This window comes from Sprattus sprattus (assembly GCF_963457725.1).
Source record: "Sprattus sprattus genome assembly, chromosome: 2".
Lineage (NCBI taxonomy): Eukaryota > Metazoa > Chordata > Actinopteri > Clupeiformes > Clupeidae > Sprattus > Sprattus sprattus.
Genome location: NC_137921.1, coordinates 64,992,596 through 65,126,033, shown reverse-complemented (window position 1 = coordinate 65,126,033; position 133,438 = coordinate 64,992,596). Strand labels below are relative to the sequence as shown.

The following is a 133,438-nucleotide window of genomic DNA, read 5'->3' as shown; positions in this document are numbered from 1 at the left end:
AAAAGGTAAGGCTCTAGCTCACTGACAGGCAAGATGATACTGGATACTCGATAGGTCTGCTCTCAGAAACAGCATGATCCCTGTTACTCTGGGCAAATAGCTTTCATGAGCAAAACGCCACGCCATAAAGAAACAGAGAAGAAGCACAATGAAGACAAAGAAGTTGAATGTATTAAACAAGTCTCAAAAGTGCAACACTTCATGTATTTGCTAATGAGTGGATCTTTGGTGCAATGTGTGATCTGAGTCGCTGATCTGAAGTGGCTCTGACATTGCAGCGGGCGAGATAATACATTTGCCTCCAATCTGCATGACAGGTCCCGCAATTAAATGATTCAGAGAGCTGTCACTCAAAAGCTCAATAGCCTGGTTTGAAAAGAACAAACGTACTATCCCACTAGGGTCCCTCCCTCACAGCTTAATAACCCTTTCACCCCTTCTAGCACTCTGCCTGCTATCACAGCTAAATCCTATTACCACATCACTGTTTACATTGCTACTGCCACCATTGTTTACACAGCTAACACATTTTAAGCTGTCACAGAAAAAACTCCCACACACATAGCCTGAGTAAAGAGAGCCATACACCACACTGACAACCATCATTTTAACCTACTATTACCATTACTATTACTATGACAAGTGTCACCCACTCATACAACATTCATAGACAGTCCATCCGTCTCCACATTATGGTTTAGATTAGTGTCAGTTCACTGTCTTTCCACCTAAAACACCATCATTGCTATTACTGTTATCATACACTCACATCAACCTTCCTTTGCAATAATGATAGATACAGATCGATGGAGATATACAGAGACGGAACGGAGAAACAAATAGTGATGTATTTCAACTCATGTTTATTAAAGAGGCCAAACGTTTTGAGTAGTGACACACAAACAGGGAATGCATCATCTCACAGGTTTCAAACGCCGGAGAGACAAAATGCACATAGCGATGGCCCCCCAGATGAAAGCTTATCAGTGTAGGCATCGGCAGCAGGAGAGAACTGAGGCTCCCGGGGGAGATCCCCCCACTATTCCACTACCCATAAACCACCAGTCACGCTTACTGCGCAGCATGCTGAGGCAGCACACATAGGTAGTTTAAATTCTCATCACCGTTTTAGCACCAATCTCTCTCTCTCTCTCTCTCTCTCTCTCTTTCGCTCTCTCTCTTATTTTTCCTTCTCTTGCTCTTTCATGTGAGCTGGAGTGGAAGATCACCTGATGTCACCTGATCCAAGTCAGAGATTGGGTAATTGGAATGGCATTCTGGCGACGTTCTCGCAGCCAAATCAACTTAACTTCTTCTGCCGGATGATGGTTCAAAGCAGGCTACATTCTCAAAGCACCCTACACAAGTGCCTCCTTGATGTGCAATCCACTACAAGATGTCATGCTATGAAGAGCATTCATTCACGGCAAGGGCAAACACCTAAAAAAAGATGCACAAGGACCGACTGGAACAGAGCCAACAAAAGGGACAGCACTTAGACAGGCCAGCATGCCTTGGGATCTGCAGAGGACACTCCCATAAAATGGTTGATGACAGGAAAACAAAGCACTGTGGCCACTAAAATCCCTTCGCATCCCCAGGCACATACAGCACTTGCTGGGGTCGCAATAACGTCTTGAGAGCAGCGCTTTCAGTTCTTCGCTCCCAGGCACATGGCTCCATCGTTTGTATTCATGGTGTCCTTAGACGTCAGATTCAACACTTGCATTTGTACCTACAAACAAGTGGGAAAGTGCTTGTGATCTAAGCCACCCCCTCCTGGTCCCAGTATGGGGGAATGGAACGCATTGAGCGTAGTGTATGGATTGATAACCCTATGCATTGATGATGCCACGTTCATTTCGTCTGTGTACTCTGGGAATTGAAAACTCAAAGGAAATTAAAGCACCGCCGAAAAGGGCAAAGGTCAATTGAGGGGTAAAGAGTGTCTGTCACTAAAAGCATAATATTCTTGTTAAGTGATATAATGTTGTACTTGCTAGGGGAAGACCCTGAAAAAGATTATTTTGTTGACATCATGACTAAATGCTGTCAGATGGCTGTCATTTCATATTCCTTTCCACAGAAACACAAGGTTATTTACCCTCCCATCCCTGTCCAAACAGCACACAGCGTCCACCTTATTAGTCAGTACCCCTCTCCTCCATGCCTCTAATGATCTGATCTGTTGATGGGTATGCATAATGCATAGCCCATCTTAGGACCTATCCATCAGCCCCCCTGCAATGAGTCCCATTGCCAGAGATATATGGTGTGGGCTACACTAAACATCCAGAGGAAATAATGGTCATGTTTCATCCTTGATCAGGCCTCCAGGGCGGGAGAGGAACACAGTGTCTGCTGCCACGGGTAACCACAAAACAATCATGCAGCCATTAATTCAGCCAAGACAAACAACCTGTCCGTCATTTGTAGGCCTGTCCTGCAAATCCTGGCTCATGATTGAACATTGAGACTAAATGATGGTCCTATCCGCAGCCATTTGGTATGCTGCGTATAATGCATCGTACATATAAAGTCATCGGCATACACATAATTAACTCTGATCTTATTTGCAATGCTTGCATAGTTTTGAACACTGTGATGTGATTATTAGAAGGGTTTATTAGTCTTGTTTCATTCGATTTAGTGTTGTGGGATGTTGTGTTCCTATTTCAGTCATGTACTTCCAGCCTATGCTACCCATGTCCCTCTTATCTCTGGCCAGGCAAATGGATTCATGGTTTGTTTTTGATGTGACAGAGCGTCCGACAGGGCGAATAAGGACACCTTCCTCGTCTCGCATGCATGAGTTTAGCTTTGATTTACTCTGTCTGGCTGTATTAGGATATGCTGTCGGGAATGTACTTTAAACGAAAGATTTAAAGGTTGGATTTTAGATGCCAGGTTATGTTTTTCGCATTGCACAGGGAAATGTCAAAAATGTCAAAAGAATCAGAAATTCTGGCATTATTTTAATTAGTTATCTAGTAAACCAGACAGTTGTATCCTCAAATCACAGTTGCTTTCACATTTGTATACATTCAATCATTCATTCAACAGACACACTTACCCAAAACAATTTTACAAAGGAGGCAGAATAATCTGTAATCAAAAACTCAAAAAGAACAATCACTAACATCAAGAACATATGATACAAATGCAGGATCTACAAATTAAATTAAGCTTATCATTAAACCTTTACTTGATATTGATGAATGTTTTTATGCTTACAAAGGATGTCATACCGGCTTTAGAGCTACCACAGAGTTTAAAGGTCGAAGTGGAACTCAGTGGCATGCCTGCAAAGATGTATTGATGTGATTGATGGAATCAAGAGAGCAAAGAGGACTCTCTCTCTCTCTCTCTCTCTCTCTCTCTCCCTCTCTCTCTCTCTCTCTCTCCCTCTCTCTCTCTCCCTCTCTCCCTCTCTCTCTCCCTCTCTCTCTCTCTCTCTCTCTCTCTCTCTCCCTCTCTCCCTCTCTCTCTCTCTCTCTCTCTCTCTCTCTCTCTCTCTCTCTCTCTCTCCCTCTCTGACACTTGCTCACTCCATGACAACCTCAGCTCTCCAGGTCATTAATGAGCCATCATATGATGTGTGATGATGGTGTTAGTGATCATCATCTCGCTACAGGCTCCCTTGGCTGCAACTGCCCCTTCCCTCAGCACTCTCCATTCCATTCTCACATTCTCTTTTCAACGCCTTCTCAAGAAGCTGTGACTTGTCAGTTGAGCAAGACAGGTTGTCAGGTTGTCAGAGTGTCATCAGCATCTCAAGTCAAAGTTTTAAAAGCAGTTCATGTGCTTTCCGATTTGGTTTAGATTTGTCCATAGGGGGAGAGAGTGGTCTGCTTTGTATGCTGGTGATGGTTTTCATTGTAAACCAACGCTGGCATAAAAGCTCTCAGCCTGCTTTGGTCTACAACGTATCATCAGAAAAAGCCACTTTAAGTAGTTTGCTTGCCTCCTGTAAAAAGGACTGTTTGTCTGACTTGACAGCCAATTTAGCCATATTCCGAAATCTTTGCAGAGAGAGAGAGAGAAAAAAGTGTACAGACAAATGTCTACACACTGAAATGTTAAATTTCCCATTACATAATTCTTAAGAGGAGCACAGACAGGACAAGCATTTCTCGTTCCAAGTGACAGTGTGGTAGAATGGATGTCGAGACCAGGCTGGAGAATCACATTTTCCCTCCTAATGGACGGTGATTGTCCACTGAGCAGTCCTCTTCCAAAAGAGCAGCATCATTTCAGATGTTCTATGTCCACAAAGACAACAGCATTCTAAAGGCTATTACATCCATCAGCAGATGCAATAATGTGTCATTCATCAGAATGATAGATGGCCCGGACACAACCCTCAACATTTAGCCGAATGTTCATAAATGCTCACTCTCTGCCCCCTCATTTCTCCCCTTCCTCTGACCACAAGGCATCCTGAGGGCACAAGGTCATTTTGAGATGACTATAGCATCTATTAACATATATGTTATCGTACATGAATGCAACATATTCATGCTTAGTCTTGCAATATGGGTGGTACTCTGATCATGGTTACATAATAGTCTTAAGAACATGTATGTGATTGTGTTTTTGATTAGAATGTCACTACTTAAGTACTGCATATGTATCAGCCTTCCTCTGTCCAGAGAGACAATCATGGTGCTAGTTGGGCAGAACTAACGCTACTAGAGTACCTGTGGCAGATGTATGCAATGAACCAACACTACTAGAGTACCTGTGGCAGATGTATGCAATGAACCAACACTACTAGAGTACCTGTGGCAGATGTATGCAATGAACCAACACTACTAGAGTACCTGTGGCAGATGTATGTAATGCAATCCAACACTACTAGAGTACCTGTGGCAGATGTATGTAATGCAATGAACCAACACTACTAGAGTACCTGTGGCAGATGTATGTAATGCAATCCAACACTACTAGAGTACCTGTGGCAGATGTATGTAATGCAATCCAACACTACTAGAGTACCTGTGGCAAATGTATGTAATGCAATGAACCAACACTACTAGAGTACCTGTGGCAAATGTATGTAATGCAATGAACCAACACTGCTAGAGTACCTGTGGCAAATGTATGTAATGCAATGAACCAACACTACTAGAGTACCTGTGGCAGATGTATGTAATGCAATCCAACACTACTAGAGTACCTGTGGCAGATGTATGTAATGCAATGAACCAACACTACTAGAGTACCTGTGGCAAATGTATGTAATGCAATCCAACACTACTAGAGTACCTGTGGCAAATGTATGTAATGCAATCCAACACTACTAGAGTACCTGTGGCAAATGTATGTAATGCAATCCAACACTACTAGAGTACCTGTGGCAGATGTATGTAATGCAGTCCAACACTACTAGAGTACCTGTGGCAGATGTATGTAATGCAATGAGTCCCGAGGTGTTTGCTGTCTTCTCTTGCTTTCTGGCTCCCCTCTGTGCCTTTTCTACTCCGTTACCCCTGGGGGCTGGCTGCGCTCTCTCTCTCTCTCTCTTTCCCTCTCTCTCTCTCTGTCCCTCTCTCTCTCTCTGTCCCTCTCTCTCTCTACCCTCTCTGTCTCTCTCCCTCTCTCTCTGTCTGTCTCTCTGTTTCTCCCTCCCTCTCTCTCTCTCGCTCTCTCTCCCTCTCTCTCTCCCTCTGTCCCTCTCTCTCTACCTCTCTGTCTCTCTCCCTCTCTCTCTGTCTGTCTGTCTCTCTCTCTCTCTCTCTCTCTCTCTCTCCCTCTCTCTCTCCCTCTCTCTGTCCTTGGCCTTGGCTGTGTCTCTCATCTTTTCATCTCACTCACTTTCTCATTCTGGTTTGCTTTATGTATTTAGGCTTATTTGTTTTTATTAGTGACTATGATCTATAACTTCTGGCATCTATTGCATTTACAGTAAGACTATTGCTATTGTTACGGTAATGGTTGGTAACATCAATTTGGGTTTCTATCCTACACTGAATTTGGTGCATACTTGTAACAGTTAAGTTTAGTGTTCAGTGTAAGAATAAAGTGCAATTTTGCAATTGCAATGCTTTACTTGCATACTTATTAAATATATAACCGAATCCTGCATATGCTCGCCAAAGTAACAAATAACTGTATCATTTAACGGAGTCAGTGAATTGGTCTTAATGATCTAACAAAGGTGATGATTGATCCACCGTGTAAAGTTGATATTGTAATATTTACCACCTTTCTGTCCCACTTAAAATTTCCAGTCTGATGTTTTTCTTTTGGTAACATTGTTGGCTGTCGTGCAAGATCCATCATAAGAGCCAACATTAAAGCAAACATCAGTGAAAGGTCCAACGGTTGCACCTGTCTCTTGCAACTTCAGTCTATGTGAACGGAAAAGGCTGAGATCAACAAAGGCGAAGACAACGTGCAGAGAGGCACTGGTCAAGCCAAGGTTTGTGGTAAAGAGCCATGTCGCTTGGCCAACAGGAACTGATTTTTATTGAGCTGCAAAACTTAAACTGAGGTCAACTTCCTACTTGGATGACACAATTGGCAGACATCCCAATATCCACATTGTTTACAGGACAATGAGTAAAGTGCTGCTGTATAGCGTTGTGGTACACAAAATGTCACACTCAAGCAAATACAAACACACCACAAACACTAAAAGAAACAACACACAGAGTACATACACATACATACAATGGCAAAAATAGATGCAGACAAAGAGAGAGAGAGAGAGAGAGAGAGAGAGAGAGAGAGACAGACAGAGACAGAGCGAGAGAGACAGAGTGAGACAACCCCCCAAACAAAGGAAAAGACTAATGCAGGAACTTCTATATGGGTCACCTATCCATTACCTCAGAAAGTACTTGCCCCCTGACATATGATCCTGAGGTAAGCTCAGTCTATGCAACTCTAAACTATCAAAGACCCTACCAGGACAACACCACCTAGGGCACATACAATGAGAAAATGTGCACAAACCGAAACATTTGAATTCATAATAAATACTATCTTGATGATGGTATCATTCAATTTCAATTAAAATTGTGTGCATAAATATATAAATAAAAAACCTACAGGAATATTCACCATCATCAACCCAATGGGCTTCATTCCCAACAACATGCCTGTTTTCCTACATGAATGATTGAATACAATGAATAGATTAGGTTCCACTCAGGTAAATAGCTGCAGACCTTTCTATGCAACTTCAACGAAAGCCATCATTATTTCCTTAAATGTTTTCCATTTGTGTAGGTCCAAATGCCATCCCCCAAGCCCCCCAGGCTACACCCCTGCAATCAGTCACCGACAAAACTATCCTAGCCAGTCGCTGGATCAAAGAGCCTCCTTGATACCTTACACTGGAGGAAACTCTGGGCTCTGTGAGAGATCAGCTTTTTTTTTTACTAAAGGTTGAGAAGTGTGGGAAACATCTTCTCAGGAGATTTAACTTAGGTTAAGGGGTCCTTAACTCCTCAGATCTTTCCCAAACCGTCAAACTTTCTGTCAGACAACTTGATGATGGAGGCGAAAATATGCGTTTGTGTTGGTCGTGCCATGTTCTATAAACATACATAGCCTGTGAGCCAGTCAAAGGACCTCCTCAATGCTACGTGCTCCCCACATGCTTTCAGCTCGGTATGTACTCTATTCATGTCATCCATAAGTGCCTGCCCTGAATGACAAGCATGGATGATCCCAGTTTTAAACCTCAGCAATTCTCTCATTGAATATAGCCATTTAAAAGAAGCCATTGCTCATGATTAATAGGACCATAAAAACCTGCTGAGTAGGTCACCTTTGTGTGCTCAAGTCCTGGAAACATGTCTGCATGTTACGTGTGATATATGTGGTACACTGATATAGCCATGAAATGCTTTCATAGGATTGAAAAAAGGACAGTGCATTTTCTTTGGGGCTGAGCATGCAGACTGCTTGATCTTACTTTGCAACCTTGACTATCCTGTTTACAGCTGGAGTGTTATAACTATGCAAATAACAGGCCATTAATATGGTAGGTTACTTCGAGATAGTACACAATAGTGCAAGGAAGACTCTGGATATGAGCAGAATAGACAAGTTCTACTTCTGTGGATGAGGAGATAGGGGAAGAGTGCTGTCACTGTGGGCAAGAAATCTTCCAGCAATGGGAACATGAGTGCTCTTTGAGCATTAAACTCACTTATAAAAAAAACCTGTCTAACTGTGTCAGCATCAAACCCTGACTCGGTTCTACACTTTTTGCTGTAACAACGGCAAACTGAACACCACTCTCCCTTAATCAGCATAACACACTAAGAATGCACTAATGGTATGAAGCATCCATACAGGGACGTGACTTTTAGGGGCAGTGGTAAACAGAAATCAGAATGTGAATCAAAGAGAGTAAGCATTACCGACGCCCCAACAGTGCAGTCCTGCGACTATTCAAGCAGTGAGTGTAAAAGTAAATTGTTACAAAATGTGTTGTGGAGACGGGTGCCAACCTTCAGTGATCCAGGGTCCGCCAGAGTGAACGCCTGTCTGTTCAGTTCGGACGCGATGATGTGACATCGCTGGCAAAGGGTGTCTCCGTCGTCTTTTCTCTCCGACTGACTTATCTCTGTTACGGACACTGAACCCGCGCCCTCCGGGTTTGGCCGGCTGCCGCATTTCACTTCCTCCGCTGAGTGGAGCCTCTTCCTGGGGGCGAGACCCGAGGAGAGCGGGGTGTCTCTGCCTGAATAGCCCTCAACAACCTTATGTTAAAAAAAAGAAACAAGTAGGGTAGTATAGAGAAGCTATTAGTTAAGAACATGCACAGTAGCTATACTTTAATGTAGCAATCTGGGAGATCTATCGAATTGTTGATAGTTGATAGTAACGATAGTTCAGCAAAATAGTGTTTGAACAACATTAACACATGTCATGTTTCTGATGGCCTTAACTCAAATAAGGCTGAACATGTGTAGGGGCAGTATGTTTTGTTTCCGTCCACCTGTAACGTCATGCTTCCATGCGTTAAAAATGCATGCAATGCTCACCGTAAACCTCCTGAAATCAGGATTGCGACCTTGATTTGCGTTCCAGTGATATGAGTACATGCTTCATGCGTCTGGTAAATCCCACACTGTCAGCTAAATCTAATTTTTATCTCAAAATATGGACGCGTCATTTATAATGAATTAGCCGCTGCCTCTTAAATCTTCCAGATTTCTTTTTCAGACGTAGTCCTCTCAATCGAGACAAGGGAAAGTAATCCTCATTGTGGTGCTTAAGCGCTTGCTCTCTCACACTGACATTGACACCGTGGGGATTTAAGTTATAGGGTCCAACTTTGTCGGCTGTCCCGTTCAGTCATCGAGGGGTGGAGCTCAGCTGTGCGCTCCGGCTCTGATTTAGACTAGGTCTTTAAAGAGTTGTGCATGTCCGCCTCATACAGTCTTAAACAGCTTAACATTGCAATAGCCTATGTCAATTCTAGACGTAAAAACATGTGCTGATAAAAAAAGAAGGCCTAAATGGTAAACACGTTTTGTTGTAGTCATGCACTTAAATACTACAAACCAGTTGCCAGCTATAGGGTTAGCCTATATTTCGCGCGCATCTGCTTTGTTGAGGAATGCCGCTCTGAAGGCACTGGAGGAAATGGCTCTACTTACACCAAGTTTAGATAACTTTGGATGCCTGGCATTGTATTCTAAATGTAGCTTGTAAATAATGCAAGCGAAACGAGCAAGGTGGGCAAGATACAGCTGTGATTCTACGTTGCTTATTTCAATTACTAACGTTACGTTTTAAACTCTCATTTTGTAGACATATATGAAGACATATATTGAAGACAACTAGCTGGTGTTAAGGTCATCAAAAAGGGATTCTCATAATAAACCCTAAACGTGGGTAAACGCGTTTTATCCCTACGCAAATATGTGCGTTTTGCAGTTATCATAGAAGGTCTTTTTAGTAGGGCGTAATCCATTCACCTGGTCACTATTAACTGTCGAAATACAGTGACACCTGTTACAGCAAGACCAGGTATTTTTCAGCTATTTGTTTCTTCCCGCTACATTGGCGCCGCCATACGACCGTTATGAAAAACGCAGCTACAATTTGTGGGGAGCTTCAGCAAACTTACCAAAGGCTGTGATACTGAGTAGAAAAAAAAGCAAAGCCGAAAAAGTTTTTTTTCTGCCGCTAAACAGTAAACTATTTTCCTTTTCAAAGCAACAGGCACTGCGCCTTTTGTCCTGTGGCCATGAAACTTTCGGAGTCCAGACGTCTCAACTCAGCGCTTGGCACAGAGCCCTGACCGTGGCTTCAGAGCGCTGTCAGAACACCTCTGGGCATATGTTTTGTTTATAAAATAGCCTTTCAATCGGTTTCTCATCAGTATTTATCCTAGTTAAGCCTCAATGCCCCTCGTGGCGTAGCACGCCGTCCAGTGCTGAAGGTTACGCGCTGTTCTTGGTGCTGAAAGTAGCTTTCGCATACAAAACACAAGAATAAACTACTAAAAAGTGGCTCTGTCTAGAAAATAATGAAAATGAGACATACCTTTGCTTTTCGTCTATCAAAATGGCTCGTATGTCCAAATATTCCATCTGTACCCAGATTAAATGCGATTAGTTCCACAGATATGGGGTCTGTGGTCTCATTCCCTTTAGTTCCTGGTGAAGCCATATGAGTACGTAATCCTTGGTATACTGTCAGATTATCTTCTCATATCCTAACTCAGTTATCCTTAAAGACGACATGTGCTTCCCAAGAACTTGTGCAGTGGTGTTGTCCTGGCAGTAAGCCTTAAATTCCATCCGGCTATTTGGGATCCGAGTGTACTTCAGCGCCCTTGTTTGTATGCCTGTGGCACTTCCAAATATGACACCATTCCAAGTGCCCCGCAAAGGAACCTCATCAACTCCTCAGCCCTCCCTCTACCGCTTTCCATTTATCCGTGTCTGGGTTGTCGTGAATTGCGCGTTCGCGACGCCCTTTTCAATTACGCACTGGTCTTCCCGTCCAACACACTTGAATTGATACAGCGACCATGTGTAAAATGGGTAACACGCAGAGCCCAAGTAGATGACGTGATTAGTCAGAAGCAAGCTTCCTCAAGGATTCATTTTAACAAATCACTCTGACTACGAATCAGCTTCTGCCTTTGAAAGACAAAGCAACAAGTATGGTGACGCTTAACTGAGCTTGCATTTAATGGTTTGAAGAGAACCCTCCCTTTGCTTTTCTCCCCTCTCTCTGCTATTCTCTCCCCAGACTGTGAAATTATTTTATCAATTATTCATCAGCTGTCGATAATGAATAATTGTCGTCCTATATGCCATCCATCCCAACTAGTTCGTCTCTGTGCCATCATCCCTTTTTTCCCTAAAGCTGAGTACTAGGCTACTTTCCTCTGTCATCCTTTCTCTCTTTTTTCTTACTCTCGTTCTTTAGAAATATCAAAGCATGTATTCCGTAATCGACCTCTACTTATCCTTTGTGTGAACTTCATCATGCAGGGGTTGACCACGCTCTTTCAGTTTTCCTCTGTTCAATGGCTGATACACTAAAGCCACTTGCCTATGTGATAAAAAGGAAACCCTGCGCAATCTAACATTATCACTGCGGGTTTTGTTCTGGAAGCAGGGAGTCTATCAGGGAGTCACTTGAACACAATGGTTAATTGAGGTGATGGTCTATTTTTCTTTATGTGCGCCTTAGCGCAGAAATGTGGACATTAACCTCGTAAGTCGCAATAATAATCTTATCGCTAGAACACAGGAGGTGTCGTTTCAGATAACCAGACAGCAATAGCGACCAAATTATAGCCATTAATGTCTAGGTTGTTATATGGCTATGTCTAACTCGGTCTTACGCGTCTGGTGCAGTTGATTGTTGGTGGCGCTAACCATTATAACTCCAATGGCTTGCTGACATTTGTCCAGTCAAACACAGAAAAACAGAGACAGGAAAACAGGCGAGGAAAAATGACATAACGGCAGTGATATGTTCCTGATATATATTTAAAACAAATTTGGCTATGACTTGATATTTCACCACTCGGCCACAATTTCAAACTTTTCCTATTTAGTGCTGTAATTAACCTCCTAAGACCAGATAACTCAATTCCTTTCGGAGGTGGAATGTGTCATGCTCTTCCACGCAGGGAGGCAAACAATTATATCAGGAAATAGGATTGCCACCAAGGAGAGTATGCTGTCAGCGATGGAAGCAGCGTCCCATGGGAAATCGGCATTTGGCAACATGACGGAAACCCTGGGGTATAATAAACGGGCAAAATATCACGCCCGCAACATCAATCAAAATTAAACGGGGGTGGGTCGTTTTTTGCCTACTGAAACACGTTCATATGAGAAATGTCTTATTTTAGGTGAAGTTGAAAAGTGCAGGGCAGTTTTATTCCACTACTACAGCACAGGTGCAGACAACTGCCTCCATACATGGAACCTTATTTATTTTCAAGAAACGCAGGTCGATTAGTAGTAATTTACATGGAGGGACTGTCAGGGGTCTTGAAGCAATCATCATTCCACGTTGTAAAAAATGGATTTACCACGTCCAGTGCCCCTCTGTTGTAAACTAGACCTGCCCCCTAATCCCGAGGAGCGCGTCCCCGGGGACTCCTCAGCTGTTTTCTGGTCCGTGTAATCGCGGTGGGCAGGTTTTCCATTAGCGAGGAGAGGGGTCTGGCGTCCTTTAGTTCGTACGGGTCTACACAACTTTAATGCATTTTCCTGTTGGACATTTTAGCTAACTGATGAAGGCCCACTGAATTGGACATGACAAGGTCCTTAAATGAGACATAGGTAGAGAGGACAAGGGTGCTCTCACGCGAGTACTGTGGTTGGCCGTTTGGGCACGGGGGTTGTATTTCTGTGTCATGATGAGGCGTAAAATGTACATAGTTTCATTATTGTTTTTTTCTGTTTCATTATTGACCTGAATCCTTTCCTTATCGGTTATGGTGAATGGTATCGTAAACACATAAATTATAAAAAGCTGTTGGCCTACATATTTGAGAAGGGGATACAAAGTGGCCTAAGTGAACAGCGATGTTTTGTTTAAGCTAAAATGGAGGCCGGGATGTGCAGACAGATGAATGATAGGTACAGATGAAAACACTATCATGGGCCAGCTAGACCGTGTAAAGAGCAAAAGGAGCAGGACGCGATCTGGGGTTTACCACCTTTTGATGACCTCTGTTCTAAACTGCTGATATCTGTAAGAACATAAGGTGTGTTACTGGAACCGTGATCTTATAGAGGTTCTTCTCCACGGGCTACAAAGCAAATATTTTAGTTGTGTGTTTTGGCATGCCCTACCTTCGGTAAAAGTAGTACTTTTTTGTGTCGAAAAAGTAGCCTAAATGTATGACATTGGAGGGTAAACGACCTTTACAAACCTTTCTGATGACAACATCGCGTTTACTCATTTGTTATGATAGTTTACTCACCTGTCATTTAGCAATTTAAAACTTTGGAGTCAAAAATATATCCCTTCGTTCACTGCATTAGGGGTTCAACAGCACAGCACACTGCCCCGTCCAACAAACTCGAGACTCCCTCCCAGTCCCTCCGTCTCCACGTCATTCCTCGGCGTCGACATAGCCACTACCAGCCGATTAATGGTTCTGTGTGGACAATGTGCAATATTTCTTGAATCATGAAAAAAACACGGATAGAGGTTGCCCATGTTAAAGAGGCCAAGTGCCTCTTTATTTATCGAGTAGGCCTACTGATTGATGCTCAAATAAGCTATTTGCAAAGTAGATTTAGATGGCAAACATAACATTAACTGGGCAACCTATGAATCAGCGCGAATGTGTATTGTGAACTGAACTCCCATTTCAAATTGTGCTAGTTGGACATGAAATTATCAATTTCCACACTGAATGCACTTTGTGTAGAGAGAGGTAGGCGGACAATGGCAAGAACAGAGACAACGAAATTGAGCGGGACAGGGAAGTCATCGAGAAATGTGTTCTACGAACCTATCATGCTAGCCCACACATTTTTAAAATATCTTACAGTTCTGTCTATCCGTTAAATAAAATATTGCAATGTAGACCCAATTGGGACACTGGGAAAGTAAACGTCCCTTTCGTAACATTAGTGGAAGTGAACAGTCCATTCTCCCTAGGAAATGAAGGAGCGGTGGCGCCCATCGTGCAAGTGCAACTGTACAGTGAGTGTGGGAGTGCTACTGCGCGTAGGGTCGGGCTAAATAGTGTACAACTGCAGAAGGCACTGTAGTTGATTGGCTCGTAAAGCAGCACCTAGCTCTTAAATACGGTTCATGGCGAGAACGTAGCAATGCATCACCATCCACAGTTGTCACTGGATAGTACAGTGGTACAGCCAGCAGGCTTACAGGTGTCTCAAAGCTCCAACTACTAGGCCCGAAATCAATTGCTTCTCCAGACCGTTTTCTATTGAATTCTGAATGACTCTACTGGTACTCTCTGTATTATATTACTATGCTGCTGCTACTACTACTACTACTACTAATAATAATAATATTAATAAAAGATTATATGATTTGGTTTCCGTGGTATGGCTGTCATGCATAGAGGTTAGGTAGTTTATCCACTTTTTTGGTAAACGGCCATAAGGGTGTGCCCGCAGACATGAATTATGTATTCACCTTGTTCTACCATAACACCCCGGTTACACAGTAGACACAAAGAAGAAGGAACATTTACAAGATGAAACAAAGTAGCCATGCAAGTAGTCGAATGTTTGTCGACTCATTGCCCATTGACCAATTACAGTGGAAAGCATATCACTTTCAAGATGATTCTATCCAGGACTATAGCCAAGCATAAACTCTTACCTTACCGTCCTTTGCATTCTTAGATTCATAATAGCCATTTGGTAACCAGAAAAATCTTGCAAATGAACTTCTCGAAAAGCATGATTCAGGTATGCACGTTTATTGTTTATTTTGAAATGTCAAAATACAGTGCGTTCATTCAAAGACACATACTCATTTAACACATGGAAACGCTCAGTAAATTAACTTTACTTTTTAAAATATATAAATAAGGCCTTGTAATTAGGCAGAGACAACATAGTACTTCCATGTAGGCTTGGTATAGGAGAAAACAAATGTACACCTATACTCTCTACTTATCTGTTTGAATCCTCTTCGAGTTCCCGTTGACAAGTTGCGTCTTTTCGGAGTAATCCTCACCTGATCAAGTGGTCCTAAACATTTCACAATTCTGGCAAAGCACTGTTGAACTGTTAAGAACCACTCGACCAAATAAGCATTTCAAGCGTCTCCTATGGCCGAACTCTTGTTAGACCAACTGTTTTCTTCAAGTTCTGATATCCTGGTGAAGTCTTCGAACTCAAAGGAACCCTCTGTCCTAGATCAGGTTGTTGTGAGACTTAGAGCCCACAGCTCGACTGTGTTATTCCTTCACCACCTACACAACCCTTTATATACAAAACGTGTTGGGTGGTAACCTACGTGCACCCAACATTATCTGCAAGAATGTTCATTCCGGTCGGACCGGCCAAACTGGGTCGTTACGGAACGCGGAGGCGTGGAGAAGTTCGGCTCTCCCATAACCTGATGGACTGGCTCCAACCTAAAGGTGTGCCTTAGGCCCATTTTCGTGAATTCGAAGGTATGAGGTTTCGTTAAACGAACTGATTAATACCAAAAATATTAGAGGCCTGTTAGTTTTATTTGCCTAATTGATAAATATATCAAAAAACTTCAAGCAAATTACCAATAACATGTGAAGGAGTAGGTCTATGAGACAATGTTCTGCCCGCTTGACTTCGCATATAGACTAAGGACATGGATGGCAGTACATAGCCTACAGTATTTTTTATACCTATCAATATTAGAGAACACCTCAAACAAGACATTTTAGCTAATCATGATCAACAGATTAATTTGCTAATCAACATAAAACATGGATACTTTACAATTCTAGTAACTTTCAAGTCTTAAAGTACCTGGTACCTGATCACACCTATACAGGTGAGGTAAGCTTTGTTATGATGTTCTAATCACAGTCACACACAACCGATTATTTTATGAACTAACAATCCCACCATTGTACAGGTTGTTATTTTCTTAGTTCTCTTTATTTAATTTTTTTTGTAATGCTTTCTGTTGTCTTACATCAATTTATTGTGCATTGTTTGTTTTTACTATAGCAGTAAAATAAATAATTAGATTCCATATCAAATCATTAAATATAAGATGTTAAATATATCCATGAATACTTGTCCCAAAACAGATGTAGAAATATGGAGAGGTAAGAAGCAGACATTTCTGTCATCGTAAGGGGCAGGCTTAAGGCAGCTGGGATGCCTCACTTCACAGTCTCACCCAGGGCTAGCCAATGAGTCAATGGAGAAAACCAGCCTGGCAGCCACAACCCCAACCTGTTTGTCTGTGCATCGGACACACAAACACACACACACACACACACACACACACACACACCTACACACACACACACACACACAGACACACACACACACACACACACACACACACACACACACACACACACACACACACACACACACACACACACACACACACACAGACTTCAGATGTTAGATGTGAAGTAAAAAAGAAAAGTTAAAATCAGTGCCTAAAACAGAATACATCACCAATGCAAAGAGCTAGAAGAGCTGAAACAGCTACTTCATAAAATCCAGAGTTTGCAGAGTTGGTATGGATCAGGACATTTCAGTCCGATAGTGGTTAGGTTGAGTTTCAGTCTTAGGTGAAAATCTAATTCCTTTGGTGGTTATTTCTGACTGTTAAATAATCTCTCAGCACAGGCTTTTGGATTGGTGCACAGACAACAATACCGCTGTAAAGTTAATACATTTTTTAATTTTCAATGAAGCTCAGACTGCACTTCAAAAAAACACACACGCGCGCACTCACGCACCGTGATGGCTGTAGAAAGGCATGTATGTTTACATTCAGTTCATAAACAGATAAAACCAAACTACCATACTGCACTTGACTTGTGCGATTTACACGATTGTGTGTTTGTGTGTGTGTGTACTTGTCTGTGTTTTGGTGTGCAGATGTAATGCATATGTGTGTGTGTGTATGCATGTGTGAGTGTGTGTGTTTGATTTAATACACATGCCAGTGTTTCTGTGTATCCCAGTGTGCGTCTGTGCATTTGTATATTTGTGTGTGTGTGTGTGTGTGCGGACGTGTGTGTGTGTGTGTGTGTGTGTGTGCGTGCGTGTGTGTGTGTGTGTGTGGGTGTGTGTGTGTGTGTAGATGAGGACCGAGATCAGTGTGCAGGTGAAACCATGAGGGGTGACACAGAGACCACAAGGCTTCCACAACGAGACCAACCAGATGAGGCAGTGGGGCCGGTTGGTTCAGGCAGCTTAGACCTCTTCCTCCACAGACTCATGTCCTGACTCTGAGCTATGGTATCTGCATTATGTCACAAAGGTTACATTCAATAGGTTTTGTGTAAGTGTATATCATTAATTACATTACTTTGATTTGATGTGGATCTGATGTGTATTCTAAACACGCAACCTCCTCCACAATATTAAACTGCATCTACCCCACTATAACTATCTCTGCATGTTCTCATTTAAATTTGACGACCACTCCTCCAAAATGCTGTCTATCAGCCTATGAAATGCACCTGTCTTATGACTACAAGAATACCCACAAAATTTCAAATTGGTGTTTTAAACAATATAGTGCTCTTAGCTTACAGTACATGTGGCCTCTTGGCCCCTGTGTCAACAATACTTGTTCAAATAAAGAACTGTTTTAGACATGTCGAGTCATATGTTAGTGAGCTCTCTGTATGCATTCATAAGTCATACATTCTGCCTGCATTTGTATGTGAAACGACTGTCATTTTTCCCTTTATTATTATCCCCTTGATCTGCATGTCATGTATTTATTTAAGCAGGGTGTATTTCATCTCTCCTCAGCCTACACAGCACTTTACCGCCATGCTCTCATGAGCTTCTGCTTATTTGACCTTTGAGGACAATCAAGCAGGTAAGAGTAGTTTCCGAACGCCCACCCCCCTCTCTCTGCCCATATGCTGCCTGCTGGGATGCCGGGTAATTCACCGGTGTAACGGTGCACACAACGCTTAGAGACTCGAGCAGCATCTGGAAATTAAGTGGCTTGTATTTTATGAGGATGTTCAGAAGTCATAAAAAGAGCGGGGGGGTTCTTTAGCATGCTGATTGAGGTGAATTGTCTAGAACACACTAGAAAGCGCCGAAGCTTCATTTGCAAATATAGGGGAACGTCTGAGGTATAGCGACAAACAGAAACACAAAATTATGTTTTTGTACAAGGCTGCCAAGTAACGTCTAAATGCAAAAACAAATTCATGTCTGATTGAAGGTACCCAAATCCTGGCTCTTGAATCCTCCATGAATTAAAAGCTGGGATAGACATATAAAAAAAACAGGGTAAACATGTTCCTAATGACTCCCCTGGGTAAATTCATTTACATATTACTTATGAGGCTTTTTTCTATGCCTTTGAGGTATTGACATGGTGCAGGCAGCCAAACTGTTGTGTGCCGCAGCTAAGGGCCCATCCGTGGCATAGCCAGTCAATGCTGGCCTAAAGCAAGTGGGAGTAAAGGTGCTTTGGGTAGATATTTTTAACCACGTTGTTATGAGTTGATCACCTACACAATGTCACGGTAAAAAGCCTAAAGTAAAGGGGGGGGGGGGGGGGCATTTCCCTCGGCAGTTCTCATAAATCAGGCAGCAAATGTCTCGGCAAGGTCACGTTTATGTGAACGGAATGTTCAGCATTAGAATGTTCTTTAAGAGCTTGCTAAAGTTTCGCTTCCATATACAGGAATCCGTGTTAGATAATAACACGAGCGAAAAGAAAAAGGGGAATGTGGTTCATTGGGTTGTGTTTGCACACTAGTGTCACCTCCGCTAGTGGAAGGGGATGACATTCTTGAACATTCATCAGTTTAGCATTTTTCGATTTTCATCACCACCCACTTGTATGTCCGCCAAGTGATATGCTGTTAGAGTCACTGATTTGCTATGTAGATACAGATTGTTGATTGGTGCTCAGCCCGTGACAGTGTGGCTGATACCGCAAAAGTGCAGAGGTTTCTTCAGGGACAAAGGATTCACAGTTTGAACAAACAGGTTCTGTAGATTCTGCATGATACAATTTATATATACGCCGGCATTATCATTTAAGAGAGGGAGTGAGAGAGAGAGCGAGAAAGAGAAAAGAAGCGAGAGATAGGGAATGACAAAAACAGAGGAGGGTTAGGAGTGGCGGAATGCCGTCAGGACTGATCCAAACAATAGTCTTAAGCATTCCTCTTGCTCAGAATGCCACCTGCCCTGTTCTCAGTGTCCCCATGGTAGCCCAAGCACCAGTGGCAGACTTGAGACGAATTTGGCAATGAAGATAAGCAAACCTCCGCTACCATTCTGGCCTTTATTGCAGTTTTATATCTGTACTTGGGGCCCCTTTAGAGCTCCATCTGTCTCTCCCGCCACCATTTCTTGCATCTTTTAAGACCAATTTGCTGGAAGAAGTCAAATCCAGCAAGAGGCATTTTCGTGAAAAGAAAAACACACTAGGCACCCTTGTTATGCTCTGATATGAAAAAGAAACTCTTTTGAGAATAGTCATTTTTCAGGAATGTTGGATGGAACTGAATTATGTTGCACAGTTAGGTTACTTAGACTAGTACAGTGAGGTTTGAGGCATGCTGTGCAAAGTATTAATTTTTTTCAGAAATGAATAATCTTACGCCATAAACGTACATACATCTGACTTATTAGAACTGTAGTTTTTAACTTTATTGTAGTTATTCCATCCTTTGACATCATCAAGTACATCATTTTTCTTTTGTAAAATGTGTATGAAAAACCGGTAAGGACAGGCGTTTAAAAAGGCTAACCTCCCTTAGCACTTAAATACCGGTACAGTGACATCACAGTTTCGTTCAAATGTCACTGAGCACAGACATCAAGTGACCAGATTGCAGAGACAGGGATGTGTCCAAACTGCCTGAACAGGAACAGGAACAGGAACAGGAACAGAGATACATTATTATCGCTGTTAGCTGCACACTAACTCATTGTTGTGCCACTCTCATCATCACTTCAATAACTTGCTTTAGGATTTGCGTGGCAAAATAAATTCCTGTATGGTTGACTTGTAACTGTTCCCTAACATGTACATTATAGTAGAACCTAATGTATGACCATTATGCTAAGATAGTTTTACTTCCGTATATTGGCTACAGTTTATGATTAGCCTCTGCCACAGCCTCTTCTACAGAACTCTAGACTCTTTTAAATGCCGTCATAGTTAGCTCTATGTTAGGTTCAGAACTCTAAACTCTTTTAAATGCCGTCATAGTTAGCTCTATGTTAGGTTCAGAACTCTAAACTCTTTAAAATGCCGTCATAGTTAGCTCTTTGCTAGGTTCAGTGCACTAGTTTCTGCTTATGGAGGGGGGCAGACTATGTCACACCCTGTACATAACAAGAATGTTATGATAAGTTGTTCCCAGATTCTGTATGTCCGAATATATTCTATGGTAAAATATGTCTGGCTATCTCTTCAGAATGCCACGGACAGATGAATACCTGGTGGATCAACAAGGCTTTAGGTTGGCTTCAAGCTCAATTGCTTTATCCAGGATGTTGAAGTGGATTTTAAGTCTTCAATATCCTAAGGTCTATTTATCGATGGCACACTCACTGTGTGTGTGTGTGTGTGTGTGTGTGTGTGTGTGTGTGTGTGTGTGTGTGTGTGTGTGTGTGTGTGTGAGTGTGCATCCTGACTTTACAGAGAAACAAGACAACAGTGTGTTACAGGAATGCTGTCTGTTAGGTTCAGCTAAAGACTGACCTGATCCTCATCTCCACATGGCTCCACTTTTCTCATGTGATGGTGGCTGAATCACTAAGTAAGATGCAGAAAAAAATCAGATAAACAGGACCAACCCTCACACTATATACCAGTAATTTTCTAGTTTTATGGCATTCAGGCTCTCAGTGTATTAAGAGAGTTCCTTATCGCCGTCTGGCATGTGTGGAGGTTCTTTCAATGTCTGTGTGTATGTGTGTGTTTGTGTGTGTGTGTGTGTGTGTGTGTGTGTGTGTGTGTGCCGGTGTGTGTGTGTGTGTGTGTGTGTGTGTGTGTGTGTGTGTGTGTGTGTGTGTGTGTGTGTGTGTGCGCGTGTGTTTGTGTGTTTGTGTGTGTGTGTGAGTGTGTGTGTCCTAACACTTCTGTCATAGGGGGAGGTAGGTGGTAAAGAAGATCCCATAATTCACAGAGACAAGGTAATCACAGATCACAAATCCGTGTTGGAGAGTCATTAACTGTCGAGAGGTACACAGCCCCGCCAGGGAAACACTGACCATAAACCTGTGCTTACCATGTAAATCACCCACAGGTTTACCCAAGAAAGCAGGCAGCGTTCTTTGATTTAGGGCCACGCTCTTCGATTGTATTGATCTCCGCAGTTGATTTCTCAGCTTTATTTACCTGCAGACCTACACTTGCATAAAAATAATTAGTTTGTAATCACGGCCACCAGAGTCCCTGAGCATAAATTCAACAGTCATGGCTGGAAGCATTTTCAGATTGCAGTATGGGGCGTGTTTATGTGTGTGTTTATTTTGTGTGGGTGTGTGGGTGTGTTTGTGTGTGTGTGAGTGTGTAGGTCTGTGTGAGTGATTGCCTGTTTGTGAAGGTGTTTCTGTTCGCAAATTAATTCTCAGCCACTATCTTTTTTTTTCATTTCCAGGTGTGGTTGTGTTGATGTAGAACTCATTAAATCATGTCATGATCCTGTAGCATCATCATTGTAGCATTATGGAAAAATATCAGTATACTATAACCACAGAAGATTTCGGTGATAAACAACACTGGAGACGTGTTAAGGTCCTTGATGTTAAAATTCACTGGGGACGAGGCAAAATGGCAAAAAAGGAATAAAAAAAAGTCACAAGAATAAACTAGAATGCGTTTCGTGAACGAACTGCGAGAGTGTGCTTGCTCTGTTGCGGACATGACCGAGAGAACAAGTGCCTTGGAATTGGGGCAGGTGTCAGCTCTCCAGCTCTCCCTGCTGGATGAGCATGCACAAATGAGTATGCACAAATGAGTATGCATGAATGAGTATGCATGAGTGAGTAAACATGAGTGAGTATGCATGAGTGAGTATGCATGAGTGAGTATGCACGAGTGAGTATGCATGAGTGAGTATGCATGAGTGAGTATGCATGAGTGAGTATGCATGAGTGAGTAAACATGAGTGAGTATGCACGAGTGAGTAAACATGAGTGAGTATGCATGAGTGAGTAAACATGAGTGAGTATGCATGAGTGAGTAAACATGAGTGAGTATGCATGAGTGAGTAAACATGAGTGAGTACGCATGAGTGAGTAAACATGAGTGAGTAAACATGAGTGAGTATGCATGAGTGAGTATGCACGAGTGAGTATGCATGAGTGAGTATGCACGAGTGAGTAAATATGAGTGAGTATGCATGAGTGAGTAGAGCCCTGGTATGGAAGGTGTCTCTTAATATTCCTAGTTATACAGTTGAATGGAGAGGGACAGAGAGAGAAGAGGAACCGTGCGCAGGTGTCAGTGAGAGTTGTCAGTGAATCACAGGTGCAAGCCAGTTTAATGAGCCTATTATGATGTCATAATGCCTCAAAGTTCTGCCATGCAAGTCTATGGAGAAAAAAGGTGATGGAAAAAGAGGAATAAAAAAGGAGTGGCAAGGAGTACCGCCACGAAAAGTCATAGCAGCTTGCACCGGATCGGGCCGGATGTTTTGGTGTTTGAATGGCGTCTCTATCTCAATCGGGCGAGGAGTAGTTAGCTGCAAGAAAAACTACTAGAATAAAAAAAATAGTAAAAAACGAAGAACAATAGTGTGCTTCCCTTCGGGCAAGCACACTAATAAAACTGTAGCCAGAGAATGTAAGTTTGTGTTTTGCACCTGTTTTCAATATGGCTTATTTGTCCTTCTCTAAGATCTACTCTGCCATTCTAATACACTGTGGCAATCAGCTGCTTGTTCTCCTAATTCTACTAATGAATGCAATTAGACCTCCTGCAGCCAAAACTGTGTGTGTCTCTGTGTGTGTGTGTGTGTGTGTGTGTGTGTGTGTGTGTGTGTGTGTGTGTGTGTGTGTGTGTGTGTGTGCAGCCAGGCCCTGCCCTAGAGACCAGTCCAAAACTGTGTGTGTCTGTGTGTCTGTGTGTGTGTGTGTGTGTGTGTGTGTGTGTGTGTGTGTGTGTGTGTGTGTGTGTGTGTGTGTGTGTGTGTGTGTGTGTGCAGCCAGGCCCTGCCCTAGAAACCAGTCCAAAACTGCTCTCTCTCTCGTTCTGTCCAGTTCTATCTTTTTTTTTATCTCCCTCTCTTTCCACCGCATTCTTTCTCTCTCCCCACCTCTCTCTTTATCTTTCTTTTCAAATGTAAAGCTCTGAGCTGTCAGCAGCACAATCTCCTTCAATCTGTTTGGATAAACAGGACTTATTATGAAATAAAAAACAATGTTCTACATGTTCTCTGGACTAAATTATGATGAAATGGTAGAAAGTGTACCCCAAGTGTGCTGGCCTCCAAGTGACCGGTGGTTGAAACCACAATTGAGTATTTCCGGGTCTGACTATTGGATTGATGAGGGGTCTGTTACCACAGTTTGAGTTAGGTTACTGTGGTTCAGCTGCTAATGAAGATGCTGTGTAGACTTGACAACTTCAGCAGGCAAGTAGAGGTTCACTGTGCACACAGAAACAATAAGCCAGATCGGGAGAAAACATTACAGTAAAGAAGCTGTGAACATGCATGTTTGTGTTATCTCTCATTGGCGTTGGTTTCTGAAGGTTGAACATACATTCTTACATCCAATATATGGAAGAAAATCAACTGTAAACATATAATACATTCAAAACTTACATGCAGGTTTTTATTCCCGAGGGTTTTTCGTTGTCTTTGGTCGATCATTTGTTGTTTTCTTCTTGGTTGTTGAATGTGTTTGTTTGCTGACTGGCATCACCGTGTTTCATTTGTGATTAGACATGTTTGGTCAGCTAAAATAATGCGCTTAAAAAATAGAGTGGTGACATTTTAGCATCAAGGATTCTTGGAGGCCAAGTCCCAAATTATGAAAGGTGGTCTGCAGTTCTAATGTAATTAGGCCCATCAGGCCAGAGTCAACTGATCATGCTTATTTCCTCTGTGCCTCCGCTTTTACAGCAATGCTTAGCAAGCACACAACAAACCATTACGGCTAGGACACATCATTAGCTGACAGTGAGGACAAGGGAAATTTTATTTACTGTCCATAAAGGCAGGCTTGATTAGAAACAGAGCTATATGCATTGTGACAGTTTCCTGCCCCTGGTCCAACCTAACATGATGCCATTGACATGGTCAATTTTGACTCTTTTTTCACTGTGTGAGCTCATCACAAAGTGATTTGTTGGTCAGAGTTGTTTATAAAATATATATACACACACACACACACATATACTTTAGATATATATAGAGAGAGGGAGAGCGAGACAGAGAGATAGATATATATTTAGATAGATAGATAGATAGATAGATAGATAGATAGATAGATAGATAAATAGATAAACCATGACCGTTGCGTTTCTTTATAGGTTATTTTTTGGCAGTTTTTTCATGTGATCTCTCTGCCAGTTAATTCTGGGTTAGTTAGCTTCCCATGCTTTTTGCTGTATATATATATATAGAGAGAGAGAGAGAGAGAGAGAGAGGGAGGGAGAGAGAGAGAGAGATTGATTCATGACAGCCTCTAAAACTTGAGGTTGTATTTACATCCCTCAAGTTCCACTTTTTCCATAGTTTCAATAATATTGTGTTTCTTGTTACTTCAATTAATAACTTTAATTCAAATTAGCAAGCACTATTACTTTATTAATGTCGGAAGATCTCAAATAGGTCAATTCTGAGTTGAAAGGACTTTAACAGTGACTTGAGGAGGACAAGTACCAATAAAGAGCTCCAAGGACAGGAAACAGTGGTTTCAACATGGATCCAAATGTCATGAGGACATATTTCAGAAAGATATTAGCTTTGTCCTTAATCATGGTACACCAACAGCCATCTGGTCTTCAGCACTTTTACCTAGAGCAATTCATGGCACAGTAGCAGACATGCTATCAGCACTGGTGCTGCCAGGGATTTGCCATCCTTGCTTGGCTGTGTGAACACCATGGACTATTAGAGCCACACGATGGGCCTCACTGCCTCTCCCCACTGCTATAATCTGCCTCTCAGCATCCACCCGCATAGCCGGCCTTTTAAGAGATGTTTTCCCCTCATCCTCCCTCCCTTTTCTTTCTTATTGTCATATCTCTCTCTCTCTCTCTCTCTCTCTCTCTCTCTCGCTCTCTCTCTCTCTCGCTCTCTCTCTCTCTCTCTCTCTCTCTCCCTCTCCTTCTCTTTCTTCCTCGTGCTCATTCCACTCTTCTCTGTGGCCATTAACGTGTAGTGCTGCTTCCGAAGGGGAGGTGAGGTTCATATCAGGGCCAGCCCTCGGAGTAGAGTAGCCAGCCTCCATCCCTTTGCTTTTCTTCCGACCCTTCTTTTTTCTCCCTCGCATGGCCGTGGGAGGCGGCATGACATACCCTGGCACCGGGGCTGTGCATCTGACCGTGACTTCCCTCTAGAGTGCTATTGAGTGGGAGGGAGAAGGAGCGAGAAAGCCCATAGCTCATTACCCAGGGCTATTGGGCCAGTGGCACAGCCATTGAGATCCTCTTTAGCTTCCTGCTTTACCACCGATATGGAGCCATAACTGTGGCTAGCGAGAGGCCAGCGCATTAAAGACAAGAAAAAATGCCACAGGGTAATGGCGATGATCAGGAATGATGCTGTAACGTGACCCTTCTTTTACCTTTCGGCCCAAAAGACTGGGGGAGGGGAGGCCGTTTTGCTCAGGCAGTTTTATTTGGTCGTCATCACAGGTAGCATGCAATTTACAATAAGCGAAAACATTTTATGCCATTTGTAGATGAATTGTGTTTTAAATAAATTCATGTATGTAAATGTATGCTTTTGTTATTTATCTGTGTATGAATGTTTGCCACAGGCAAGGTGTTGGGTACACACAGTGTGAAACCGAAAAGAGGATTTATTTGTTATTATGTCCTAAAGATATATTGAAACTGGAGTGTGTTGCTTGAAGTAAGCCAATGTTTCAGGGGAATAAAGTATGCCTTCCTATATTTTGTATTTAATCCAATGGGTGGATGCCAGTTAGATATCAGACAACGTGTTACTAGAATAATGTATTTATTATAAACCTAGCAACTCATTTTCTGTATTACTAGAGGTCTTTACCATGAAACAAACTAAATTACCATGCGATAGGTTCATAAGCCGTTGGTATGGGCGGCCTGGTGCCTGAGGAAAGTACTGACATTAGCTCTCCACTGGTGGTTCTAGTCCTTCCACGCCTTCTGGTTGATAAATATTGTGTGTTTCCCAGAACTAGGGAGGGTCTGATGGCTCATCGCTGAGGCGATGTGGCTCATAAGTAAAGCCATCAGGAGGGGAAGCAAACAGACTGCACACCCAGGGAAAAATATCTATCAAATCTGACAAGTAATGTGATTCTTCTCCGAAGAAATATGTGTACGTCAGCCAGCACATTTCAGCAAAGTAAGACCAGTCCAGGTCTAATCAAGATCCCCAGTATGTCCTTCTGAGAGGAGTCAGTCCTTTTTTTAATGGAAGGTTATTAAATTGAAGGTCCAATCTGCCATCAAAACTGGTGGCTGAAGCGCTGCTGTAAAGTTGGCTTTACTTTAGATATTCATCAGAGGTCCAGGCCCAGGGAGTCAGAGGATACGGCAAATGTTAAATAATGGATGTAAGCTAACTTTGCATAAATACATACAGTAACTGAGTGTAAAAGCATTAAGGGAGATGGACTTGTGAAAACTTCCACCTCCCACTGTGTAAAGTGTTCTGAGGTTTTCTATGGTTGCCAACTCATAATAACTGTAATGATCCAACCACTTGTATATCTCATCAAATGTATCCTCTTACTATAGAGTACACTACAGTTTGAACGATTTTTGAAGCAAATAACACCTGATTAGGAAACAGTATGCACTTTTACTTTGAAAGATCTTTTGCAAAATAAAAGGCTTAAACATATCTAAACCGTCATTCATAAGGGCAGTCCTCTCTGGGACCTTGTTTTGTTCCCTTCATTTTACCGCCTTTGTTGCCATTTTTGACACACCTGCATTTTTTGTCTTTCAGCAAAAAAGACCTCCTTGAAACTGTCAGTGAAAATGCTGAGTTTTAATTGAGCAGGCACCAAACTCATTTTTCCTGTGTCACATGTAATGAGAGTCCATCATGATCCAGGGGGTAGGGGCAGCAGTGGTGCACCCTGGGCCGGTGCAAGAGCTGTGAGGAGGCTTTTGGACATGTTTATAATCTGCATATTCATAGGATCTGTCTTTCCTTCTCAGGGTGAAAGGAAAGTCATACTTTGGCTAACGGACATGTTTTGTGTTTTGGTTGCATAGTTCTATCTGAGAACATTTCGAGTCTTAATGGTGGATGAATTCCAAACTAAACCTCCATTTTTTCACTGTTAGTAAAAAGCTTCTGTTTCAGTTAAACTGATTTTTTTTTTTTTTTTTTTTTTTACAGTTTTAGAATGTCTGAGATGACAACCAGATGAAGATGTGCATTTTAGAACATAGGCTGTGCACCTTTAAAACATGCTTTAGGCTGTGCACCTTTAAAACGTTCAGTGGAGCTGGAGGGCAACAAACAGGAAAGAAAAATTACCTTCTTAGTTATGTAGACGGGCAAGTCAAAAGCATGTCAACTTGAAAGACAGGTATATTTGGCGTTATATTCTTCCTTCTTACGGTTAAGGGGACATCTCAATACCTTTCTCCAAATTAATTTATTTTCTGTGACATTACTTCCGTGACACCACTGAAAGGCCCTATTTCCTCACTTGTGTTTTATTTATTTATTCAATTAGATTTCATAACCACCAGCCATGGAGGTTTCAGCTGACTTCAATCCAGCTGACTCCTTCCGTGTTGGCGCAGTCATGTTTCCGTGGACTAGGGGCCATTTTATACCTCTTAAACTACTTACATGTAAAATGGTGGGGGATTCTTAGGGGTTGTTAAGTGGCAAGCAAGGTGTTAGAAAACAGAATTCATTTTCTGCCAGGTAAAATTTAACAGCCTGCTGGTCCTGCTCCTCATAGAGGCTATGAACCACTAAGAATATTTTACTGTCCCCCAGTTTTCCCTCTCAGTGGAGGGGAACCCGTATAAATATGATGCTTGCTTCTGGTGTGTGTGTGCGGGGGGAGGGGGGGGGGGGGTTGTGGAAACGAACCCATAGGCTTGCATTACTCTGTTGTGGCCCCATTAAATATGTCCTTGATATCAGAGGCACAAGGTCTGCCTGCACACTCTAAAGGTCAACCTGTGCCTGGATTATTTACTCTTTTTCAAGATGTTTTTACGAACACACAACTTTATGTCATAATTCATGTTTTCATTTCTGAGTGCTACGAGTAAACTTGACCACACATTGTCTTATGATAATGGCTCAACAGAAAACAGCAATTGAAAAACAGTGATTTCGCTGCTCTTTGTGGCTTAAGGGCTTTTCATTTCTGACCACAAGATGGCAGTATAAAACAGTAATTGCTGCAAAACGTCATGGCAGCGAGTTTTACAGCCCTGTTTAAGAACTATATTCATTTCAGTTTAGATCCTAGGTTAATTACTGCATAATTGCATATTATTTCAATGTATTCGTAAGATTGATTAGATGGTCTGAAAAACCCAGACATGGGATACCACATTTAGGTGGTTTGTGTGATTTGTGGGTGTGGGCCAAAGGTCAGTTATTGACCAAGATGTTAACCTCATGGTTGATGGCTCATTTTTCAATTGATTTTGCAGATCATGACCAAGACGTTGCACATACAGAAACCCCAGAGGTAACGTACATGTAATGTGTCTCAGGTATATTCATAATGGCATACATGATGCAGACATTCTTCAAAGTTTCACTTCAAGGCCTTCATAGGTGAAAGGCTCAATTCACCACTCATTCAGATCTAAATAAAATAAAAACATGACAATTCAATACCTCGGGCATATAACTCTTTCTTCAAAAGTCTTTAATGATCCATTCTTACAGAGGATAACACTTAGCAGTTTCTTTCTGGGGTTCAGTATTGTGGCCTACCCACTCCCATAAGCCTTTCATTGTGATTGATAAGCAGATCATTTTCCTCACTGTGGCTGCCTATTTCCCCACTGTACATCCATGCCAATCCCACATTTCTTATAAACCCCAGACTCCTTTTGAAGACATGTTGATGCTGAATGAACTAACCCACTGTTGTCATGCAATATAAGGTTTGTAAAGTATCTAAATGTACCCTATATATTGGAACAGAGAGATCCTTACAGCTTCTTGGCATATACATATGGCAAGTTCTGTTAGGCCTATATTTGGCAAACTAATTGTGGCACATAAGATGCAGGTTCATAAGATGTAAGATGAGAGTTTGGGATGGTAGGGATAGTTATGATGTTTGGGGGAAAAATAAGGACTAGCATCCTTGGCACATCATTGTAATAAATCACCTTGTAGGCCAATCAGTGTGGTCTATCACTCTGTGCTGATCATTATTTATTACATAAAATGACTAAGATTTCAAGAAATGTATATTTTCTGATAGGATGAGAAACATGTATTTTCCCAAGCTGATTTTTATCATTACTATGCGCTCCCTCCCAAAGGATGCTGTGCCAGAACCTAAGAAAAGACTTACAATCATGCAAACTACTACGAATAACAATTTATTTGTATTAGTGTTTAAAACGAATTCTATAATCGACGCGGTTGTAGTGATTTTAAGACGTGGATGCAGAGAGAGGGAGGGTGGGGTGCTCTTTTAATGGGGCTCTGACCATTGATCGTGGCCTTCACTAGCCGTGGGGATGTGAGGCGATGGGGGTGTGGTGGGAAAGAAATGTCAGTTGAGGGGGAACCCTTTTGGACTGGACCACCATTCAGATGAGAGCGTTCTTCTCCTCCATGTCGGAGGCGCGGCGGAGCGAGCGGCCCAGCAGCAGCTCCTTCTCCTGGACCAGGCTGTCGAGGAGGTCCTGCTGGCGGTGGTTGTGGTAGACCTTGAGGAAGGCCAGCACGGTGATACCCAGCCACGTCAGCCAGGCGGACCACAAGCCAAACTACACAACAGAGAAAACAAAAAGATGCGCTTAAAGAGTGAGCAGATGAAGAAAAGGACAAAACAGGATGTTGCACACATAGAACAAGTGCAAATGATGGATTAAATCATTTGTGCATATTACTGATCAGACTATTGAAGAGTATACTGTAATGGACCTGTATGTTACTGTATTTATAGAAAAAAATTGCTATCTCAGTTTCATTTTTTCATGCAGATTTTCCATGTGCTGACAAGAAAAGGGGTTCAATACCAAAAGATGATTCACCATGCCGTCCTTTGAATTACAATTAAGGGAGGGTTCCTGTCATCTATAACGCTATTGGCCTACTCTGACCGTCACTCTGGGTACAGCATTTATTGCACAACAAACAAACACACACACAGCCTGTGGTTTGGTTTCCGAGCCCAGCAGAGGGCGTACTTTGTTCCTCCCGGCCGTCAGTGCTTAGATGTTGAGCGCATGCGGTGGCTAACTGAGCACTTATCTGCTCCTGATCCACACTGACTGAATGGCTTTTCAAGCTGAGGTAACTGAGAACTTTGTGTCATGGTGTGGATTTCATTTCTCATAGCTTTTCTAAGAACTGTACGGTGTAGTCTGTGCCCTGAAATTCACCGTTTCAGAATTCAAATGTCATGCCCTAATGGAGAACCCAATCCCATCTTGTGCTATAATGGCTTACTTGTGCGATGGCAAACTGGTCATAAAAGGAGGAATTGTCCAAACCCAGCTCCAGATCAGTGTCCTGCAGATCCTCACAGCTGCATGAAGGCAAAGTAAAAGATTAAAAGGAAGTATTTCAGTTTTATTACTGCAGATGCACAAAAGTTAGTTTGGCTCAGAATTTCAATGGTCAAACCTTTGCACTCTCAAAACACAAAATGCCACACCCGTTGGTTTGAAGTCAAATTCACATATTGTAGAAAAAATGGAGCTAACTGACTACAATAAGTTATAAAGTCTTATGAATCGTTTTATCACAATATAAAAGCACGTATGTGTAAATGTATTATTCTATTTTTGCAGCAGTATAAGAATGTGTGCTGCCTAACCTGCTTTCATCAAAACAGGATATGTAATTACATAATTGTATTAGACAAATGACGATGAGCAAATGGGTTTTCATAACCTAGTCAGCAATTAAGCCTTTTGAATGATGTCATAAGGATATCATCTGAAATTTTGCTCTGGATCAAGATCATAGATGCAAAAAGATAAGATGTCCGCTCTTTAGATGTAGATGACACCATGCATACATTTTACATTGAGCCTTTATCTGTCTAAAACCGTGTGTTTTACGTTAGCTATGTAATCACTGACATCTCAGTGAAAATGTTATACTTCAAAATGTTTTGTGTCAACAGAAAGCAATATTTTAGGAATACTTCAAAATATAGTAAAGTACTGTAACCATTTAGAACCAAATGAAATTCAACCATAAAGGCCTTCTGAAAGCCTTTCTGTAGTCGAGAAGAGTTCAGCGATTATGCAGTTGCTGAAATGTGTTTCTGCCCGTATTGGCAATGTTGCACAGTGCTGTAAGGTGTTGTATTGAGAACAAACCCACCTGCTTGGCATAGCTCCATTCTCAGTGATGGCATCACACCAGGAGCTGAAGCCCACGCTTGAAATGGTACTGGCCACAAACACTACAAACACCACCAGAGAGCTCAGCAGCAGGTTGAGGAAGGCATGGAAGAATGAGCTGTGGAAGGAAAGTTCACATTGTTAGGCATACTTACTTACTATAATGACCAGCCTCATATTAGCCATGGTTCTGCACATATCGATTTTCAACCGAAGGCAACATCACTAGAAATATCACCAGAAAAGATTAAAATGCGCTAGATTAAAATGCGCTAAGGGTAACACATTTTAGTATAAATCGGCCATGTAGGCCTAGTGTTCTCTCATCTAAGAACAGCCTTTATTTGTTTGTTTTCTTCTCCATCAATGTTATGCGACTGTCATCCCCGACGGGAGGGCAGGACATGGCGGGATATGTAAATCATGTCCAGCCACTGCTCAACACGGACATCCCAATCTGCTCTCTATAAATAAACGGACACACGGCAATCAATAATGTTTACGACATTTCGTCCATTTAATGAAAAGTCACTCACTCGTCCTGGCCTTTGCAGAGGAAGAACAAGGTTCGCCATGCCTGCACCGCAGATAAAATGAGCGAAACGATGCTGACGAATGTGATGAAACGGCAGGATGTCTCCGGACCCCATTCCTCCACCATAAACCGCTGCTTCCCCACCGTCATATTCTCGTTCTGCCACATTCCCTGAGTGAAGAGCAGACATTTTCCCTGGAAGTCATCGCCGTTTTCCGAGAGAGGCACAACAGCAATGAAACCAAAGAGGAATGCCAAAAAATAGAGGATGCACTGGCCAAAGAGAAAATTGTCAAGGGCCATCTCTCTCCTCCATTTATTGCCAAACAGAAATGCGCATGCGCGGTACCAAACTCTAGCTAGAACCAGAGCATCGACACCCACGACATCCATAAGCTACAAAGAGCCGCAGTTTTCTCACGATAAAAAATATTATAATTATATAATATTATATTTTTCATTTTAGCCTCCCCTGAAATCACGTAACAGACTTTATTGTACAGTACATTCCGTGACAGAAATAGGCTAGTTTTATTTCACCTAAAACTTAGCCTAAAATATAGGCTACTCGTCGGTCAAACTATGAATTAGCCTGTCCTATTCCATAAACATATAAAGTTAAACCATGAATAAGGGTATTTGAGGTTACATTTCGACCTATAAGGCCTATATACTATTTTCAAAATGGTAGGTTTCAGAACAATATGTAAGATATGTTTATGCTTAAATACCACAGTTTACTAGCATTTCAAAAGTCTTCTTTCTTATCTTATCATCTTATTTACATCAGTTACACATCTTACGTTTTCATACATAGCCTACATCAAATCTGGCCTAACTTGAATGGTGTTTGAAAATAGTCAATCCTTTAGTGCCCCCTGCTGGCGACCTCATCACCTGCAGCCTGCATCAAAACATCAGCGTGCGAAACATCACGCCTGAAAGAGGGAAGATATGAATAGATCTTAAATGACGTGTTGCTGTGAAGTGCATTGTTATAAATGTAAGACAAAACACGGTCTTACTCTAACAGTATCATGTGTAACAGCAAAGATCATCAGGGTTGCAGTCAGAAAATATAAATGGCAAGGGAACATAGATTTCCTTAGCTTTGAGGCATTATTGTTGTGATAGATGGTGAGGAATTATATGATGTCTACTGTTATTTGTAAGTAAACCCAGAATATGTATTTCAGCTAGTGCACAAAGCCAATCTAGCATCATCTATCCATCTAGTCTGAGTCTTATGGTTGTTGTATGTTTTGCTTGTGTCAATGGAATGGCTTGTCCAGCTCAGTTTCCGTGTGTGATCTTTTGTGATCTGTTGTGCAGTACTACTGGTATTAAGACACTAAAGCCACAGACAAGGTCAACGGGCATTGTGTCCTGCTGTGTTGGCTTTGTTTTGGTACAAGAAGAGATGCAACTCTACAGATTAGACTAGACAGGTCACATATGGTCATCCCTACTGCAAACATTGTCGGCATGAGAAGGTTTTTGTTTTATTTGCATAGCACACAGTGATACCGGCTATCACCTGTTGCTAAAAGCGTTGTTCATTGTGAGAATCAGTTCAGATGTATACAAATTCCAATTACCATGTACAGTATCTTCAAGTCATGAAAACATTGTGCTTTGTATTAGTTAAAACTTGGATATTCCTGTCTGCTAGGGAAGATAACGATGACCTAAAACTGTTGCCAGGGGTAGGCCACTAGTAAGACAAGGAAGAGAGAAAAGGGTCTTTGAATCCTAAATTGTAATTGGCCCAGTCACCCAGGGCGTGTTTTACTAATTCTATGAGCTAATGGGATTAGATGGAGCGTAAGAGAGAGGTAGCAGGACGGGTGTTGAGCACTCTTTCATATCACTGCCCATGCTTTTCATTGCAAACCTGGAGTTTGGGGAAAGATTTCAGATATGTCACGCAAAAACATATAATTGGACTTAATTCACCCTCTGGCTGGACCATGTGAGAACAACACAGGTAGGGGGCTGGTTTGCCACAAAGTATACAAAACTAGCAAAGAGTATTGTGAGTATTGTATAGCTAACGTATTATCCTATTTCTATTTCTTCTTGATAGCTTGTTGTCTTAGGAAACACTGAAAAATAACAGACACCATTCACCATTACTATTCTGTGTGGGATTATGATTTTTTTTTAAATATATCATTAGATTAGATTGTGTTCAAACCTCACCTTAGTAGGGTATTTATTTACTAACTGAGGACTTTTCTGCTATTAGTTATATGAAAATAATTGTTGGTCTATCATGTTCCTTTTCATCTCAGTTGGATAGTGTGGTGTAGTAATCTGTTTCCTTATAGTATTTCTATTGTTTAGTTGGTAGGATATGACCCCAAGGTCATACATTTATTGACAAGGAGCTCCAGTACAAGTAAAATAGTCTGTTGCCACTGTTTTGTAAGTCATGTAACACACCTTTTAAATGTCTCGTTAAATTAATGGTTTTCTCCATCTTCATTTCAGGATTTTCTGTCTCGTCGCAGCTCCGGCCAACATCTTCCAGTGTAAAAATACCCCAGGAGTAAGCCTCTTATGAGGTTCTCTAAAAAACAATCCCTCCCCCAACCCCTTTCCTATTCCTAACTGACCAAAATCCCTGAACCCTCTCCCTTTTTGAAAATTCGACCCCTTTCCCCACTCCTGGGTGTTTCAGAGGGGGAGAGCCGTTTGGTGACTTTCACCCCTGACTTTCCTGTACAAGATGGCCGTCCTCAAGGTCACATTTACCAAGACCAAGCGTGACAAGCTGGCCCAGGTGCTCTGGTTGCTGAACTGGGTGTCGGTGATGACAGGTGTGACCCTGTTCAGTCTGGGCCTCTTCCTGAAGGTGGAGATCCTCAAGCAGAAGGAGGTGATGTCCGACGACATCCACCCTGTCCCCAACATGTTGATAGGCGTGGGCCTGGCGGCGTGCGGCATCAACTTCCTGGGTGGCAAAATCTGCTACGACTGTGTGGACACGGCCAAGTTCCTCCGCTGGAAGCTCATCATGCTCCCCTATATCATCTGCACGTTCTTCTTCACCTTCTGCATCCTGGTGGGGGCGCTCATGTGTTGCTTCATGCACTATGAGCTGGAGAGGTCACTCTACGTGGGGTTGCACAATGCTATGCGCTATTACAAGGACACAGACATACCTGGGAGATGCTACCTGAAACGCACCGTGGACATGCTGCAGCTTCAGTTTCAGTGCTGTGGAAATGGGGGTTATCGTGACTGGTTCCATGTGCAGTGGATCAGCAACCGCTACCTGGACATGACCAAGAGTGAGGTGACTGAGTAAGTTGAAGACAACAACAACACCCCATAATCCTTTGTTTTGTCTAAGGTCATGGGAACAGATGGCCATTTTGTTTGGGTGTCACAACAACAGCTCTTGGAGGAATATATAGATTTACTACTACTTTAAAAAACGACAATTATGATGACAATAATAATCTGATGATAATAGTATAAGTGCGCTCATATGGCAGTTTTAACAAGTCCTTCTAACTCTAAAATAAATCAACCCCTTTATTCCATTATTCATCTTTTGTATGTTGAAACCCTTTAAGTTGGTCTTGGGCTTTATTCTGCATCTTCATGGTTTGCATTACAACATTTTTATATGCAAAATCTAGGATGAAATAACTTTATGGTACCAATGGACCAAGGATGCAAATGTTTCCTTATGAAAACCGACTATTTTGCCCTAAATGGTCATTCATCAAGGGTTCGTTATCATCAAATCATGTTTTAGCTCAATTTAAGCATTTACTGACTGTCTCAACAATACAATGTTGAGATAGTCCGGCTTCTTCACACTTCACTTAGGTTCTTTCATTGTTACGCTCTCATTCCCATTCTTCACCCCTGTACTCTCTTCACCCTTCCACCCAGCCGTTTGAGAAATAACATTCAGGGGAAGTTCCTGATGGACAGCGTCCCCTTCAGCTGCTGTAACGCGTTCTCACCGCGGCCCTGCATTCAGCACCAGGTCACCAACAACTCAGCCCACCACAACTACGACCACCACACAGAAGAGCTCAACCTGTGGCCGAGGGGCTGCCGCCAAGCCCTCCTGGAGTACTACAGCAACATCATGCAGTCCATCGCCATCATCGTTATCACCATATGGCTCTTCGAGGTTGTTTATAACACCCCTATATGAAGTTGTTCTAGGTCGACAATTTAGTTTATAACGTTTTTTTATTTGAAAACTTAGTGTGTACATAGTGTAAGGGTATTTATAGTTTCAATTTGAGATGCTACTGAATACTGTGCTTAAAGTCATACATATTCACAGATAGTTTATATTTTTTTAATGTCATTTTAGCATTTATTTAAACATGCTACATACTAAACGGCTGCAGAATTTGTATAAACTCTTAACTGTCACAGTGAAAACTACTTGCATACTTAACTTTGAACGGAGAAGCATAGACTCTTAATTCCTACAGATTTACCACACCCATTAGCGAGAAGAGGCACAGCATCCCTTACTAGGTGGATATTTTAAAGTATATAGGCCTGCTTTGAACATACTTCATTAATTGTTTCTGTTCCAGCTTTTTGTTCTCACGGGGGTCCGCTACCTCCAGACGGCCATGGAGAACGTTGTGAGGCTTGGGGACCCTGACTCTGAATCAGACGGTTGGATCCTGGAGAACAGCTTTTCAGAAACAGCCCGCTATAACTTCAACATTATCAAGAGTCTGGGCAAGTGCTGTCATGTGGGTGACGACCCAAACATTGACGTTTCCAGCACCAGCCAGGGAGAGCATCTTCAGGAGAACCTGCCCTCAAGGCAGATACCCCTCCCAAAGTGAAGTGAGGTCAGCTCCAACTCGGCTGCGCTTTGAGGGTAAAGTTTGAAAGGCCATGGGGCTGCCAGTTGGCATTGAGGCCTATTAAACAACAAGACATTTCTATACACTTGGAAAATGACAGTTACACCTGATCAAGAAGATACCACAGAATGTACTCACAACACAGGGAGCAGATGTTCAGTATGTGCGTGGCATTGTGGCCCAAATAATCTTAAACTGAGTAATGATTGCACGTGATCTCAATTTAAAGGAGACAAAAGGAAGGTCAGCTGGCTGCAACATTGTACCTGTGCCATATAGCTGGAAACACCGGTTGGTAAAAAAAAAAAGAGGCAAAAGGAAAAGCAATGGAAAAGCTGATATCAGTTATCATTGCTTGCAGTGCTGGCAATCACTTATAAAATGAAGTCATCAGTGCGGCCATGGGCATTTCTTTTTCAGGTCTGCAGCTAACGCAGGAAGAAGTCGCATTGAACAATTGCAGCTGCCTTTTATGTTACATTACATTACATTGGTGTCTGTATGTTGAGTAGTGAGAGTGAGTTGTCTAATTTAAGTGGAAGCTTTTCAAATGTACATTCAACTCAATCACTTGCCTGAAATGTATTGTTTTGCCTGTTTCTGAATTGATCATAAACAAGTGTGTCTGACAGGATCACTTGGCAAGGTACTCTAGAAGTAAGTCACGCTACTTTCACTTGTGCCTCCGCCCCTGAAAGACGTACAGGGTATCCTTGAGGACAATCGTATGAGATTTCCTCAGAGAGTACTGTAGGCAACCTCTCTTAATATTGTCTTTTGTTCTCTGTGCCTTTGAGTACCATGAGATACTACCATAATATAATATATTTATTACTAAGCTAACGCACAATTCATCATATATCAACCATTCATACAAACTTGATTTGATCTGTGTAATTATACAGTATTACTTGCTTATGTGTTTTTCAGAATAAAAGATCATCATCGAATAATTTGAGTTGTTTTACGAAAATCCATATATGAAAGCCTTGCCTCTGTTATATGTTTTTAATTAGCTTCTTGGTCATCAAGGGTACTTGGAGAGAAAGGAAGACAAAAGCTAACCCTGTATCTTGTCCCTATTTGTGAAATCACAGCCCTGAGGGCTGAGGTAAATTTAATGAAGCATTCTATTTGTCACCAGTGCCGGAGTTTGGAAACAGTGGCAGATTTGTTTTTCATTGATACTTATCACCTCCTCAACATTCATAAATCGTTCAATATTTAGTTTTAGTGGTTGTAGATTATACAAAACATATTTGACCCGTGTGTTAAGAAACCGTGGTTCAAGAAAAGTCTTAATTCAAAAATACTACAGTACATTAGTGGACAATAAATGTCTTATGTGCTTCTTTTGTATTACATGTGCCGTCAAAAACATGTTTTGCATTTTCTTGTTCATTCGTTGTATGAGACTCCATAAGAAACACTTCTCAAGATGTGCATAAAATAAAGACCTGAAACTGTATCATCTCTTTGTCGATATTTACATTCTTCTACATTTATTCTGGTACGATTTCTTTGAATTAGTTGAGTGTGGTTTCTTTTTATTTGGTCCATATCTGAGAAAGCTGCAATTAAACAGTACGTGACAAACTGAAAATATCCCCTTCCCTTTAGTTATATAGCCTGTTATATAGTTGTATATGTTTGCTTTTTTCTTGTCTTGATAGATTGAAAAGGAGACCATGTCCATATACTAGTGCATTGTTACCGTAATCCCTGGGTTAAGGGGATTTCTCTGCACTTAGATCTCAATCCACCGTAGAGCCATACATCCAATTACACACCTTGGGAGCAGAGATGACACATAGGCTACCTATGCCAGTGTGGTTGACTTGGATTCTTCGCAGGCAATATAGCAACCAGAGTTTCAGATTCTGTAACAAACTTCCCAATAATGTAAAGATACTGACCATTTTTAATCATGTGCACACTTTTACTATTAGAGGCATCTGACTGAATGGCTAAAATGGGCAGTTTAAGGGCCAATTTTAGGACAGGAGTAGCTCAGCCATTGTTGCCACCTAGTGGTTGCAATATTCCATGCACATCGTCAGTTTAGACAGCCCCCTACAGCGTCCGGCATCATTGTGGGAATGAATTTTCGTGAATACGGATACAGGCCGAACTGTACGTATCTAACGGTCTTAGCGTAGGTTGTTTAGACTCTCCCTCATCAATGGTCAGACGCGTGAGGCGTAAAGGATGATGCTACATTTATTGTAGACAATCGGTTTACTGTCAGCAGATCGCGGCTGGAACCCATTGACTCTATCAAGGTAGGCTTTTCGTTGATATTATCAAGACACTACCCTAGCTGTTGTGCTGTGCAGAATTAGCCTACGTCACAGATTACTAGGTGACAGTTTAGGGTTGGAAATAGCCGAATGGAGCCTCGGATAAAACTGCGTATTTCAAAACCGCAGAGAGATTATGATTACACATCTTGTAGGAGATTTATGAGAGATTTATCTCTATGTCATGTCTTGTAATCTCTCAATTGCAATTAGGATGATTTAAGAGACATGTTTTCGCCGCCCATTACGTAATGGTTTGCTAACAAGTCTGTTTCTAGCAGGTGCCATGATATTAGATCTCAACAGTGTGGGATTGGTCGAGTCGCAGTCTTTAGCCATCAAAGTCTATACTATAGGCATTTATTTGAGTCACTGATCGATGTTCAACCCATAGAGCACGATTTTTATGGTGCTCAGGTCTGTTTCACATACTGGAAAGAAAACATTAAAGAAGGAAGAGAGCATGTTGCCTAGACATCGCAGTTCATATTAGCAACACATCCTCCATTTGCAACCCAGTTTATAACGATTTTGACATTTGATTGTGTTGGCTAGCATATATGAGGGTGCAATGTGTAATAATGAGTTTTATGCTACAAAATACTAAATACGTTATTCCCACTGAACTGACACTGAATATAACCCTCTTCTTTTTATATTGTTTTTTCTTTCACAACGTTACCGTATTCTCGTGCCTGTGGTCCATTGAATTTACAGTTGATAACATGATGCGTAAAGCCCCATGTGTACTCAAGATAATCAATTTTCAGTCTCAGGGTTTAGAAAGGTAAAATTGCCTCATAGTTGGTAACCAGCCCAAATGTGCACTTTGGTTCATTAAACAACGCAGTTAGCAGGCAAAGTCCCACTTTTGCGACTAATGTGGGTTTTGGAGCAGGGGGATTGGTGGGTGTGACTAACCCAGGACCTGAATTTAGCTGGGCCTTGTGTGCAAAAGCACAGCCAGACCCCTCCTACAAGCAGGACTGGGTGCAGGGCCTATAACTTTGAGCCACACTGCTCGTGGTCACTGTAATGTGAGTCTTGATTTCATTCCATGTTAGTATACTGTTGTTCATCCTTGATCTGACAACTAGTAGGATTGACAATGTCTGGGGCTCAAAATTGCAAGGCTGGTACTGGTAGTAGTCTAGAACTGTAAATATCAGTGAATTTGCCAGATTAACTGGATAGCCTTGTATGTCTTGCATGAAACATTTCTGCAAGCTATCAGTCAAGTAGTGTCACCTTTGGATTTTTCATTTACTGAAGCTCTTTGACAGATCTTTATTTGCAGGGTATTTCCAAATTGAAAAGCTGAATAGTTCTTTTTAAATTCAGGGATTTAGGAGGCCTAAAACTTTGATCAGTGATTGCTTTCGGTGGCATTATCACAGATAGCAACAAAATGGATGTGAATGTGAATGTTGTGGATGCTCATGTTCTCATAAATGATTTCCGGTAATTACCTCTTACTGCTGGGGCAGCTTTTTTCCATTAGCTTTTATTGTCTCTGTGTTGTAACCCAGAACCCTGTCTCCTCAGCCTCCATCAACCTAATTCCCAAACGGATGTGGGTAAACATGGCTGCCCTCCACTTACTGCTAGGCACTCTACTCCTGGCTGTTAACTCAGTCGCCCAGGCACCTGGAGACGACACCGAACAGCTTGCCTTACGGAATGCCGAATTTGCCACCAGCCTGTACCGTAAGGTCGCCGGCTCCACCGACGGCAACGTGGTGCTGTCACCCCTGAGCCTGACGCTGGGTCTGGCTGCCCTGGCGGAGGGTGCAGGGGGCCAGACTCAGGAGCAGCTCTTGAGCACCCTCCAGCTCAGCCTGCTGCAGAAGCCCGACGCCCCCGACCGCATCCCCCAGCTCCTGCAGTCTCTCCAGAAGGACGTTGAGAAGGACCCCTCCGTCAGGTACGACCAGGGCTCGGCGCTGTTCGCTGCACAGCAGGTCCCCCTGGAGGCGGAAATCAAAGAGCGGGTGAAGCAGTACTTCCAGACGGAGGTGCAGAATGTGGACTTCAGTAAAACACAAGCTGCAACGACCACCATAAATGACCACTTCCGCAGCAAGACTGGGGACAAGATCCGAGAAGCGGTGTCTTCCACCATCGATGCTAACACACAACTGATGCTAGTCAGTGCTGTCTTCTTCAAGGGTGAGTGAAAGGTCAGATCTGACAACACCACACAAGAACCCTCATATACTGAAACAAAGTGAGTGGAGTGAAAGGTCACATCTGCCCTCACTTAAACAAAGTTAGCGGAGTGAAAGGTCACACTTGCCCTCATATGCTGAAACAAGTGAACGCAAAAAGTGTATACTGTAACTGTAATCAACTTGACTTACTGACACACAAAAATGAATTCTCTGCTTTTGTAATTTTTTGTACTTAATGTGGAGAAAAAAATGAAGCATTTAATAATGTGTGAATGTGCTTGATTTTTTTATCTGAAATCCCAGATATTTTTCCTGTGGTACTAGAACATGAGTACATTTGAAACTAAATCTTATTTGTAATTTACATAGTTTTACTTACATTTGTATTGCTCTACAAAACAATGCTAAGTGTATCCCTTGTCCGGGATATTTTTATTTTTGAGTTTTCGTCTTAGAGACATAAAAAGAACAACCACGGAAACATTGAACCCTTTTCTAATATTATTGCTGAGGTCTTCTAGAATAGAATCATATATTCCATTTGTGCATCAATGTTTTTAGTTAAGCAAAATGTACAAAAACATCAAGGCATGTCAGACAACTTAGAAAAGTCTAAAAGGCCTTGGACCTTAGAGTGTTAAAGAACGTAACAGGGCCCTCTCTTCTTCATGGCGTTCTTCCTGCAGGCCAGTTGGTGCTGCCTTTCAACGCCAGCTTGACCCAGTCGGAGCGCTTCTACATGGACAAGTACCACATCGCTCAGGTGCCCATGATGTTCCGTTCAGATAAGTACCACCTGGCGTACGACCCTGCTCTCAAAGTGGGCATTCTCAAGCTGCCAAGCGCAGGAGGGGTAGCCATGCTCGTGATTTTCCCCGACGAGAATGTGGATATCACCTCCATAGATGACGAGCTCTATGCCAATACATACCTGGAGTGGTTGAAGAGTTTGAAGAGAACGTGAGTGAATTCTGTGATGGTGTGAACGTGATGGTGTGCCTGATGGGTTACTCCATAGAACAAACTCCACAAAGTTGTAGTGAGGTAATGATGGACCTGTTTATTTTGAAGTGGATTGTTGCTTTCTCCATACAGGAAACTGGAGGTTCAGCTGCCACGCTTCTCTCTGCTGCAGTCTTACTCCCTGAAGACGGCCCTGCCCAGCATGGGCGTTCCAGATGTCTTCCAGGGCAATGCGGACCTGTCCAAACTCAGCAGTAGCCAGGGCCTGAAGCTGGACGAGGTAACTGTGTTCGTGGACCTTTAAGTTTACCTGAACGTCTGCCATCCTTGCCTGACCATGTGGCAGAGGGGAGGGGGTGACAGAGAGAGGTTAAGAAAATAACGGAATAAAGAAAGATGAATGATTGGAACATGCCTCCACTAGATGTCAATGTATACAGTTCTGATGGTCTACTACGTAATGATTGACTGGTGCATGTGGTTGCTATGGTAGCAGGTTGATCAATATGGCAGAAAGAATATAGGGTTACAAAAAGAACTAGGGCACAAAGGTTACACAAGCAAACATATGAATTAATATGTGCATCAAAGTTTATATTGTTTTTTTTTTTGAGCGGGTTCAAGTTTATCAAAGAGAAAATGATCAACTTGAATAGGGAAAGAGTTGTAGAAAGAGAGGTTTTAGGAGCCATTTTAGAAAATAGCACTGTCATTATCCAGCAATCATGTGGCCATACAGATGTAATCCATAGATGACAGCACATCCACTTACACCCTTTCCCATGCCCACCCAGGTTCTGCAGAAGACTGCCATAGAGATAGATGAGACCGGGTCAGAGCCAGACTCAGCACCCCCCACTGACCCCTTCACCACCAACCTGCCACCCAGACTCACCATTAACAGACCCTTCATGTTCCTGATCTACCACGAGGCCACCAAGAACCTACTCCTAATCGGAAGAGTGGTCGACCCCACCAAAAACTAAACGCATGAGATGTCAACACAGTGTCATAACTGTAGTAATAACAAATACACATACTGTATTAATAAAAAAAACTGGTCTGTAACATATAACTTATTAAGGAGCCTACATCTGATCATGTATACATATGTATTCTGTGTAAACAATAACCTGGATTATTTGTCTACTTTCTGGTATTAGCCTGCTGCCTGTAGCTTTATACATGTAACAGAAACAGGCCTTTGTTATTTGTTGCTTCATAACACACATATCATGTAAGTATTCATGTAAAAGTGTTGCATTGTTGTGTCCTGCTTAGTATGCAACGTTTTGGGATAGCTGTATTGGATTTGGATATTATTATTCTCAAGTATTCGGTGACAATGCACTGTTTAATTAGCATGAATAATGGCGTGTTTCAATTTGTACCATTGGGGGTGGGCACAAATAAGTGTGATCTGCTGCTGGCTACATCCACTGAGAGAATAAAAAGTTGAAGGAACGAACATGGTGAGGTAATGTTTCACAGCACTGCGTCTTTCTACAGTTAACCGAGTCTCCTGTGCTTATGTGAGTGTGATGGGGACACATTAGGCAGGTGACACATACAGAATTCAGCCTGGGTCTTCTGTTTATTGATTGGGTAGTGTGTGGTGTGGGCGTGAATCACTCAGGTGCTCTGCAACACCAGGCACAATCTCATTGGTCGAGAGGGGAAAAGTTCTTGAAGTCACGAGCGTGCTGTGGTGTCAGCGAGAGGCATAAAAAATAAATTGAGCTGTTTCCCCCCCCCCCCCCCCCCCCTTTCCTATTATTTCTTTTTCTTACCCGGCTGGGAAATATAAAACAAAGAAAAAGACTTTGCAAAGCATGCTATAATACAAGAAAAAAATCAAATGATTCAATAAATAAAATACATCCATTTGCTCCTCCATACAAATTGCTTCTTGACATTTCTTTCCACTTTAGTTTTTTTCGTCTCCTTTTCTAACAAATGTTAAAAGTATATGTTGCGTAAGGCAGAGATGGATCAATGTCAAACTGGTTTGTTGGCGCGCAAAAAAAATAAACTTTCAAACACATCTGACGTTTCCCCGTCTCCCCCTCTCTCTATTCATCCCTCACGTATGGGTCTGTGTCCTCAGTCTTTTTTGCTCCAGCATCCCATTAGAGTGGAGGGTGGGGGCATGGATGTGACGCAGGATGACATGAAGGTCCAACCGGGGGAAGTATTGGCCACTAGGCTCTTGTCTTCTGACGGACGGGGGAGGCCGAGATCTTGCCAGCACCTTCAGTGGCAATTCCAATCATTCCCTCCCGGACTGCATTCCGAATGAGTTAGACTTCCTTTGACTGTGACAAAAAAAAGATACTCGTATTAGTAGCTACGTTAGATTCTTCCCATTCAAACACTATTGTCCTAGTTCTATATGCTCTACCAAGTAACTCAATGGAATATACACATATGACTTTATGGAGGGATACAATACGCACATGGAGAGCTTTCTGGACTGTGTGTCTTTGCCCCCGTTTCCACGGTGATCCACGGAGCTGGATGTGTTGCTGCGGATGAGGACGGGCATGGAGGAGGTGGAGGGAGTGGGGGACAGCGAGGATGACGAGGACGCCACAGTGTAGTGATGAGGCCGCATTGTGTCATCTGTGCGGTGTGACAAAGAGAGAGAGAGGGAGGGTAAGGGGGGGGTCAGATACAGTCTTTGCAGGCTTGTTCTGTTGTCATGTTTTTGAAAGCTTTATCATTACAGCTGCTGCAGTTTGAGGGTTGACCTCATTGACTCAGTTTAGGCATCTAGTTTCACATGTGAAAATTCTGTGTTTATTCTGAAATCGCCCCCAGGAGAGAAGTGTGTTTTGTTGAAGTGAAGGCTCATCTAATCTGAAAATGACATAAAACTGGGTCTTGTCAACATGGCAGAAAGTCTGTTTAGTCATCTTTTCCCATCTCTATCCCTCTGTCACACATTGTGCAGAAGTCACCATATGTTTCCTTATCGAAATAGATTTACCATTTACTATTCTAAATGTGTCATGTTTACTTGTTTTCTTGTCAATATCCAGATGACCAAAAGAAAAAGTAAATAATAAAATAGATTTACCATTTACTGCTAGCATGGAGCTCTTCCCAGGGCCAGGACAACTTCCGGACTCTTTCACCTTTCTGAGGAGAAACAGGGAAAACACTGAGATCTTTCTCTTTGTCTTTCTCAGTGACATCAAAGTGAACTAATGGAGAAAGCCATTGCCTTCCTGTAATGAGTGTGAGAGAACAGCGAGAGTGTTTCTATGCCCTGGAGGCACTGTGTAACGGTAATGTGTTCTTTCAAAACCATTTGCTTGGGAAAAAAAACAAAACAGATTATAAAGCAAAATGAGTGAGCTCATAAATTGAACTATATGACATGATATACGGCTATAACAGCAGTGCACATTACAGAAAATAGCTATTTGAGTGTGCAATATATTCATCATCATCCAGCAGTAATATGCAGCTCCTTTGTAATAATGTTTTCAGTTGGCTATATTGACTTTGTGTAGTATCTGCTGAATGATTGTTTAAAATGAACTTGGTACTATTAACTAGTACAGGAGGCAGACATATTTGATCTGGTTGGACATTCTTAAGGTGTTTATATGTGTGGAGAGGGTACGCTTTGCTTACAGGGTTTTGTCTGAAGAGTTGGACATCTTGGGGGTGGTGGGATGACTACTGAGGGAGCGACTCCGTGCTAGCTTGGCCTTCCTCATCTCTTTACCTTCAAACACAGGACCATCATTTCAAACATCATCAACATCAACAAGGTCTTCACCATTATCAAATTCATCATCATTAAGCCCCACGCCATGGCCATTATCATAACCTCTATCCTCATAATCAACCAAGCCACAAATCTCGGCCTGCAGAAGAATAGCAAGGATACGGCCACTGCTCTTCAGGGTTAATTAAGGAATATGAGATATTATGAACATTCTCACCAGCCGAGGTGGACAGGGTTGCTCCTGACGTGGACCCAGACATTCCTTTAGGCCCCGACAGTCCCGTCTTACTGTCTCTTCCTGTAGGTCAGAAGGGTGATACGTTACAGAAGAGTGCATCACAACATGAGAATGACCTCAGAACAGACTACTATTCTCAAAGGATGTGACTATGGGACTTTATGCAGAGAGTATCTGTGGAATATCTGGAAACAACAAATCTACCCCTGCTGTTTTATGTTTAAAACCAAGACTGCTTATTTACGCTCTGCCTTGGTTAAGCAATGGACCGATTCAGAATGTTTCAAATGCACTAAAGGTGTTCACTGTTCACGTGACATACCAGTTTGGACCCAACACACACGGGTGTCTCAAGATTTGGATACAAAAATATTACTTCTGATTACACTGACCTAACTAGTCTTTTTCAAAAAGCCCACTCACAAACCTAATACGAAATACCATCACGTCATATTGAGGCAAACAGACATATCATTTTCATCCAGTAGCTGGATGGGCATACAAGGATGACTTCTCCTCCTGTCTACTCTGAGGTGGTTATTCAACTCACGTTTTTTGTCTGTGTGCTTTTCGCCCACGAGTTTGGCTTCGCTCTGCTGTCGCTCCAGCATTTCCTGTGTTGAGGGGAAAAACAAGAGCCATTCCAAAAATAACACTTGAGAAAATTCACAAAAATGTGCAAAGAAAGAGGTTACACGAGGCACACCATCTGTTTCTTCAGAGTGTTCTTTAGAGAGAGTGTGAGTGTGTGTGTGAGTGTGTGTGTGTGATCTGTCAGACACTTAGCTCATAATGTGCTTAAAAAGGAGCTTTTTTAAATAGCTCATCACAACAGATGTTGTATATCACACAGAATACAGAGACAGTGTTCTCAACCTAACAGGTCAGCTTACATCTTTCAAGTGATCAAATTTTCATTATAAGTCGCAGGGATGAATGGTCTACATTGCACCTTGAAATATAGGTATATTTGAACTGACACATATTTGAACTCACACAATTCCTCTCTATAATCTAAACTGTAATAATTATTTTTTTCCTGCATCTGCCCTCGATCCAATACCATGCAGCCCAAAACTACCATTTCCAACAGCAGAGCTTCCTCCTTCTCTTTCTTCTGGTCCAGAAGATCTCTTTCATGTCGTTTGTGGTACTACAAAAGAAAATGATGTTTTAAAAAAATAAATAATTTCTCCTCACAGATGTGGAGTGGCTAGAAGTGAAGGTCTCTGGATGCAGACAAAATGTAAATCTTTCAACCATATGTAATACAGAATACTCACCGGTTCAGTGATTTCCATCTTGTCCAACTCTAGCACTATCTGAAAGCAAGAGAAAAAAAGAACATGAATTTATCTTTTCGTCTTTTATCTGAGCGGTTCTCTTGCCAAACAGATTGTCAGAGCCGCTGAAGGTTGTTTATTATAACCCACAGAAAGAGAGGCATCACATATGCTGTGTGACATACATAATAACTAATGAGTAATCTGTCACAAACTAAATATTGAAGCTCGTAATAATGGATATATAAATGTACAATCACACAATTAATGTAAAATGGAGGTATATTTAAATTCAAAGACTAGGGTTTAATAGCATCTAGGGTTTAATAGCATCTTGACTCTCTCCTTTGAACTACAGACTTCCAACTGACTGTCAGCTTGCAAGGCATATTTGTTATGTGTAGCACCTAAAGTGTGAAGGGACTTTTATTTTTAAACGGAGAAGAAGAGAAATGGAAGAAGGGACCTAGCGACTAGGTCAGCCATCGGTGTTAGAACATGGTGTGCAGCCTGTTGGGTTAGTTATAAGTTGAAGTGCTCAATACATTTGCAAGCTTGTGATTTCAAACTAAGTTCCGTGTCAGGTGTAAATTAGATGCCCCCAGATACTTTAACCATTACATATGCACGAATAGAAGTAATAACACAATCCAGGCAGGAGCGTAAATTCATTTTAAATGTTTAAAACTAATAGCAAAAATTTGCAAATTAACCAAGATACTTCAGGCCTCAAATACGGGCATTCCATCGAGAAGTTGCTGAGCAGTAACTTTGAGATTATTTGTAGCGAGCGTTCTGTTCTATTATTTGATTCACCACCCTCATTAAGCACAGTGGAGACTTGCTGAGTAGAGCAGGCTCACACCTTGCAAACTATTTGAACCCTGTTGGACAATTAATGTCAGCTGTAACACCTGCCAGTCCACCTGCCCTGTCACCGTTGTTGTGGCGTACCTTGCGTATGGTGGCTACCACATCCTTGTCCTTCTCCCGGCACAACAGTTTCCGCACACAGAACTCCAGCTGCTGGAGCAGGTGCTTGTCTGCAGGCAGCCGGATGGTGGAGCGCAGCCTGGGCAGCATGTGGCACAGCTTATACCTGCGGGGCAGAGAGAGACGGAGGTACAGGGCGGAGCAGCGTAGAGGCAGAAGACCAGTGCTGGGCGGATCTACATCTTTACAGAAAGGGGCATCTCCAGGCTCACTACCACATAATGGTGTTTTCATGATCGTGCAAAATAATAAATAACAACAGTTTGAGCAAAAAGCTATCATTGTGAGTCATCAAAAGTTAACTAGATCATTTTGCTGTTTTCAGGGAATTCATTGTCCAAACCCGAAAATAAAACAGGGAGGTGGAATCTGCTTGTTCGCACCTGACGTTGGCCACAGGGTCGCTGACCAGCTCTAGGGCCTGGATAAGGAAGTGCTTGCAGAAGTAGGACTTTGAAAATAGGTCCATAGCGATTTCACACAGGTCTAGATACCGCAGCCGGTTCCAGTAGCTTCTACCCTGGGCCAGTTCTAGAGAATACAAACAGGAGATGTTACACATACAAGAGTCCTGCGGAACATGTTACACATACAAGAGTCCTGTGGTACATGTTACACATACAAGAGTCCTGTGGTACATGTTACACATACAAGAGTCCTGTGGTACATGTTACACATACAAGAGTCCTGTGGTACATGTTACACATACAAGAGTCCTGTGGTACATGTTACACATACAAGAGTCCTGTGGTACATGTTACACATACAAGAGTCCTGTGGTACATGTTACACATACAAGAGTCCTGTGGTACATGTTACACATACAAGAGTCCTGTGGTACATGTTACACATACATCAGTACTGTGGTACATGTTACACATACAAGAGTCCTGTGGTACATGTTACACATACAAGAGTCCTGTGGTACATGTTACACATACATCAGTCCTGTGGTACATGTTACACATACAAGAGTCCTGTGGTACATGTTACACATACAAGAGTCCTGTGGTACATGTTACACATACAAGAGTCCCGTGGTACATGTTACACATACAAGAGTCCTGTGGTACATGTTACACATACAAGAGTCCTGTGGTACATGTTTGTAAGGTTATGACTGATCAACCTTAACTGTTGCTGAATATCCGTGTGGCCATACAAACTATGCATCAGTGTGTGAATGTGAGTGTTCCTGAAAGTAAGACCCAAAAGTGCAGCTTAAACTTTCAAAGTACCCTGCATGATCTTTGTGAGGATCTCTTGCCGTTGCTCCTGCTTGCGGTTGTAGCGAAGAAACACACACAGCGTCCTTGCAGCCTCTTTCTGGACCGGCAGAACATTCTAGACATACAACAGAATTTGTTTGCATATTGTGGTATATCCCCCCATACATGCCTATGTTTTTAAACAAGTAGTGTGCTCATGAGTTTGTGAGAAATGAGTAATCTACTGTAAGTCTTCGATGATTACATTAACATTTAGTCATTTAGCAGACACTTTTATCCAAAGTGATCCAAAGGGAAGAACAATAGAGCTACGACCAATAGAGACTGAGTGTAACAAAAATACTACTTCAGTAAGTTCAGGAATGTAACTATTGTAAGTGCGAGTTAAGTACTAAAGATGAAGTGAGTGCCTGCATGTTAGATGAGATGTATGTGAGTAAAAAAGCTTGTTTGTTTTGTTTGTATGTGCACAGTTCGTTTATGTTTATGTCTCTGCCTCACGTTTGTGGTGATGATGCTGAACATCCTTTGCAGGAAGCGGAAATAGATCTGTTCGGCGGGGACGACGCGGGGCAAGCAAGCGTAGCAGTGCAGCAGCCTCTCGTGGACGCGCCACCGCAAAGACGACGCGGCCTTCTGCTCCGCAGCCACCAGTGCAGGCACCAGATCAGGGACATTCACCAACTAAGGGGAGAGACATGAGAGATGAGACCAGGAGAAGGAGAGAGGAGCAGAGAGAGAGAGAGAGAGAGAGAGAAAGAAAAAAGGGGCGGTGGATGAAAGAGGAGGAGATGAAAAGAGGGAGAGAGTGAGAGAGAACAGGCAGAGAAAAGGAGGTAGAGGTTGATATAAGGTAAGGGAATATAAAACAAGTATGAAGATCAAAGAAAGAGAGAGTGGAGAACAAGATAAAAAGGAAGAGACAGAGCAAAAGACAATGTTGGGAGAGGTATCCTAGGAGAAAAAGAAATAAAGTGGAAGACAGAGCAGATGACTTGAAGGTATGGGCATAAAAGAGAGACAGAAAAAAAGGAGGGAGAAAAGAGAGATGGGGAATAAGTGCTAATCACGCGCCTCTTTTGGCAGCCCCTGTAGACTGCCTGCGAGTATTTCTGTCACATCAGACAGAGGAAGTCTGGCACACACAGTGACTCAGACACCACAAGGGCTGAGCATGAACACAGTGAAAACGAGCATGGGGGAGAGAAAGTGAGAAGAGGAGAGGAGGAGAAAACCCACTACCAGACCCAGTGGTAATACATACTCCTGGCCAGCAGAGGGCAAAAGATCTTGCATGAAAGGCACTTTCTTCTCTGTTTCATTATGAATTACACTACAGCCAGAAAACAAGTCTTCACCTTGATGATTTGAGTTGGATTTATGACCCCACTTGTGGTTGTTATTCAGTAGAACAGTGAAGCAAAAAAAAACAAAAAAAAAAACATGTTCCACTTGATTCTGCACTTAATCTTAACACTTTGCAAAGTTACCTGAGTCATCTGCACTTGAAGGAGGTGGCTGAGTGGGTGTGGTTCTAGTTTGACCATAAATCTTAAAGGTGAAGAGGATATGTGATACCTGATCCAAACCTGAAAGCCAGGAGAGAGCAGAAAAGGAGCCTGACTCCTGACATGCGCTGACTCACGCTAAAAGCTAACCTCAAGGCTAACCTCAAAGCTACCTTGCTTTCAGGCCCGACTCCCTCTCCTCTTGAGGTCGCCAGCTCCAGAGTGTCCTGCAGGTGGTTCAGCAGAGAATCCAGAACCTGTCGGGGCAAACCCACACATGAGACAACACGCCACTGGAACCATCCTTATGCCATACTTCCCAAATAGGGGCCCAGTGTCCCCATCCAGACCTCGAGCAGACACTATGCATGCATATGCTCATCCTCAACACAGCAAAACACCACAGCAGTGGAGATGTAATGGAACCCATTAAGCAGTAATATATAGTTATGCCCGCTGGGCTCTGGCACACTGTTTTGGGTTAGTGGGATAATGTGATGTCACACACACACACACACACACACACACACACACACACACACACACTCACACACACACACACACACACACACACACACACACACACATATTCCCCTCCGAGGATGATGCAGAGCTACCTTCCTCTGAACACAGAGACCTCCGGAGGTCGATCTGAAAAGCTGAAGTGATGGTCTGCATTCTTTGAGGAAAGCATGGAGGTGGATCTGTGCCAAGCCCCTGCAGACATGGCGAAGCGCTGGGGGTTGATCATGGAGGTGCCCACGCATTGTGTGACTAACACACCTCCAGGGAGGCGCATGGAAAAATGATAGCAGGAGCAACCCCAAGTCAGCAGCCTGGGAGTAATGTATTCATTCATCCCACACAGCTGAAAACCCACACGCCAGGAGACCCAAACGCACACACACACACACATATATTTCCACACACACCACTAGACACATAGTGGCAGACAATCTGATTGTCTTTAGTACACACACAATGATTAGCGAATACGCACTCTGCCTTCCACTCACACACAAACTTGCAGTGCAGTGAATAATCACATAAACATAAATAAAAATCACACCGCCAAAACATTACAACCACAGACACACACCTTCTTATCATCAAGCAAGTACACACATACACACACACCCGAACATGGAAGGATCTTTTTTTTAGAAAATATTACTTATTGCGTAATTAGTTCGGAAGTCATGGCCTTGATAGCTTCATTTTGAACACGGACACTCCTCCACATACAAGCACACCTCCACACACACATGCGGTACAAAAATGCACACACACATACAAACACAATTATACACAGTTTAGCAACCTAAACTGACTGACTGCAGGATATGTTATCAATTCTGACGACATCTCACCCTTCAAAAGGTTATTTTAAACATATAGCCCCCCCCCCCCCCCCAAACGCACACACAAACACACAAATAGATTTTTCCTCTCCGCTTCTGGTGTTGTGTAGCATATTGGCCTGTAATTGTCTCTAATGACTAGAAAGGATCATTCACACAATCACATACAGGTTTTTATTGAAGCACACACACACACACAAACACACACACACACACACACACACACACACACACACACACACACACACACACACACACACACACACACACACACACACACACACACACACACACACACACACACACACACACACACACACACTCAGATTGATGGCAATGCCACCTCTTGTACCTCCTGGGGATGACACTTTGTTCTATGATTACATACTCAGACACACTGGTCCATAGATTGCAAATACATGGTCATTTTTCTCCGTCTCTTTCTCAGTACCTTTCTAGAACCGTTTGTACAAACAGCCCCACACAATGGATTACCTGGAAAAGCCTGTAATTTACTCAAAATGCTTTATTTGTTTCCCAAAAGTAAATAATTACAATTACATTACAAGGAATATGTCAGTGTGCTATTATATGTATAATCCTATTTGACACTGGACTGTACTGCAGTAGTAATATAACCTGTTGAGAAACAATGGGACAATCTTGCACGCAACATAAATTCTTTTAGAACCAAGTGATGTCATGATGATAGACATTTTACCTTCATTCAGAAGAAAAGTACCAACTAAAATAATCAGATAGAACAGTAATCAGCATTCTTTGGAGTCCACCAAACCTTTCCCCAAAGCCATGCTGCTCTCTACAGTACAAAACCCACCATTCTCATGAATGAGATCCCTGTGGAGGATTTGGAGTTTTTTAAAGCTCAATGGTGAAAATATGACCGAACATATTGGCTGTTGTTTATAACCATGAATGTGCAAAAGCATTTATAAAAAATGCTCTAAAGAAGGAGAAATCGCTGCTATCATGTGCCCAGATGATGTGGAGGTTAAACAAAGGTTAAAAGCCCCCCCCCCCCCCCCCACCCCCTCACACACACACACACACACCTGACTAGTTTGATGACAGGCCCTGGAATTGTCCATTTCAAACCACACACAGACACACACTTTAATAGTCAAGGCAAGCCTCTATCTCACAAACAGCAGTGGCTTTAGTGGCCATCCTGTGAGCGGTAATCTTTTCCTCAGTAAGGGCTTTGAAATGGGCTGAGTGCAGAGCGAGGGAGAGGGGGGTCATCTTAGGCTACATCACACTCCTACACAGCCCTCACCCTCCTCATGTGTCATCAGTGTCACCACAGGGTATCAAAACAGCTGCCGGGGCCAGCATACACACAAACAACATACTCATAACACAATTACTATCTCTTACACACACATACACACACACACAGACACACACACACACACAGACACACACACACACACACACACACACACACACACACACACACACACACACACACACACACACACACACACACACACATACACACACACACACACACACACGCACACACACACACACACACGCACGCACACACACACACACACACACACTGATGTTTACCATGCTTCCTCGGGGCATGCAGCTGTTGCCTTCTTCTTCAGTCTCTCTCACACAGACAAACTTCATTTAACAGCGTGATTATCGACCCCACTTAGACCCAAGACAAAGGTCTCTCACCTCTAACGAATCATCCTGCAGTAACGTCATCAGCTCCTTGTGAACGTAGTGGACATTTGGACCCAGCAGTTTGACCACCTGGCAGGAGTCAGAAAGAGTAGCACAGTTCTTTTCAGTATTTTTAAATTGCAAAACTGATACAACAAGAGTTTTAAATGAATAAGCAAACAGCACAATTGTGTTCCTGTTGGTCCAGGACCTTGGTCAAGGGACAGGGGAGACTGTAAAAGTACCCATACACTGCAAAAAATGCCCCTCTAGATTTAAGACAAATAATTACATATTTAAGCAGGATTTTGCTTAAAACAAGCAAATTTGGCTGCCAGTGCGCTAAGCAAATTTGGCTTGTTAAGATTTCTTAAAATAAGTAATATTTGCTTGAAATAGGTAAAAATAACCTTACCAAGAGAGCACTAGGTAAGTACAATTTAGCTAGAAACAAGACCAACTAGATTTTTCATCTCAATATAAGAGTAGTAACACTAGGTTAGAAAAGCATTTTTTGCAGTGTACATAGAGGGGCACTTTAGCCACAGAAATGTGCCCCTCCACAGTCAGAATGCCACCTTCACTCTTTGATTAGAACTGTTGTGTTGGCGGCGCAGAGACTTCATGTCATGTATTTGTATGGATTGGATTAGATGGTATTTGTTGTATTGTATGTCCGTCGCACTGCTTTGCCAGTACTGCTGCACTGTCACGCCCATGAAAGCTGTCCTGACCTCGTGGAACCCTTCTGCCGCAGTCCGCCGCACTGAGATCTCGGGGTCGTGGCACAGGCTGGAGAAAGTGCGGTACAGCTCAGACAGGAAGTGGTTTGGGTCTGCAAACAGCATCATGGCCTGGGTACAGAGAGAGAGGAGAGGAGGTGGAGAAGGAGAGGTAGAGTGAGTAATATGGTGACATTACAATTTAACCATGACTGCGGAAGAGTCAATTATGCTTTGAAACATTTTTTGTAGTTTGGTTAAATGATTTGACATTTTGGGCAAGTGTAGAAGGAAGTATGGGGAGCTTCCCTGACATTTAGGATGAAAAATGTCAAATAATGAGACAGGATGAAAAATGTCAAATGATGGGACAGGCTGACAAATCTTTTGCCTCAAGATACTACTCTGACCTTCCTACGACCTTGACATCTTAAAAGTAAAGACTAGGGCTGGGCAAGTTAACCTTTATAAACGTGTTAAGCTGACAATTATTTTAACACGCGTTAAACGCAGGATTTATTATTTATTTCATTATTGTAAAAGTCTGTTGCTCACAGTCACAGGCTTTTATTTTGTAAAAGTCAGCTGCTGACTGCTGCGGAACCGGAAAAGAAAAGAATGGACGGATAAACAAACATGGAGAAGGGCATAGTTCACATGTCCAGGCCCATTGACATGCCAACTCGCCGCCATCTTGGTGAGGTGAAGACTGGACTGTAAACAAACACAACTGAACGGTGGAGCTGCGCTGTTTCTGGATTAAAAGTAATAGCCTCAATGGATTGAATTGAGTCGTTTGTATATTCAAGGGTTTATGATCTACAGTACGTTGAGAACCAAACAAAGTTTCGTCTCCATGTTACATAGAATCTCGATAGGTAGGCTAAAATTGCCATAGACATATACATACATGTGATAATCGTTGCTAGACGCTCACTTTTCTGGTGCTCCCGCAGCTCATTCACTTTGAAATACTGAAAAGATATCTAAACTATCCAAATAGACCTCCATTCTTAAATGTCATCTAAATACAAAACACACAGTTGATACCAGCAAATCATTCAACGAAACCGACAGTGGAGGGAGGCTTTGGCAAACTACGTACAGCACAGTTACTGCCAGCAGTGAACTTTTCGTTGCTTCACCACACTCTAACATTAATGACCTGGCAGTGGCGATAAGCTTTAGTTTTGTGTTTGTCTTTGATCACATTGTTTAAGTTGAGATTTAAACAAAGTATTTATTTGATTGAACATTTATAAAAATGCTGATGTTAAGTGTTTGCACAACAAATGTTATGGCACTTTAGTTCATATGGCAGTACATTTAAAATAACAGTTTCAAGTTCTAGGAATTGACAAACTGCACTGAAAGTGTTTTCTGGTTTCTCACTCTATCATGGACATTTGGTACTGAACAAAGACTGGTTATGGTGCTCCCTGATGAAAGTAAAATATTTCTGCTGTTACCTCAGAAATGGCCTGTTTTAATGATATGATTGTGGCTCAGGATTTTGTGGCCAGTTTTTTTTCTTTTTCATAACGAACAGGATAACATTAATGCCCTGGCAGTGGCAATGAGCTTTAATTTTGTATTTGTTTTGATAATATTGTTAAAGATTTACACTGAATATTTTAAGTGTTTGCACAACAAATGTGATGACATTTCGTTCATATGGCAGAACATTTAAAATAAAAGTGCACTATACACTACTTTTGAATTCACTATTGGATTTTGCCGAACAAATGCGATTAATCGTGATTAATCAGCGAAATCATGCAAATAAACGCGAATAAAACTTTTAATCGTTGCCCAGCCCTAGTTAAGACTTGTTGTATTTCCACATCAAACAGATTCCAATTTTTGGTCAGTAAAAGTAACAGTGACGAGGTGGACAGTGTAACAGGAGGTAGAGAAGTTGTTTAGTAATCGTTTAGTAATCAGAAGGTTGCTAGTTTGATTCTCTGTCGAAGTGTCCTTGAGCAAGACACTGAACTCCTAATTGCTCCTGATGTGCAGTGTCAGTGTAAAATGTGTATACATCCTTAAAAGTCGCTTTGGATAAAAGCTTCTGCTAAATGACTAAATGTAATAATAAATGTAAGTAACTTGTGCAAGAATTTTGAATGATGTAAACTCTGGTTTGGCTTGTGGTTGCCATGGTGACTCCATCAATGGCCCAACAGCAATATGCACTGTTAATTGGTCTCCTTTTTCAGATTAAAAAGATACTGCTTAGCCCAGTAACACTTCCAATGAATTAGTACTCAAACTGTCCATATGGGCCCTGTATCTCCTAAGGTTGCATTTTATCATCTCCGCTGCAGCCTCGCGACTGTGGAACAGCCTCCCGGACCACTTAAGGGCAACACAGACACTGGACTGTTTTAAGACTGGCCTAAAAACCTTTTTATTCAGAAAGGCATTTCCTACTTTTTTTTAAAACATATCGTTTTCTTAAACTTTGCTTTTGCTGAGAGCTGTTTTTTAGCACTCTGAGATTCTGCTTGAATGAAGAGTGCTCAACAAATAAAATAAATTATTATTATTATTATCTTTGGAGTATAATGGCCTGAGCACCTATTACCTGTATTTGCAATCTTTCTTGGCATTTTAGAGTGTTCCAAAAAGCCATTTTTACATACTTTTACACTATGGACTATCTTCTTGAGCATCCCTCTTGCTGAAGCAAACGTCCAGATGATTTAAAACACTTGACCATAATTTTGAGCTTTTCTGAGTGATTTGAATACCAAAATGGGTTATAACTTCAGACTGCAGTAATAATAACAGCAATAATAATAAGATTCAAATATATCGTTCCATCGTAAGATGCGTTGCACCTAAAGCTGGTAGAATTGGTGGTCACCATGTCTGGCATCCCACAGATGCACAGTCACCCTTTAAAGCAGCAAACTCACGGTGCTGGCATGGGTGAGAGACTCATTACGGGAGCTTTATGCAGCTTTCGTCTCAAAGTGTTCCCTGGATCCATTAGCATGCTGAGAGCCCTGCTCTATTTATAACAATGACAAACACAAATGCACACCCTCTCTTTCCCTCACACACACACACACACACACACACACACACACACACACACACACACACACACACACACACACACACACACATATATATACTGACAAAACAAGATACCAGCACAGGAACACTTGAAAGGAGTCTCCAGGTCTAATTTCCTTGTTCCTGCTGCCAGATTAAACTAACTCACCCACAGGAGAGTGATAACATGGCTAATGCCCTGCTTCCTAATGTTCCCAACATTCAGAAACTCAAAGCACTTCTTTTTTGAGGTGTATATTGTGTTTGGTGGCAACACTGAAGCATGAAGTTTAAGTTCAAGCTAGCCTTTGTTGGCAAGTATAAGCAAGCACTGTTGTAGGTACACCTGGAATTCGTCCACTGTGTCCACTCTAATCAGAACCTTGCGTATGGTTTAATCCGGAACCTATGTAAAACTTCAGCCCACTGTAACCTGATGCAACTTTAACCATACCCCGAGTTTGAACAAAAGTCAAATATCTACATTTGTTTCTCTCCCTCTCTCCGCTGGCTTTGCCAGGAAAACACTTTTCTACTCACCTCCAGCATCGCCTGGATCACCTCTCTCGTTCGCCCACCTCCAAGGGTGTGGACTTACTCTCTTTATTCTCTTACAACGAAAGAGAACAGACAAATCTCTCACTTTTGTCTACAGCAAACAATTGCCTAAGATCTCTTGTTAGCCAAACACTGACTAACTGCTAACGTAAACAAAGTAAGTTTGACGCAAGCAGCTTACCAGAGATCTGCTAGCTAACTCTGCAACAGGAGCAAACCAAGACAAAACACGAAATCACGGAGCACTGCAACAGAACGAGCGCTCGAATCCTCTGACCTGAACTGCAGCGTAACACAGATGACATTACAGCAAGGACAACTTTCCCCATCTACAAACATCATCATCTCTTCTCTGCCTCATCAACGTCAGCTCCGCCAGCACGACTGGTTACTCCGATAACTGGGCCTTTAGCTATCGTAGCATTATCACAACTTGGCTACGCATAGGACTGTTTATGTATGCCATAGTTCATGAATTTCATCTGTTTTGTTTACCGAACATAACTGTTTATACATTTTCATGGTTAGTTGGTAGTTAGCTTCGCCACACCATCTAAGGGTTATCGTTAGGATTGCTCCTCCGAGACATAGGGCCTTCCATGAATCACAAACCATTTCCCTCTTCTAACATGGCATCGTAACCACACACAATTACATACTGTATACATTGGCCTTCACATAGCCACAGACGCAAAGGGAATACTGGAACATTGTGCTGCATATAGGCTTGTCCTTTTCCACATCACATGTATGATTTGCGAATGTTATCGAACAAAGGAACACACACACACACATTCTTTCTGGCGCGCTCCTATAAGCGCAACCCCGAGCCCACAAGCTCACACACACACTCCCTCTATGTTACACATACACATACTCCTTCAATTCATAAGTAAGTTAAATTTAGCTATATTAGACATTGTGTGTTATTTTCTTATCATCGTGTAAATAAATACTTCGATTATATACGCTGGTCTATTTAATGTTATACACCCGGCGCCTACTCACAGGGTAAGTTACCTACATAGTCTGGTATTTCACCTACACTCTGTATGGCTCCAAGATGCATTAAAGACAGCTGGCTGACTCTCAACCAAACGGTCCTGTATCACTATGCAGGGAATTTTGGTTCAGTAGCATTCACACCAACAAAGACAACATGGAGACATGACTTGGACTGCCCTTCTATCTGCTTCCTCTTGTTACCGAACCTGCAATGCTCCATCACAAACACCATCTGTTCCCAGTTTACATCCATTCAGTTTGCAACCAGTCTTGTTTTCTAACAACTGATGGCCATTTATAATAGCATGAGCAATTGCTGGTATGATTCAAGCAAACTTCTCCCATTTGAAGTGTGATATTTGCTATGAACTGTAATTACTGAGTGACTCACGAACATAAGGTGAAAATGAATGTCATAAATCGTCTCAGTGTGAGTCAGTCTCATACTCTGGTAGTTCAGCCTAAAGTATAGTCCCCATAATAACAATCATGGGGTCAATTCACCTGAAACAAACATGAATGCATCCTTTCGTTCCCTCCGGTCATTCCTAAATTGGCTCCTGAATGTATGTCTGTATGTCAGCATAGTTGACAGACAGACAGACAGACAGACAGACAGACAGACAGACAGACAGACAGACAGACAGACAGACAGACAGATAGATAGATAGATTCATTGATTGACTGACTGACTGACTGATTGATTTCTGATTGTCAGATGTCTCAGACTCACTGGAAAGTTGTAGGCGCAGTTTCGGCGCACCATGGCGTACTTATTCTCCAGCTCCAGTTGGTAAGCCTGACTCTCACAGTGGCCATTCTCATGCTGTAGCCCGAGAAAGCAGAGCTTCTTGTAGAACTCCAGGAACCATAGGTGCTGCTCCTCAGTGAAACAAGCTTGGAGGAAAAAAAGAGCAATGTTAGGGAAAGAGATTCAGACAGAACGAGTCATTAACTGATTCTTCCCCAAGAACAGCAGAAAGTACATGATGAGTAAAAGCATGAATGGAGCCAAGCACAAGATGTTTGGGAACTATCTATGAACTGTCCATGAGCTTTGACCAATGTCAAACAGGTAGTAATGGAGGAATACTATTGGAGATTTTCACTCAATCACACTGCAAAAGCACTATGGGAGAAGACTTTGGCTATTATATATGGCAGGAAAAGCAGGACTGCCCTGGTTTCTCACCTGAGAGCCCATGACACAGCTTCCCATACTGGAAGGAGAGCGAGGCCAGGACGGCCTCGTCAGCCTTGAAGCACTTCTCGCAGAAGGTCTTGACCAGTGGGAAGATGACGCGCGTCCGGTCATCTACAGGCGAGGGGGAGAGGGCTGTGAGAGACGAGCGACCAGACAACACAGAGAAAATCACCAGGCTTTCAAACACTCACAGCACATTCACTGAAGACAAGATGTTTAATTCCCCCTACTGAGCTGAGGTCAGTTTTTCAAACTACCAGCCCCACACAAGAAAAGTAAAACCAGACTATGTCAGTGGCTGTTAGCAATGCACGCACGAACATCAAAGGCTTTCTGAGGTGAACTGAACAATAAACCTGCTCTCTGCTGCTACAGTACTCTGTGAGAGGGCTTATAAATAGTAATTTTCACAGGCAGAACTGTGATTTACACAGAGAGAAATGTGGATACAGGCAATTGTTCCCGCTTATTCTCTGACCTCTTGTGTTATTCATGAGGGCTAGAACTGAAATGAATCCAAAGACAAAGGCCACTCACCACTGTCAAACATCTCCAGGAGGTTGATGATCGTGTCGAAGGCGGCCAGACGCACTGTGCTTCCCTCGTCCCGAGCAAGCTCCACCAGTTCAGGTAGAACCACTGCTTTGGTGTGGTCCAGCCTAAGGGAGAATTGAGCTGTTAGGGATGATGGACTGGTACATGCCAACAGACATCTACATATGGTCAAGCCAATGCTTGTGCCTTATGCCTCAACTGGAGGAGCATGGCACCATTCTGGGTTAGCTAAAGTGAAAGGTTTGCTTATCAAGGAGGATTAAAAACCACAAAGAACACAGTGGTCTTTACCAATCAAAATAGTGTAAACTGATCTTTTTGGTTGAAGTTTGAAAAATACTAAAACATATGCTATCGTCTGGAAAATATTATAGTCAAGCACAGTCCCTCACTGGACTCAAACTCACAACCTCGGGCATGGGAGGCGGGCGTGCGAGCAAGAAGGCTTAAACCCATGGGTGCCAGCGTCTGTCTCTTAAGGGGTCATGGAGTGAGGTTTACTCCCTTCACAGCACTGTGCCTACACATCTTCCTCATTCCTATATTAGTTGTATTTCATTATGAATCATCTTATTATAATGCATGCCATTCCGTGCTGTAGCGCGTTCCATATTTGATTTGATGTGTTGATGAGTTTTTAAACGAACAAAAGCCCATCTACATTTCTTTCCTCTTTCTTTAAATGTATACTATTGTCGGTAGGGACTGCATCGTGTTGAATGCAAAGCATATGTAAATAAGAAAATTGCCATTGCATCCATACTTCTATGAGACTGCGGATGATTGGCTCAGCACTAACATCATCACACCACCACTCACATCGATGATGAGAAACATCTTTCTTTGCTCTGTAATCTGCGGCCATGTTTAGGAAAGACTGATGTATAATGGCCATTCTGGGTACGTTTTTTCCACCCATACATTTTGAAAAGTATACTGTCGTTTGTGACATGACAGGGCTTTGTTGACCCTCGTACAAATCATACGAACTTCCTATTCATCATATCTGCTAGCATACTGTTTAACAGAAGAATCCACATATCCTTTCCTCATCAAGCGGCACAGAGAGCACTAACACTCAATAAAGCGTACCTACAATTCACAGTGCGTCTCTTTGAACATAAAAATCTGTTCAAATAGCTGCATAGTCTTAGAGCACGTTAGTGAAGTCAGTTGGCACTCAGTTGGTGATGCTTGTGCTTCAGTCAGCAGGGGATTTTTGCCATCTGTAGCGGACAAGTTAAATGTACCAGTCAGAGCGCTTACTCTGCCGTTCTGCGGACAGACATTGAGGCTGTTGGTATTTGCCACACAAACACTCACACACACACACACACACACACACACACACATCCCAAGCATGAGAAGTGAAAGGAGAAGTGTAAGATTAAAACCTTGAATAATTCAGCAAGGACAAACGGCACAGCATTGCTTCCAGGAATAAGCAATTCGACAGATCCACAGGTTTACGGATTGCTGAGGTGACCTGTCCATTTGACTTGAGCATGGACGTAACTGCGGTTCTTTCTCGACTTCGTTTGTCAGGCTTGGATCTCACCCACTGGGGAATTGTGCAGCCTGACAAATCGCTCTTCCTATTTGCCTGGACACACTGGCCTCAGGGGGGATAGCAGTCCATCAAGCCAAATGGCTTTTTCTTTGGAGAGAGCGGCAGACTCCATTTTGACTGGAGCTTCAGAGGCCTGTCTGCTGGTGTTTGCCAAGCCTGCCATCTCCTCCCCACGCTACCTGAGGCGAGTACATTACTATACACCGTGTGCCCAGTGTGGAGCCATCACTCTGAGTGAGAGAGAGAGAGAGAAAGAGAGAGAAAGAGAGAGAGAATGAGAGAGCGAGAGAAAGAGAGAGAGAGAGAGAGCGAGAGAGTGAGAGAAATAGAGAGAGAGAGCGAGTGTGTGTGTGTGTGTGTGTGTGTGTGTGTGTGTGTGTGTGTGTGTGTGTGTGTGTGTGTGTGTGTGTGTGTTTGTGTGTGTGTGTGTGTGTGTTTGTGTGTGCGCATGTAGCTCAGTCTCTGTCTCATGTTTGTGATGATGCTGTGAGGTGGTGTGTGTGTTTGCATGTAGAGGGTTGGGGCAGAATCATCTGGACTGCAGTAGCACACAGTCAGGGGACAACTCAGCTCACTGAAGGACATCTGCTGAGAGGTCTACACAGTGATTACACTATCTGTCCATGAGAAATACAAAACCTATGGCACATTAGCGCTGATGTAAGAAGACACATATGCACCCATATGCACGATCCCATCACATTTTAAAACAACAACAACCATGTCTGGCTAACTCTGTTTGAGAGGCCGCAGTTCATTGACAGAATGATTTCGTCCTGATGTTTTCATCTTTTCTTTATCTTTATCTTTTCGTTTTTTACCCTATTCCCCTGGCGATGTTCTCCAGCTGCCGGCACATGCAGGAGCGCACCTCATACTCCACATCCTGGCACAGCGACCTGACCAGGGGCAGCAGGTCCTTCTTCACTCTACAAACAAACAACAAAAGCGTACAAGTCAAGGAGGATTAAAAACCACAAAGAACACAGTGGTCTTTACCAATCAAAATAGTATAAACTGATCTTTTTGGTTGAAGTTTGAAAAAAATACTAGAACATGTGTTATCGTCTGGAAAATATATTGCAGACCAGCACAGTCCCGCACTGGACTCAAACTCACAAACTGCAACTCAAACACAAGAGGGATAGATTGCACTACAGTGTGATGCTTTATATGTACCCTATACTGTATGTGTGTGCAGATGTGCAGATGTGCAGATGTACGTATGCAATCTTTGGTTACTTCAGAACCAGAATTAAGGTAATACTAAACCTTTGTATGCCTTCAATGCACTTTATAAAAAAAGCTTTTAAATGGTCCCGTCAGAACAGTTTCATTTCAGTGGCATCTATCTAATGTTTGGTTGGATTAGACGTGTAATACTGAGGGATAACTCCAGAGAACTCACACAGAGGAGTCAAATTTGCCCGCTACCTTCCCCAGAATCCGACAGCTGGCGAGGCGGGCCTGCACCGATTGAGACAGCTGTGCCTTTGACACCAATGGATTCAGAATCTGTCCAATCAACCAGCAGACAGTGACAAATACAAGTTGTGCATTCATCCAGCAGTTCACACTCATACAATTGCAATAAACAAAAAAATCGATTTAATACAGAAAGTTTCATTATATTATTACTCTGAGATTCTGAGTTTCAAAGGAGATCTTCTAAACTTTTTGTTGAGATTTTCAAAAGAAAAAGCAAAGAAGCCATTACCTCCTGCCTGATGGTCTCCTTTGGTAACGCGTCAATAGCTGCAAGCAAAGTCTCCAACCAGGCATTGCTGACCACTGAAGGCACAAATGAGAAAGCAGATTGATGTCATGTACCCTTGTAATACAGTATGCTAATAATGACTGGACAACACAAAACGCTGCCAGACTACCACTTTATCAGTGGCACTGAGCTGGAACAGCTAGTAGGTTCCGTGTTCCAACCGTTGAATGCATGCCACCTCTGTTACAAAAGGAGACAAGTGCACAGACAGCTTCTAAACTCATCAGATCCCTGAAAAGAAAGCAATTACTGAAGACAAATGTGGGGAAAGTTGCTGGGCAGTTAACAGTTCTAGAAAGTCAGTCTGGAGCCACAAGTTCTTATAAGGTTGCCAACCTACAAAGGACCTGAGAGCCTGAGGTCTTTAAAAACTAGGTTTGAGCAATGGAGCTGGAACATCCGAGCTCACCTGTCTCCCGATGGTCCAGGTTGAGGAGAACAATCTGTAAGATGGAGTGGGTGTGAGTCTGGATGAGGACGATGTCATCCTGGAGGATAGTCAGAAAGGAACTCGCTGCGGCGAGTTGCATCTCCACCCCAGCAACATGGAGCACTTCCTGTTATGGAGATGGGAAGAGGGTATGATACGATGTCATTGGTTTCCCAGGTAGAGGTGGTTCAGGTGGTCATTTCCATGACAGGTACGTAAGGGAGAGAAGATGAGGGATGACACACAGGGGGTCGATGTTTTTTTTTGGCTCACCCTGACTTTTGGCACCACCCTCCGGAAGGTTTCTGCTGGGTTCTGCCGCACCAGTATTGGCAGGTTCACAATAACACTGGCCCGCTGCACATCCTGGCCCGAGCTGAGGACAAGAACCGCACCAAGCAACCATGAGAGGGAAAACCACACCATGAAACACACAGCATATGAACGCTGTCTCAGCAGCACATTGCTCAATGATGCATTAGAGATGCTAGAAAGAACAATGAGTCACAATCAACAGAGAACATCAAATTGATACCATCAAGAGACAGAGAAGAGATGTTTTAAAAACAACAGAGGAATTTAGCAAACAGGGTTTAATTCCTGTCTTAGCCAAAATGTTACTTTTTTCTGTTCCTTATAAACAGCTGGCTCAGGAGAGGCTGCAGACATAGGGTACTTTGTGAAATTGTCTACAGGCAGCAACTGGGGACCTCAGCATTTGGGAAGAACATCCCCCTCATAGAGATTAAAAATGAGAACACATTATTATGTTCCTAGTGGAACAGCCAGTTCTTATCCTGGAGCATGTGCTTTCAGGGCACTTAAAGTGGAGAGATAGGATGGCAGATTGCAAGCTAAGTGAATTTCTTTTTTTCCCCCTTGCTTGGCCTGGAGTGGAGACTGAACCTGACCACCGGGCCTTGCTGAGAGACAGGGTACATTTCTGCCTTAGGTGCAATACTCCAATTCTCTTCCTCCATTTTCTTTTCTGTATCACTTCACTACCATGTTGCAACGGGTTGTCTCAACTGCTAACTGTAAGGGTTTTGTTTATTAGCCAACTAACAAAGTGCCTGGCTCATCACTCCTTATCTGTCAGCCAAAGTTAATCAACCTAATGCTAAATGCTAAATCATCACCGTTGAGGTAAAAGCACATCAGTGGAAATAACTCCGCAGCAGTTCTGTGTCAGCATTTAAAAGTAGATACTTTAACAATGTGAAGACTTAATTTACATTTTAATCATTTTTTTTAATTGACGTGGGTCAGTTTCACGAAGTGGATACAATGATTGTCACAATGAGCATTTTTCTTATCAGGTTATCATGCCGTCATCTTATCATCTTACCACAAGGTACTTTGAGGTAACCTGACACGGCACAAAATAAAAATGGGCTTCTGCATATAGAGCTTCAGATGTTCAGCTTCAAAAACAACTGAAACTGAATATTTTTTACTTTCATCCCTTCCTTCCTGCCTTTCACCTCAGGGAAACTTCCTGTTGTTCCAGAAATGGCTCCGTGTCTTATCTGTATCCTTTTGCAGTGTTGCTCTAAATAATGAAATATAAACAGGTATCATTACTTTTTCAGGGACGGATTGCCCTCATGTGGCCTTTGTTGGCAGAAGGTTATTTAATAACTAGGAAGCTCTGGTGCTTGCCAAGTGAATTCTGAAAGATGGTAATGCGGTCATGGCAGTTGCTCCTCTTGAATATGGTCAATAAGGCCCCGCACCTTGGCCATGGTTCTGTTTATGAAGCGCTTGAGTGAGAAGACATGAAAGCGCCAGACAGCTGCTACCTGCACGGAAGAGGCTGACTTAATCAATTAAAGACCAGGTGCTGAGAGGTGCTGTAACGTAATCGGACTCCCGAGGGGTGACGCTTTGATCCGCCTCTGAAGGCTCAATGGGATCCGCATTTCCTGCAGGGACACCGGAAAGTAAAAAGACTCACTTCACAAGCGAATTGGTAATGAGGCTAGCCTGGTGAATGAGGTTTCCACGAGGCAACTTTGGTTACAAGCCAAATCCAGGTGCTTTTGAACCATCTTACTTTCCTTTCTTTTTTTCCCCATTTGGTTTTAACAACTCTTTTTCAGTGCTGTCACTCTATACTCCCAAATAGGAAACAAAGCCCTTTAGACCTCTGGGCCTATTTAGAGCCGCTATCACAGCTGCCGTGCCAGCTAATGCCAGCCCATGAAATTCCCCTGTCAGACTGCTCCAGCCTCCCTTAGGTGTGCCTTAAGCTCCCACGAGAAATCAGAACAGGCGAGACAGACTCACAGTGGTGTGTGTGTATGGTGTGTGGGGGGAGAGTAGTAGGTAGAGAGAGAGAGAGCGAGCCAAAGAGCCTGGAGAGACAGGAGGGGGAGCGGGTGGAATAGGGAGAGAATGCTGAGTGTTCGGTTGGTTGCTCTCCAAGAGGAGTGAAACTTGGCACTTGGGTTGTTTTGCGCCAGCGGGTTGGTAAGCCCACACTGCAATTAGTTATCATTTGGCCCTTCCCGTCAAGCTCTGATTTCCAGGGAGAAAGTATTGCTCTTGTAGCCAGCTTATAATGGAAAGGACAAGGTTTCCCCCAAACCTTTAATGGAAGGCAAAGAGACAAAGTTGTAACTCAAGGGGCAGGGGACAATCCAAGGCCTCACTAATCACAGGCCTCAAAGACACACTTGGCAAAGTGGAAACTTTACTTATTTGTAAAGCACATTTAGAAACAACAGGAGTTGTACCAAAGTGCGTTCCAGTCGAGGTAAAGTAGATTGATAATACATTTAGGCAAGAGTTAAAGGGAATAAAAGGACATAAACAACCCAAAAAATAAAAGGAATAAAAAGAGAATAAAAGACAAAATAACTCAAGAAAATACTGAAAACCTTTTAAAAGAGCAAAAATGAAAAGTGATGTGGTGATCAAGTGGAAAATAAATAGTTGAATACAACTGTAAAAAAGAAACCGTAGCTGGAGATTGAATGTCTGAAGGGGTACGGGACTGTAAAAAGTTTGGGAAACACTGGTGCAGGCCTAACTAATGGCCATGGTCCAGACTATCCATTGATTCATCTGTTGATCACCTGAGGTTTAAATTAGTGTTGTTGTCGTTGGATTGATCACAAATGTGTACTGTTGCATAGGCCACGAAGAAAACTAATTATCTTGGAATTGTTTTATTGGGAAAAGGATGTCTTTTTATAAACACCCTTCATGGTTTGTTGCTTTAAGTTGATCATGGTCCTTAACATTCACCTGAAGTCCAATTGAGGTTTACCGAGTAAATAATTGATCTTGTGACGAGCATCTTATTGATATAGAGTTCAGAATCGACCAACAGGTTACAGCTGGCCCCAAACAGTCACAATAGGCTGGGAGCTGTCCATTTGTTACCCTACTGAATGTGAATGTGAATGCACCACTGGTGCATAGCTCAACTGTCACAGCATCATTCAATCGGCCTCAAACAACCTCAATATGATGTCAAATCACAAACGTGGAGTCATTCCAAACAAGAGAATCACACGCCACTAAAAATGACAACATCAGCCATCATAATTTGAATGATGTGCCAAATAATGTGTCACATCATCATCATTATTATTCACCATAATGTCTCCCACAGCCAGGGAGGCTTTAAGCATGTAGACTGATGACGTGGGGGCAAAGCAATTGCTTCCAGATTAGACTGAGTCAGCAGCAACCCTATCAAGCTGATGCACACTCGTACGCTGCATCTCGGGAATAGCTGATGCTGGCTCAACTGAATTTGTCTCATTTCCAAACGGCTGCGAAATGAAACCATAGGGCTTTTGTGATTTGCAAGTGACGCAGGGAGGGGGAGTTACAAAAGAAGCAAACGGCCAACCGGGGGTTAGCGCCGCTGACGTCAGACGAAGGGCGCCTCTCTTCACCGTGTCGCTTGACATGCAAAGCCCCTGGCAGTGGCAGCCTTGGCGGGATTGGTTTATTGCTCAGCCTACATTCCCTCCTGGGTCTATCTGCACCCCCCACCCCTGGCATCACGTCGTCTGGGTCAGGCTCATTTGACTGTGAAGTGGTCAGCTCATGGCAGCACTCTCTCCAGATACATTTCCAGAATTCACGAAGCATACACAAATGCATGCGCATGCACAAACAAAACAGCTGCAGTTTTTTTGTACCTCTCTCTCTCTCTCCCTCACACACACACACACACACACACACACACACACACACACTCTCTGTCTCTCTCTCTGTCTCGCTCCCTCACACACATACTCACAAACGGCATGCCTGGCTCTCTGTCCCTTGCTCACAACACACACTAACACCAATACAGGCACACACTACGTGCTGCGTCACCAGTGTGACTCAGCCACTGTGACGCACTCGCTGAGCCCCCTTCTGACGTACGCTCAGGGAGACAGCGCCAGGCTCCATTCTCTCATTTCTATGTTGCCCATGCAACAGGCTACAGGCAACCTTGACCGCTTCTTTTGAGCCAACTGGAGTTGAATTCCTGTAGGTGGTATAGAAGAGACAGGGAGCAGAGAGAGGGAGGAGGGACGAGATGAGAAACGTTTAAATCTGCTAAGACTTGAAGAGCAGAGGCAGGGACACCCAGCACTGCAGTAAGACTAACTTTGGCTAGGTGCCAATAACCTCCACCTGCCTCTGGACATGGGCTAACACTCTCAGAAGACCGATGCTTCTATTCTGCTTTCGTATCCGAGCCTTCAATCAAACGTGATGAGAGATGAACAGGCCATTTAAGTGGGTGGATGTGCTGGCTACACTGTTTCCGTATCAAATCAAATATTAAAGGTATTATAAAACGCTTTACTCTCTGATGCCACATTGTACTGTGCATTATGCAAAAAGTTAGGATTACCTAAATGTTTAATTCATGTATCAGTTAGACCCAACAACAAACTACTTTTAGCATCATATAAAATGAATAAGTATTCACTAAAAGAAAAAAAAAAGTAGACTACAGTAAACAAACATCTCTACAGTTTCTTTTCGATTTAAGCAGACATTCCGTTTGGACAAGATTAGAGTTCATTTCAATGAAAAGACATAACTTTCACATTAAACTGTATAGCAATAAGTCTTCTACAGTAAAGGTATTCCTGAACCAATTACTGCCGTAGTAAACTCCACGTACAAGCCTCAGTAAGGACTCTTGAAGTGGCACTGACTCCAAGGAATGACATGTGGGGTGGTGGTCAACCCTCAATTACCACCACAAGGAAGTTTCACACCAGCAAAACCCTATGGTTATCTGAATAGTAACCTGTTCTATGTCATGAATAGCCTATACACCATGAATAGCCTATGCACAGTGAGGTTTAATAGCTCTAACCACTTTAACGGTGAGAAGGGTCTTCCTTAGACAAGCAGCAACAGCCAAATGCATATTAGCCTTTATAACTTGCATGACCACACACAATCAGTAAGGGCCATAGCAGTTGGGTGAACATCTGATATGGAGCTGATATGGAGGTGACCTCCGACACGTATTATGACAGGTATCATGATGAATGCTCTGTTCAAACATGAGGAGAGAGAAAACATGCCCAAACCCCCTAAAACATGCCCATTGGCTGTATGATACCGTTCAGTGGGGTCAAAGAGACCCAGCGACACGATAAAAGATAAGATTGCCACTGATTTGAAACAACCTATTGAACTTGTATGAACTTGTTTGCCACTCGGGGACCAAAAAATACACTCTAAAAGCTACTTGAAGTGTTATTTCAAGGATATTTGTGTTTTCTTGGGGCTCTCCATGTTGAAATGAAATTGGAATATTCATGGTAACACAGGTCACAGATTATCTTACAATTAGCCTACGTATCATCTTACATAGGCTACTCAAAACCATGTCTTAAATAAACCTGTTAATTACATTACATTCATCAAACATACAAACACGCCAACCTATAAGATACTGCTTTATCATAACACCTATTTTTGACGACAATAGCTTACATATTCAGGTCAATGCAAATTAATGATTTATTTCAATTGACGACACTCAGTTCAACTCATGCATAAGTTTCTAAATGTTCCAGAAAGAACATTTATTTGAAATCCCTGTAGGCTGTCGAGCACCGGTGCACGCTAAAAAGGGAAGCATCACAAATTGCTGCCTTGATGGGTTGAGGAGAGCTGCGATGGTGAATAAAAAAGAGTGTCAAAAAGGCACGCCCCCCCCCACACACACACACACACACATTGTCAGTGCCATTACAGGCCTACTCCACTCACCAGCTCCTGTCTCTGTCATCTCACAGATTGCCTGGCAGCTCACTTTTCACAGTTTGAAGTGAAAAGCCGACAGGGGCAATTAAATTGTTCTCGGGAACTAGTTTGCCACCCATGAGAGTCGAGGAAAAGAATATGTCCCCAAAATTAGCCCAGGGAAGGAGAGCTGTCTTGGTTTGTGGGTTAAAGTAAGGCCTGAAAGCACAGGACCAATTCAAATCTGAAACCCCTTCAATCGAACCACGACAGTTCTACTGTCCATTTTTGTTTTCTGTTTGTGGTTGATTTTTTTGTGACTGACTTTTTTCCTGGCCAAAAGGTACATACCTGCAATACCGTTACAGCGGTTATCTTTCATCTGACAGTGACAGGAAGAGTGGTTACCAAGTGATATTAGACCTCTGTGCATACAAGGGAGTCTATATGCTTACATACGCATAACATATGGGGCTCTGTTTCAAACTCTAAATCATACAGAACAAGCCGTCAACTGTATGTACACACAAGGGCTGTGCATAACTTTGAGCCCACTTTATGAGGCATTGGCCGCAAGCTGGGTATGGTTACTTAAACATAAATAACTCTTCCATCTTTTATTTACTTTCTTTAGCCCTGAAAACCAATACCTACCCGGGAAATTCACCTGCCCAACTTTAAAGCGATATTCTGGACGTTTGACAAAATACCCATTAGGTGCTAAAGATTCTCTGGACACCCCAGCCCCCACCTCGCCCTGCAGTAATCAGAGCTAAGCTATGCAAGTTTAATGACTGCCCAAATCTTCCATCGGATGCTTGCTCTTAGGCTGTGTTGACGTTCCACCTGTACCCACACAGTGAGGGATAAGGATAGGGTCACCCGCTAGGTGCCACACAATGTCACTGCAAGCAAGCATGGAGGATCAGTCAAACACCACCTGTTGGCCTGTATTATGCATGAGGGCATACAGTCGCGGTGACACCCGCAGCGCTGGTACCCGTGGAGATGCGCAAGGGCTCGCCCGATGACAGGACATGGGAGAAACGGTTACAGGATGGTCGGCTCTGGTGGCACAACCCCGATACGCTTCAGTGAGCGAGACACTTACTCACCTCGCAGGCTGGCATTGAAGCGGAACTTTTCCTACAAAGTGTCGAATGTGCGACGGATGTCAAAACAAAGTCAAACATGATCTGTTTGGTGGCAAATGTGAGACTGGGGGACATCAGAGATGAGGATCCACTGGTGTTCTGTGTTCTGCCCTCAGAAATCTTGCCTTGCAGTATTTACTGTACCTGCAACCCAGACCTATCACGCTTAACACAAGCTTTACTGTGTATGATCCCTAGATCAGTTGTATTTCGACATGGATGTGACTACAGTCTGCAGGCAGGTAGATCATAAGGCTTTGAGGGCAAAATGTGACATCAGCACTTCCTGTGCTGTATGTCAGACCAGCCACTTTCGGCTCAGCCTGCACAACCCACGTTAAGAACAAACTCCCTCATTGATGTTTTAAGACAAATCTTGTAATCTCCAGTATTGTGAGACTAGGGTAGATCATAGCAAAAGGAGTGGGCATCCTGGTTAAGATAGTGTGCAATCCAGATGCTCGGGGCTGTTTTGTCATTTGAAGCATCCAGCTGATGACTGACAGCCTGTCATTCTGTGACTTAGTGTTGTAGTGCTGGCATCTCTCTTAGCAGACACCCAATTGAAAAGGTCCATTACATAATCCTCAGAGAGGTAAAATAATGGACATATTCAGCAAATGAACCCACAACAGTGACAGGAGCCAATCAAGATCCATCTTCTGTTTCAACTGAGAGCACACTTCTCTCTGAGGTTTATCTTCAAACAGACATGTTGCCATTCTGCTGAGATCTATGGTTGAGTTTCTGCTGCTTTTACTGTTCTTTTTTCAAATGGGAAAGTTTTACTTCTCATTTGACGATGGATTGACTGCGTACTGAATTTTAACATGTTTTACAGTACTGTGTTTGTTTGTCACCACAAGGGCCTACCTGAGAAGGTAAACTGCTCGCTCAATGTCATTTAAGTCTTCATCCACAGTCAACTTGTCAATCTCCTCAGCACTCTACAAAAAGAGACAGTGGTAAGACGTACATTTGTGAGTTACTTCAAAGGAACCTGAAATGTAGGTAGAGGAAACCGTTACAGAGTACCAATGAATCAAACGCACCAAAACACACACACACATACTATTAAGCAGACACATGCTCCCTCACACACATACATTCATTAGGCACATAAACAGACATGTGCAAACAAACACAGAGAATTTCATTCACACAGAACATCCTTTCAGTGACTTGGCAATGTGAACTTATCTACCGTACCCTCAAAGGAAGGCAGCTCCATGCAGTTAGCTGGAGGCTGGGCTTGGCTGAGGGACGGAGAATCGGGCAGTTATTGGCCAAGATTCCATCGCGGCTTTGCCGATGACTCAGCCAAACGAAAGAGGGGGTAGCAGCACGGCACGACAAACCATTCGCGTAGGAGGAGTGTGCGTGGGGGAGCGGGGGCTGTGACTGTGTGTGTGTGTGTATAGTGGGTGGTTGCACTGTCTTTTATTTCAGAGCTTCTCTATTCACCACCTCAATGTGGATCCTCCCCACATGAAATTCAAAAAGAAGAAGGGGAGATAAAAAAAACACAGAAGCAGCGAAAAAACCCCATTGTGTGGGCACTAGCCTATATCCCCCGCACTCAGCACCAGGACTTCTCCAGAGCCAGAGAACGTGTAACCCCTTCCTCACCTATTCCTGCAGGCAGGGAGTCATCATTGGTGGAGAGATACAAAAGATATTACCTTAAATTACATAGGCTAACAGTACAAAATCAATGCTTAGTTAATAGCTGCAAGTGGACTGGTAGACTATATGAATGAAAAGTGATAGTGGGAATAGTGGGAACTCTGTGTGTGTGTGTGTGTGTGTGTGTGTGTGTGTGTGTGTGTGTGTGTGTGTGTGTGCAAGGGAAGGGGAGACAGGGATGGAGGTGGGAGTCGCGGGGGGAGGGGTGGGGTGGGGGGTCTGAGCATTCTGTGGAAATCCTCCTCATTCCGCAGTAAAGGGGCGTGAGAGCGGGTGGGGGAGAACCGGTGATGCTTGCAGCTGACAAAAACTGCGTCACGCAGGAAAAGTGGGCAACCCCCGTTGCATACCAGTCTATTCGCAACGCACAGGTTAGGCGGAATCACAGTGCAACTCCTCGCGTCAGTAACACACAGCATGCCATGGAGGCGAACATTTTCACTACCAATTAAAACAATTTAAAGTGGTTGAGTCGGTTAATCATCGTAACCTGTAGACTGACATTTGACTACAACTAACTGCACATGGCATCATGAGCTTATGTAACAGATTTGGTAAATTCCAATAACTAAAAGGTTTAATATCGTAACGTCAGTAGGTGTTATAGATGGTAGAACTGGTATAAAGTCTAAATCATATAGGACTTACCATCCAGTTAGTCTAGGCAGTAAAGTGTGTTAAACTAAATGGTCGACATAATCACAATTTAAACAAACAGACTACATGAAGCACTATGTCATAAATACCTTTAAACTCCTCCGTATTGGTCTTTCGATGAACGTTAGGTCTTGCAGATCATCTATCTGTCCAAACAGACCGGACTGGTTCAAAGTCATTTTGCTGACGAACATCTGTTTTATGTAGTTCTCCCTTAAGTAAGAGTGTTCGTAAATGTTAAACCTCTGTCGTGATCATGACTCCAACTTGTGAATGAAGGATGCCTTTGATTTGAGCGAATGTTGTTCCACCCACGAAATCTCTCTTGGAGGTTAGCTACGATGATGCTTCAGAACTCACTGGGCAACAGAGAGAGTTCCCTGCGCCTCCAAACATTCCCAGCACCTCGTCGTGTTTCCAATGAAGAGGGAGGTAGAGGGATTGGTTGTGAATTTAAAGCTACAATGCAGATCACTTGGAATTCTCCAAACTGAGTTCAGATGCTTCAATCTTGAATACTTATAAATATCATAGGTGGCAATGATGAAATATCCTTGGAATATCCTGTTCTTGAAGAGTTGGCTGGAACGAGCTGACCAATTTGCACTTACTTTATAAGGTGAATTCGGCGCCAATAGAATATAGGTTCCGACCAAATCTGTTTTATAGCTCCTTATAGCTATTATTTACGTTATTCTGCAGTCTCTTGAAATGACTTAAACTCTTCAGCATGATGTCCTCAGCTGAAGCAATAGTCCACAGCAAATGACAAGGAAACGGGATCCAGCCAAAAATGAGGGCAAATTACCGTGCGTTTCAAGGGGCCCTGAAGAGTAAGCAAACCAACGTTACCTGGTCGGCAAAGGGACAATTCCACCTTGCAGACCCTTCCAGGTTATCATCAGCGCTGGTTAGCGAATTGTACGCTTTGGCTAGCTGGCACATAGGTTGTCGCTACTTACCATAGAGTTAGCGTGGTATTGGCTATGCGTGCCTCGAAATAACATCCTTCATCGAATGAAAACAACTGATTGTATACAATTGTCAAGTGATGCAAAACACATTATTCACTCCTGATATTCTGCTAGACTTTTTAAAAACCACGGCGAGGTGAATTACTCTTTTATAATAATACAATCCACGCACACTGAGAGACCACGCAAACGCACTGCAGCAACTCAACTGGTTGCTATGGCGACGACATGCTACAGTACAAATGCCGCCCCCAAGTTCGTCATCAGAAATAAACTAGGAATTACGCCTGTATCGACGCCTGTATCATTTAGGCCCATTTGTTTTGTGTTGAGGAATCTATTGCAGTCTCTCAGGGGTGACTTATGTTGTAGTCTATTAGATGACTACTATATATGCGTTCATCTTGTTCAATAATTGATTTACCCAACTGAAATAAAACCTAGCCTTTTTCAGTCAATGAATGAAAGAAGCATCAGCGTGTTAATTAAATTCCAGTGTACAAATTACAGTGAAGAAAGAAACATTCATGTTACATTTTTTCTATGATTAGTTTTGAATAGACCTCAAGAACCTTGAGTCACCAAGGTCTTGTCTACAAGGTTAGCCTCTATAATGTCACAGGTTAAAAATGACAAGTATGACATACTGTCAACATGAACTGCCATGCAGTGATTTTCCACTGACCACAGGATCTCAGCTCCAGATATAACCTGTGGTTTTCTCTTTTCTCTCATTTACTGAGCAAAAAGGCTCAGGTTGGATAAGATTGTTTCCTTGGTAACTGTCATTGCAGAATCCTTGGGTATTTTAGAAGGAGTTGTAGTTGATGGTAAAAGTAAGTGCATCGATGACGTATGTATCAGTATTACACACTAAACCATTTTCATCCCCTGGTTTTCTGCGTTTTATTTTTAAATCCAGCTAGTTTAATAGACATCCTAAGCACTGCAATCTTGTGTTAAGGTGGCTGTACAACTGAAATTATTGTAAGGGCAGTTTACCACAATACTGTAACATTCCAACCTGAGATTTTGACATGAGTGCACCCTATAAAAATGAATGCGCCGTATCCAATTTGTAGTCTCTCAAAGAAAAGAACAGGTGTAGATTTTAATACCAGGTAAAATATTGACTTCATTATTCATATTTACTTTTAACACAGAATATACATTTTCACTAGCATTTACCATTTACTTCCTATGAGGTCCCAACCCAATAATTTTCCTGTTTTTTTTTCCCATATTGAGTTGTTTTTTTGACACAGATTCTTGTGGGTCAAAGCCTCAGCTATTCTGTACCATTTCGGGTTATTATTGGGCTCTTGATGGCCTGGCCATTAGTTTTGCTCCTGATAATGCAACGTTTATGATAATGCAATGAAACTCACTAGTTAAGGTAAGACTGCCCTCTGCTGGTGCTCAGATCAAACAACACGCCATCTGCACAAGTTAACCTGAATAACCGGAATTGATTAAAGTGAAAGAAGTCCCGCATCTGGAGTTTAATGCACCCTTATCGACTAGTGCTGAGAGATTGTTTTAGCTTTGGTACTGTGAAATTACCAAGCCACTGTGACCACTTGAGACTGTTACACCATTCATTGTAGTAAAAGGGGGTCATTATTACGGTGGGTTCACACCGGGTTTCTAAAAAAGAATGATGGAAAACAGAATTACATCTCTGGCAATTACTTCCTTACCTAAACTGAATTTTCATTTGAAGCAGGCTGTATAACATTGCATTACAATTCGGCACACAATGGCTATGTACTGCATGCCTGTTTTTATTACGATACATACATACATATTTTATATATCATACACATTGTATATCATTTCTGAACTGTAAACATCTAATTTATTCAATTTCCTTTGGACAAAATAACACACCTGTCATCTGCCACAAGGCGGCAGGTGGAACACTACCCTGGGCTTGAATGACTACAGTGCTTACAGTGCACTCGGATAGTGACCTCATTTGCCAACAGAGCAGTCTAGGTTGGTACGTTGTCTGGTAACAGTAGCCACATTCCAGAGATACCCCAGTAATGGACATTGGTAGGGCTCTGAATGTCATGCAGTTACAGTTTGTTTCTCCCTCATGATCCCACCCCTGTAGGCTTCCCCTCAGCCAATGGCACGGGCTTTATCTCCACACCACTACATTTACTCATTGATATGAGGGGGTCCCGTCTTTAAGCCTCGTGGTCAGGTTGTCTTGAACTGTTGAACTGCTTTTGAATGGACACAAAACATGGCAGGTAAGTCAAAAGAGAATAATGTTCTTTCTAAAAGCTTTGTACAGTACTAGTTTCTACAGAATTTAAACATTTTTTGATACACAAATTATATATTTTATGTATATTTGTTAAATGTATTAAAAAGATGTAGTCAGTATGTCTTATTGGGTTGCACCGATAAAATCGGTTACACTTGCTACCAGTCCAATCTTTCACATCAACTGTTTGATGCAGTATTAGAAACAGTAGGCTGATATACTGTTGTATAGTTTTGGTGTCAAGAAGTGGACATACAAGGCATGGGCCCTATAACATGCAGCAAGGCTATTACAATTCAGCCAAATTGCTTTTTGATTAACAGAGAGTATTGCATAAACTATTAGTTTTTTCAATACGTCTATGGGTTGTATACAGAAGTTGATTTGAACGTAAACAAAAAAATCAATTTGTTAAATGTAAAATCTGATTACACGTCTGGAAAGAAATATTTATTATAAACCCCCATTAACATTATTGACATCATTTGGAGGATAACATCTGTTTTTTAACTGACCCACGAGTTTACCAAAATTAGCTCTTGCCCTAGTTCATTACATACCTGACTTGAGCTGGCAGGGTAACCAGGACAAATATCAGTTGCAGATTGGCATCACGCTGGGTGGGCAAAGAGGAAAACATGGGCTGAAGACTTTCGTCTCAGGAATTATTCACAGGCACTTGACAGTGAGGGTATAAGACAGCTGTTCAAAATAACTGACGTCACTCATTTCACGCTGTGGGCTTTAAAATTAGACTGTGTCTAATGTGATGCTTGCTGAGGAAAGTTCACAAGAGGACAATACATATGATGCTGAAAACGGAAAATACAGCACATTTTCCAAAGGTGTGACGTAAAAGGTGTGAGGAATTTATGTACATGTAAATGATAAGCATTTGTTTACATATGGATCTTGCTATATATTTCTCAGCAGTCAAAAGCCTTGCTCTTTGCACAGTTATTTCATTCATATGCAAAACACATGCTTCCTATTCTAGAGTTTCAACATGTATCATGTACTGTATATACATGTATATACCCTGGACACCCTGTCATATACATTCTATCTTATTATTTTTTAATTTATCAAATGCACTGCATATTTCCAAATACGAGAATTAAAAAATCCTAAACATCCCCTGTTTACCTAATGCCTCCTGCTATGATAGGAAATCTTCATGTCAGTTATGTAATTTCAGAAGTTAGGGGAGATGGACTCAGCAGCCAGCGAAGCTGTCCTCGTAAGAGTTGTATGAAAGAGACAGCTGCAGCAGAGTTAGGTGTAAGAGCAGAGGCTTCAAACAGCATTCTTTAAAAAATAAACCGTTTCAAGACAAGGAGACTTTCATCATTGGTAAGTGAACCGTTTAGTTCTTCTGTCTTTCTGTCCTCTGTCTAAAATCAAACAGCAATGGCACTATAACTTCACTAGCAATCAGATCTCATGTGAGGATACTTAACCTGATCCCCATAATCTACAATTCTGTGCTCACTGAGCATGGAACCATATGTGAAACTGACTTGACAAATAGTTACAGGTTGTTTTTTAACATCATCATCATATTGTGCAAAGGTTAAATAAGCTCTCAACTGAGTCTGCGCAGTAACAGTATCTGCATATCTACTTACAACATTGAGATCAAGTTCTTAAGCTGTGGTACATTGCACGTTACAGAAGTATAGAAACCATTTCCAATTATTTGGCAAATCTTAAATTCAATATGCCATTTTTAACAACTAAAAAGTATTGTATATATGTGTTTACATAATGAAGAGGATGTGGATTGCACAGCCCTCTAAGAAAGTCTGTATAGTAGAGGTTCCAATGGTAAGCTTGGGATCCCTCTGAATTTTATTTGTGTTCTTTACTTTCCTGTAATAAAATCTCACACAAAAAAAGGCATAAAATCAAAGTCTAAGTTGAAGAACCATATCCCTTTACCACTCAGCCACTAGGGTCAGCATGGCCCTATATTTTGCATATGTATGGGCTACATTCTTTTTTTTCCACATTCCATGGCATTAGAAAAGTACCACCCAGATCCTTTCAACTGTAAGAGCTATTTATCAGTCAAAGGCTAAACCCCACATTTAAGATGACCATCACCGCAATATTTTCGACAGTTATTGGATTTCGTGGAAGGAAAGGGGCAGACAATAAAGATTATTTTCTCAATTTTTATCGCAAAAGGCAATTGAATATTGTGACCACACAGACTTCACAGACTTAATTGGATCAAGCTCTTTTACCACAGTGACTAACTATGATATCCTCGGATATACTGTATAAGAAAGTAAGAGTTGAAAATATGTATTTTATTTATTCAGATCTGTCATGGCAACTGGCAGTATCTCCATGTTGAAGTTGGTTGGCACAAACCTTGAAGACTACAGTGTCTACTCTCACTTATCTGATGAGGAGTTGATTCAACTGGCCATTGAACGCAGTCTGACTGACAATGATGGCCCATCGGTGGTTACATCAAACCAATCAGCATATGCACTACCTATATCAACACAATCAGAGGTCCGGAATGATTATGCAATGAGTAGAGAAGCAGTTTTTTTTTTGCCCAGCCAGCCCATCTCAAATTACCAGCCCTCTAAGGTGATATGAACTTTCACAGGTGTACTATATGTACTATACCTATTGAGCTGTTTTTATCTTTTTCCAGCAGTTCTAAGAAATAAAACAGAGAAATGACTTTGCTTCAGCCTGTCCTGAAGTTTTCCGTTTTTTATTGACAGTGTGAGTGATGGACATATTTGCAAAAGTTTGTGAAATGTTTGTCCTGGTTAAATAACTTTTGATGTCTATATCAATATTTCTGTCTGGATATATGATTAAATTAATTTAGCTGAGTCATGTCAAAGTAAAAGAAACATCTTTAGAATATTTGCTCTTTCCCTTTCTGTTGTGGATGCTAAAGCAACAAACCACAGTGATCATTCCTTTAATGGAGACAGAGAGAGGATGCAGGCCTGGGTTAATAAAATCACAATGTTGGATATTACAGCGAAAACTAAGGGGTAAGAATCCCTGACCAAAAGTGCTATTTATCCAGATGCTGAGGTTAGGCTTCGAAGACCAGAACCAAGGATGACACTTTATTTGGATATTTGGATTTATAGATAGTTTGTTGAAATTCAAGTTCAGTCTAACGAACCCAACCCCTAGCCTACAATTTCAAATTAACAGAGTGTCAACAGATGGTTAATCTGAGTATCTGTAGATAGTCCAAATACACTGTATCTAATGTAAGGCAAATTAAATTTTAGGAAAATAGTAGAAATAGGAAATATATGTCATTGTTGGGACCTGTGTCATCAAGCTCGTTGATAGGCTTTCTGCAAAATTGTTCAAATCTTTTAAATATCTGTTATTTGGCCTTATAGGGTCCTGCCCGATATAAACTCAGCCATCTGAAAAAATTATGTCAAAACACTGCTGGAAATAATGAAGAAGGTGTCCTCTGAAAATCTGAATGAACCAAGCAAGGAGGGCTGCATTCATTTGCATATGGCTGCATACTATGGGTTTTTGGATTGTTTGAAGGTGCTAGTACGAGGTATGTTGGAAAAAATGTAGATTTGCAACTATGTCTGGCAGTGACCTTTCTAATAATTCTGCTGTAACTCCTCAACTGGTATCAATTGCAGCCTTTCCCCAACTTATCTACAAGCAAACCGCGAAGAAACAAACACCTCTGGTACTGGATGTTACTTGTGAACATCCGTCATGTGTCCAGTGTGTTCTTGAGGCCGGGACAGATCCCGACATACACGATAAATAAGGAGAAACAGCTCTCTAAAGGTATGACTTTTTTAATGGATAATAAGCCTGTTTATTCTAAATAAATGAATAACTGTTTGCATATTTCCCCTACATGATCATTGTCCCAACATTTCACATGTTTCCAGCTTGTGAGAAGGACAGTGAGACCATAGTGGAGCTTCTTCTGTAATCTGGAGCCAACATCTGCAGAAGCAATATCAATGGGTTTCGCTACCCCACACGAGGCAGCACACAACAGAAACCCGGCCATGTGCAGGCTACTTGTAAACGCTGGAGCAAAGATATCGGCTAGAAGTAGTCACGGTATTGAGCCAGTGTTCACAGCTGCCCAAGCAGGATGCCCAGAAGTTCTGAACTTCCTCACTAGACATGGTGAACTTCATTCGGATATTATATATAAAAAAGAAGGTCTGCCTTATTGCAGTCTGGATAGTAAGAAACGTAAATAAAGTAACAAAATATATATATTATAAGTCACTTGTATCTCAATCTATATCCATAAAGTTTAAGATGTGATATATTTATCATTTGTATTTTGATAGTGATAGTAATTGATAGTTTAAGCTATTCTCCACTTTTGTTTCCTACATTAACTAAATTATTTACCTATTCTCAGGGGGAAAATATTAACACTCACTCTAACGGCGGAGCAACACCTTTGTACAAAGATTCCACACACCAACTTGACTGCTATATTTCGGAGTGGCATTAGTCCACTCAACCTTGCAGCTGAGTGTGATAGAGAGGAGTTTTTGGAAATGCACATCGAGGCAGAGTTGGATGTGAACGCCCTGCTGTCAACAGAGTACTCCAAAATGTATGAAGACCATCGAAGCACAGCGCTCTGTTTTACAGTGCGCTGGATCAATTTGGACGCAGCCTCCACTCTGTTGGACATGTTGTCTTTGCTGTTGGAGTATGGTGCAAATGTGAATGCCAATATTCCATCACACCCAACCACCTTCCCAGGGGCTATCCTCCTCTGCATGCACCACATATCCATGTTCAAGCTCTTACTGGACAATGGATGTGATGCCAAGGCATGGAGACAACCCACATCCTCCAGTCAACACAAGACGCAGCAGCTCCACATGCTAGAGCAAAACAGGTCAGGGTTTTTTTTTTATTAAGGATCATCAGCTGCCTAGATTAATTTTGCTATTTGGATGTATGTATGTGTACATTGTGTAAAGATTTATATTTCCCCAATTTTCTTGTGTAACTACTTTTCAGTTCTGTGAAACACTGGCCCGATCCCTTTCATGCTCCCTGGGCAGGACCTATAATCAACGCCCTGTTTGATACGTGGGTGAAGTAAAATTGAGCTCCAGAATCATTGAAGTTCCGGACAGCAACATGGACTGGACATTCATAAAGGAGAAAATGAGTAAGTCTGTTGTGCAGATGTTAACTGTCATGCACCTTATTAATCCGTTTCTGTTTTGTATTCTATGTGAAAAAAAAATAGTCAAGGAAGCCATGTGAACTGCACACTAAATGTTTTTAATCTCAGTTCACAAGGGGGGACCCAGCAGGCAAATGTAATGGTTATACAACATTTTGAGTCGTAATGTTCTCATAGGTTTATTATTGATACAATGAGAGGATGGTTGCGATCATACCAGCAGCATCCTTGGGTAACATTGACCCTTACAAGAGCATTGAAGTAGGTGGGAGCAGAACCAGTAAATCACTCTGTAAGCAAGCATAAGTGACTTGAACTTAATGCAAGCATCTACAGTTAGCAAGTGGAGCCGAATGAGTAGCGGGGTGATGTGTGCCCTCTTCGGTTGGTTGAACACCAGACGCGTTGCCGCATTCTGGAACATCTGTAGTGGTTTAACCATGCATGCCGGCAGGCCCGTTAGGAGGGCGTTGCAGTAGTCAAGGCGGGAAATCACCAAGGTTTGTACAAGCAGCTGCATGGGCATACTTGGTTAGGTACAGCCTGATTTTAGTCATGTTGAATAGAGCGAAGCGGCACAACCGGGAGACAGAGGTATTGTGGTTGGTGAATGTTAGTTGGTAATCGATAATTACTGCTTTTTAAATAGCAAGGGATAAGGAGTTGATACGATGTTGCGATGTATGGCCTGTTTGGCTGGAAAGACCCACGATTCCATTTTAGCCAGATCAAGGTGAAGATGGTGATCCTTCATCCATGTGGATATATCAGAGAGACAATCCTAGATCCGTGCGGAGACAGTGGTGTCGTCTGGAGAGAAAGACAGATACAGTTGGGTATCATCTGCATAGCAGTGATATGAAAAACCATGCGAGAGGATGATGGGGTCCAACAAGGTGGTGTAAATGGCAAAGAGAAGAGGTCCTATCACCGAGACTTGGGGCACCCCTGGGGTGAAGTGGTGAGGTACAGACAGCTGACCTTGCCATGACACGTTGAATGAGCACCAAGTGAGGTAGGATTCAAACCAGGAGTGTGCCCTGCCAGAAATGCCCATACTTGGCAGTATAGACAGAATGATGCGGTGGTTGACTATGTCAAAAGTGGCTGATAAGTCAAGCAGTGTCCTTTAGCTTTAGTTGAGAACTTTAGACATAGTTCCCTACCTCCTATGATCCAGGTGCGGAGCCCTGGGTCTGCATTTACTTTGGAAAAAATGTACTAACACAAGTAAAGTGACTGACACAGTACACAACCATCTTGTGAATAATAGCTCAGTTATGTCAACCTGATCCACTGCAAAATAATGTTTCTATTTAACAAGCAGAAAACAGATGTTTCATTCTAGCTAGATTATGGTAGCTGAAGTAGCCAGGTAGCAGAAATTTCCTTAACTGGCCGCTGTTGCTTTATCATAATGGTGCTTGTTTTACTTTTATTAGGTTTCCTCCGGTAGGAGGTAACCTATTGTATCTGTTAGTATTATTCTTGTTCCATGGGAGTCAATGGCAGCCCCTAGAACCATATGGTAACTTTTTGTGAAATTTGGCACACTCATTAAGGACAGTCCCTTCTTCATTCTCACCAAGTTTCATGGCTCTCATTACATGACTCTAGCGCCACCAACAGGTGAAAGTTGAACTTTTGTAACACACACAACTTTTGAACCGTATGACCGATTTTCAAAAATGAACCATTGGATTCCCTGGACCAAGACGAATTAAACCCACCCCATGGCGTCAATTTCCGGTTATATAGATTTTCCGCTATTTCCGGTTTTATCAAAAACCTTTGAAAGCCTAATCCTCCTACAATTTTTGGCAAATCTTCTTCAAAATCACCAGAGATGATCTTCAGACCTAGCCTCTCAAAAGTTTCTTTTTAGAATTTTGATCGTCACAACCGTTTGTCCGGTACAGCCACTCAAATTCAGCAGAAAAGTCGCCAAACAGGAAATGAAGTCATATCTTGGCAAATCTTTGTGAAATCAACACCAAACTTGATATGTCACTGGAAGACACTACAACATGTTCCCATGTGCAAAGGCAACTTCATATCTTAATAAATGATTGATATAAAGCAAATTGGATACATTGTTAACTCTAAAATAATGCTTTACACATCAACAGGTCAAAAAGTGATACTCTGATTCAATCACAAGTTCATGTGAAGACACTTGAGAATGTTAAGTACACAAATCTGAAAAAAAGTTGACTGTAAGATGAAAAGTGGATTTTTGGTGAATATTTGAAACATGCATGCTTGGCTAATTTCTAGGGTGATTTTCAGTAGAAGGTCTCTCTCTCTGCTCCTCCGCGCGTGTGTGCTCCAGATTCTCTCTCTCTCTCTCTCTCTCTCACACACACACACACACACAAAGGGACAGGCTCAGGCTCCTTTGACACGCGCAAGCACACACACACAACATTTAAGGAAATGTAGGGATGACCACACCCCTTCTCACTCTTAGCTTGAAGCCATGGCCCTTGAGGATCTTCAAAGTAATGCATTTGAAATATAATATCCCATTGGCAAGTCTGCAGCATGGATCTTTCTATACAGTGACAAATTGTCACAAAAATACATTTTTCCCTGGTTCGCAATGTCTGGAGGAGGAAACCGCCATCGCTGCTTGCAGCTATATTTGTTGTTGTTTCTCTTCTAAGTTCCCCGTGGAATGTAGGTCAGGGTTGGGCATCTCGCTGCCTGACTGGGGTAACCCCTGATACTTCTCTGGCTCATACTGCAAGGGCCCTGCTGATTTGCCTCTATTAATATTTTATAAACTCACGTTTCAGCATTCCATTTACTAAATGGCTGGGCTGCAATTGCTGTCTTTTTTGTTTTGTTTGTCTTTCTGGGCCATCTCTGCCATCTTCTCATCTGCTGTTTGCCTGTATGTTTGTTTGTTTGTTTGTGTTACTATTTATATCACCCACTCTGCTTGCAAAGGCTGAGTGCCCAGTATGGGTAGTGAAGGAGTTGCAAATCAGAATGAATGTCTTGTGATTCTTTTATGCATATGTAGTTTATGTCCTTAAGAGTAAGAATTAGGGTTCAGCAGAGGCACTCAAGATGTATATCTGGTTCTTATATGTGTGACTCTGTTCTCTGAGAGATATGGAGAATAGGATGTTTCCGGGACTGTCTCACTACAGTCAATGCTACGCCTGATTGTTACCAAAGAGGGCACATGTCATCCTACTCACTGAGCTCCACTGGCTGCTCGCATCAAGTTCAAGTCACTTATGCTTGCCTACAAAGTGCTTACTGGGTCTGCTCCCACCTACCTAAATGCTCTTGTAAGGGCAAATGTTACACCCAGGACGCTGCGCTCATCCAGTGAGCGTCGTCTGGCACTGCCCCCGGTGCAAGCACGGCAATCCAGACTATTCTCAGTTGTAGTTCCACATTGGTGGAACGATCTGCCTAGCACTACCAGAGCAGGGGTGTCCCTCTTTACCCTTAAGAAGCTCTTGAAGACCCAACTCTTCAGAGAGCACCTCCCTTCCTAACTGGCACCTTGGCCTAACTTGCACTTAAGCAGTGACATGCCCGGACTCTTTTTCTTTCTATGTCGTTTTTCTATTTTCTTGAAAAAAATAAGCAGTATTTATTGATACACCAGGTTTTATTGCTCTTAGCTTGATTGTTCTCTCCCTTGTACGTTGCTTTGGACAAAAGCGTCTGCTAAATGACTAAATGTAAATGTTATAAAGATTAAAACCTTATTCCTAATTTGGCTACCATTGCTCCATTTATCTGTGGTACAAAATGACCATCAGGACGCTGGTTCCACCTGGTGGCAGTACCTATCCCCCACCCTGTGCCCTTTGTACAATACTTGACCCCTCACCTTGTATGTATTCATCTTTCTTTTTTATATTTTATATTATAGCTACCCCCTTTAAAACATTTTACTGTTTGCCTTGTAAATTGTCAATAGAATATGACAGATGTAAGGACACCTTGAGTATAGCAAACCTGAGTTCTTTTTTTTCATTACCAACACTGTCATATTTCCACGGACACAGCTCTCCCCAGAGTAAAAAAAAAACCCTGGAGCGGTGTAGTCCGATACATCTTTATTTGAGTTGGCACCACCACATGCCAGACTTTGAAGATGAGAAGTTTTTGCAGCTGTGCAGATCATCTTTATTTACCTAAAACGCACATGCTTTCTCTTTTTGTTTCAGAGTACATCACGACATTGTATATTACTCCCTCATTCTTTTCCCACATTTGAATTACATGGAAGGGCGTTCCAACTGCGGGGATGGGGGTGTTGTTGCCCCCGTGACCTCAGCTGGCAGAACAACAACAAATGGTCAGCCACACTGTAAACCTGTAATCAAAGACCCTGTAGAAATGGTCCTTGAAGGTTAGAATGAGATGCACAGATTCATTTGACAGTCAGGCTTAACACAGCACAGCATCCAGACCTTTTTTTTGAAATAGTAATAATACTAATACAAATTAAAATAACAACTATTACAAAGGCAGAAGGCTTCATCTTAAGTAAGTTAATATTTTGTTTAATGTTGGGCTGTTATGGTACTTTAAGGCTATACTTTTTAAGTAACTGGAGTTAAGAATTGCTTAAGTAATTGCTAATTAAGTAATTGCTGTATTACTGTACTGCCCTGCATTGGGCTGTAGCTATACACTTAAATTAACTCAACAAATTCAGAGCTTTTTACCCAAGGACAAATATAACACAGATAATTTGCTGATCATTACTTGCAGGAACAGTTACACCATTAATACATCAATATGGATTATAGTTATGATAACCCTTCTTGAAAACTTTATTTATTATTTATTCATTTCAAAGCACCATCAGTTTTTTAAATGTTATGGTTGGCTATCCTTAATGTATTCTCTGTAAAATCAACTGTTTTCCAATTTACTGTATACTGTATATATATACACACACAATATTGTATTATATTGTTTATCATATTCAGTATCCGTATATTTATGAAAGCAATCCTACTCTTTCTGTTAGAACTCATTTATGTTTAATTATCTGTCTCAGATCATACAGAGAAAGCCCTCAGACCTATAGAGCTTCAAACAGGTAAAATGTTGCTCTCTTCACCCCAAACAAATGATCTGTATCTGTTTGAATGTCTGCATTTACTGCCACAATCATACTTCTTCCAATCTTTCAATAGCAAAATAACAACAGTTGGTTAGTGGAGTGCATGAATTCATCAAGTAAACCATCAACCTCTATTCATTAAACTTAAAATGAGCAGATCCTACTAAATATAGATTTTAACTGTAGCTGCACTATTTTTAAAACAATCTGTATATCACTGCAATTAAAAAAAAAAAACTCCTTTGACTGACCAACCTTGTCAGATGAATTGATATACTGCATTCTTGGCCTCATATTTCGTGAGGTCTTAAGCATTACATTTTGGACAGAAATCAGAATGTCTTCCCAAGGCTGGTGGTGTTGAGTGAAATATCATTGCTGAAGAAATAGGTCACTTGTCTCCTATAAATACCACAGACATAATACAAGCAATGTTAAACCGTGTCATTTGACCATGAGCAAGGCTGAGTTGCACCAGAATGGTATTTGCATGCACATTCACCCACTATTTGGCACACAATTGAATATAACAGTCTACTTAAGGCACTCTGAGATTCTTTTGAATGAAAAGTGCGTTAAAAATAAAATTAATTATTATTATTATTACTTAATCTTTTACTCCAGATGCATCATGGCAGCTGCGGACGTCTACATGGCTTATGAGGACTACAGCATCTTCAGTAATCTATCTGATGATGATTTGATCCAGCTTGCCATTGAACGCAGCCTGGTTGATCTCTTCCGGCCTTCCTCAGTGTCATCACGACGTACTACACAGGGGTCATCTTCTACACTTCCTGAAGGCAGCCAATGGGTACCCTCTGAGGGAGAAAACGTACCAACATTTCAGCAGGTGCAGGGACATTTTAGAGCTCAGCGACAAGCAGCTTCGCATACTCAGAACATCGGCGCAGCTCTTCCTCAAACTGAACATTTCTCCAGGTGATACTGAGATTCACTATGTATCAATATGTACAATATGCACAGCTCCCTTTTCTGTCTGAATTCACCAACTACGTATTTCCAGTGGCTGCTAGAAATGATAGCATTGTGGCCTCACCTTGTGAATATACATTGTTATTGGTATAGAGAATTAGACAGATTTCCTCTATATCTTTGTGAAACGCTCACTGGCGCTTTTAACAGCTTGGGTTGCTCACGTCCTGTCTTCAGGCTGAAGTCATATCTGGCAACTCTGCTATTTTCTGTTGCTGCTCATTTGTTATAGTGGTAGCCAAAATGAGAAAGTTCCTTTACATGACTATGCTGGAGAAAAAGTGGCGATGCGGTCCTGGGGAAAGAGAAATGGATTGTTTGAAGTTAGACTGAGACCTACGTAAGGATACCTGCACAATTTTCATTATTCAAATAAAATTTTAATCTTATACCCGAAGTATACACAAAAGAATGACATGTAAATAAAGTGATTGCCTTAACAGAGCACTGCGTCCTGGTAGGGGTCGTTGTCATTGTCATGAACCCTCTACCTCTCCATACATCCTGTTTCCATTTATTTGAATACAAATTAAACTTTCTGGTATTCATGTTTGGTCTTATAGGGACATGCCTGCTCTGAACTCAGCCATCTGGTCGAATGATGTCAAAAGACTTCTTGAAATAGTGCAGAACGGGCCTGAAATTCTGAGTAAACCAGACAAAGAGGGCTGGATACCCTTGCATGAGGCAGCCCACTACGGCTATGAAGAATGTTTGAGAGTGCTAATAAGAGGTATGAATGAGAGTCAATCTTTGTGTTATTGTGACAGCACATGTCTCAAATGTGGAATACAATGTCTACAAGACCTTCATAAGAGTCATTTTAATCCTAACTCTGTTTTCATTATATCCAACTAAAGCCTCTCCTCAACTTATCAACAAACGTACCGACATGAGCTGTACCCCTCTCATAGTGGCTGTTGACTATGAAAACCAGTCATGTGTCAAGTGTCTTCTTGCGGCAGGAGCAGGTCCCAACATACCCAACGATTTAGGAGAAACACCTCTCTACAGAGGTACTCCTTATAAAAAGAAATTGAAGAGCTGATCAATCCTACACCCACAACCAGGATTTGTACTTATCTATCTCTCCATAAACCCATCCTTTCTAGCTTGTGAAAATGATACTGAGGAAATTGTGGAGCTTCTATTGAAGGCAGGAGCCAAAGTCTCCCAGGCCAGCCTCGAGGGAGTGACACCATTACATGAAGCAGTGCATAAGAACAATCTGGGCATGTGCAAGCTACTGTTGGAAGCTGGCGCAAACATTAGTGCCAAAAATAATTACGGAATTGAGCCACTATTTGCAGCTGCCCAGGGGGGAGGTACAGAAGTATTGAACCTCCTCGTTGAACATGGTTAGTTTCATCACGAGTTAGGTCAAACTGGTCCAACAAGAAGGCATGCTGTTAATAATGCTGAATTGGTTGTAGTAATACTCAAATAGCCAGGTGAAATACCGTATTGTTATTGCAAATGTATTGAGGTGTAACAACTTATCTCTTGTATTTTTAAGGGGCAAATATTAACTCTGAAGCTAACGATGGAGCAACAGCTCTGTATGAAGCATCCAAGAATGGTCATGAAGAGGTGGTGAAGCTGCTTCTGTCTCTGAGGGCAGATTTGAACAAAACGACTGAAGCAGGACTAACCCCTCTTCATGTCGCATCAAAGAATGGGCATGATAGGTTGGTCGTTTTGAAATCATCTTAAATTGCTTGCTTGACACAAAACATTTTGCGAAAGCCAGGACACATGCAGTTCATATCTCAGTGCACCCAAATCTTTCAGGTTACTTCTCTGATAATATATACATGTATATTTATATCGTTTTTGAGGTTTGTAATTTCAATTATGTCTTTTGGGCAGAATTGTTTCCTTACTGATTCCACACACAGACAGAGCAGTTGTGCGACGGAGCTACATCAGTCCACTCCACCTTGCAGCAGAGTATGATAAAGAAGAGACCTTGGAGATTCTCATTGAGGCCGGCTTTGACGTCAACACCCTGCTGAGGCCCGACCTCTCCCAGAAGTATGATGACCGGTGCTGCACGGCCCTCCACTTCACTGTCCGCAACAGCAACATAGATACAGCCTCCATGTTGCTGGAGGCTGGTGCAGATCCTAACGTGGATGCTTTCAACCCCCTTCTGGTAGCTGTGAGACACGGAAATGCACAGATGGTTGCTTTGCTGTTGGAGTATGGTGCCAATGTGAATGCCTGCATGCCAACACACCCCACTACCTTCCCAGGGGCTTTTCTCTTCTGTCTGACGCACACGGCCATGTTCAAGTTCCTGCTGGATAATGGATGTGATGCCAAAGCCTGTTTTTCTTGTGTTCATGGAAACAACCCACATCCTCCAATCAAGAGGAGGAATAGGACCAGGGATGGCCTGCTGGACCTGGATGATTCTCCTGATGAGGCTCCTCATAGCACAGCTGCACAGGTTAGGAGAAAATGTATTGCACTTGTTACAGGTGCGTCACTCATTGTGTATACGGTTTAGTGTATATGGATGACTAGAGTGGTCATTTCTCCCCTTCCTAACTTATCTTTTATCGTTTCTGTTCAGTTCTGTGACATGTTGGCCGATCCCCTTCACTCCTATTGGACAGGACCTATAATTGACCGTCTCCTAGATTACACTGGTCCTGTTAAACTGTGTTCCAGAATTACAGAACTTCTTGAGAGCAACAAGGACTGGGTGCACATCAAAGAAAAATCAAGTGAGTTCAATTAGTTACTTTCCAAATAGCTTTATGTTTATAGTTTTTGCCATTTTAGATGACTTTATGTTTAATACACCATATTAGGATACTTGTATTCAATGTCATCATGGGTTTTGTTAGCGGATTGATTTATTAAAAGCTTACAATAATGAGAGTCTGATACAATCTAAGCAAAAGTGTATGAATATGTCAATATTTAATGATCTTAAAACATCCTTAAAACTTCCAGAGCCTTCCCTCTGCTTGATGCATCTGTGCCGACTGAGGATCCGCCAGCAGGTGGCTCACCAGAGACTGAAGAGAATGAGCACTCTGCCTCTGCCGCGACTACTCATAGAGTACCTGTTCTATGACAGGGGACAATCTTCTGAAGTTTTTTCTAGCTATTTGGACTGAGGGTGCCTCTGTTTCTGGTACCAGAGTTGTTTTTTCTTTAGAACTGACACTGTCAGTCAATGATCTAACCAGCAAAAGCTTGATTATGCAAAGCTAAAAATGATTGTGTACGTTTAGACTCTGCCTCTGCCGCGACTACTCATAAAGTACCTGTTCTATGACAGGGGACAATCTTCTGAAGTTTTTTCTAGCTTTTTGGACTGAGGGTGCCTGAGTTGTATTTTCAGAACTGACACTGTCAGTCAATGATCTAACCAGCAAAAGCTTGATTATGCAAAGCTAAAAATGATTGTGTACGTTTAGACTCTGCCTCTGCCGCGACTACTCATAAAGTACCTGTTCTATGACAGGGGACAATCTTCTGAAGTTTTTTCTAGCTATTTGGACTGAGGGTGCCTCTGTTTCTGGTGCCAGAGTTGTTTTTTCTTTAGAACTGACACTGTCAGTCAATGATCTAACCAGCAAAAGCTTGATTATGCAAAGCTAAAAATGATTGTGTTTGTTTAGATTGGGTCAGGATCATGAGCTGCACTTTTATATTGGAGTTACTATTTTTTTTTTTTTTTTTTTTACTCTTTGTCCTTTGTAATACTGTACTATTATGGATGTATTAGGCACTAGCTTATCCTTTCAAAAGCATTAAAGCAGATATCACATAGTAAACAACTATAATAGAGAGGGAGACTGGGTAATGTAGGATACATATTAGTGATTATATTAGTAGATAAAGGGATTCTTGACTTTTATGATGGTTGTCATAGTGGTGTTTTTTTCCTGAAGCGTCACTCTTAAAACCAAAGTGCTAACACCACCTATACCATGCATTTGATTGATTCATATAAAGAAACTGTACACTTGCTGTGCTATGCACGCAATGCAAGAGATGGAAAGTAGATGCTGCATGACGAGCAACATTAAATCAGTTCATATTTTAAAAATGTACACTTGTTTTATCATTCTAATCCAAGAATCTCAATACATAATCTTAAAGTATCATCACAGCTAAGTGTCAGGTAAACTGGGCTGCTGAAAGGCATCGATGGTCTTTTCATTCCCCCTTGCCAGCATACAGGAAGGAACTGTTGCGTCTACAACATTTTGAAATCAATGCTGTATAGCTTTCAGCTCTAAAAAAAAATCTCCAAAAATGTGTAAAGCATCACTTAATGCAAATGGTTGTAACACAACAATGAATGTTTAAGATGGCGTTTACTTTATCCATATACATAGGAAGACCTAGAGCGGCAGCGCCAGCGACATGGCCCGGAAAAAAAACAGGAAGTTATTCCACTGGGAGGGACCAAGGTCGAACAAGGAAGGGTTTTGCCCATGGGAGTGAACACGAGCATGGAGGGGAGAACTGGGTCGAAAGTAATGGTGTGAAAGTAACTCATGTTTTCTCCGAGAACAATGATAAGACATACATCCTTAGGTCAATACAAAGGGCAGTTAAACCTTCGTATTAAAGTGTTTTCCATGTAAAAGTTCCATTTCATTTAGTGCTGTTGACAATCACAGACTTTAATGCATGCTTGTTTACGCAGAATACAAGTTAGGCTCTAATGGCATATCACTATGGAGAGACAAAAGTAACACCAGATATTTAAAATAAATGCATAATATTTATGTTTATACTGTGTTTCATAGAAGTGAAACATGGAAGGACAGTTTTAGTGTGATGTAATACCTTTGGGCGGGTTTTCCTGTGGTGGGTCACATATGATGCATCATCATAACCTAAAATACATGTGTGTTTCACTTTTCTACACTTCCTCTGCTCAAGTGCATGGTGCTATCAAAAGGTCCTTGCACACCTAACTGCTGAACTCTAAAGGCTCTCTGTATCTACTACCTAGCAGCAGCCACCATGTCTAACAACACAACAGTCTTACTCCGTATTATCTGTATTAGCTTTAAATTACAAGTCACATTTGCATTTTCATGCACTGGTAATTCCTTGGAATAGCATTTGTAGTTAATAAGGTGGTTATAATATAAACCTATTGTTAACCTTACGCATATCATAACACTAAAAAGTACCAACATAGCCAATAATAACAAGAAATGACAAATATAATGTTAACTCAACAATAGCACATACATTACAAAAATACTAATAATAATGCAATTCTAATATATCTGTATATAAATACAGTATAAATATAATGTATAGGCTTAAACATGTTCAGCTACAAAAAAAATTGTCATCAATTAAAATAAATAGGTAATACTATAAAATGTTAATAAAAGTATGGCTCCATACTCAATTTAATTGACAGATAATGGCGAGGTGATTTCTTAAAAAACTCAAATGTACACCTACCTGTACATGAATTGCATCCAGTTTTTCAGAGAGACCTTTGAATGACTGAACATTGACTTATGTAGCACAGATGTTTGTGTGGGCTTTCTGTAATGTGCAGCCCGTCGACAGATCCTAACAAACAAGAGTAACATACCGTCGTTGTTATTTAGAGAGGTGCATCATACAATTACAATACAAGCAGCACAATTGTCCCCATATTTGACTTCAAACAAGAAAAGACAAGATAAGGAAAAGCCCACATATTGAGAATTGTGAATGGAAATGTGAAGTGATGCATATTACTGAACAGCACCAAAAACATAGTGGCCATAAATAGGCTAAATTCACCTAAGAGAAGAGAGTGCATGCGCTCTAGTTCAAGTGAGTGAGCCCCAAGTAGGCTAAGGCCCAATCTCAATACTTCCCCTTACCCCTTATCTTCCCCCTTACCCTTGAAATTGCGCGTTCATGTGAGAGCTAGTGGTGTCTCAATAACAAATTTGATCAAGATTAAGGGATAAGATTGAGGGCTATGTACCCCTTATTTTTAAGATTATCGGAGAGCTTACTTGCTCCTCCAAGGGCTATCCCAGAGCACACAGCGAAACCAGCTCGGGAATTTTCAAAAAAACATGGCTGCTTGAAGCGAGGAATATTTTACATGAATAAAGCTATCTACACAACTTTTTACATGTTTATAATGACTCGGTTTGATCTGAAATGTGCAACACGAACGATGCATAGTATTGTAGGTCTTAACTGAAGCTTTCAAACGGTAGTTTTAAGTTACAATTAGCGCTTATATGGTAGCTTGCCAGCTAGATGCTACATACACTACATGTAAGTATTTTTGGCTTAAAATTAATTTAAAAATGACGACAGTCTTGTTTCGTGCTCTACATAGTTGTATACATATATATTTGCAACCATGTTCTTCATTGAAACTTTTTTTAAATCGCTAGTTTCATAGCTCATACAGTCACGCATGACGTACCCGAAACCGAGTGGCGTCTCATTTCATAGGGGAAAGTTTTCAGCCCTTGGCCCTTACACTTGCAAGTGCTAGGTTTAAGACAAAGACAAAGCAAAAGGGGCAAGGGGAAGAATCGAGATTCGGTCTAAGTCTAGTCCCATATGAAGTTAAAGAAATAAATGATTTCCGTTTTTTTATTTAAAAAAAAAAAAAAACATGAATAGCATGTCATGCAGCTACAATGAAAAGTTAAGACATTTCGATGGTAAATAGGTCAATGGATACCTGAACAAAACTCTCCTCTTGCTTGCCTCACGGGTGCAATACCATATGCCGATTGGTTTCATTATATTTGGTAGAATGAAGGACAAATAAGTTGTGAATACTATCACCGAGTTTGAAAGGTATTGGTTCGTTAATAGCCGAGTGACAGCCGATTTCCATAGTGAATTTGGCTATTTTCCGACCGATTCAGTTCACCAAACAACTTGTTTTAACTGACCTCTATGCTATTGCATGGCTATAAGGTTTCAAATTATTGTTTGGGATACTCTACTCTAGTGGTAATTTAGTAATTATGTGTGTTTTTAGCTAATCAAATACAATGTTTACACCTAGCCACCGGTCAAAATTGATTTTTATCAAATTTCACAAATCTTTCGTTGATTTTACAGTAAATACATTGCGAAATGAAACAAAAACACATTACAGTTTAAGCTGTACTGGTATTGTTGATTCATGATTCATGTGATATGAATGGATGACATGACTTACAAAAGGTGGGAAATTAATGTGAATATTTGTTCTGTGAATTGGCAACGTTCGGTGTATCAGCGACCTACTCTAGGGGAATTACTTCTCTTTATAGGCTATGCAGCTGAGTATGCTATGCGCAACTGCCATAGGCTATAAACCTACATATTTATTATAGGGATGCACGATATTGAATTTTAGCCGATATCCGATATTTACAAGCTCAATTTGGTTGATTGCCGATGCCGATATATACACCGCTGCTTTTTAATTATTGAAAAGTATCTCCTGTACTAGAATGAATCTGTGATTATGATAGGGTACTGCTGTAGATACTGAACATTAAAAACTTGATTTGTGTAATTTTAGAAATAGACATTCACTCATTAAAACTATTGAATTTATTTCAAATATGGCAGATTTATGAACATTTATTAACCTAAATCTTTGTTTACACAACATGACACGAATGCACAGAAATGCAGCTGTAACACTGTAAACTTTAAATGTAGAGTAAAATGACTGAGACCTTCAAAAACTTCAGCTGAGTAGGCCAAACCAATTCAAACAGATCTATGCAGTGGTTTCATTATTAGTTTCATTATTAATAATACACTTTAGTAACCACCCTTGTCTAGCATTCAGATAGATCCAACATAATAGATAGGTTTGTCCAAACAAATATCAGCATCTCTGCCTTTTCACAGGCTATCCTATTCCTCTTCTCATCGATCACGTGGGAGGCAACCCTTAATAATCGTTCGCTGTCAACACTTGTGCTGGGTGCACACAGGTACTTGCGTGCAGCCCGCGCAAGAGGAGGGAAACGGGCTTGGATGATTCTCCAGTATTCAAAAGGGCTGGCAGTCCTAGGAATTGTGGGTTCAGCTAGATAGGCTACATGTGTACCTACAAAATAACAGAAATAGCAGACTCAGTTTTGGCAATGAAAAAGCAATACATTAAATTAATAAATGTACAGCCCGATAGTTTAATAGCCTAGTGTATAATTAAAGCGTTAAGCCTACCTGTGACGCGTTTCGCAAGCGAATAAAGTGCCTCATGTTGCACACCGTTTAAGCGCTTAGTGAGAGCTTCCAGCAGGGAACGTTTGGCTGTCTGTACGCCACTGTCTGTGTCACTGGGCCGGCTAAGTAGTCGTGTAAGGGCCACAACAGCGGGGATCACACCAGCAGCCAGTGGCGGTTCTTTACAAGGGGGGCCAAGGAGGGGCCAGGGTTTAACCAGGGGGGCACATTAAAAAAAAACGCAACAAATGAAATTTAAAGATTATAAACTTATATTACTTTAAAAACATATAGAACTTAACATTATAAGAATGAGTGCAGGTGTAAGAGAGGTAGGGCCAGTGTTGCCAGGTACGCGGTTTTACCGCGGAATTGGGCTTCTTTTGAAGTGTTGCCGGGGGTTAAATTCTCTGTCCGCTGGTTCGTGAAGACCTATTTTGCATGCAAATTATATGAATACAAATCCATATTTTAAATTAAATGATTTATTTATGCCCAAATCCTACCAAACTTCAGATCAGCACGTACACACATGGGGCATGTGACGCGACGTGGGACACGCCCACATACACACAAGCACCATGCTCTCAGTCTGCCACGAGACTCCCAGACCCACCGCTAAAAAAAAATAGATATCTACTATCTATCTAGCTGTCATAGCTGATAGCTGATATACTACTATCTATGTCTAGCTGATATACTACTATCTATCTAGCTGTCACGACACAGTATGTGCGCGCGAAGCGCGCAACATTTTTTGTAGGAAAAACCCTGTCTAATATTGGGCTGGTTGTATTGGCCATTGGGCTGGTTTTGGGCTGGTTTTGATTGGCCATTGGGCTGGTTTTGTCACACAGACCTGGCAACCCTGGGTAGGGCCATAAAAAATAAAAATACAGTAAAGGGTGCAAATACAGAGCATTGTCAAAAGTTCTCTCAACTTTTGACCCTGTGTGGGCGGGAACCAAAGCAAGAGTGGCTCTTCTCTGATTGGTCCTGATTTGACAGCAGGAGAGTCTCATATTCACGACAACCGTTTACCAAAAGTAGTAGTAGTAGTGATGGGAATTTCGATTCACTTAGAAGATTCATAGTCCTTTGAGTGAATCACTAAAAAGATCCGAATCTTTTGAGTCCTTTGAATCTGAATCAGTAGAAATTTTGTCGCTGAATGAGCCCAGCAGCCCACTCCCTAGTGCCTAATGCGCACGCTCACAGCAAACCACTGTAATGCAGTTTTGAGGATATCCAGGGGAAATACGCAAGCACACACACACACACACACACAGCAAGCCTAGATACATTGAACAAATTGTAACATGATAGGCTTGGCTGGTTAGGCAGCTTCAGAATTAAATATGTAATTTCGGAAATTGTGAATAGATACTTATTTTTTATTCTTAGGCCTACTTAATTTAATAATTTAATTGTCATGTTTACAATAAACAAATTTCAAGAAAATTGGTTCAGACGAGTTACAGTCGATTTTGACTGAAAGAAGTCATCAAATGATTTAAGTCAGCTTATCTACCTTACCTTACACGTTAAACACGGCCTGAAAGTAGCGTTAATGCTGTTACAACCGTAGAAAATGAATCTGACGACGGGCTTGCTTGCGGTATCAATCAATTGAGGTTGGGTGAAAGACTTACTCAAAGGACTCAGGTGAAATGGGTCGGATTCGTAGGCTATCCGGTTGGGTGAAAGACTAACTCAAAGGATTCAGGTGAAATGGGTCGGACTCGTATCCGGCTGGGTGAAAGACTAACTCAAAAGACTCAGGGGAAATGGGTCGGACTCGTATCCTGTTGAGTGAAAGACTTACTCAAATGACTCAGGTGAAATGGGCCGGACTCGTATCCGGTTGAGTGAAAGACTAACTCAAAGGACTCATATTGAATGGGTCGGACATATTTGAATATTAAAAAGGATGCAAACATCGGAGATGTCGCCAACGTTACTATCAGTCTCAGATAGCAGTCAAGTTGGCGACATCTCCGATGTTTGCATCCTTTTTAATTTCACCTGAGTCCTTTGAGTTAGTCTTTCACCCATATGATTGTTCATATTTGGTCAGCACGGGGTGGCCGCAGGGGTGGCCAGGGACATGTCTACGGGGGCACGGGCCACCCCGGGCCTCCCTGTAGAACCGCCACTGACAGCAACAGAGGCTTCTGCAGAGCTTATTTCTCTGGTCAGCTGTTTAAAGGGAGCGAGAAGAGAGATCATATTTTCAAGGATTCCCCACTGATTTGCCAGAGTTGCAGGAAGCTCGAAATCCGCGGCATATGCACCCAATGCCCTCTTCTGCTCGACTAGGCTCTGCATCATGTAATGGGTGGAATTGCATCTAGTCACGACCCACACAGCAGGAGACTCAAACGCGGATCTGCATTTAAATCGCCAAACTTGCGTGACTGTCACATTCGTTTTGATGCCTCCGGCCGGCGCAGTAAATGCTACTATCAAACAGCAGCTCCCGAGCGGACCCACATCTGATGCGGGGGCCGGACGCGCCTTTGACGTGCATCAAGAGGACCGTTTTGGCGCCGCCAAGAGGATCAGGTCAGCCTCCGGGCGGCGCGGTAAATTCTACTGTCAAACAGCGATCCTGGGCGGACCTAAATCGGATCCACGAACGCGGACGCGCCTTAACGGCTGTAACGGCCGTGGCTACACCTCAGAGCCCATATCAGTGAATTTTTTATTTGCCGCCTCTCATTGCTTCCAGATTTTCTTTGAGGTATACCATTGAGCTGAGCCCTCTTAAGTAAGTGTATTGATTTATTGATATATTGCGACATTCACAGTAAACATTTGCCTTTGTGTTTTTTTTTTAATCATCATGTATATTAATGCTGTGTAAATAATATTGTTTGATATTGTATCATACCATTTATGCATCAGACTATTAGCTGATGTGATGATCATGTGAGGCTGAAGCTATTTGATTTAAAATGGGATAGCAATTTCGGCAGAATATGTTATGGTAGAGTGATTAAAAAAAACACATTGTTATTAGGTCTGGTCTGGTCTGTTTTAATTAGTTACTCATATGTAGCCTATGGTAGCGGCATGTAGCTCTTAGCTAGCATGCTGCTAGGTGCGATTGCAACATTTTGCAAGTTATTGCTAGTGAATGTGTTAATGTTCACGTTTGCGATGCAAACTATACATCAAGCTGATAATTTCGCTGGTACTGGTATTTCGGTCAATAAAGTAGGGTGAATATTAGTCAATGAGCTTGTATGCTATGGTAGTAGTTAGGCTGCAACTTTAGCGTATTCACTCGAGGGAATTAGCATTGTCATGTGGAGCAGGTCATATGATTTGGAATTAGTATGCTTCCTGGAGGGGTGTTTTGTAACGGGTAACTGAAAAGTTTAAGGTGATTTCTCGGACACAGATACGATATGTTATTTAATATATTGACAAAAAAAGAAATATCTGTGACGATTATCCCTACTTAATAAAAATAACACAATCAAAACCAGTTTTAAATAAGCTCATTTTATTATTGTTAAGAGTCTAGCTAATTAGAAGGTGGTTGTTTTTAAATTTGCACGGTTATTTAGTTGACATTTTAGTGATATCCAGTAATCTTTATTAATTATTGTTTCCATAATACATAATTGTGGAATTTTGTAAAGACATGATCTTAATGAACATAAAAACATTATAGATATAGCAAGATATATCCCATGGACTTCAACAGTCCCTCAATTATATATTGACCCGCCTAATGTGTTGTAAATGACCATGTGAGTTATTTAGTGTAGTGTTGATTTTGGAATGTTTTATGTGTAAGTCGTCTTTTTTTGTTTTCTTAAACATACAATCTGTCTGTTTGATTACAGGTGCAGTTAGAAAAAAACGCTCTGACACGGTCCGCTACGGACACTGAGGTCACGCGACACATTATAAGGTGGTTCAATCTGGCTGGGGATCGGGCCACGAGAAGACGTGCCGTGCCGTCCGCACTTGAGTCCCCACACACGGAATAGCCTATTAAATCGAATCGACTGACTAAATCAACTGTTGAATACACTTTTTTATTGCACTTCTCGTCATTCATCAGTTATTCATTTTATGATAGTTAAGCTGTGCTTATGGACAGATATAATGCAAATTGTAGAAACAGGGCAAAGTAGAATAAGGAGACAAGACTGTTTGTGGCGCAGCATTTCATTGAAGTTGAATAGGCACGCTTTTTGATGTCTGCAACGTCCTAGGCCTATTATTATTATTATTATTATTATTATTATTATATAGCACTATTTCGATGCTGTTTGAAGATGAGGGTATAATATAAACAAATATTCCTACTTTCATTATCTACATTAGGCTACAGGGTTCTCTAGGAATAGGTTTTGACATAATCTCACAATGAATGTAGGCTAGGCTACTAAACAAAAGAATATGTACAATATACCTCCACCTCTGCGGAGGTAATAAGGTGTTAAGCGCGGATCGGATTCAGTGCGGTGCCACGACGGGTCCGCGAGGTATGCAAGGATGCGGACCGGATACAGTGCGGAGCCACGGCGGGTCCTCGAGGTAAGCACGGATGCGGACCGGATACAGTGCGGAGCCAATGCGGGCTCCACTACCGCCTTCGTACCGGATCTGTTAGACTGTGCAAGTTGATCCCGATACGGGTCTGTTTCGCGGGTCCGTTGCGGAACCCGCGACACCTCCGCGGCGGATCCGCTGCGGTGTCCTTTTGCTGTGAGGGGACATCCTGTTGAAGTCGTTTTATTGGCATTCCGAGCTCCCTCTGTACATCTATTAAGCAACTGTATGCAACCTGAGTGTTTGAAATGCCCCACTATTCTCCTTCCCACGGCCACAACATCCGCAATGCTACGCTGAGACAGGACACCTTCATGCACAACCAACTGCAGCGTGTGAGCCATGCATGGGAGACTTGGCACACCAAAGTCCACCATTGCTTTTGCCATGTTGTGCGCATTGTCACGAAGCACTACATGCACAGTCTCTTTAGCTATCTTCCATTTCCCAAACATGCCGTCAAAAGCGGATGCTATTGCAGCTGCTGTGTGAGAACCTGAGCACTCCTGCGACTGTAGTAAAGCCTTTTTAGTATAAATTCTTTATCGAGCCATTGAGCTGTGAGACTCAACACGCTGACAGGGCTCACACTAGATGTCCGTGGTAAAACTAATATGGGCGGCATCAGTGAGGAGCTTCTCTACGTAATTGGAGACAGTACTTTGAAGTTCAGGTAAGGCAACATCAGAAAAATAGAGACGGCTAGGCATATCGTACCGTGGCTCTAAGTGCTTCAATAGCCTGCTGAAGCCAACATCTTCCACCACACTGAACGGCTGGTTATCGAGAGCAATAAACTCAATAATGTTTTTGTTCAGAGCTTTCACCTTTGGGTGGTCGTTGCTAAATTTCTTAGCTTTCTCAAATGCAAGTAGAGGCTGCTGGCGGGTCTTAGCTGGCACCGGTTTTTGTGGCTTACTTTTAAGAAATGCGTCATGTAATTCAGGATGATGGCTTTTTAGATGAGAAATTAAATTGGTCGTGTTAAACGAGTGCCGTGTCGCCCCTTCTCGCATCACTGACACCTTACAATCTCCGCAAATTTTTGTATCATGCTCTGACCCGTGCTATGTTCCGTTTCCATACCTCCATGAGTATACTTATACACAGTACACACTTACTAGGTACGCAGATTCTCAGCAGGTGAGTGTTGTTCAAAATCTAATACTCCGTGGTGCACTTACTGGAAATTAACTACAGTCCCGGGTGGGGGGATAGCCAGCTGCTTAGCATAACTGCAATTCAGAACCAATGGTAATGCTACCAAGCTAGGTATGCAATGCGATCCAGTACGATACAATACGATGCGATGCAATGCAGAAGAAAAGTACACCATGGAATACATAGTTCAAGTTATGCCACTTGAAGCATTAAAGCTGGCTGTGCCTTTTATTTTGAAACAAAAGAAGTACAACTTAGAGAGTAATTCATTGTAGGTCTCTGGAACTTTAGGATACAAGTGTAACCTTAAACAAAAATTCAGATTTCTCTTTAGTGCATGTTGTAGAACAATTTAAGCCCTACACAAAGGCATGTTTTCCAGTTAAGCCTTTAAAAGTGCTTTACGTTTATACATGAGGTAAACCAAATAAAATGGGCTAATACAAAAAGGTGCAGGCCAGGAGATTCCATCCACTATAAAAACTAATAGGAAAGCATTAACAGGAACATATTGCATTTCCCCCAAAATATACAATGCACACCATTGATAAGTACACCCCATTTGAAAAGTAACATTTTGAACAACATTTTAATAAGCACAAGTTATTTCCAAAATGTGCATAGGTAAATGTTATGCCCAAAATGTGCATACAATATCTGATGAGCAAAGTAAGGTTAATAATGTAACTTAGGTGACATTTTTTCCATTTACTCAGTGCACATTTTGGAAATAACACGTGTACTTATTGAAATATAGTTCATAATGTTACTTTTCAAAAGGGGTATACTCATTATCTCCATGCACTGTAATATGATTCATCATTATGAACAAATGGCCATAACAAGGGAGTAACAGTTCCCCATCTGGAAATTAAGACAAGTGAATCCAAACACTTAACCCAGATGGGTCTTTTTCAAGTTCTTTTTAAGAAAGATCTCGTTTGTAGAAGCCCAAATCTTTCCATACCGTAGACTTAAAGCCCACAACCGAATGTATTACCTCCGTTTCGTTTTCCTCCATGCTAACGCGCTATCTGACTGGCTGGCCGCCTCTTTTTGAAAGCACTGTCAAGCACGTTTGTTTGGACCCGCCTATGCGCGCAAGCCGAGATTTGAGCAGAGTCTGGAGGGGTAGGCATAGAAACACAACTGAAACTCAGAGACATGTTTCTAAAAAGTTATAATAATAGATAATAATCGGTTTGTATCGATGCAGATCATTTTGATACGATGCATCTCGAGTTTATGTGCAGTTTTTACCGATGCAGACGTTTGCAAATCGATGCAACTGCATCTTACATGTCGTATCGATTTTCCGATGCGCATCGGTGAATATGCCCATGCCTAGTTCTTAGTGATCTTTTGTAGCCTGGATACCAGACCAAACCCCGGCCACAAAATTTGAGGTTGGGAAGTTCGGTCTGGCTCTGCGCCGTTGGGGAGAGATTATCAGAAGGCAGGATTCTGCCGGACCAATCAAATTGTCAGGGCGGGCTTTATACGATGATGGACAGATGACCAACCAACGCTTTAGTTGAATTAACGGTAGATTCCAAATCGTACCAAGATGGCGGTGTCTCAGGAGCCTGTTAGTGGGACATATTTTATGTGATTTACCCTGCGTTCCGAAGGGCTTAAAATGCCTCCTTCCTTCCTTCCTATTCAGAGAGCAAGGACTGTCCCATTGGTCTTAAACCTTCAGTTCCGCTTTAGTCAGAGACCTTGAAATACGTCACATAACGGTCGTTTTTCAAGAGAGCGTCTGAGCTTCCTTGATGCCCTAATGGCGGCATTTATTACCCATAACTCTGTGCGCCATTCCCTAACCGGACCTTATTGTTTTATTTCTAAATCAATGGCGGACATAATGGTTACGGTGGCTACAGTAGCAGAGTCAGTAGACCACAAGGCTACAGACCGTAAATGTAAATATCAGCAGTAATTAAACAACTGTACTGATATTAAATGTACAACTAACATGCCATTCTCAAAATAAAGCCAGTGACATGAGTATTTTGGTGGTTTTTAACGATGTATACCGACAGTTAGCATACCTAGCTAGCCTAGCTTGGTAGCATTACCATTGGTTCTGAATGGCAGTTATGCTAAGCAGCTGGCTATCCCCCCACCCGGGACTGTAGTTAGACCGACGAAGAGGCACTAAATAGGGACACTTTTCGCTTGGCGAGCGGGGGCTGCAGGCGTTCGTTACAACGGGCTATTCCACCACCCGGGAATAGACCGTTGGTGCACTTTTAATCGGACAGCTTTCGCTCGACGAGCGGGGGCAATCATGTTGTGATTGATTACCAAAGAATTGTCTGAATTCGTTAGGGATGTATACGTTAGCCATGTCGCTGTCAGTAGCTGATGATGATTGCTCGCTTGCTAACAACGTGCTTGCCAACGCACAGCGTGATGACACCACATACTGCCGTCTGAGGGTTCAAATACACATACGCATTTTTTAAAAACGGGACGCGAGCAAATGCATTGATTCCTATGGTACGGCGCGCTTTGCGTGTGCGCCCCTTCTCCACCACGCGTTGCGTTTTTGTAGCGTTATTTAGGTGCGCTTAAAAGTTGAACTATTCTCAACTTTCCAGCGCAAGGCAGAGAGGTGCACCGCTCATCAATGTCATATTCGGTCTAGGCAGCCAATCCGATCAAGCAAGAGGCGGGCTTTACCATTTAACTATCTTCTTCCTGTTTTCGGCCCAAGCAGCCAATCAGATCAAGCAAGAGGCGGGCTTTACTACTTGAAAAAGAACTTAAATTTCAATGCTTGTAGCGGTGAAATATCATTCATAATGGAAGTGTCACAGATAGACGAAAGTCTGATCTTAGCAGTATTCGAGTTTGAAGAACTTTATAACCCACAGTCGAAACATTATTGTAATACCAATTGAAGAGCCAATGCTTGGTATTTTGTGAGCCAGCGGGTGCATCTCTGTGGTGAGTAAAATGCCCTTTATAAAGGCCTTTTGAAATAGGTTCGCTAACTTTTGTCTGTTGTGTATGTGTGCAGCGGAAGAGTGCAAGAAAAAATGGTACTTCCGCGATAAGTACATAAGGGAAAGGAGAGAGGAGAGGAAAACAAAAAGTGGAGCGGAGGGTGGAAGAAAGACCAGGTGGAAGTTCATGGGCATACTGTCTTTCTTGGAACCCCTGGTCCAAGAGAGGGGCACATCATCAAACATGGACCATAAAGACACAGAAGTAGGAATTTGTTGGACTTTATCATGTATCAATTCACAAATCTATTAACTGCAGTTTAATTTTATTTATTAAACAAACTGTTTTTTGTCTTGCTATGTACCTTTTTTTCAACAGATATGTCTTAATTTATTTCCCATCCATGACCATGTGCTGGCCCCATCCCCCCAGGTAATTGGCACCATAGTAAAGAGACTTAACATAAATGGAAGGGTCGGGAGTTGAATTCATAAATCTTAACACCATGGTTTATTTATAATGTGTTTACTTACCTGCATTTGAGCCTGGTATGCAATGAGTTGAGTAAACTGATTTACACCTTTTTACCCGATATATGTCAAACAGGAGTTTGGAATAGAAGACAGGTCGGGATCCCCACACACAGCACACCAGCCTCTCCTCACCTTTCAAGCAGGGCAAGAGGACTCAGCAGAATAGATCCCCGTAGACACACACACACACCACAAACACACACACCACAAACACCACACACATACACACCACACGCGCACACACCCAGGAGACCCCATCCCTATCAACCAAAGGCCTCAACCTCCACTGCTGTCCCGTCCGTAAGAGGACAGCCCCACCCCTGACGGACTACCAGCAGAGCATCCTTGGGGCCTTAAATACACAAACCAATGAGGATGAACACTTTCTGCTGAGCCTCTTGCCTGCATTCCAGAGACTGGACAATCTCACCCGCTCAAACCGCATGGGCTTTCAGAAGCTTTTACACGAAGTGGAATTTGGTGACCTTTGAGCAACTCACTCACTCACTCACTCTCTCTCACACACACACACACAATGACTGTAAATAAAATCATTTGAAAGATTCATTTCGATTGTATGTTTTTTTGATTTGTTTACAACAGTAAGTTTTAGATGTTGTCTTGCCAATCGACAGCACCAGCTGGAGAGGAGAAATAGCTTGTGAAGGTCTCCCTCACAGCCTGGGCTTCTCTCGAGGCATTGCTGCCAACACGATCCAGGTGCTGGACAGCTATCTGCTCCACAGAGGATAGGGTGGGGTCAGTGGCGGACCTACCATTGAGGCGAACTAGGCAACTGCCTTAGGCCCCCAACCAGCAGAAAGCCCACGACGAGTTGCCCCCCCCCCCCCCCCCCCCCCCTACCAGCAGTACTCACGGCCACAGACCAGAAGCGCCCACACTAGTATCATAGTAAATTAAAATAATGTTTAAACAAACAAATAAATAAACAAAATGAAAAAAAAAAGATCAGAAAGTCTAATTCATATTACCGCCGCCCCCCTTTGCACTACAAACAATGGACTGTTCCACCTGTAAAGAGGAATGAACGTTAGTGAACGTTGAACGTCAGTACACACTTTGAAAGAAAGATGAAGCGTAATCGTCCGAGTGGTTGGGAGAAAAAGAAAGAGGAAACCAAAAAATATATCGCCACACTGCCGAAGCTGTCAAAGTTTTTTACAGCTTCTGTTCCGCCACCACCACCGGTTGAGCCAGAAAGCGACTCCGAGCCTGGTCCTAGCGGGCTAGCTAGTGCAGGGGATACGGAGTTGCAAGCTGCAATTAGTTCAGTGGAGTTGGTGGAGGAAGAGTACCAAAGCCACGATGATGATGAAGACGGAGATGTGGTGAGTAGGCCAAATGACGCTAGCCCCCCTCCTGAGTCTGACCAAGACCCTGAGCAAATATTGGATGATGACCCGGCACTGTGGCCGATAGATGTTAGTGACAGTGAGCGATGCGAGTTTGTGAGGAAAGGGCCGGTGCAAATTGATATAGACTTCCCCAAAAACGCAGACGGTCGGAGGTTTACTTGCAGTAATTACTACATGTCCATGAAAAACGGAGAAAAAATAAAAAGGTCCTGGCTGGTTTACAGCAAGATAAAGGACTCTGTCCTGTGCTTTTGTTGCCTGTTGTTTGGAGATGGAAGCAGACCCACACAGCTTAGTTCTACCGGCTTTAATAGCTGGAAAAATCTTCAGGCTAACCTGAGTGCACATGAGTGGTCTCCTGACCATATTGTTCATATAGATAGCTTGCACACGCTGGATCATCGTCTGAAGTCTGGCACAGCGATTGACCAGGTGAGACAGCGTCTAATTAATGCTGAAATAGTGAGGTGGAAGGAAATTTTGCTAAGAATGCTTGCCATTGTTCAACACTTAGCATAACGTAACCTGGCATTTCGAGGCCATCGAGAACATCTAAATGAGCATGGCAATGGCAATTTCCTTGGTCAAGTGGAGTTGATGGCGAAATTCGAACCTATTATGAAGGAGCACCTCAGGAGGATTGAGGAGAAAGAGATGACTGATACCTATCTGAGCCCCAACATTCAGAACGAATTGATAGGCGTTGTTGGGCAGTGCATCACTGATGCCATAGTGGATAGAGTTCATAAAGCCAAATACTATGCGGTTATTATGGACTGCACTCCCGATGTCAACCACACGGAGCAGCTGTCAGTGGTGTTGAGAATTGTTAATTGTGAGCTGACAAAGGGAGTGTCAATTCATGAGCATTTTGTTGGATTTCTTGTTGCTGAGCCTGGGCCTATAGTCCAGGCAAAATAGCCCATTTTGGAGCCAAAAATGGAATTAATTGTAATAGAATTTTTTTCAGCATAGATAATTTCTATGAGGTGTCCAGAACAACATACTAAAAGTCCTTAGAAATCTAAGTTGAGGAAATATGTTTAATTCTCATCAATCTGAGATGTGTGCTAATAATGCATGGCAAAAATACACCTCAAAAAATTATTTTTTTCCTTTACTCCTATCAAAATAAAACTTTATACAATGAAAGTACCCATGAGCATTTACATTTTTTGTATTACAAGTTTCTTTGAAAATGAATTTGAATATGCAAATGAGCTATACACTAATTGAATATGCCCAAAATACACCCAATGGGCTTAATTTTTTCCTACCACAGTAAAACTTTACATAGTAAAAGTATACATAAAAAGTAACTTTTTTGTATTACAAGTTTCTTTTTAAATTAATTTGAATATGCACATGAGCGTCACACTTATTGAATATGTCCTGATTGCATAGTCAGAAACACCATTCCCCTGGCAGGTACTACCAAGCCAGGCAGTTTTCAGGTTAGAGGCCAGTCTAAAAGCAACATTGCCATCTCCCATTGGCAGTAGGATGATAGGATGAAGATTTGGCCGATGTATTTGTCATACATATGAATGGTGTTTCTGCCTATGGACATATTCAATAAGTGTGGAGCTCATGTGCATATTCAAATTAATTTCAAAAGAAACTTGTAATACCAAAAATGTTACTTTTCATTGGTACTTTCATTGTGTAAAGTTTCATTTTGATAGGAGTAAAGGTAAAAATTTAAATTTTGAGGCATATTTTTACCATGCATTATTAGCACACATCTCAGATTGATGAGAATTAAACATATTTCCTCAACTTGGATTTCTTAGGACTTTTAGTATGTTGTTCTGGACACCTCATAGAAATGATCTATGCTGAAAAAAATTCTATTACAATTAGTCTGTCGTAAAACGCTATTTTGCCTGGACTACTACTCAATTTATTTTTAAGACACCTGGAAACCCTGCACTTAGATCTTCTCGACTGTCGTGGCCAATCCTATGATAACGGCAGTAATATGCAAGGCAAGAGACCGGGGGTCCAAGCAAGACTCCTAGAGCTGAACAGCAAAGCCATGTGTGTCCCGTGTGGCAGCCACACATGAAACCTGGTGGTCGGTGATGCTGCTAAGTCTTCTGTGGTGTCTTTGAAATATTTTGGATTGTTGCAGAGGCTTTACAATGTTTTCAGTGGCTCCGTTCACCGCTGGACAATTCTTCAGAAGCATGTCAAGGATTTGTCTGTTAAAACCTTGTCCACAACAAGGTGGGAGTGTCGAGTGGATTCTGTCAAAGCTGTTCGCTACCAGCTGCCTGAAATTCTGGATGCATTGGAAGCTGTGAAAGAGCACGCACGTGTGAACAAAGATCCAGAATGTGTCTCCAGTGCTGAAAGCCTCATTGAAGACATGATGAAATGGCCCTTCATCGTGAGTACCATTGTTTGGTATAATGTGTTGTACCATATTAAAATCTTGCAGAGCCCGAGTGTTTCTATCGAGACCATACAAAGAGAAATCATGGCAGTGTCAGACTGGCTTGAGGAATTCCGGGAGCATGGTTTCAATTCTGCAAAAACAGATGCCAGGGAGATCGCAGAGAAGATGGAGGTGGAGATGAGCTGGCCTGAGGTGCGACAAAGAAAGACCAAGAGGCAGTTTGATTATGAGGGGAGAGAGCAAACACTGTCTTCTCCAGAGGAGCTCTTTAAAAGAGAGTTTTTCCTCCACCTGATAGATACAGCCCAGGTCACAATAAAGGAGAGATTTTCACACATGCAGGCCTTTTTTGAATTATATGGATTTCTTTACTCCACTGACTTATTGAGAAGCACAGAACAGGGAGGAAAGTTAGATGAATGCTGCAACAAACTGAGGAAGGCAATGGAGGATGTCGATGCACAGGACTTGAAGATGGAAATAACAGGTGCTGTTAGATCCTTTCCCCCAAGTATCTCATCACCATGTCAGATGTTAGATTACATATATAAGGAGAATGTCTTGGATATTTATCCCAATTTGAGCATAGCTCTCAGACTTCTTCTCACTCTCCCTGTGACTAGCTTCAGGTGAGAGAAGCTTCTCGGCATTGAAGAGGCTGAAAACATATCTGAGATCCACTATGTCCCAGGACAGGCTGTCTGCCGTTGCCTCCATCGCTATTGAACATGAAGTCAGTAGAACACTGGATATGGAGTCAGTGATCGGAAGGTTTGCTGAGGCCAAAGCTCGCAGGGTTAAATTTTAGTATGACTGATCTTAACTGTTAGCCTGGCCATTACCAGCCTGTGACTCCATTTCATTCCGTCTTTCAGTCTGGGCCAACCCAATGCATTTTGGTTTCCGAGATGGGAGGGTGCTTATCTTGAGGTTTAAAATCATTGGAGTTCCCTTAACCAATCAGCAACGTTTAGTAAGCATTCGGTAGATTAAACTCTTCCCAAAGCCAGTTGGGAGAAGAGCTACGACGTCCTTTCCAATCATAAAACTTACAAGAAAATACTCTTGTTCTCCTTTTACTTTTCTGATGTTCTCGAGAGTTTAGACAACTTTTCCGATAGCTTTTCGTGTCTTTTCCTCCAAGGCGAGTGTAGCGCCCCTGTACTCTAAGGAGCGTAACAATATATATGATGGTTCAGTTATGACAGATACAATATCCTTAGGGCTAATAATAGGCTCGGCTTTGGAGGGGGGAGAAAACTGACAACAAGACTAATCTATCTATTATAAATACAATGGTTTTATTAAATATAAAGATATAAGAATAACAACAATAATAATAATAACAATAATAATAACAATAATACAAAAGAAAAGAGAGCTCTATTAATTATCAAATAAAACAATTAAACAGACAAAACAAATAGTATGTGCAATGGTGAAAGTCAGTATATGTGAGGCTTATCTTTCTCCAGTCCACGCAGTTCAATCGCTCTTTGGGTAGCTCGCCATCCAATGTTCCAAGGTACATAAAAAACCAATCGGAGATTGGATCATATCATAAACAATTCAGGTCAGGTTCAGGTCAAGTTCACGTCAAGGAAATCAAGTAGAAAAAGTAAAATGATTTAAAGCAAAGAAATATGAATTGATAAGAAAACGATTTAAAAGGTAAAAAAAGAGGGTTTCGAGGAGCAGAAATCAATTGGGGTGTATCCAGGGTATCAAAGAAAGTAGTATAATGAAAAGAAAACAAAAGATCTCCTTGGAGACGGTCGCGTGAAAGAATTACACGCGACTACTATTCTACCCACTTATTCAGGTGGGTTACACGAGTTTTGCGTCACAGCTCTGAACTGTTCGCTGATTGGTCCTACAAAATTTTGAATCCTGGAGACGATTGTCAACGGGGTTAGGCCAGACTGAGTATGAGCTTGAAATCAATTCAGGCGGAAATACGTAGGCTGGTGTCACCAGGCTACTTAACTGTGCCACCATCCGAAGAATCCGAAGCAGAATTGATAACGGAAGAGAGAGAAAATGCAAATCAAATATAAAATACAAAGTCATTCAAGGGAAAGTGAAAACAGGGACTATGAAGAAGATGAATAAACAATGATCAAAAAGAGCAGGATGAATACAGGCAGAAATGAGCAGGATGAATACAGGGACAAAAGAGATGAAGAGAAAGAAAGTGAGAAAGGAGAGATAGACATGGACTTAACATTCCAGGGAGAGAGAGGCATAACAAGGAAGAAGAGGGACACAGAAGGAGTGGAAGCAGAAGAGCATTGAGGCAGGGACAACTAGAGAAGGTAATCATTTAACAATACATTTCAATATAATCTCTAACTACTTGAATAACCTGCTGTCATTTTGTGTTATCCGTCAGTAAAACAGAAGTCCATTGTGAATATCTACCAGAGAAATCCTGCTGGACAACCAAGGTAATTGATGTCCATTTAAGGATATTTAGTTTCATCCACTCTCTCTCACACACACTCATTCACTCACTCACTCACTCACTCACTCACACACACACACACACACACACACACACACACACACACACGTATTCATTTGCATGTTGTTTATAAAAACAAGTAGGATGAGTGCAATTTGTTAGTCTCCTGAAATATTTTTGTATTTATTGTGTTCATTTTTAAGGTGGAGTTCTGGACACGTAGGATGCACCTCACCTATGTGTGAAGACCAGTGAGAAGTTACAACAAGTACTCCAACACTAGGGATGAGAACCTTTAAGATTTTAACGATTCCGGTTCCTTATCGATTCTCTTATCGATTCTTATTGGGTAAGGGGTGAAAAAAGAGCACAAACGGATTTTTTACATTAATGTTCTTTTATATAAATATCTAGAATGCTGTACACACCATAAACAGAATGTTTACATAAATAACCAAAAACTTTTATTAAAAAAAACAGACATTCTTGCCACTAAATATAAAACAACAATATTAAAATGCATATGTGGTGAGAGTGTCAACTCTAAAGCTATACATTGACATTGCAGAGCACTGTTGATTGCTATTTCACTCATTCACTCATACACTCATCTATACTGTATCAGATGAGTGTATGAGTAAAATAGCAAACAACCCCTATATAGATATACCTCAGGAAATGTCTCATAATTGTTGGAATATTACAATACATCCAGGTTTAGTTTAAGTTAGTCCAATCTAAACCCCTCCCTCATTGCACTCTTGAGATACACTCAATCTGGCAATAAAATGGCACTAACAAAATCGTTGAATTTTCTGATCTGACATGAAGCCCTTGTTATTGAGTAAAGGACTGTATATTTTTTTGTAGGTTGCTTGGTTGTTTGGCTAATCGCGAACTATTATGCTTAACGCTTCTAATAGCAATGTAGAACCCACTACAAACACAATAACGTACTGAAACATACTTACTTGTATCATGCACACAATGCCTCACATACGTATTTGAACAAAGATGATTCGCAAACTAGGCATTCAGTATATTTAAAACTTAACTATTGCTGCCACTGAATTGAAAGAGAAACGTATCCATATCTAGGGAGCTGCACGCGTTGCTAGACAACGCCATTATTAACGGAGTCTTTTGCGCTTCATCCCTGACTTAAGGTAAACTCCTCAAAATGTTTTATCATAACGGTGTTACTCGTGTGTTATCAGCAAACTTTCTAGAACCAACAGAGGGGAGGCAAGCACTGCCTCTGCCTCAAAGCCAACAGCTGAAAATAGAAGATTCTACAGCTAAGCTAGCCTAAGTTATATGACAATGTCCAACATCGCCCATTCTGTTAAGCAATTAAATGCTAAGTTTAGTTATGGTTAACACGACAACGCAAACGTTTGCTGATAACACACGAGTAACACCGTTATGATAAAACATTTTGAGGAGTTTACCTTGGTAAGTTAGGGATGAAGCGCCGTCGTTAGTTGAGCTGCTGCAGGCATCAAAAACATGACAATCTTGTAATTTAATACCATGTTGTGTGCTCAAGTGCTTATTCATAGTAGATGTACCTCCTCCTTTTGACGAAATACATGTTGTACAGACGTTACAAGTGACCATGTTTGCATTTGTTCGAGTGAAATAAAGCCACACTTTAGATCGCTTCTGTCTAGTTGCCATTTCTGCTGCGGTCTGATTTTTTAAAGGGAGAGTTCGCGCATGCGCAAACGGCACAAAGGTCCGTTAACAGACCCGGTTATGAATTTGGCTAACGATTCCAAAGATTCGGCTCATTAGGAACCGGTTCTAAACAAGAACCGGGTTTCGGTTCCCATCCCTATCCAACACACTCTCCATACTCCCTTTCTCTCGCTTATCCACTATCACTCTCTCTCTCACACACACACACTCACTCACTCAGTCTCACACACACACACACACACTCTCCATGTACATATACTCTCTTCCTCTCACTCTCTCCCTTCTCTCTTCTCTCACTGGCATACACAACTAATCTTTGCAAAACCACACTTTCTCCCCATCTCCATGCCTTCCTCACTTTCTCTCTCTCTCTCACACACACACACACACACACACACACACACACACCCTATGTATAGTTGTTATGACATTATATTGACATACATTGGTCTGTATTTGCTGTTGTTATTGTAATTGTTTTATTTCATAATTGCAATCTCACAAACACACAGCCACCCACACACAGTTTTTCTCTCATCCACTCTCTCTCTCACGCACACACACACACACACACACACACACACACACACACACTGACTGTATTCCAGCAATGTATGTATATTTGTTTGTATTTGTTATAACCATTCATTGTTTGGTAACTGCTATTGTTCCATTGTAATTGTTCATTTGTTCTTTCTCTCTCTCTCTCACACACACACACACACTCATATGACTGTTATGATTTCTTTTGAAAAATAAACATTTGGCATTTTGACATATCTGAGACTTCACCATGTCTTAATTTAGTGTAAGGTCGTATACTGATAGGTGCCTTTGAGGTGGCCTTTTTTTTTGCGTTAAAAGAACGGATGAAGAGGGCCACTGGCTATGTTTGCCTTAGGCCCCAAAATGAGTAGGTCCGCCACTGGGTGGGGTAGTCTTCATGTTCCTCTGTCTCCCAGTGCAAAAAGTTGTGGAGGATGCAGGTGGCTTTCACCACCCTCTCTGCAACCTGTGGAGACACCCCCAGAACCCTCCGGTAGAGACGCAACTTTGATGCCAGAATGTCAAATGCACTTTCCACCATCCTCCTGGCCCGAGACAGCCGGTAGTTAAAGGCCCAATCTCAATACTTCCCCTTACCCCTTACCCTTGAAATTGCGCGTTCATGTGAGAGCTAGTGGTGTCTCAATACCCAACTTGATCAAGATTAAGGGGTAAGTTTAAGGGGTGTATGGCCCTTGTTTTTGAGATGATCGGAGAGCTACCTTGGTCCTCCAAGGGCTATCCCAAAGCACACCGCGAAACCAGCTCGGGAATTTAAAAAAAAAACATGGCTGCTTGAAGCGAGGAATATTTTACATGAATAAAGCTATCTACACAACTTTTTATATGTTTATAATGACTCGGTTTGATCTGAAATGTACTACACGAGCGATGCATAGAATTGTCGGTCTTAACTGAAGCTTTCAAACGGTAGTTTTAGGATACATTTAGCGCGTATACCACCACTCCATTGGCTTATATGGTAGCTTGCCAGCTATCATGCTACATACACTACATGTAAGTATTTTTGGCTTATAATTAATTTAAAAATGACGACAGTCTTGTTTCGTGCTCTACACAGTTGTATACATATATATTTGCAACCATGTTCTTCATTAGACTTTTTTTTAAATCGCTAGTTTCATAGCTCATACAGTCACGCATGACGTACCCGAAACCTAGTGGCGTCTCATTTCATAGGGGAAAGATCTCAGCCCTTGGCCCTTACACTTGCAAGTGCTAGGGTTAAGACTAAGACAAGACTAGGCAAAAGGGGCAAGGAGAAGAATCGAGATTCGGCCAAATTCCCTCCTCTCCCTTGGGTGGAACTGACCCGGGAAGGGTCTCATCATGTCCAAGCGCAGAGGAAACGCCTCATCTGCCACAAACACATGGGGGACTGGGCTCTGATCCTCAGCACCATGTAGAGGGACATCTGAGGGGAGCTGAAGGGTCTGGGAAAACAAGGCCTTTCCAAAGCCAGACGCAGCCAGGGTCCCTCCATCGCTGGATTTCCCATAAGCCCTGACGTCAATCACACGTAAGCGGTAGTGCGCATCCACCACAGCCAACAGCACAAGAGAAAAGTGCCCCTTGTAATTAAAAAACAAGGATCCTGTGCTGGCTGGGGCTTGGATTTGCACATGCTTGCCGTCGATTGCGCCGAGCCAATTTTGGAAATTCCAAAGATGATTGAAACTTTCGGCAATGTCCTTCCAGTCCCTGGTAGTTGGTACTGGCATGTACTCAGCGACCAGACATTCCCAGATGGCTGTAGCCACTGAATTCACAATGCCACCTACCGTAGAGGAGCCAACCCGAAACCTGAACCCCAAGCTCTTGTAGTCTCCAGTGGTAAGATATCTGCAATTAACAAAACAATGGTCATTTACACTTATAAGTTTTTGTAGCTTAGTGCTTCCTACAGATTTGATGTTGATAGTGTAGTGGGCCACCACAAAAAAAAATTATGTATGGGAAACTGTTAATACTGTTCATACTTTATATATCTTATTTATGTATATATTTCCACTATACATATGTACATACTCTGCACTTTTCTGCTTTTGGAACTTCTGGTTAGATGATGAGTACTTGCACTATGTGCTATATTGCTTTTACAAAACAACTCTAAAGTCAACCAATTAACATTTCAACACGAAGTTATTGATTTAAAAAAAAAAAAAACGTTATTCTGACAGTTTCTCCGCAACAAAAAATGCGGACTTTTCACAGCTAATAATAAATCACTCCGCGATGAAACTGTGATTTATTATTAGCTGTGAAAAGGTTCTGGGGTACGTGAAAAGGTTCATGGAACGTCTCTCGTCCAATCAGAAACAGCTAAATAGAACCCAATTGTTTTAGAATAAAAATTCATCTAATCTATACGATATATTTGTATGTATTGGAAGAAACTCACCTCAGACAAATACACAGCCTTTCAGTTGGTTCGATTGCCTCTCGCCATTTCGTGTCTTTCTTCGAAATGCTTGGCCCCACCATTTGTAATAGATTTTCGAATTTACACCTACTCAACCGAAAGTAGTCCTGGAACTGCAGGTCATCCAGGCATAGCTCGCTGAACAGATGGTGGAATTCCCCATGCTGTTTTCTTTTTTCAAGAATTTTGTGCACCCAAAACTGCTTTTTCTTTTTATTTCTTCCCTCTTCATCCCACAACGCAGCAATTGCAAGAGCTTGACGTCTGCTTGAATTCATTTTGGTTATTTGCTGGCCTGGTTGCGCACGCAGCCCTATTTATAAGGCGCACCATCACCCGGTTGCGCACGCTGGCCCGCTTAATAGGCGTTCTAGGCTGTTTTGGCCGCCGCACTTTGCCAAGGCGTTACTGAAGCGTCTGCGCCTGAAAAAAGACGCGTACCGTAAATCCTCAAATAAAGGCCGGGATTCAATTAGAAGCCGGGCTTCAGATAGTAGCCGGGGTCGTGGTCCATACGAACAAATAAAGGCCTGGCAAGCCGGGGGTAAAATAAAGTAGCCTATATTACTGTAGCCTACCAGCATAAGTCCGTCGTTAAGTAGGCATCACAATTTAATTGAATGCATTTCACAAATAGATGTTCTCCTCATGTTTAATATTATATTATATAATATTGTTGGCTAATTTTATGGGCTGTTTGCAATAAAAAAAATGCACGTATCGTATAGCCTTCTGTTGTTTATCTGTAACGCTTTAGTTGGCTAGGTTACTTTTTCCAGAAGGGATCATAAAACAGTTGTAGACTTACGTAACTTTGATATTAAATTCAAAGAGATGGTGTATGCTGATTGCTGAAGAACATTCGGGAGAAAAAGCAGCAAAGAAGTTTGACATTGACCCGAGACGAATGCGATAGGCTACGACTAGCAGGTGGAGGTAGAAAGAAAGTTAGGCTGGATATCAAACCAGCTCGTTGAATCCATTTTTTCAGTCCGCGATAAGCATAATAGAGTGTCTAGAAAAATGATTAAAACCAAGGCTTTGGAAATCTTTTTCTCCGTGACTGACATTGGAGACCATAACTCCGATGTTTATTTTTTTTACGTTGAAACCGCACCTAAAGCGGTACGCGATGTGCAGGAACGCATATGCAATGAATTATATTAGCCTACTGCAATTATGCCCATTATTTAAATAATAAAATTCTATAACAGAAGATAAGTAAGAAATAAAGGCCTGCCCCTAATACAAGCCTGCCCCAAATAAAGGCCTGTGCGCTGTGCAGCCTAAGTAAATAAAAGTCCCGGCCACAATTGGAGGATTAACTGTATGTGTATTTGAACCCTGACAGAGCGCGCTAGTGCGAGCAGATATGTACACACAGCGGGATGACGCCACATCCTGTCTGAATAGAGTGTCCCGAATCATCGAAAATCTAAACATTTTTGGCTATCCTTGATGTCTCGTCAGACACCTCTCTGACTGGACATCAAGGAGTCAAGAGAGCTCTCTAAGAATCGGAACGGAGGGTTAAGCTATCTACACAACTTTTTTATGTCTACATTGACTCCTTCCTACGGGATCCGGCAAAAGTTTAATGTATCAGATGGTCATACTACATTGCTCTGATTGGTTCTAGGTATCCAATTGAGCGAAGAAGCATTTTTTTTCCTCGTTCGTTGAAACACGCCCAATAATCACAGCTCAATGGAGCAGCATCAGACTCATATTCTGACAAGAATTATGAGTATGACATCGTCAGGCTAGATCTTTTGTGGTAAAAGGTAATGGTCACTTGGAGCACACAATAGGGAGAAAGCCGATCATCAGCAGTGAGGATGAGGTAGAGCTTGGGGAGATGATAGTCACATTAGCAAAACGAGGATTCCCCCTGAGGATGAGTGATACACAGCGACTGGCCTCCCAGTTTGCCACCAAGACAGGAATCGGGAGATTCAGTGAAGTTAAGGGAAAGGCTGGTTACAAGTGGTTTAGGTTTTTTTTTGAGGCGCAACCAGAAACTCAGGATCAGGAAACCCGAGGCTCTGTCAGCCAACAGAGCTGCTGGATTCAACCGCACTGTTGTGAATACGTGGTTCAAAAAAATATCACACAATTGACAGACTGGGGTTGGAGAATGTTCCAGATCATATCTGGAATTGTGATGAGACTGGGCTCGAGGACCACCAGGGTGGCTGCCGAGGCTGGGTCACCTTGTTTTGAGTTCACTGCTGGGGAGAAAGGAGAAACCTCAACCTGCCTTTCCTGCATCAATACTGGTGGTGGGTATGGGCCGAACCTGATAATCTTCAAGGGCAAGAAGATGAAGGCAGATTGGCTCTTTGGGGCTCCCGAGAATGCCTTCCTCAGGATGTCAGATAACAGGTGGATAAACACTGAACTATTCACTGAATGGGCCAAGTTTTTTCTCCAAAGCCTGCCCAAAGATGATCCACGACCCCACTTGCTCCTTGTTGATATGTATGTGGGTTTAACCTCCCCCCTCACACTAAACACTATCTGCAGCCTGCAGATAGAGGTCTATTCAAGAGCTTAAAGCATTTCTAGAGGATTGAGGGACGAAGGGTCACCAGGGAGAGTGGAGGGAAGCGTCTTGACAGGCCGTTGTTCATGCCATTGGTTTCCCAGGCCTGGAGGCAAGCTGCAACACCCTCAAATGCCCAGGCTGGATTTCGTGGATCAGGGATATTCCCATTCAACCCAGACAAGATCAAGAAAATTCTCTTCATGCCATCAGAAACAACAGAGAGACCCTTTGAGCCTGCATGCGCACCTCCAAGCCATCCAAGCCACAACAACGGGGATGATGATGATTTCTTTGATCAAGAAATGTTCGATCTTGAGCATACCCACCCAGCCACCCTCTCCATGATACTGTTCAGCTAATCTCCCCTCCATCTCCACAGCACCTTCTGTCCGCCATTGTGACCCTACCAGCTCTGGCACAAGAAGTCGTGACACAGCCAGAGGTCTCCTTTAAATCTCTGATCACCCTTCCTGTTTTCCCTCACAGACTCACGGCCACGCCCCTTTCCCAGCCTGTTAATTTCCCCACCTGGTTTAATTAGCCCAATCAGCCATGATCACCTGCCCCCACCTTTAAAAGGCTACACCTGCGTTCACAGCCCTTTCCTTTCACACAGACATGAACTTTGAATGCTTTCGCATGTGCTCCTTTTGTGTGCGTTGCTGAAGCATGTAAGTTGTTTCTCGCTTTTCATGGACTGATATTGTTTTAGTCGTGTTAGATGTGCCTAGAGAATGTCGCTAGCCTAATTTGCTACCTAAATGGTAAATGCTCCCTAGTTTGTCTGATGTATTGCCTGTGGAGGCCCAGATTATGTTGACCCGTTATTATTATTATTTGGCACCGGGGCGGCTCGTCCATAAGGGCGATTGGGGCGACGCACTGCCTATGGGAAAAGGAAGAACAGCAAGACGCAACAGGAGCCGCAAGACAAAGAAGGACTGCTTTGAAAAATGAGGAGAAGCAGAAGGTGTCTAAAGAGATCTGCAACACAATCCTGGAGCACACCAAATAAAGGTTCTCCTTCACTGACCACCTTGTGAGTGCTACCTTGCTACAACAAGATATGTTTGCAAAGTATTCTGTCATTTCCTGTTGATGCCCTGGATACCACTGTGAAGGTATACCCCATGTTGAACAAGGCAAAGCTCAAGACATAACTTTTTCTCCTCTATGAGAAATCTGAGTTCAAGGGCTGCTGTGGTGCATTGGCACTTTACCAGGTTCTCGTGAGCTACAACCTCCAGGAGGCTTTCTCTGAGACTGTTGCTCTGTTACAAATACTCATTACTACTCCCATTACAACAGCTGAAGCTGAGATGTTTCTCAACTTTGAAGAGAATAAAGACATTCCTGTAAAATTCAATGGGCCAGGAACATATGAATGCACTGGCCATGCTTTCCATGGAGAGGGAACTTGTCCTTAAAATGCCAGATTTCCAAGAGAGTCGTTGACCGCTTTGCCGCACTGAAAGAGAGACGGGCAAAGTTTCAATACAAGTGATGTAGTATCTCTGTCTATTTTACTCTTTCTCTGTCTGACTGTCTTTCTTTGAGATTGTTCACTCCATGCATGCTACTTGCACTATTTTCTATTCCATAACTTATTTTGCTTTTGTAAATCAATAAATGTTGTCGGTTTTGACTTATATGTTGGTCCCTTCTTTATGTTGTTACAGGACATATAATGTGTCATGTTAAGCTATTTTACATCATACAACATTTTGGTAATGTGATTAATGAACAAGCGGGACAATTTATTGTGGAGCCACCTAACTTTTTTATTTAGAAGGCTCCTGGATCCAACTTTCTGCCATAGCTTTCCACCTGTAACTTATGTAGCTAGAGGGGAAATATTTGTGTTGTGTGCTGCCATCTAATGGACAAAAGGGTATTGCTGTATGAGTTAATAAGCTCACAACAAATGGATACAATTGTCCCGCTTAAGGTGCCTACCGAGCCGGGTCACCTTAATCATATATATATATATATATATATATTAAATTGCCCCCCTTGAGAATTTTTTCAGGAGCCGCCACTGTTTGGCACACTGCATGATTTGTTTTATACTGTATGATTTGAGCACACTCTGTATGCTGTGGCACCCCTTTTATTCAATGTATTTGTTTGGCACTGATTTGTATGATTTTTCCTTTCCTCCTAGAAACCACACACCTTCCTACCTTCCCTCCTCACACACCTACCTTCCTACCACACCTAGCTTCCTCACACACACACACACACACACACACACACACACACACACACACACACACACACACACACACACACACACACACACTGGACACTCCCAATAAAGAGAAACTGTGAATCCTGACTGGACTAGTGTGTCTCACCGACCACCTCCATTGGTCTCAAGCCAGCCATCCTGAACCTCCTCCAGCACCTCCTTTTCACTTCCGGTCAGAGAACGGCCAACCACCAGCCGCCAAGCTTCCGTCGTATGATCTGACCAGTTATGACCACTTTATTTTTATTAAACAAAAGGCAACAAAAAACAAGCAAAAGCCAGCAAAGAAAACAATCAAGCAATCCACAGCAAAGAAAACTCTCAAATAAGTCTGTCAAGTCAACCAGGATCCGTGTGATGTCTGCCACCATTCTTATGGCGACTCAAATGACCCCCAAGTCGACAGAGGAGTTAATTTCTTGGGCAGTCTGTTCCCATTGGTTTCATGAAAGCTGTACAGAGGACAATGGGTTGATTGACGACGACAATGCCTTTACATGTATTGTAGCGATGATTTGTTATCCGCTGTTTTAATGTAGCGTTGATTTGTTATCCACTGTTTTAATCCGCTGTTATTTGTTAAATCTGAGGTTTGTTTAATCCGCTGTTGTCTGTATCGTGTCATCCTTAGTTAGATTGCTCAGCAAAGGCAGGGTGCTGGTGCGCTTTTGGTCCATTCGAAGGAGATCTCAGCTTTCTTGCCACAGCTGAAGAGCCAGAAAGCGAAACCCTTTTCTCTTTTTTTAGAAGATGAGAGGAAGATGTACATTGTGGCCCTTTTGGTTGATATCACTTCTCATCTGAATGGACCGAACCTGAAGCTACAGGGCAAGGACAGTTCAATTGGTGACCTCATGACAGCTGTCTGCTCCTTCCAGAGGAAACTTGGTGTTCAAAGAAGACCTGCAGGGAGAGTGTGCAAATTTCCCAACAATGAAGGAGGTCCAGGGTGAAAGAGTTCAGACTCCTTTTGTTGACAAGCCGATTGTCAACTTCAGCAAGCGTTTTGACAGCTTCAGCTTTGGACAGCAGCTCACCCGGTTCATCCAGAACCCATTCCTGACCACAGATGTGAGGGGATTCACACAGGAAGTCAAACAGCTCTTCAGGTGGACAAACGCTGGGCCTCTACAAATGCAACTGGAAGATCTGCAAGCAGATGTGGTTTACTTAAAATAAAAAAGTTGTAGTCACTTAAGAAGTGTAAGCTTAGTAAGTGTTACTTACTCAGACTAAACAAGCTGTATTCACTTAAAAGTTAATTAAGTATTGCTTAGTCAGAACAATTAAGGTGCACTAACTTACAATTACTAAGTTCATTGAATGAGTTTGCATACATTTTTTAAGTAAAGTCAACTTGTCAAAATGAACAGTGTACACCTCTACCTTGTGGAGAGAAAGTTTTGAAAAACAAGCACAACAGGCAAAGGCTGAGCTAACTCCTGTGTACTTTCATTGTAGGAAGTAAGCTTGTGAGTGTCAGTAAAGCTGACAGCATTGACACTCATGATGAGGCTGATATATCAGTTATACTGTATCTTACATGTTAGATGCTCTCAGACATGAGGCTTCAACTGTTCGGATTCTAAGTGATGGCAAAGATGTCTTTGAGCGTATGGTTTATTGGTGTTGGAGGGCTGGTATCACAACTAACCTACAGATGGAACAATGGAAAGGCACTGTTCTCAGCATAAATGCAACTGCAAAGAACCTAGGTGACCATTGATGTTCCATTCTGGCCATGCATGCTCTTTCAGGATGTGAGTTGCATGAGAGTTGTACCTGGCAAGCTTCTCCACTGTATTGGAGAAGCAGGAGCCACAGATAAACAGATCACCAACACAACAAGGACTTTCATTCTGGCTCTGTACAATCAGAGGAACTTAGATGCAGCTCGGTATGACATTAACCGAAAGCGCAAAAGACCCCCAGCACTGAAAAAAACTACCACCTACAGAGCGTAATATGCACCTTCATGGAAGACGTGTTTACCTACAGGTGCTCTTATGGAATGCAGCAGACCAGGCTGATCCACCGGCTGTTGATATCACTTTGTTTGGATGGGACAAGAAGATGGGCCTAAAGGAAGGAGGGGAACTGATTATGCCCACCCAGGATTCAAGTCCAGTTGCTCCTCCGGCTTTGTTAGATGCGTCAGCTGTGGTTGCAAAGCTGGGTTGAAATCTTGCACATCAGCAAAGTGTCAAGTCCCGTCCTGTGAGATGTTTATGTTTATGTTTCCCCTGTGTTGTCATTATCTATGTTCTGTGTTGTGTTTGTTTACTCATCTCTCCTCTCGTTTCAGACACGTCACGCCCTACCCTTGTGTGTGCTCCGCCTCGTTGATTGTTTGTCCCGTCAGGATTGTTGTCACCTGTCCAGTCATGATTGTTGTCACCTGTTCCTCATCACCTTGTGTGTGTATATAGTCTGTGTGTCCCTGTCCCTCGTTGCCAGTTCGTCTTAGTTTCTTCATGTCTCAAGAGTTCCAGCGTTTTTCCTTGTGTATTGATCTCCTGTTGCCGACCCTTGCCTGTCTTACGGATTACGTCTTTGCCTCTTCCCCTTTTGGATACTCTGCCCGTCTTGGACTGCCTGCGTGTGTACCGACTACTCTGCCTGCTAAACGGATTACGACTCTGCCTTTCCCTTCCTGGATACCCTGCACCACCATCGACTGCCTGCCTGTGTACCGACCCTGGACCAAACTGACAACGAACTCTGCCACTGTTGTTGTATTGTGGAATATAACGTGTTTATGGACTGCCTATGAACAATACAGTAAAGAATTGAATTGCACTTACCCCTGTCTCTGTGTCGTGCGTTTGGCTCCACAAGTTCAACTGAGACCCTTACACAAAGTGTAGCTGTGCAGCTGCCGGTCTGGCCTGTACCAGTTATTGTTCCTGCAAGGGACAAAGACAAGTGTATTTCATTCTTCAAAACTAAGTATTTTACTTGAAATGCCATTTTGATCCCGTGTCCTTCATGCACTTGCATAAGAGTTCCCTTGTTATGCTTTGTATTCTCAGAATAAATCACTTCTTGGATTGCATTAATTGGTGCTTTGGGTTTTCCTTACTTTTTATCCTAAATAGTGTCCACTTGTAACTTAACTAGTGTTTTGAAGTCCTGACAATAGTTGGTAGAAAGAGCTTTTTATAGTTTAAAAGATTTTTAGCTCAACTTGATTATGCAAGCTCTGGCATCATTTATTATCATTATATCAGAAAAACCTTTACAATACATACTAAATGATGCAAAATGTAAGGATCTCTTTTCATTTATGGAATTCTTGTCATGTACTAGCCATTTTAGAAAGCGTATGAACTTCAGAAATTGACCTGTCCAGGCCTGGATCCATACCACAATTAAAATCTCCCCCTAGAATCGTAATATGATTATTAAGGTCCGGTAACTGACATACAAGCCTCTGAACAAAATCTGCATCATCCAAATTAGGAGCCAATACAACTGGAACATGAAAAAGTTGCCCAGGAACTATAACATATCGGCCCTGTGGATCAGATATAAAGTTGAAATAAACTGAATTATTTTATGTTTTAATTTTTATGTTAATTGCTGTACATCTTGGTACACCCTGGTATTAAAGCTAGAATTAAATATTTGGCCCACCCACAGTTTTTTTTTTAAACGTAGTTGATCTGAGTTACGGAAGTGCGTCTCCTGGAGAAGTGCAATATCCTTTCTCAGATTCTTAAGATGAGAAAATACTGTACCTCTTTTAACGGGGCCATTAAGCCCTTTAACATTCCATGATATGAATTTGACGGCCGACCCGCCACTAGTAGCCTTCAAGCTATCAGCCATAGCTACATTGTAAAGAATTGCAAGCAGTGTTCATGTCCAGTTCTAAACAAAAAATGCGCGTCATGCCTCTTCTAAACAAAATACAAGTCTGCGGTGAGGAAAGATGCTTCCAATAACACATTAACTCTCTATCGTCTTGCTCGTCAGAGCTCCTGAATGTTGAAAATCCTACATTTCCAAACAGCTAAATTTACAAAAAAAAAATAATGTTATGCACATGCACCATAAATCCAGTCCTTTTGAACAGTCTCACAGTTATTAGGCATTAGGCAACAGTTAACCCAGCTAGCTAGATGGATGTTGTTCTGGTCCTAGTTGCCCTGCACTCGCTGGGAGTAGAAGGCTTCGGCATCATCTGGTGTCTCGAACATCAAAGTTTCTCCTCCAAAGGTCACTCGTAGGCGCTCAGGGTAGAGTAGCCTGAATTGGATTCCCTTCTGAAAGAGGGCCCTTTGACGTTCTTGAAGGCAGCGCGTTTCTTGGAGAGTCCAGCACTGAGGTCAGGGTCAAATCAGTGTATTTCCCTGGTACACTATGTTGTTCTTTCTTGCCCATTGCAGAGCTCGCTCGCTGTCTTGGTACCTGCTGAAGGCGACAATGATGGGCCAAGGTGGCTTGCCACTTTAAGGCTTCGGTGTCAGAATCCTATGCGCCCGGTCCAGTTCAGGCAATGTATTAATTTGGCTCCCCATGACGTCCTTCAGAAGGGTGGAGATGTGTGCCACCATGTCTTTGGTATTGCTAGCCTCTGGCACATTTATAATGCGAAGATTTGCCCTTCTTGATCGGTTCTCCAAATCCTCCATTTGGTCAACCAACGTAGCATTCATAGCTTGCAGGTCAGTGATGGCTTTCTCAGCTTTAGCCAGGGCTTCAAAGTTGTCGCCTGTGGTTATCTCCACCGAAGTTACTTGTTTTCCCAGTGTGGCCATAGTTTCTTTAAAAGTCACTATAGATGCCTGGATAGGCGCCAGAGACGAATATATCAATATGGCCATGTCCTCTTTGAAATATTTGCGCTGCTTTACCATTTCTTTAGCTAACATCATGGCAAGGACACCAGTGCTAGCTGCAGTCGCCATGCTAGCTACCTTGCTGCTTAGCGTAGACTTTTTAGTTTCTGAATCTTTGTTCTTCTGTTTAGACAGCATGTTCCGAAGCAAAAAAATATTATAAGGATGACAGATTACAAATATATTTTATAAATAAATTTAAAGAAGCAGTTCGGATCAATTGCTATTTGCTAACGATATGCTAGCAGCTAAAACTAACGAAATCTCTTGAAATGTGCTGACTTTGACATTATGACAAACTAGTTACTCAACAACTGTCCTAACACAGTCAAACATCAAGCAAGTGCAACACAAGACAAAGCAAGACGGCAAATAAGCTACTTAATAGTTCAGCAGACAGTAAAAAGTCGGGTGGCGTAAGGCAATCTTACATTTAGCGGTTATATGCCTATGGACCCTGGTATGGCAATGGCACGGAGGCGATTCTCCATATTTAAAGTCATTGTAGCGCCCCAATTTTTTTCAAGCAGTTTTTTTTTTTTTTTAAGGTATAACTGATTATCCTAACCCTAATCCTGAAGTTTAAAATTGTTGCATAGTGTTACTTTAACTTGACGCACAAGTAAATCAAAGGAGGAGTTTTAAGGTAAATGTGATCAGCTTATCAGGAGACTCTTGTTCACACGTCTTGCTCTTACTTGTTTCAAACCGGAAGCTCGACGTTCATATATCTGTGGTCTAGCTTAAACGTTACGGAATGTTTTCCCTCTCCTGAGGAGAGACGCTGTCTTAATCGTATGCTTGCACCACATCGTTGCTCAGTGCCCGTAAAATGTCCGCGATGAAGCCGAACCTAAACCAACTAACTTGACTTTGCACTACGTTACCCATGATTTATCGCGCACACATGTAGACCAAACAAGCAACGTATTCCAAGACAACATCTCTTGGTCTCATATGTAAATGGCAAGTGAAAGCAGGGACGCAGACTCAGTGACTAAATCCGATGTACCTTATTATTATTTTCCGATTTTTACATACTGTCTGATAAAGGTTCCGACAGTAAAAATCTCACCTTTCTGTGCAAATTGTCCCCTCCCGCCCTTACCCTAGCCTAGAACTTTGAACTAGTTCAGAATTTAAATGGTGAACTATGAACGTGAACTATTCATGTTTACTTGTATAAAGTTAACTTTTATCTAGTTCACAAGAGGTGTGAACTTGCACAACAATACGTGTAGGTATGCAAAGAATGGTTAAATCAGAAATTAGATTTTGAAAAACTTGAAACATAGAAATCCGTTCTATTGACTGTTAAAGGTGCATTAAGGATTAATAGCTATTCGCTAAAGGTATGCTAGTAGCTAAAACTAATGAAATCTCTTGAAATGTGCTGACTTTGACATTATGACAAACTAATTACTCAACGACTGTCCTTACACAGTCAAACATCAATCATGTGCAACACAAGACTAAGCAAGACGGAAAATAAGCTACTTACTAGATCGGCAGAAGGTAATCAAAGTCAGGTCGGCGGGCATCGGCAGGCAAAACTACAGAACGCAGTTATATGCCTATCGACCCTGCTATGCCATTGGCACGGACGCAATTCTCCATTTAAAAGTCATTGTAGCGCCCCAATTTTTTTTAAGCTGTTATTTTAAGGTTAAACTGCTTATCCTAACCCTAATCCTGAAGCATAATTGTTGCATATTGTGCCTTTAAAAGAAAAGCAATGCACTTTATTATTTTGTCTGTTGGAAGATGTTTACAGCCTGGCTTTTGTTTGCCATTTCACTTAAACAAAAGCTCAGAAGACAAATTAGTTCAGTGGTAGCACATGGAAGATACCTTTACCTCCAACTGCAAGAACTACATCTAAAATTAAGAAGACAAGAGTGTCTTCATCCAAATAGATGAATTCAGTCGCTCTCCTTTTCAGTAATGTTTATGGATGCAGAGTTGCATCCACCAGGGAGGTGAAGGCGTCATCCTTGCCTGACGTGAGCTCAGAGAAGGATTGCAGAGTTTCTTCCACCAAGGAGCTGACAGCATCATCTTTGCCTGGCGTGAGCTCAGAGAAGGTAAGTACAGACAGACATTGCCACCAATTCATTTCGAGGAGACCTTGATGCTTCATTCCAGAGTGCCTGACACTTAGAAAAGGCTGATCTGGACAATATCTTGTAAGCTTCTGTCTTATTAGCCCGATCAACATCGACTGTGGAAACTAAATTTAGTAAGTGACATGCACACCGATGATGTTTCAGCAGCTGATACTGAAGCCCATCATCTTCCTCCAGAATGGCTTCCACATAAATGAATTCCACCTCCTCTTCACCATCAGATGCATCACAATCTTCTCCTACTTCTTCTTCGATTGTGCCTTCTGCAACTTACTCTTCATTGTTATTTTCGTCCTGCTGACCAAAGACACGGAGCGCTTTGACGAAATTCGACTGTCTTTTGAAGTTCCAACAACCTTTAGACTTATTTCATACTCTGCATGAATGTCGGTCAAAACAGCTGAGGCATCGAATGTGTGGGAGCCCCTTAGTTAACGGCAGGCAAGGGCAGCTGAACGGCGTTCAAAACTGCAAGGATCGAGCCAGTGGGCTGGTACACCTATAAAGCTCCTTCTCCTGGCCGTCCAACAATCAGTAGTGGTACCATAATGTATGGTACCTTTTTCATTTAGTTCTTGAGACTTTCTTTCATTTTATATGTAGCTGAATCAATCTTACGCCTCACAGTTGTGCGGGACATGACAGCACTACTCGGTTGTAATTCTACAATAAGGTCTTGAAAGGATGGTTTCTCAACCAGGGAGAAGGGCTGGAGACCTTGAACGATGAAGCGGAGGATAGCCCGATCAACCGTCTTCTGAGACACCTGCTTGGTCTCCAACAGCTTCAGTTGCTTCGCCTTGAAGCCTGTCCCACCTTCTGATGGCCTCTTGCAGACTGTTGAAGTCAGTTGACAGTATTCCTCAAGATCTGTCTCATGCCTTCTCTGTAAAACACAGTATAATATTTCCGTTTACACTATAAAAAAACGAATAAATATTAGAAAAGATAGCCATCATATAGTCTACATAGCAGTATTATTAAATATGAAGTGCTGGTTGTTCATAATTGTACAATGGCTCCAGACTAACTTTTTAATTGGTCTTACTGGTGCAACTAACTTTAATTTACGGGGATCAGCAAAGTATTTAGGTGCTTCTGACATTCTAACAAGTCCTGCAATATGAGGTAAGGCAAATAACAAGACTTTGGGTAGCATATCTCTCATGTATTTAAATACAATTGTAGGCTACAGCAATTTATGTTATGGTATAACAAGACCGGTGTAAGTACACTCAAGAGCCTTCCCCAACTTAAAGCCCCATTATGCAACAATTATACTTCAGGATTCAGGAACAGCTTAAAAAAATTGGGGCGCTACAATGACTTTTAATATGGAGAATCGCCTCCGTGCCATTGCAATATCAGGGTCCATAGGCATATAACTGCGTTCTGTAGTTTTGCCTGCCGCAGCCCGCCGGCCTGACTTGTTTACTTTCTGCCGATCTAGTAAGTAGCTTATTTGCCGTCTTGCTTTGTCTTGTGTTGCACTTGCTTGATGTTTGACTGTGTAAGGACTCAAGGTCGTTGAGTAACTAGTTTGTCATAATGTCAAAGTCAGCACATTTCAAGAGATTTCGTTAGTTTTAGCTGCTAGCATACCTTTAGCAAATAGCTATTGATCCGTTGTGCTGCTTTAAATAGGCATTTAAACCTTACAGTTCAACAAACACTATTGTAATCCTGTCTAGGCCAGCTGAACTGTTACTTTTTAAAAAAAACAAATAGCCCCTTAGACTAAACGGTAGGGCTAGCTCTAGTTATTCGCTCTGGTGAAACAAGTGAGCTGAAATGCCCTGCTTGCAACTAGCATAGCCTGCGACTGAACTAATTAGGCTTTTACGCTTCATACTCGATCTTAGACTAGAAAAGATACACTTAGTGTTCTTTATATTTGTCAGGGGCATGTCAAAACATGAAGCTGAAAGGACTTCAGTTGATTATCTGTATAACACGATTAGCCTGCCTCGGCTTATGCTAACTATTGTCAGGCCAAAGTAAGCTATCTGAATGGCTAGCTACACGTGGCAAATTGGCGGGTGCATGTGGCTTTGACTACTCAAACGTAACCGAGAATTTAAAAAGCTGCATTATCGCATCTAGCCAATCATTTAGTGCACTTCTCTGTAGCTAGAATCTAGCTTAGAAATGAAAGGAAGTTGAATGTACGTACCTTGACATGCTTCCGCAAGTTGGAGGATGAATTTTTGTAGGCGGTGATGAAGTTCTGTTTTGGTAAACAGAGCAAACACTTGAAGCGAAAACTATCATTAGCGTTTTCAGAAAATGTAAATAGGCTGGCGAGGTGGGGCCACGGGTTAACACATTCCCGGGATGGACCTGCTGCGTGTTCTTCCATTTGTTTTGTCCATGGTTTCGTCTCTCATCTAATCTGACCATGGAGTTGACTTTGGCGGAAAGCTGAAGGTGATTGCTGATATGCTGTCCCAATCAGTGGTGCCTGCACAATCCAATCACGTTTGAAAGGGAAACGACAAATTGAGGATTTTTTTTTTTTTTTTAGTAGACGTAACCGGTACTCACGGTTATGGATAGAAATGTAGCGGAGTAAAGAGTACAATATTTGCCTCTCAAATGTACTTGAGTAAAGTCATGAGTACTCCCCAAAAAATTTCATCTAATGGCGCCAAGCAATGTCCAGGCCAGGGCTGCACATAATGAATGAATGAATAAATGTTTTTATGAGCACTGAAAACATTTAAATTAATGAGCACCATATCCAAGTGTGATGGGGCTCATTTGAGTACCAAACATTTTTTATGTGCCTCTAGATAAACATGAAATGCATTGTTGGACTTAACATTACTTTCGTAAGTAACCACGTTAGCATTCAAATACGCTAATCATAGCATTGCACTGCAATGAGGTTAAAAGTAGATTTATAATGCCCCACTGTCATAGCTGTTCTAATATGCATTGTGTTTTCTAGGTCAAATCAAAGCCGTCCTATCTTGGGAAAGAGACGCAATGCACTCCACAGAAGGCAGCCGAACTGAGCAAAAGGATCTTAATTTTATTTTTATTATTTTATTTTGCTGTGCAAAACGGTGCTCAATAAAGTATATTATTAAGATTTTTTGGGGGGTATTTATTTGAGATACATTATGATTTTAATCGAGCAACAGAAAAATAATCTTTAGACTAATCGTCCAATTAGTCGTTAGATTAGTCGATTTATCGATAAAATAATCGCTAGATTAATCGTTTAGAAAATAATCGTTTACCCTCTAAAACATAGTCATACATAATCATCACATGAAATATATAGTTAAAAAATGCCCATAACTTAATAAATCTAGCTTGAGACCAAATGGTGAATTGCCTTTCTGAAGTAATAGTTACTCCCCAGATGAAAGGGCTGCACAAATAATATTACCTACCATTTTATCGGCTGAAACCTACCTGCTAGCTGTG

At 42.0% G+C, this 133,438-nt stretch overlaps 6 protein-coding genes and 1 long non-coding RNA gene across 14 annotated transcripts in view; 4 read left to right on the top strand and 3 right to left on the bottom strand.

Moving 5' to 3' along the window:
* The window catches only part of kif26aa (kinesin family member 26Aa), a gene marked incomplete at its 5' end in the record, with an annotated part of 85,571 nt that extends 76,506 nt beyond the window's left edge, over nucleotides 1–9,065 (bottom strand). Inside the window, 2 exons of the mRNA XM_080860601.1 lie at nucleotides 8,469–8,720; nucleotides 9,006–9,065. Of these exons, the coding sequence (XP_080716727.1) occupies nucleotides 8,469–8,720; nucleotides 9,006–9,065 (312 nt within the window). The remainder of the gene's footprint in view (nucleotides 1–8,468; nucleotides 8,721–9,005) is intronic.
* Nucleotides 9,066–30,084: 21,019 nt separating this feature from the next.
* Nucleotides 30,085–32,695, bottom strand: tmem179aa (transmembrane protein 179a-A; the record flags this gene model as incomplete). The annotated part of the gene is made up of 4 exons (XM_080831849.1): nucleotides 32,391–32,695; nucleotides 31,835–31,972; nucleotides 30,950–31,028; nucleotides 30,085–30,264 (listed from the first exon to the last, which is right to left on the bottom strand). The coding sequence occupies exons 1-4, from the start codon at nucleotides 32,690–32,692 to the stop codon at nucleotides 30,085–30,087; spliced, it is 699 nt and encodes a 232-aa protein (XP_080687975.1). The 5' UTR covers nucleotides 32,693–32,695.
* Nucleotides 32,696–35,120: 2,425 nt separating this feature from the next.
* On the top strand, nucleotides 35,121–37,227 carry prph2lb (peripherin 2-like b; the record flags this gene model as incomplete). Its single annotated transcript, XM_080833531.1, has 3 exons — nucleotides 35,121–35,698; nucleotides 36,299–36,545; nucleotides 36,967–37,227. 3 exons carry the CDS (start codon nucleotides 35,121–35,123, stop codon nucleotides 37,225–37,227), a joined length of 1,086 nt encoding a protein of 361 aa, XP_080689657.1.
* A 2,191-nt stretch (nucleotides 37,228–39,418) lies between these two features.
* On the top strand, nucleotides 39,419–44,717 carry serpina10a (serpin peptidase inhibitor, clade A (alpha-1 antiproteinase, antitrypsin), member 10a). Of its 2 annotated transcripts, none has more exons than XM_080833576.1 (5): nucleotides 39,419–39,530; nucleotides 41,094–41,717; nucleotides 42,406–42,679; nucleotides 42,815–42,962; nucleotides 43,477–44,717. In XM_080833576.1, exons 2-5 carry the CDS (start codon nucleotides 41,120–41,122, stop codon nucleotides 43,666–43,668), a joined length of 1,212 nt encoding a protein of 403 aa, XP_080689702.1. In that variant the 5' UTR covers nucleotides 39,419–39,530; nucleotides 41,094–41,119; the 3' UTR covers nucleotides 43,669–44,717. The 2 variants fall into 2 exon arrangements, with proteins under 2 accessions (XP_080689702.1, XP_080689703.1); XM_080833577.1 differs by having other exon boundaries at nucleotides 39,468–39,530; nucleotides 41,078–41,717.
* A 234-nt stretch (nucleotides 44,718–44,951) lies between these two features.
* Nucleotides 44,952–75,534, bottom strand: ppp4r4 (protein phosphatase 4, regulatory subunit 4; the record flags this gene model as incomplete). Its single annotated transcript, XM_080832149.1, has 25 exons — nucleotides 44,952–44,997; nucleotides 45,139–45,304; nucleotides 45,762–45,823; nucleotides 46,325–46,418; nucleotides 46,639–46,719; nucleotides 47,210–47,273; nucleotides 47,741–47,812; nucleotides 47,943–47,981; nucleotides 48,897–49,041; nucleotides 49,319–49,466; nucleotides 50,174–50,279; nucleotides 50,666–50,848; nucleotides 51,846–51,929; nucleotides 54,747–54,824; nucleotides 55,469–55,588; nucleotides 60,816–60,979; nucleotides 61,275–61,418; nucleotides 61,824–61,945; nucleotides 64,233–64,340; nucleotides 64,820–64,926; nucleotides 65,129–65,202; nucleotides 65,598–65,745; nucleotides 65,892–65,994; nucleotides 73,871–73,944; nucleotides 75,430–75,534. 25 exons carry the CDS (start codon nucleotides 75,532–75,534, stop codon nucleotides 44,952–44,954), a joined length of 2,637 nt encoding a protein of 878 aa, XP_080688275.1.
* A 2,632-nt stretch (nucleotides 75,535–78,166) lies between these two features.
* LOC308361320 lies at nucleotides 78,167–82,399 on the top strand. 2 transcript variants are annotated; one of them, XR_013968547.1, is made up of 3 exons: nucleotides 78,167–78,575; nucleotides 79,791–79,945; nucleotides 82,252–82,399. It is a non-coding gene; the product is annotated as an uncharacterized lncRNA (long non-coding RNA). The 2 variants fall into 2 exon arrangements; XR_013968548.1 differs by lacking the exon at nucleotides 82,252–82,399 and adding an exon at nucleotides 81,988–82,122.
* Nucleotides 82,400–83,710: 1,311 nt separating this feature from the next.
* Nucleotides 83,711–93,769, top strand: LOC308361318 (ankyrin repeat and SOCS box protein 2-like). 6 transcript variants are annotated; one of them, XM_080833620.1, is made up of 13 exons: nucleotides 83,711–83,774; nucleotides 87,578–87,651; nucleotides 87,989–88,119; nucleotides 88,831–88,872; nucleotides 89,521–89,838; nucleotides 90,125–90,232; nucleotides 90,456–90,625; nucleotides 90,753–90,908; nucleotides 91,005–91,250; nucleotides 91,409–91,580; nucleotides 91,762–92,344; nucleotides 92,471–92,624; nucleotides 92,857–93,769. In XM_080833620.1, exons 5-13 carry the CDS (start codon nucleotides 89,528–89,530, stop codon nucleotides 93,021–93,023), a joined length of 2,067 nt encoding a protein of 688 aa, XP_080689746.1. In that variant the 5' UTR covers nucleotides 83,711–83,774; nucleotides 87,578–87,651; nucleotides 87,989–88,119; nucleotides 88,831–88,872; nucleotides 89,521–89,527; the 3' UTR covers nucleotides 93,024–93,769. The 6 variants fall into 6 exon arrangements, with proteins under 6 accessions (XP_080689746.1, XP_080689744.1, XP_080689749.1 ...); XM_080833618.1 differs by having other exon boundaries at nucleotides 87,989–88,173; XM_080833623.1 differs by lacking the exon at nucleotides 90,125–90,232 and having other exon boundaries at nucleotides 87,989–88,173.
* The last annotated feature ends 39,669 nt before the right edge of the window (nucleotides 93,770–133,438 follow it).

Bases quoted from the DNA above. Each gene is read 5' to 3' on its own strand.
- serpina10a (XM_080833576.1), top strand. From the start codon at position 41,120: ATGTGGGTAAACATGGCTGCCCTCCACTTACTGCTAGGCACTCTACTC. The intron at 41,718-42,405 runs GTGAGTGAAAGG...TTCTTCCTGCAG, and splicing joins CAGTGCTGTCTTCTTCAAGG to GCCAGTTGGTGCTGCCTTTC. The intron at 42,963-43,476 runs GTAACTGTGTTC...ATGCCCACCCAG, and splicing joins AGGGCCTGAAGCTGGACGAG to GTTCTGCAGAAGACTGCCAT.
- LOC308361318 (XM_080833620.1), top strand. From the start codon at position 89,528: ATGGCAGCTGCGGACGTCTACATGGCTTATGAGGACTACAGCATCTTC. The intron at 90,233-90,455 runs GTAAGGATACCT...TTGGTCTTATAG, and splicing joins GAAGTTAGACTGAGACCTAC to GGACATGCCTGCTCTGAACT. The intron at 91,251-91,408 runs GTTAGTTTCATC...TGTATTTTTAAG, and splicing joins GAACCTCCTCGTTGAACATG to GGGCAAATATTAACTCTGAA.